At 35.4% G+C, this 121,896-nt stretch overlaps 3 protein-coding genes across 3 annotated transcripts; 1 reads left to right on the top strand and 2 right to left on the bottom strand.

Annotated features, from left to right (window-relative positions):
• Window positions 1-4,871: 4,871 nt before the first annotated feature.
• Surf1 (surfeit locus protein 1) lies at window positions 4,872-16,526 on the bottom strand. Its single transcript, XM_069814710.1, has 7 exons — window positions 16,173-16,526; window positions 14,270-14,389; window positions 10,943-11,064; window positions 10,667-10,864; window positions 9,160-9,327; window positions 7,634-7,777; window positions 4,872-5,027 (listed from the first exon to the last, which is right to left on the bottom strand). Exons 1-7 carry the CDS (start codon window positions 16,233-16,235, stop codon window positions 4,958-4,960), a joined length of 885 nt encoding a protein of 294 aa, XP_069670811.1. The 5' UTR covers window positions 16,236-16,526; the 3' UTR covers window positions 4,872-4,957.
• A 461-nt stretch (window positions 16,527-16,987) lies between these two features.
• Pfdn6 (prefoldin 6) lies at window positions 16,988-22,905 on the top strand. Its single transcript, XM_069814726.1, has 4 exons — window positions 16,988-17,169; window positions 17,357-17,427; window positions 17,549-17,673; window positions 22,663-22,905. Exons 1-4 carry the CDS (start codon window positions 17,106-17,108, stop codon window positions 22,781-22,783), a joined length of 381 nt encoding a protein of 126 aa, XP_069670827.1. The 5' UTR covers window positions 16,988-17,105; the 3' UTR covers window positions 22,784-22,905.
• A 7,149-nt stretch (window positions 22,906-30,054) lies between these two features.
• Gs2 (glutamine synthetase 2) lies at window positions 30,055-93,513 on the bottom strand. Its single transcript, XM_069814696.1, has 7 exons — window positions 93,374-93,513; window positions 78,109-78,295; window positions 66,492-66,656; window positions 50,700-50,974; window positions 48,530-48,729; window positions 32,372-32,511; window positions 30,055-30,839 (listed from the first exon to the last, which is right to left on the bottom strand). The coding sequence occupies exons 2-7, from the start codon at window positions 78,284-78,286 to the stop codon at window positions 30,691-30,693; spliced, it is 1,107 nt and encodes a 368-aa protein (XP_069670797.1). The 5' UTR covers window positions 78,287-78,295; window positions 93,374-93,513; the 3' UTR covers window positions 30,055-30,690.
• Window positions 93,514-121,896: the final 28,383 nt, after the last annotated feature.

The raw sequence follows: 121,896 nt of genomic DNA, 5'->3' as shown, positions 1-121,896 counted from the left end.
AAAGTCAGAACTCTGATTTAAAACTTGGTAACTTTGACATACAAAGAATTATTTTACACTGTGATCTGTTTTGTGAGCAACAATGTATCATTACTTGTCAGAAGGTTGAATGGACTCAAGACACATTTAGATTACCCATCAGTGTACCACATAGGGTTGCCAACTTTTTTTTAAGAAAATACGGGAGACTAAGGAATCGACAAAATTTCACATAGAAAATAGATAAATTATTCAGTTCAGTTACTAAAAAACGACTTTATTCTACACTTCGGCAGCTAGGCTTAAATTAACAGTACAGTCAATTCTGGATATAGTGAACTCGGTTATAGTGAATATTCGGCTATAGTGAACCCTCACTTCGGTTATAGTGAACCTTGTATTCTGACAAATTCTTATTTGAAGTCAGACCTTCTTGTATGAAATTGAAAGAATGTGTTGAGAACAACATTCTAAGTTTCTTACTCTTTTAGTCAAAGGACAAAGGTAGGATTAGTGATTCCTAGACAACGAGCTGCACTGTAAATCCAGGCAACACGTGACAACCTTGCCTCACTCCACCGTCAAAGGGTTGACATTCTGTTCTTAGGCACTCTACTGTTATTTCTAATCCTCCACCGTCAAAGGGTTGCCTTTTGTTCTCAGAAACATTTCAGTTATGACAGATAGCATCGAAACAATGGAAAATGAAACTGCCTTCTTTTATTAAAAGGGGATGGACATAATATCCAGAGCATAAATGAAGGTAAAATTTCGATGGTTTTCAAACTCCATCAACCCTCTCCCAGTTTTCATTAAGTGACTCGAGAAATTCCAAGGCTGAGTACACAGTCAAACCATAACAGCGTTTGTCATTTCTACATGATCAGTCTGTTTATAGTGTTCCAACAGTGAATGTACTGTATAAAAATTTCGAAATGTAAAATGTTTTCTTTGGAAGATAAGGCGAATATTATAAGTGACATTGAACGCGGTCTTTCGTAAGCGGATGTGAGTCGACAGCTAGTTTAAGTAAATCAACTATGAGTAACAGTATACAGTGTAATCCATTCCACAAAAATGAAATTTTTATTTTCTTGTTCACAATTTTATTCATTTCTGTCATTTAAGGTTAGCGGAGAGAGACTTTGGATTTAGTGAACGTAATATGCAAGTCTGTAAAGGTTCACTATATTCGGAGTTGACTGTATTTTTAGACAGATTTTGTCTCACGTAATAGTTGAAGTCGACTTCAGTTTTCAGCTCTGATTTGATTAGATGTGTCGTGCTTCTGTTTCGAACATCCGTCCAATTATTGTTCATGAAATGAAACACCCTTTTTGTATGAGCATTACTACTTGGTATGCTTAGAGCAAAACTAGTCAGTTTTTTCAAATTTATAATATTGATATTGTTTGATTTTAAACAGGTGAGCACTAAAACCCATTTCTGGCAAGCATTACGTTCTATAAAGATTGCACATTTTAATACATATCTTGAACAACAAAATTCATCATATAAACAATCATCATTCATGGCAGAATCAAATGTTTGGAATAATGATTTTTACATTATGCAAAAATAAGGGAGAAAAATGCTCGAAGAGAAGAAAACTATGGGAGCCAGGAGACTATTAAAAATTAGGGGCAAATATGGGAGATCCCAGGAAATACAGAAGGGTTGGCAACCCTAGTACCACACATTAAAATTTAAAATGGTCACCTATCTGGACTTCATCTTATTTCAGCGATGATTGAATACACTCAGTTGCATATATTTAGATAAGTTGTTCACTATTTTGTAGTAGTGTGTCATTTGGAATGACAACTGATAAATTTTAGTACAGCGTCAGGAACAAGATACCTAGAAAATGTTTAGGAATCATCTTTTATCCGTACATTAATTCCCCCTCCCCCCAGAAGTCCGCAGAAGATGCTCCTTCTCTACTAAAAACTTCCTTTGCCATTGCTATCCTCCTTTTGACTTCCTGGCAGCAGTTCATGTTACTGCTTATAGTACATCCGAAGCATTTGAAACTGTTCACTTGTACTGTCTCATTTCGAATTTGCACGTTCACCTTCTTTATTTTCCTTTCGATAACCATGATCTTTGTCTTGTTAGCATTTATCTTCATCCCATACTGCTCATTTAGCTCCAGTGACAGACATATCTCTTCTGCTAACAACGCCATATCTTATGCACTTTATTCTTCTCCCTCCTCCTACTATCACCCCTCACATGTTCTGGGAACTGTTCTTCACTAAACCCTCCAAGTAGATGTTGATCAGGGTAGGTGATAAAGAGCATTCTTTCGGCTTAAGTTATTAATATGAACACTTTATTTTAAAATTATTTTGATGTTTAAATGGGAAATATTAAATTTTATATTCACTGTTTTCACTTGTGAGATGCTATTAATTGGACTTAACAAAAGCTGGTTTTTTCCTCAGTCCTTGTGGATGAGGGGATTATCCAGACCAACATTCCTCGAAAGTAGCAACCCTAGTAATAAGTACAGTACATGCCATCATTAATTTCTGTGCGTCATTTGTACCGTTGCTCATCGATTAAAGACATTGACAGGCAGACCAGGGGCCTATTGCATAAAGCTAAAATTACTATTTTACTAGTGACAAATTTGTAAATAAGTAAAAAAACAGTTATTTCTGTTGCATAAATCTGTATTGGTAAATTTGTCTTGTGCTTGTATAACTATATAAATTTTTATTAGTGTTTTTTAATTTTAGTCTGTAAAATTGTATCAGCTTCTTTTGTTTCTGGCTAAGTGGAAGAGAAGGCCTGATGGCCTTATCTTCGCCAGAATAAATAAATAGATTATTATTATTATTATTATTATTATTATTAAATAGACAAGTGATAAACATTAATAATTTAGACAGTTTCATTTCTTTTACCAACGAATTGTTGCATAAAAATGTTGCCATTTGTTAAATACTTAGAATTGAGAGCACATTTTCTACCAATCCTTTGTTCTTGGTAAACTTTCTTAAAAGTGTAGAAATAATATTTTTAATGTAATGTGACTTCATCTTCAAGCTGTGAGAGTGAAGAAGAATTCATATATAGACAGAGAAAAAGAGTTAGGCCAAGGATAAATACTGATTTTCAAGAGTTCCAGTTTAAAGAAAGATTTCACATATCAAAAATTACATTTGAGATATTGCTTGCTACTGCAAAGCCTTCTTTAGATCCTGCAATACAATTTTACCTATAGCCTCCTAACCAAGAGAAGGCTATTTTAATGGTAATCAAACCTTGTATTTAAAAAAATTATAATTAAAAAATTAGTAATAATATTCATATGAAAGGTAATATGTAAATAAATATCACAGCTCTCTTCCTTAAGTTCGGCAAAATTGTCGCTCGTGTATATTTCCAATTGGTACCAGTAGTACCAGGCCAATTTATTGAGCACACATGTGGCGTTGTTTCAGTTTATTTTGATTTTGGTTCCTTTGTCAAATTGGAAGAAAACTGTCTAAATACAGTAGTAATATTTTTTTTTTTTTATCCAATGCCACCAGGTTGTCTTTTCGACATTTCTGGTCTTCTCTCCTGGCCATGGCTTAGTTGTAACCCACTTCTGAGGTTGGTGCACCTGGAAGGCGGAGTTACATTACCCCGATGATGTGATAGGATGATTATGATAATGTGGTGCTAGGAGAGGTCTTAAATCTAAACTTAACCTAAATCCCAGACCATGGACGAACACAGGAATAATCCCCTTTAAGGAAAAATTCCTGTGCTCTAACCGGGAATCGAACCCGGGACCTCATGAACTATAGCCAGAAGCTCTGACCACTAGAACATGAGGCTGGTCACAGTAGCAATATATCGTTTTCTTCTCTTACTTTATTGAGAAACATGACGCCAAGATAGTTTCGCGAATTTTTTACAATAATGAAACACATAAATGTTGAATATTTCGTATGCATCACAGACTAAGATTGTTTTCTTTTTCTTTCTTAATTAAATGCAAAACTAAATAATATTTAAATCTGATTTTAGTATTATAACACTACATCATTCCTCACAATATTCTAAAACAGAATTTGTCATTATGGCTACCTTTCACTTTTAAAATTAATAAAATTGTGTTATGCAGCAGAAATTACTAAGATTTGTCGTTTGTCATCCGTATATTAGTAAATTGTTACTTGCCACTAATATTTTTTATGTAATAGGCCCCAGGAAAGACTATAAGTGACATAAAATTAAAATTTAACTATTAAGAGGACACTCAACTATATTTTGGAACTTTTTTCCTATTTGACCAATCTTTTTCAAATTTGGAGAAAAAGTTTAATATACACATGGAAAGTAACATGCAAAATCTCAGCTCATTAGATCCAACACTTTTCAAAATAAAAATATTTCAATTTTTAATCAATCATTAATTGAAATATCACTTTTAATTATCATTTTTTATTTTTTGGCTTTGTGCATTTGACTTTGACTTCTCAATGAATAGGGGAAGAATTCTGCGCATTGATTTAGTTCTGTCACGTAAATTAGTGTAGAAATTTAATTTTTAATTTCTATGACACTTTTTCTCCAATTTTTAAGTTGAGTGTCACCTTAACATGAAATGTTTATGATCGACTGTAAAATGAATAAAATGTTCCATTGGTGCTAGACAGCCATCCAGTTGATACAGCGCCATTAAATACATAAAAAATTATTTATGAGCGTACTTAACCGAAGTGGAGAGGAGGGTAAACTTATTACATTATTATACCTGTTCCACTTTTAGCTGAAAATTGGTCATGTCCAGTTTCTGGTTTCTAGATTAGGGTGATCATAATCTTTGTTGATCACGTCTAGAGCACTGGAAACAACGAACCAGGATCTCGCCAATAAACTGACTCAAGATGTATTTTTAATACCCTTATCATGTATTTATACAAAATGACTATGTTACACTGTAAGTATATAAGTGATACAATGCTTCTGTTCTCGGCTATAGTAGAGGTTTCTTTGCAATGAAAAGACGATACCACATGTATGAAGTGGCTGCACTCAGTCCATACCTGAAATAAAAACAAAATCATCATAAGTAACAATTTTATTGCTATAAATTTTTCCAGGCATCAGAATCAAATTAGAGGATTCTATAGTTATTTGCGCTATGAGAATTTTGTTACCAGTCTCAAATTATGTTCTGTTATTAGCGATATTTTATTTGTCAGTGACAACTGCATTAGTGGGCTGTATTCAGATACTTTTGTTATTTATATCAGCTTATTTGTTAATTTATTAGCATATAGAAGCATAGCAGTTTATGTATTAGCATATTGAAGCATTATTATTTATACCACTTTATTTGATAACTTATTAAAAATATTCTGATTATTTATATCAGTTCGTATGATAACATAATATAGAAGCATTCTTATCAGTTATATCAGTTTATTTAATAGCATACAGAAACATTTTTTGTTACTTATATAAATTCATTTAAGAGGTTAGGTACAGCTCGCAGCAGTAAAATTTTTGGAAATATTCAACATTTTTTTCCTCCATTATTGTATCTTGTACAATAATTAAAATTGGTATGTGTAAAATACTGTCCTTCTGCTATATGAAAAAAATACTTTTACGATTTAAAACAAATTATTTATATATATATTTTTTTTCAAAATTCAAAATGTTGGCAGTTCACTATGCAGTGATTGAAGCATTTCTCTCATAACTCATAAACTTGTTAACTTTTTCATGTTCTCTCTCTTTTATTTTATTGCTGAAACTCATGTTTACAATATCATGCTCTTTCAACTACATTCCTTAATAAATAACATTTTTTTTTTTTTTAATTTTGTGTTAGAAGAAAATATTTGACCATTTTTTTTAAATGAATTTATTTTTTATCAGATAATCTATCAAAGGTAGAGAAGTAATCTTGCATCATATTGTAGATATGACATGTATAAATACACACAAAAAATTTCATCAGAGATTGTTGGATAGTTTTTGAGTTATGTGGGAAATGCTTCATCACTGCACAGTGAACTGAATTTTGAAAAAAGAAATGTAAATAATTTTTTTTTAATCGTAAAAATATTTTTTTTATATAGCAGAAGGAGATTATTGTATAAGACACAGTAATGGAGGAAAAAAAAAAGTTGAATATTTCCAAAATTTTACTGCTGTAAGCTGTATGTAACCCCTAACAGCATATAGGAACAGTCTTATTTATATTAGTTCATTTAATAGCATATAAAAGTATTATTACTTAGTATATACTTTATTTTATAGCATATAAAATATTACTACTTGACTTAATTGTCAGCCTCTACCATTGAAAAAAAAAAAATAATAATAATAATTATTATTATTATTATTATTATTATTATTATTATTATTATTACTATTATCATTATTAGAGCTTGAAAAAAGCACTTGTCTGTGACGAGCGAAAATTTGTAATCGAATAAAAAAATTCTTAATTGCACTTGCTGACCAGCGAAATTTTTGCCTGACTGGTGAGCCACCATACAATTTTTAAAGCTCTGATTATTACTTATATTAATTAGCATCCTTATTATTTATACCTATTTGTTTGTGTGCAGGAGCAATATTATTATTATTATTATTATTATTATTATTATTATTATTATTATTATTATTATTATTAAGTCAACTGTCCATAGACAGATTTGAACCTTCATAAGTAACACCAACAAGGCATCACTTATGAGGCAACTAAGCGAAGAGATAATGGGTTATGGTGGCCAGTTTCTTTCCCCCTCCATTGCATACATCGCTGGCTAGTAACATATTACACTAATCAGACTTCACATGTATACAAACTATTGTTCTTCCTCTGACACATATCGTCAAGTGAGATGTACTGCCTGATAATAGATGTACAGTGAGGGACATAATTGTTGAGAGGGCGAAAATGTTTCAAGATCTGTAGTGCTGTTCATAGGAGGCTATAGGTTTAATTCCTTCTCAGCAGACAGAAAAGCGACTATCTCGTAAACATATAACCGAAAACTTTCAGCTTGAAGCATGCATAGTGTGGCACTCTTTGACTTAGAAAAAACCAGAGTCGCTGAACTACTGTATTATGTCCTTCATTGTACATATTCAGAGTAGTATTATTATTATTATTATTATTATTATTATTATTATTATTATTATTATTATTATTATTATTATTATTATTACTACTACTATTTCTTAAAGTGAGCTGAATTTTTTCAGATGTGCTTGCTGTTTATACTAGTTTATTTATTAGTACTAACTGAACATATGGACAGCTAATCCCCACGATAATTTTAAAACAAGTAAAACTACAAAATATAAACAGATAATTTACAAGGAAATTTAAGTCCTGGAAATTGCAATAAATATGGCTGGCTAAGTGTATGTGATGTGAAGCATACAGTACCTTACAAGCCACCATTGTAACTTAGGGTTAACACAAATTTATTTAAACAATCATGACAGGCTGGGAAGAAACAGTTTTTCCTTCGCAAAAATTTAAAACATAACGTGTATAAATTTGTTGTATGATAAAATTTATATATTAGATATCAATTGGACATAATATGAATTTATCTGAGTAAGGACCCATGTTTATTTTTCAGCCAAAAGGGATAAACGAGCAAAAATGTTTAGGGATACCCACCATGTTAACAAGTAAGATAAGTGTTCATTTCGAAGAGATATTCTAGTCTGTCCTCCAATAGGTCCACCTGGAACCGTTGTGTCAGCTGTAGCTTCTAGAAATATAGGCTCAGTTCCTGCTACCTCCGCCATCTTTGGTAGATCTCTGTAAATAAGATGTAGCAGACCAAATACTTATTGTTTACGTAATTATTATCATTATTATTATATTACATAAAGAGAAGTGGCCAAACAGACAGACAAGAGTAAGAAAGACGAAGACTATAAAGTACTTCTGAAATTAATACATATAAAGAGTTCAACTTGGTTTTAGTGATCATGGTTAGTGCGATACCTCCACTATAGCAGCAGTCATTAGTAGTAGTAGTATTTATTCCGTATTTATAAACCCTATTTTACATATAGTATATTAGGGTTATATTTTAAACTAAACATAACAAATTGAAACTTACAGACTCCCATACAATAAATATACACTTGTAAGAGTGTAACATATATAAATTAATTAGATTAAGCAGCAGTCATTAAAAGTAAGGTTTTTATCAGTATTAAACAAATGAAGGGTACAGAGAAAAAACGATCAAAGTCACAATTCTCATAAGGGTGTTGACACCATCTAATTCAGTATATTACTGCAAAATTTATGTTTTTGTTATAAAAACTGGTAAAGGAAAATTAACAACACCAATACAGTTTCCTTACCTACTTTTTCATTAAAAACTGCAATAAATTTTGCAGTAATATACTGAATTAGATGATATCACTCTTAAGCGAATTGTGACTTTCATCGTTTTTTCTCTGTACCCTTCAAATGTGATTTATTATTTTTATAATGACACATTTTTAATAAGTAACTCGTTTATAGTGAAAGTTGGAATTTACAAAACAGTTATATTACAGTTATTCTGTATGGTTGTGAAACTTTCACTCTCACTCTGAGAGAGGAACAGAAGTTAAGGGTGTTCGAGAATAAGGTACTTAGGAAAATATTTGGGGCTAAGAGGGATGAAGTTACAGGAGAATGGAGAAAGTTACATAACGTAGAACTGCACACATTGTATTCTTCACCTGACATAATTATTGTTTGTTGTTTAGTCAACTGTCCGAAGACAGGTCTGAACCTCACAAGTGATACCAACAAAGCACCACTTATGAGGCAACTAAGTCAGGAGATAATGGGGTAGAGTGACCAGTTCCTTTCCCCCCTCTAACATAATTAGGAATATTAAATCCAGATGTTTGAGGTGGACAGGGCATGTAGCACGTATGGGTGAATCTAGTGTGTTAGTTGGGAGGCCGGAGGGAAAAAGACCTTTGGGGAGGCCGAGACGTAGATATTAAAATGGATTTGAGAGAGGTGGGATATGATGGTAGAGACTGAATTAATCTTAATCAGGATAGGGACCGATGGCAGGCTTATGTGAGAGCGGAAATGAATCTCCGGGTTCTCTAAAAGCCATTTGTAAGTAAGTAAGGTCTAATACAAAAGTACTAGAATTGGTCACCCTAGTCAGTGCTGGCACATACCTGTAAAACCAGGCATCAGGTTGATTTTTGGGAGTGAAAGGAGCTCTCTTCTCATCTAGTCGAACAACACCCACAATTTCAACTTCTCCTTCAATTTGCCCCGCCTTCCTTGTGTTTGGATTCTTGCGATTTGTTGGCACCCAGCCTCGGTTTACAAGGACAGTAGTACTGAAAAAATATATAAAAAGACAGTTTGTTACTTATCTTCGTACAAAGAAGGTTTCAGTATTTCTATACTGAATGCACGTGACATTTACAGGTTTCCTGAAAAACTACTTGAAGATTTCCTTTAAATGATAAGTTCAGGCACTGCCAGGCATGCATTCCTGAATACAAAGCACATTTCAGTGAGCAGATGTGCTTGGAGTGTCCTCTTTTCTGTGTACAGTAGTGGCAATAAAAACCAGACCGACCCTTGTAGCTGATTTCAGAGTCTTGTTCACTCCAGAGCATGATAGACTGGTAACTAAGACTTTCGTGGTTCGAATCCTGCCTGGAAAGGAAACTTCTTTTTTTTTTTTTTCGTTCCTTATTCAAATTTATTCCCAATACTTTTCGATTGCTGGTAAAATTCATATTCTGGGAATAATAAATTAATTAAGTAGTAAAATATCGCTGCAATAGAAAATATTGGGAATAAATTTGAATAAGGAACAAAAAGTTTCCTTCCCAGGCATGATTCGAACCACGAAAGTCTTAGTTACCAGTCTATCGTGCTCTGGAGTGAACAAGGCTCTGAAATCAGCTACAAGGGTCAGTCCGGTTTTTTTTTTGCCACTGCTGTACATTCAGTTAGCTTCAGTATTTAGTATGAAAACTGGTATGACATTTGAGAAGGTAATCGCTGCACCTCCAAAATCCACTATGTGCATTTAAACAGATTTTTCAGAAAAAAAAAAAATGATCAAATTATATCAAAATTAGCTTTGAAAATCAAGGGAATTAAGTGATATTTTTTTTTCTCCTGAAAAATCTGTTTAAATGCATATAGCAGATTTTGGAGACACAGGGACAATATCTTACTCAATGATATATGAGTGGCAAAATCAGACTATTATAAATATGAACAAGGGACCAATATGTCACACTGATGGTTCCAAAACCAGTCATGATGCTAGTACCTAGTGTGTATGGATGTAACAGGCAACTTTGAACTGTATTTCAGGCTGAAATCTTTAGGTACATCGGTATGGAAAAGTACGGTATTTTTTTTTACTTGGTTATTTAACGATGTTGTATCAACTACAAGGTTATTTAGTATAGATGGAATTGGTGATTATTGCTATTGGCGACACCTACAAAACTATTTTATAAAATCAACTGCAAAATTGGGTTATCCAGCACTTTGGTCCATAGTTGCCAGATATGAGGGATTCTATTGTACATGTAGTTCACTCTTGCATCAATACAGAACAATTTTAACTCAGTGCATACGTTATTAACAGTTATCTTGTCTCTCAAAGCTGTTTGTATTAGATACTGTACACCAATTATTAATTATTCTCACTCTCTGTCTGAGAGATGGAAAGGGGTCACAACCAAGTATCCAGATTGCACTCCAGACTTCTGAGTGGTCAGACCTCCTTGGCTGGCAGCATCACCATCAACAAGCAAGGTCCGAGGTCCCATGTAGAGCTCCCTCGAGTGGTCAAAGGAACCTCGCATACGCACGGGGCAGTATTCCAAATACTTCAGCTCTTCCGGACTGTAAACATATGGTTTGGCTATTAATGTTCAGAAAGAAAACAGTTTTAAATGTAATAGGTAAGTTAATGTACCATACTCTTCTGGAAGATCACAAGGTGGAGAACTAGTTTTAGCCTTCAGGTCTGCAATCAGATGATGTTTCCATTTTCGTCTTTGAACCTGCCATGTCCCCAAACCGAAAGTTGTTGCAGGAATAAGCTGAAACAACGGAAAGAGTTTCTGCTTTATGTTTTTAACTTTTTAGGGATCCAAAAATGAATAAGCAAATTTTGATAACCATTATATATCACATTCAGACTAAGAAGCAAATCGTAAAATTTATTTCGGAAAACGTATTATTAGTCTTTCACGTGTTAAATTTTAATTACCTTCTTTACATGTTTCGGCCTGTTATTGGCCTTCTTCAGAACTGGTTGCTGGTCTTGCCACCTTTTGTTTTATTTTGCAATTCATTTTTTAGTTTTCAGAGAAGTCTGTATTGTATATTAAAAGTATTTATTTCAGTCACTGACTTCACAACATATGTTTAAGGTGTTAAACCTTTACATTACAATGAAAGAGTATGATGACGCAGAATATCTGCATGGAAATATCATATGTACTTCGGTACATTAAATAATCTTTACATTACATGTTTAAAAGATGTATAAACGTTTTCGTTGGTCAGGGCCAACATCATCAGATACGAAGTACATTTCGGTAATATGTATTGTATTTGTAGAAATTATGTAGAGATTATTGATATTACCGAAATGTACTTCGTATCTGATGATGTTGGCCCTGACCAACGAAAACGTTTATACATCTTTTAAACATGTAATGTAAAGGTTTAACACCTTAAACATATGTTGTGAAGTCAGTGACTGAAATAAATACTTTTAATATACCTTTTGTTTTGTTTCCTGTGAGGGTGTGTTTGTGTAGTGTAATGTGGAGTCAAAGAGTGTGTGCATTCTGAAATAGAGTTGTGTGTTGAGAATTTCATTTGGATGTGTTTTTGTGTGTCTGTATATTTCTGTATATTTCGTATTGTAAGACCAGCCTCATGGTCTAGTGGTCAGAGCTTCTGGCTATAGTTCATGAGGTCCCGGGTTCGATTCCCGGTCAGAGCACAGGAATTTTTCCTTAAAGGGGATTATTCCTGTGTTCGTCCATGGTCTGGAATTTAGGTTAAGTTTAGATTTAAGACCTCTCCTGGCACCACATTATCATAATCATCCTATCACATCATCGGGGTAATGTAACTCCGCCTTCCAGGAGCCCCAACCTCAGAAGTGGGTTACAATTAAGCCAGAGCAAGGAGAGAAGACCAGAAATGTCGAAAAGACAACCTGGTGGCATTGGATAAAAGAAAAATAAAATATTTCGTATTGTTCTAGTGTGTTTAGTTTCTGGCATTTTGGTTGGATGTGTAGAATTTCCAATGTCTGTGTTGATGTCTCTGTATGTGTGGTTAATTAAAATTTAACACGTGAAAGATTAATAATACGTTTTCCGAAGTGATATAGTGTTAAAAGTTGTGTAATCAAGATGTAAAATTTGTGTCTCCTACAATTACCTTTTGCACTTCCTTAGCTCATTACAGACACATCCAAGTGACCTCTTCCTTATATACAGTAAAACCTCGTTTTAATGTTCTCGTTTCTAAGGAATAATTTCACAAGCCCAGGCAACAATGTAATTGATTCTCGCTTTTAAGGAATTCCACTAAGGGGAGGACCTATATAAAATAACAAAATTTGACAAAATAAGACATTTTTAAATTTTTTTTATATAAAAATTGTTTCTTCTACGTAAATATCATTAAAGAAAACCGCATCATGATATGATGTTAAACAGCTGGTCTGTTATTATTTTTAAATGGTCGTGTGTGCCTTTGGGTCATTTAGCTGTAGAAACTTCTTTTCTCATGTCTGCGGAAAAAAAATTTCTAAATTTTCAATCTTCAAAATGCAATAACTCTGGCATTATTAAATATATTCATTTTAAATTTGCATGATACGTATAATGTAACTTAATGAACAATTCCAGATGAAGAAATTTTGATATCTTCATTTTTTTATGAAATACATTTACATTTTCTTTTTTAAGTTAGGTAGTGATGTTTGGTAATTTTTTAAAACTCTCATTAAAGTGTTTTCAAAATTTCCTCATTTAGATTTGTTACACGCAGTTCATAAGCTTTCATTTGAGCCCTAAAACATGCTTTTGTATCAAAGAATGATGAAAACTCATTTGTATCAATGCCTTAATTCTAGGACATTTTTTTACATTTTTCACCCTTGAATGGTCCAAAAATTCAAACTAACATTTCAATCTTAACTTCCAAGACATCTCATAATTTCTAGACATTTACATAATTTACAAGCACACACACAAAAAAAAAAGTATTTTCATAAGTCTTGTCCTTTAAGAAAAATCTCGCTTTCAAAGAATGCATTTAAATGGATTTGCTGATTACACAATGTATTAGAGAAATTCCGAGCCTATGCCAAATATTAAGTTTAATTGATTTCCGTAAAAGGTATGTTCACACCAATGTGACACTGAAGTCTATCCAAAATAAGAGCCGCCCCTGATGTAAACACTGACTGAAAAGGTCTTTTGGTCTAATTTTCACAGGATATAAATTCCTATCATGGTTTTCCTTGGAAGGGAAAAAAGTCTGGAGTTCACATGACGCACATTATATTGCACAAAAGAATCCTATTTCTCAATGACGCAATTTCTGGTAAAATGACCCACATGTTTGCTCGCTCAAGCTTCCTGCTTAACAGATACAGACGTTTCTGAAGACCCTATAGAACTGTAGTGTTTTCTGATGCTCGAATCGGGAAAAATTCTGTTCTAAGCATCATTTCAAAGTTTCTGACTTCAAGTTCATTAAAACTTGTAAAGCATAAAAAAAAAAAAAAAATGTTTTGTATCTGATATTAAAGAGGTAGGTAAGTACAATGGGACTGAAATACAAAGAAATAATGTAATTAGTTTCTAGAGCTAATATACAAACCTAATATATGCAGAAATATGTATACTTTGTGAATATCTTCTCTCCATAAAATGGAACAACTTCATAGATCTCGGATTATATCTCTGCCTGTCAGTGACTGTTAAATTTCAAGTGGCTTATCTTACAACGTGGGCATCAGCGTACTGAAAAGCATTACAACTTTCCTTCCATTGCCTCACTTCCCTGCTGCAAATGTGATGTTGCACAGAGGCAGAGATAAAATACGAGATCTGCACAAGAAACCATAGGATCAAGAATTTTCTCCTCTCTTAAATTAAGAAAATTATCCTTTGCGTTTAGTTCACAGCAAAGAACTAAATTATAATAGGCTTAGTATTAATTTTTAATTGCTCTCAATATCACAATTTTCTTTAATTTAATACACTAACTTACCAGTAAGAACCATTTCATGGAATTAAATTCATTTTCTTGTTTAGCAATGTTTCGCGAAGTTGATACATGCTGAAATTGCTGGGATAATAATTGTGGATGTTTCCTCAAACGGTGTGCCAACTATAAAAAAAAAAAAAATCAATTTATACAAGCATTTATACAAAATATTAATAGACAATTTTAACTGAATAAAATAAGGAAAAATTTACATAGGTATGTCAAGTAGCATAAATCAAACATTATCCTTACAAAAGGATAGCATGACATAATTATGGAAGTTACTAAGAGATAACCAAATAATGTAGGAATAGTGCTGCGAAATATGTGGGTACCCACACCATGTTTATAAGATGAGAATTATTTTACTATTTCCTCTTTGGCATGGTGCAAATATTCAGAACCTTTAATGGCTCGTAAATGTCCTGCAGTAACAATATGAAAACTACAGCATATAAATATCAGATGAATGACTCATACTTTCTCATATATTTTGAACAGAAACTAATAAAACCGCTATTTGTGTAGTTCTGTGAAATGAACTGCCTATAACCAATTTATTAAATTCATAATTACACAAAATATTTATTTCAAATAACTGTCACAATAGAAATGTCAGTCCATTTAATACGAACATCGTGTTAAATTTGAAGATGAGTAAGCGGAAGATCAAAGCTAAATAAGTTGAGAAGATATTAATCTTCACATGAGGTAGATGGCAATGTGCTGAGTAAAGTGTGACTGATTGATTCTGCGCTTTAGCATGCAAAATAAAGACCCAGTTTTAGCACAATTGGAGACTCAACATTCTTAAGGTGCTAAGTGCCAAAAACAACGTTATGAGATGTTGATTAAAACACACTGTCAAATGCATAATGAGATACCTCCAATACCGTCTTTTGGGGAAAGAATGAGTCACAGCTATGACAAAGACAATTTAGTATGATATTCTCATATCCATCTTCCTCCCTTAGCTTGAATAAAATGAAATTTGAAAAATTGGCTCTTAGCAACTTTAGAAAGTTAGGTCTTCAATTGTAAATACGAATTATTTCAGGCGGATAAGACCTAACTTTCACATTAATTTGTTCTAAGAAAAATTGAGCACTGAGTCTTTCCTAGGTCTAACAGGTGGGCAGAGCATACTACCTCGTTCTAAAACCGAGGTCAGGAAAGCAAAGAGCTCTACTTCCATGCCTCCCAAACTGCTTTCTTGGCGTAAAAGGGAATACCTTTACCTTTACCTTGCTCTAAGGTACTTGTATACATTTTCTAAGTACTATAACTTGTCTTACATACAGTAGGCCTAGTTCTCCTTTGGAAACGTAGTATTGGAGGCATATACGAACGAAACTCATCCACTAGTTTAGACTCAGGAGCTGCCACGGCAGTCCAGTGGCTAGAGTGCTGGACTCATAATCCTGTAAACCCGGGTTTAATCTCTGGCGTTGGGCAAGACTATGGTCCAGGTAACACGAGTTCTCTCCGGGAGTTTCAGTTCCCCTGTGACATCCCAACGAATATCCATCATTTATCGCGGGTGTAGCGCAGACCATCCTCCTATGGCGCAACTTGGACGACTGTCAGAAAATTGCAAAATTGGTCTCTGGCTTCATAAGACTTCTAGGTAAATGACGAGCGGTCAAGCACGCGCCATTAGATTAAAAAAAAAGTTTGGACTTAGAGGAAGCTTATTGGGGACTGACAAATAGGCTGCAGATTATGTCAAATAAAACACTACTTTTCACCGTGATGCTGAGAGCATATTTTCTGGAAAAAATCGCAAGACCTATTATTCTGTCAGTGCCACCATTCATTACTCTTCATTATAATGAGAAAGTAAAAATCTAATGGCAGCTTATTTTGGTGATTACACTATAACCTTAACTGAACTAAAAAAACTTACGGGAAAGTATCCCAATGCACTCATTTGCTTCCCATATACCACGGCAAGTTTGCTCCGTATCATTTTCTTATTTCTGCAGAATTATTTTATGGCACGAATAACTATTTTAATTATCATTAAGTTTGAATTATTCTCGTGAGGTTAGGTTGAGCTATTGGCTGTCATAAAAAGATTTACGATGTGTCACATTCACATTTGCTTTAAATAGTGGTATTTAGTCCCTCAGCATGTTTTACTTATTATTACAATGTACATTTTCACACCTATGTGAGAAATATTATATGCACAAGACAGGAAGTATGAAATTGAAGATCAAACAATTCACAATAGAATTTGAAGGTTGGCAATATTGAGGACTTTCTACCAGCATACCATCTGGTGTAAGTTTTAATTACAAAAAATAGCCATAGATGATTTTTAAGAACTGGATGGCTATAACATGATAAATTCGTAAAGAAGGATTTAAACGAGTCCATTTTCACTATCAATCGTGCAAACAATCTTTAGAGAATGTTTTTAAGCTGAGGAGCGATAATTTCTGAGTCCTGAATAGCATTACGCATGCGCACATTTTCGAATATTGTTAGCAGGTGGTGGCACACATGAAATGTTACATTGTAGCCAACTATCAAGGGAGAACCTCCAACAATTATTTAAATAAAATGTTATATTGTCTGTAATTTAGAATTTTTAATTCCATCTAGAACTATCCTGTGTTTTGCGTATAATAGTGGTAAGTTGTAGGTACGAATGACAAAACTATTGTATGAATACCACTGTCATTGTACGTCTGGCAATACTGCTTTAGAACGTGCTTGATTGAATATTTTAGCAATAGGTGGCATAACGATTTGAAAGACGTGAAGTAGTAAAAGGAGAAAGGGATAAAATTAAAAAGTTTAAATTTCCGCAGTGTTTTATTTAGGATTAATTATGGTTGAAGAGATACAAAACAAGCTTCAGTTAGAAGTGGATAAATTTAAAGCCGTCCAAAAAGGTATATTATTCAATATTTTCATGATTAGATGATCTAACCTCAAAGACTGCACAGTCTTCTAAAAATAATTGAGAACTGTTCGTTATAGCGCATTAGGGCCAAATAATGTAAGGTTTATTGACATTTTCACTGATTCGAGAATGAGTTCATATGTTTTTCAGTTACCTTACCTTGTCATTTTTTTTAGATTACCATAAAGCTCTAGCGCAGCGACAACAATTGGATGGACAATTAAATGAGAATACGGCTGTTAAGCAGGTTAGTACCGGTTGTAATAGAGTTCAGAGAAGAATTTGTCTCTCTCTCTCTGTCTATGTAGCCTATATTTTGCTCCAAGTGATGCATTTACAATGGTTTTTTCTCTTTAAAAACTGTTTAGGAATTAGATTTACTCCAGTCAGGAGCAGAAGTATTTAAACTGATAGGACCGGTACTGGTGAAGCAAGATCTGGAAGAAGCAAAACAGAATGTCGCCAAAAGAATGGATTATATACGTAATGAACTGTGAGTATTGCACTGCCATCATCATCATCATCATCATCATCATCATCATCATCATCATCATCTTCTTCCTTAACAAAGTATGGGTCTTGCTTTCCTCGTTTCGAAGGAACACATTAGAAATTTTGATTAAAAGTATTGGCTAAGTCGTTCCGGCTATTTTTTTTTTTTTGTATTGCTTTGTGAGTAAGTTAATGATATTTTTCCATGGAGATGCTACCAACCTTTCGCATAACCCTGGTACTCGGAGGACCAGGATTTTGTTCGGGAGTTTCTCCTCTAGGAAAACTGCTTTCACCACAGGTTAGGGGATTTTCCTGCTCTACCTGTTGGTCCACGGGAGATATTTTATTTTCCTTCTACTCACCGGCAAACCGGTTTGGGCATTCCCCTATTCGCCATCTGGGGCTAGGAGTTCTGGTAATTTCTAAGAAAAGTTCACTCTTCTTTTGTCACCAAATCTAACTGACCTGCTGGGGCATGTGGACGTGAGGCCAGCAATCGGCTTGTTGGCCCTGAATCTTCATGGCTGTCCTGCCACGGATTTAATTTAGTTATTTGTATCATTCACTGCCTTTAATTGACTTTAAATTGTTTCATTCCTTTTTCTACAACACTTCAATCCTTTCACGATTTAGTATAGGACCCTTTCTTTTTTCACTTAATATTTGAAGCATTGGCTGGAACAGTGTTGTAAGTTACAAAATTTTCATTCGGCGTGTTTCTGTGTAATAATGTTGTATGTCATGTTACTTTGCTATACTCCTTGGCTTGCAACTGTCCATCAATGCAGTATGTGAAATTTGTCCACTCAAAAGTTTGCCACCCTCACAAGAACAACGTTGTACGCGTACACATTTTTGAAGCTCCTGTAAATTTTACCAAATGTAACTTATAACGTTGTTCCAGCCGACGCTTCATTTAACTGCAGAAATTTTCTTCACCATGGTGGTTCCTGACCTGTGGCATCTGCATTTAAGCTATTTTTATTTTTTAAAATACTCCTTTTAGCCCCCCCCAGTCTTTACTGTCACTCTTCGTATAACAAGATCATTTTTAATTCTAGGAATCTTTTAGGAGGAGGAGTAGAATTTCAAGCTTCCTCTTCTCCTCTTGGCTTGCAAACTTCCCTAATCACAGCCGAAATAAGAAAAAGACATAGGAATAGCTAGTTTCACAAGTTCACGAAGTGATAGAAACAAAGTAAATTTTCAGAAGTTAAGAAACTTTTCTTAATGAGGTTTAGTTGGTACAGTTACATTGTTAATGTAGGCGTTATCGGTATGGTTGAAAGGAGATGCTGTTCTGCCCTTTTCTGGAAAAGATAACCTTAAGACTTGTCCACAAATTGTACACTTTGCTTTTAACACTTCCTCAAAAGTGAAAATCACAAAGGAATAGATCGAGGGATCAAGGTTTCCTCAGATTTATGGCGAAGTGCATCAACATCGGTTAAAAACGCAGTAATCATAGATTACGAAACGACGGTTAAACAGTAACCGTGGTTAAAATGTAATTTCTGTGCACCATTCATAATCACAGATTACTTAAACATAGTTAGCTGACACTTCATTTAACCAGAGCAAAGTGTATGATGGTACACTGTTTCTACAAAATGACTAAAGGAAAGCATTCATACCACAGCAAAGGTAATAGTCAACATCTAAAAACGACTGCGCTCACTCCGTTCTACATCGAAGTGAACATGTCCTACATTTTCGCGTTGCATTTGTTTGCCTTTGGGCGCTGTTATATTTGCGAGTTGCATTTCTTTGTTTTTCATTGCAGTCAGGTTAAAATCGTACAAAACAGAAAATTGAATGCAAAAATGATTATATCCCAATGTGAGGTTAAGTATCGATAGACTTACTTAATATATTTAAATATATTATATAATAAAGAAGGAATATACATAAAGGAAAAGGATGCAGAAGATTAGTAAAAATGTGTGTACGACCCAAGATCCCATTTACACCAGGTTACTGTTCATTATCCTAAGATCCATTCATAACCTCTCTTTGTTCAGCCAGTGACAGAGAAAGAGACATTCAAGTATTCCCTCTTAAAATACAGAAAATAACAGTTACATCGAATCTTAACATAAGGAGCTGATCAACAGAAGAAATATGACTGTTTTTGAGTTATTGCAAGTGAGTCATTTGTAGATTTTGATAAACAAAATTCCTCCTGAAATTTTCTGTCACCTAATTCCTCGTAAAGATTCTCTCTTTCCACTAAAGAAACTTCACGCCCACGCTCTATCCAAGTAATTCAAGTACTGTACAATAATAATCGTCTTCGAAGTAAACATCTGTGGCTCTGGCCGCCATTTTGCTTTACTTGCTGTACTAATCACTGGTTATCTCCTTTAACCGCTCGAAAATGGCCGGTTATAGATTACTGTGGTTAACCTCCTATTTAAGCCGTAACCAAGGTCGATCCACTGTAAAAATGCTTAACCAGAGGTTAGGTGACAATTTTAACTGGTGGTTACACTAACCGACGTTGATGCACGTGGGCATTAGCTTCTTAATCTGTCATTGAAGACACTGCTGTTATCAGTGGCTGGTAAGAATTTACGTTATGTGTTTCGTTAAGTTGGCTAAGCTCAAGACCTGAGGTAACACTATGGTGGCATAAGACAAACACAAGACAGTTCAACTCACACTCTCCCCATGCAAGAGAGTTGAATTTCTTGCGTGGTCAGACCCTGAAGGCAGCAGTCACAACCCTTAACAACAACCTCTTTCTCGTTAGAAATCCGCACTTTCCATAGAACAGTGGTTCCAAAACTTTTTAAGGCGCGACCCACTTTTGGCGAGACATTTGTTTCCGACCCTTTCCACCCATTTTCATACCGATACTTAACCACATTCGAAAAATACAAATCCCTGTAAAATCGAAAACAACAATAATTTTATGAAAACTGTGGGATACTACCCACCTTCTTATGTACTATTACCCACAAGAGGAGAAATTGAATTATACAAACTTATTTGGAAATTCTTTATGACTTCTTAGACTGGATTTCCTGTTGACATATTTTTTTAATGCTTTAATACTTTGAATAGTAGCTTGCAAGAGCAAAATTTTAACATAATAACAGCCAGAAATAAAATAGACTTGGTCGACATCTATAGACAAAAAGAGATTTGATTCATTTCAGTGCATTAAAAAACTCATGGAAAATTTGGCTACATACAAAGCTACATGATACCACAAGTACTGAGTTTGTTTTTTTGGACATGCAATTAAAGTTGCACAATTTTAAACAGCAGCTTTTTCAGTATTTTTGGAACAAACTCAAAACAATTATGGCAGCCACAGATGGATACTGAATCCGTTTCTAAATCGTTGCATTCAACTGGCTGTAGTTCCAAAAAATATTAAGGAAAGACTCTTTGAAATTATATGATCTGATGGAATAATGAAACTGTACTTTTTTTTTTTTTTCGGAGAACGTATACCAGTTTTGGCTCTAAAAATGCAAGAGCACCTCTCGAGGTTGCAAAAGAAGCTACTAAATATTTTATAGCATTTGCAAATTTCTATTTATGCAAAATAAGTTTCTAGTCTATGATTGCCATCAAAACAAAAGTGAGAAATTGAAAGCTGTAACAGTTTGTGAATGCAGAGTTCAGATTTGAAAAGCTACTTTCTTTAAAACAGGAGCATTTATAGCATTTTATTTTACGTTATAATTACTAGAACATTTTCTTTCTTATTTTTATGTTCAATGTTGTTTATGTTTGTAAATGCATCATAAATTTATGCTAATAAGATTTTTTTTTTTTTGTTTTATTTCGTAAATAATTTCGCGACCCCTTCAGCTCTTTACACGGACCCCCTCCCAAGCTGCGTCTCCCACTTCGGGAAACATTGCTATAGAGGTTTAAAAGATCATTCAGCATTAATAGTTAACAGTGTTGTCAAATGTCATTTTAAACTTGGAAGATACAGTAAAGTACTGTTATCAAGTTCTCAGAATTTACTTAATGTATTAAACTTTCATTCATTCATAGTTTTCTGTCCAAAGACAGGTCTTTCACTGCAAACCCAGCATTCGCCAACCTTTCCTATTTTCCTCCTTACTCTTAGTCTCCGCATAATATGATCCATGTAAAGTCAAGGCCATCTTAACAGCATTATAGGCCCCTGGGCAAAGCAGTGCACTGGGCTCTGCCTACACAACCATTCACAAAAGTAAAAATATAAATTACCTTTAAAATAAACTTAGGCTATGTACCTTTATTAGTGACTAAGTGGTCGGGATCCAACGGGAACCCAAGAGGTGGAACTTAAACTGAGAAAATTCGATCCGACATCGGGATGGGAATCTGGTGTGGCTTAGTGGATAGAGCATCAGCACATAGAGCTGAAAACCCTGGTTCAAATTCCGGTGCTGGAGAGAATTTTTCTCCATTCCACTCATCTTTCATCATATGATGATGCAGAATATCTGCACGGAAATATCATATGTACTTCGGTACATCATAATAATATACAATATGCGAAAAATCACTTAGTGATTTATGACCGTGCTTATTCCGTCGGATCCCGGCCACTTAGTCACTCATAACGAGTGCACCTCTGCATATGTGTGTGGACATTGTGCCACTGTCATACATCTATGACGTAGTGCATGAGGGTAGGCCACTAGAGGGAACCCAAGAGGTGGAACTTAAACTGAGAGGATTCGATCCGACATCGGGATGGGAATCCGGTGTGACTTAGTGGATAGAGCATCAGCATGTAGAGCTGAAAACCCGGGTTCAAATCCCGGTGCAGGAGAGAATTTTTCTCTGTTCCACTCATCTTTCATCATTTGTTGTATGAGTTTATACATCGATTCTGAAAGAAAATCTTCTCTAGGAGGGGTGATCACTTAATAGGAGTGGTCTTTCAGTGAGGTTTCACTGTAATGTAAAAGATGTTTAACTCTTTATGTCTAGTAGGTACTCCATTTCAGCATAATTAATAATTTATGTGCAGGAAGAGAACAGATGACATGATTGCTAGTCTGGATAAGAAGCAGGATGTACACAGAGAGGCAATCAACAAGCTGCAGCAGCAGTTCCAGCAGCTGCAGATGAAGGCCGCCATGAAAGCTTAATACCACCACACCGCACGCAACTCTCATCGCTCTGCTTCTTAAGTATCTCGCCTGTTGTTTCAATATTGCCTCGACGTTAACAAGAATTGTATTTATTTAATAAAATTTCAATTTCTTATTAACCAATGCCAGTTTTTATCATAAAAATATTATCTGACATCTTATAATATCCAATATCCTCTGTTTTCGGTTGACATATACTGAGTGTTCATTTCAAAGTGTGTCATGACGTCACTGTTGTGAGTCAGCGATTTGAAGCGAGTTTCAGCTTTTATGTCAGAGAAGTTGCCTATTAATCAAGGCGTTCAATCTGAACTTGAGAACGTGAACGGTATAACTTGAACGTCGTAGCAACAGATGGCGGCCTGTACGATCTGTGTGCTACCATAACCTCTTTCGAACTGTGTTTTGCGCGGGCAAGTCGTACGCAGGTATTTGTTATCATCGATTGCGTACGGCAACATTCCACAACACAAATCAAATGCTCCATGTCCCTGTTGACCGTCCAAGTTAATGTCAACAAATACGTAAGTAATCGTCTTAACCCTCTCCCCATATCCCGACAGTAAGAAAAAAAAACTCACCTCAGTACATGTTTCCAAACAGTTCACATTCCTGCCACTATCTGGCGTTACCGTATGTATCTGTAAGTACTCTTCAGAATGAACGCCGTACTTGCTAGGCAACTTCTCTGGCATATAGGTAATATGCCTCTGTAGAAGTGTAGGAAGATTGAATTCTCTAGGCTCATCGACTAGCCACATGACTGCATACAGCGAGCCATGACACACTTTGAACTGAACACTCAGTAGAGCTACCAACTCTTAATTTTTCACTTTCTCATCTGTTTCTTCCCTCTAACTCCTGAGCCTTTTTCATTTCTACTTTTTTATTATATGAAGTGTAAGTAGAAACATGACAGAGGATTTAAGGAAATCCTGTTGATTACGTGAAATGTCTATACTCGAATTAATATAATAAAAAAAAAAAAAAACAATATTTTATGCTTACTTTTAAAACCTCGTAAGCCTCCAAATATTTCTGTATTCTGTAAATAAAAAAAAAAAAAAAAAAAAAAAAAAACATAATTGTTAGCTGGGGTATAAAAAGAACAAGAAATTAGTTTGCTCTACATTGCAGTTTCCTCAAATGCAGTTACTAGGTTTTAAAAGTAAGCCAACGATATGTAGAAGTACAAGCTTTTTTAACACTGTATTATTTTTTAATTTGATATTCATGTATGTATACATAATCAAATACCCATTATTTTTATGACTATTGTCCTAGATCATATATACCCAGATAGCTCGGCCTTATAGGCTTTGACGGTAACAACTTTTGTCAGGTTTACTATGCTGCCATCTAGTTGTTACATAAGGAGTCACATCATAACTCCCATTTGAATTGCATTAGAGACTGTACTGTAATCTCGTGTTCGTTTACGGCGGACGGGTGGCGATCCTGGTGGTTGTTCTCTTCAAAGTGCTGCCGATTTTAACATAGGGGTGAGCTATCTGTTACATAATATAATATGATCTATGCTATTATGTGAAAAAACCTTACAAGGCAGAACATTAATATTGTTAGAGATATCTAGTTTTCGCAATCCACAGATTCTCGAAATATGGTTTTTCAGGTAATAAAAAGAAACATTTTACGACTCAAGCCCTTCCAGGCCATTTTTTTAATGAAATTTTAATTGAAAGTGTCCAAGAAATATATTATTTAGTCGACCTGGTTGGCGAGTTGGTATAGCGCTGGCCTTCTATGCCCAAAGTTGCGGGTTCGATCCCGGGCCAGGTCGATGGCATTTAAGTGTGCTTAAATGCGACAGGCTCATGTCAGTAGATTTACTGGCATGTAAAAGAACTCCTGCGGGACAAAATTCCGGCACATCCGGCAATGCTGATATAACCTCTGCAGTTGCGAGTGTCCTTAAATAAAACATAACATTAAAAACATTATATTATTTATTTTAAGTCACATAAATATGTACGTGAATTAATGCAATAAGCTTTGGTGAAACCCCAGATCATGATATAGGGTGAAACTAAGTTCACTGCTCACTGTAATGTTGGCAGGCATGGCAGTGGAGTTAGTTGGAGTTACTATTTTGTTTTAATTAGGTAGTGGAATTTTCTTAAAAATTGTGATTAAAATACAATCTGTTTTGCATTGATAACTTATGAACAAAATTATGAATTTCAATACTTACAGAATTTTGGATCTAATATTCAGATCGTATTTTGAGTGACTTTATTTTTAAATACAAAGTAGAAATGGCCTCAATTTTTTTTTGTGCCTCGTTTATTATTCATATGAAGTAATACAATAATTTCTCTACACAACAGTTGTATTTTTAAATGCAAAATATCACCGAATTTATTTATTTATTTTATTTTTTTTGAGATAACACTGTATTTAAAGTTTTAGATTGTCATTGACCATAAATTAGGATCCCTAACAGTTACACAATTGATCCCCTCTCACATTGGACTATAGAGAATGAACAAGCAGATAGTTTGGCGAAAAAGGGCACACATACATGGGTCATTCGAAAATCAATGGCAACATTTTGATTGAGAACAAAAACTTATCTATTTACAATATGTTGACATATGTACAGTTCTTAAAAGTAATCTTCTCCAGCAGGGGCGGCTTTTGAAGAGGGGCTGCGGAGCTGCAGCACCCCCAGACATTTGTGGCTCTTGTCTCGTTTTATGTTGTGAAATACATTCATTATACAGTCTCTATTTAGCGGCTCGAATTTTTTTAAAATTTCGCTCTTATTGACATGTACGCAATCGTTAGTGAAGTTACTTTCTCCCCTGGTGCTGCCAGAGCGAAGCCAGAGACAAGGACTATGGGTGAAGCTACTTCCTCCCCTGGAGCTGCCAGTCTCGTCTCGGATGCTTTGCGCGTTAGTTTTACCCCTCCCCCTGCTGCCCCTGGCCGTGAATCCAGTTTTTCCAGGAGCTGCAAAATTTGCAGCAGCTTGCCAGTAGCGCGCAGTTTTAAATACATTTTCTTTAATGTAGTGAGTATAACAAGTGCAACAATGTTTAATTCTGTACAATATTTACAGTCTATTCAGTTCAGTATCTTAACAAAATCAGGAGAAATGTGAAATTAAGTGCCCATCAGTTGAATCTCATAATGGAAAGAGCCGCTAAACAAAATACAAAGGCTCGTATATTTTTTGCTGATTTATCCAGTATCCCTGCTTTCTTCTCTCGATCTCCATACAGTCTGTATTAGATTAATGTGTTTCAAAGACAATTCCATCAGCTGGGGCAACAAGATGGAGTTTTAAAATAAGAACAGTAAATGTTGTTCATGAGAAGAAGGAGCCATTGCTAGAATGTTTTCAAACCATAATGGAATCTGAAACATCTAACAACATCACAATAAATGAGGCAAGCGCCCTGGTGTGTACTCTTGAAGATCCTGAATTCAATTTCTGACTCAGATTTTTCATTTATTGATGTATCATGTATATATATTATACAACCAACTACAACATCGCCAGTTAGATATTTCTAAGGTTCAAATCTGCATATAAAAAATTTAATTTTTGGTTTATTTAACGACACTCGCAACTGCAGGGGTTATATTAGCATCGCCAGTGTGCCGGAATTTTGTCCCGCAGGATTCTTTTAAATGCCAGTAAATCTACTGACATGAGCCTGTCTCATTTAAACACATTTAAATGCCATTGACCTGGGCCGGGATCGAACCCGCAACCGACTATGCTACCGAGGCCAACTCTGCATATCAAGCTTTGTTAATGCCATACAGACAATATGGAACAGTGCACCGTTGAGCAGCGAGATCTGTGAAAATGAAAACCCTAAAAAGCGTCGTAAGGTCGAAGGGATTCAGACAAGGGTTGGGCAGCCAAGGAAGTGTGTGACCTCATTATCACACAAGCTAACACCCGATTCCAGTTCATAGATAATCTGATATTATCTTCTCTTCTGTATGAAGAAAAATTTGAATGCTACAAAAGCTCTTTCCTGAAAATGACCTAAATGTATGTGTAAATCTTTTTCCAATGTTCGATAAAGACAAACTAAAAACGTAACTCACTGTGTTGTATCAGAGATAAGAATTCAGAAATATTAGTGACGCAGTCAAGCTCTTGCAGTTTCTTCTATCTGAGAATTTGCAGGGCTCATTTTCAGAAGTTGTGGAACTACTACGCATAGCTATCACCATACCAATGACAACTTCCGAACCAGAACGTTGCTTTTCGTGTTTGAAGAGAGTAAAATCACAGTCTACTATATACAGTCGCGAAGCTTAATACGTAGTAAATATGCAAACAGATAGTTGCTCACCACTAGGATCGCTAATATCGCCTCATTATAGGCAATGTAAAATAGTACCGTCACAGTCTATTGTTTCTAGCATCCTCAAAACTCAAGCTTCATGACTGTATATAGTAGACTGTGGTAAAATCCTATCTAAGGGTATGTACATGTTGGAGCAACGATAAACGATAAAAGAAATGACTTAGCGACGCTTTGGTATTATCAAAGAATCAAGTGTTCATATCGGAGCAACGAGGACGCGGGAAGCGAACATTTTGATTTATCAGTAGAAGATATTCGATGCATCCACTTAATGGAAGAAGATTATAGGAAATATCAGCTGCTAACTTCAAGGTTAATATAACTTAAATACGTACAAAATTGAACCCATTTCTCATCCCAAAGATAGTATAAATTCGTTGTGTTGTGATTGGTTCTTGTGATCACATAACATATGATGAATAAATACACAACTGATCAATTTGCCAATATCTACAATAATTAATTTAATATGCCGAAATAATAATAAATCGATTAACATTCGGATATATTGATAACCACCGGTATTTAAACAGATTAATATTATCTTAATCAGAGATCATATGAACGACAAGAGTGAAGAAAATGGAACTTATCTTTTTCGTCGCTTTTATCGTTGCTCCAATATGCACACCTCAATGACAATGCATGCTTCAATTCTCTCTGATATAGCATCGCTGCTTCTTTTATCGTGTATCTTCGCTTTTATCGTTACTCCAATATGCACACCTCAATGACAATGCATGCTTCAATTCTCTCTGATATAGCATCGCTGCTTCTTTTATCGTGTATCTTCGCTTTTATCGTTACTCCAATATGCACACCTCAATGACAACGCATGCTTCAATTCTCTCTGATATAGCATCGCTGCTTCTTTTATAGTTTATCGTCGCTCCAACGTGTACGTACCCTTAGAAATACGATGAGAGAAGAGAGACTGACCACATTAGCTATGTTTTCCATTGTAAAGACTATGTTAAACGACATATCGGATTTTAATAAGAAGATGATTCAAAAGTTTGCAACCTACAAGACAAGGCGCATGGAACTAATATTTAAATAAGGTAAGTTGCATGGTTTATTTTTGTATGCAGCCCCCCCCCCCCCCGAATTCAATACCCACGAGCCGCCACTGTTCTCCAGTATCATGTACTAGTCGCCATATGTCTGGAAAGTGAAGGATCCCACCCACAGCTCTTATAATGACATCTAAAGTGTACCCCTGTCAGTGGTTCTTTTATTTTAGGGAAAAGGTCTTAGTACCAGGGACTTGTATCCAGAGAATACGGAGAACAAAGCTTCCTTTAATGCTTCATTACAGGTCTACAATCTTCCAAATGAAAAATAGTTAAGCACCCCCTAACCAGGGGCTTTCAATGTTCATTTTTTAAGATTCTGTCCAACCTATGTTGCCAGACAGAAAGTGCATGGTATTTTGGTGGGAGTGATATTATAAATGATATTATAAATGTCTGCACTGGACAGAAATTCTATTTCATATGAATCACCCTACAATGCAAATAGCAAAATTCTGGACACACACACATCCAAACCAGTGGCAGTTCCTCGGGAGAGGGAAGGGAGGAACGTCCTCCTCACATTTTCTTCTTTTGAAAGTAAATACCAAATAAAATATGTGCCTTGAAATTCGAGGAAGATTCGATAATTTTTAAGTTCACAGCTATAACAAAAACTCGTTGATCGATATTTAAACGACGCGCGCTCATGTGCTGTAGAAAACTGTGAGAAAGATGCGAGATTGTCTGTGTGGAGGAAAGGCACTCCATTCCTCCTCTACTGCAGTTAACACACATAGACAACAGCGCACTAGCGGCCAGAGAAGGAAGCAGAGTTTTAAAGCGAGTAAATGAATGGAGAGGGAGGAGATCCTCCTCTGAATCAGCGCATGGGCGGGAAATAGAAACCGACTGGTCGTGCAGCAAGCTCGCTACCGCTGCCACCTAACGATGTTACATTCAACTGGACTATAACACATCTAGGAGGAGACACAACAAAAACAGTTTTAACGCAACGCTATGAAAGACACCATGTAAACTTTTTTAAAATTATAAATCAAAAATATTATTCATTGCACTTTATATAGGCTACTATTCATGGTTTGAAACTTTCGTGGATATTTGAAAGTTAAAGTCGAGTTTATGTAAAACAAAGAGGAAGTAGTTTTACGTAGTTGGCCCCTGAAATTCACTTCTATTCATTGTTTACTAGACAGGGCAACAGCCAAGTTGTCAGTTTTGTACAAATATATTTGAAACTGAAAGTAGGTACTCCAAACTACATCATTTTTAACATAAAAATTAATCGGCCACTGGTAGCTTTGAACAATAATGATAGTATGACTTTACAAGAACTGACATTCTTCAAAAGCATGTGATACTGAACTTGTAAAATGTACATGTGGCAATACAGACCACGTGGGTGGGTGCAGTGTTCTCGCTTTCCTCAGATTATTTCCCATTCCCATTTCCATTTTTCCGTAAAACGGTTCTGGTTACAAGTTAGTAGCTAGTCTCTTCCAACACGTGTGATGCTGTAGTGTGCTCGAAAAATGCTACGAGGTTGTGTTGTGAATTTCCTTGTAATTGTTAATTTGTGCAATTATTCAACAATGAATGGAAGTGAAATCATAATATATTTTGGACAATTTAGGAAACTCAGTTTACAAGAACAGATTATTGCTATACAGAAGAGAAGGCCAACCCCAACACTATCTGGTCTTACATGTATGCATGTAGGCTAATTTGTAGCATGTTTCATTCAAGAAGGTGTCATTTAGTGCTGTTAATTTCTTTCATCCTCTTAAGAAATATGCAGGAGCCGCCACTGTTCCAAACATATCTGAAAAGAATTGTAACCTGTCAATGTAAAGGAGAGGTTAAAAGAATAAAGAAAACACGATTTATATAAAATTTACATTTATGTTCATGAATGATATCAGGCACTATATTAAATGAATGAAATTACACAACAGCTTCAGAGCCAGTTCTGAGAGAATATGGATTTTCTTTCTTCGAGTGTCCTTTTGTAATGTCCTTCAATCCATATTCTGACATATCTGACTCATTATTGCTCTAGGAGGGGGTTTGAACAAAGTGCAAAGTATAAAACATATGACGGAATGAAATGCCTGCATTAATACAAAATATATGTTACAAGAATACAATTTACTTATATTGTGAACGGTTCTTCCTTCATCAATGATCACTGCGGTTTGTACACATGAGTATTGAATACATTCTGTGCATGTTTATATGATGTCAATTCTCGCACTCAGGGCGAGTTTGAAATACGAAAATAGCATTTCTCAGATTAGAAAATGTGAAATTTAAAAATTACATTGGTAGAGAACAAATTCGTGTTTCTCATACTGTTCTGCACTTCAAACTGCCCTGACGTCGCTGCCAATTGTGTGGTACAATATTAAAACATTTCAAATATACAGTTTAAATCATATATAAACATACAATAAAACTCTAACAGTATAATCATAGTTCTCTAACAATGTGACCGACAACACTTCAATTGTTCATATTTCTATTCATCCAATATACAGGTACGGATGAGGGCATTGCACACAGAATAGGGATCACAGTTAGACGAGGGGCGACGATCTTCCAAATATCCTTTCTTCTCCTCAGCAACACCTCGAGGGATGCGAATACTGGCACCACGATTGGCTACACCTGGAATCACAAGCAAAGAGTATGAATAGAACTTACTTATGGTCCACCATTGTGACTGAGGGGTTAGCGAGTCTAACTCCGAACCCGGCGGTCCCGGGTTCGATTCCCGGTCAGGACGAGTTGCCTGGGTGAGGTTTCTTCGGGGTTTTTTCCTCTCTCCTATGGATGAATGTCAGGTAACTTTATCAGACGATTGGAACCCCACTCATCTTCGCCACTTCCTTTCCTCATCATCCCATTTCTGTATATTATTTTAATGTACCGAAGTACATATGATATTTCCATGCAGAAATTCTGCGTCATCATATGATGAAAGAGTAATGGAACAGAGAAAAATTCTCTCCGGGACCGGGATTTGAACCCGGGTTTTCATAGACATCTGTGACGTAGTGCAGAGGGCAGCCACTGGAGGGAACCCAAGAGTTGGAACTTAAACTGAGACGATTCTGTCCGACACCGGGATGGGTATCCGGTGTGGCTTAGTGGATAAAGCATCAGCACGTAGAGCTGAAAACCCGGGTTCAAATCCCGGTGTCAGAGAGAAATTTTCTCCGTTCCATTACTCTTTCATCATCCCATTTCTGGTTTTTCTGATCACTCTACAGGCGGCCTCCCAGGACTACCGGCTCTCTCGACCAGCCTCCGTGGAATGTAGCTAAACGACGTTGGATGGCTTCTGCAACGAGCACCCGAGGGGACCTACTCGGAGGAGGAGTTTCGCCTCGGACCGAGAGGGCGGCCTTGGGGGAAGTTGTCGAAGCAGGAATGGTATATGGATTTCTGTTGGCTGTAGGGACCGGGAGTCATGTGATTTGGTTGGTGCACGTAGGGGATGATCTATGGCACGCAACTCATTCCATAACGAGGGTTAGCGCAATAGATCTCAACAGGTCGCAGTGCTAGGTCATCCGTGCCCCCCCCTCATTTAAATTCCAATCCATTCCATACTTACTTATGGCTTTTAAGGAACCCGGTCCCTATCCTGAGCAAGATTAATCCAGTCTCTACAATCATATCCCACCTCCCTCAAATCCACTTTAATATTATCCTCCGATCTACGTCTCGGCCTCCCCAAAGGTATTTTTCCCTCTGGCTTCCCAACTAACACTCTATATGCATTTCTGGATTCACCCATACATGCTACATGCCCTGCGCATCTCAAACGTCTGGATTTAATGTTCCTAATTATGTTAGATGAAGGATACAATGTTTGCAGTTCTGCATTGTGTAACTTTCTCCATTCTCCTGTAACTTTATCCCTCTTAGCCACAAATATTTTTTAAGCATCTTATTCTCGAACACCCTTAGCCTTTGTTCTTCTCTTCAAAGTGGGAGTCCAAGTTTCACAACCATACAGAACAACCGGTAATATAACTGTTTTATAAATTCTAACTTTCAGATTTTTTGAGAGCAGGCTGGATGACAAAAGCTTCTAAACCGAATAATAGCAGGTATTTCCCATATTTATTCTGATTTTGTAAACGTTTAAAAAACTTATTTTCTAAATATTCTTTATATAGCTAATATCTTACCAGCAGAGAAATCGTGTATGGAAGAGGTTTCATGATGTCCAGTCAGACGGCGAACATTGTCCTTCCCCCCCTTTGGATCGTAGGCCTGGATGTGTCGTAGGTGCTGCTTGGAAAGCTTGTCAATTGCCTTCTCGATCTCACTGAAAATGAAACAGAATTTCATTATTAATCATATTACATAAAACAACATGGTGTGAACAGTTTTCTTTTATCATGATACTTATTTGAATCTTCCTTGCATAAATAATTTATGCCCACTTTCTATGAGCAGGATGAGTGATATGGGATGCTGTAAGAATGAAAAAATATAATCTCTAGAACTGCGAAAACCTTTTCAACCGTTTACAGCAGCGTTTTTAAACTTTTTTCAACATGTGGTTCGCTGAAAGTGTAATTTAAAATCAAGCGGCACGCTCATTTAATCTAACCCAATGGTTCCAAACCCAGGCTGAATTCGTCCTAGGAGGATTTTTTTAGGACGAAATGAGACTATAAAATACAAATAGATCAGATAAATCTACCATCTATCATCACTGAGAAAATCGGCATATTCAAATTCCTCAGACAAAAGAAAAAAAAAAGTTCTTTCAGTTCATAAAACCTTGACATACGACCACGTGATAACCACGAGTGTATTAATCCATTGCAGAACGAAGAAATGAAAATAATCTCGTTTTTAGTGGTTTTTTTGTATAATTATCCATGATGTCAGATTATTGTTGGATGCTGTATCGCGAGGACACAGAAAAACAACATAAAAGACAATCATCTACTAAGCACTTCTAGCTTCCAGTTCTCTAGAAATCTATAATCCTGTTTTTAATTATCACTATAAGTATCATAATAATTAATAATATAGAAATCTGATCATTTTATCATTACATAAGTGTATTGTTGTATTGATAACATTTAAATGTTTGTGTATTTCCATAAATTTAAAGTATTGTGTGTAATTATAAATCTATTTCCATAAATTTAAAGTATAGTGTGTAATTATAAATCTATACGTGACACGAAGAAACGGAAGGTGTATCCGTAATCTGCATAAAAAAATTGATCTCTGGCGATTAAAAAAAAGTTAAATTTTGTCGACCAGTGTAATTATCCATTTTTATAGTGTCAATTAGACGTACTGTCGAGATATTTTCTAGACATCATATTTCTCCTTCATTGCATCGACCATGGTAGAGTCCACACCTGTGGAGTAATGGCTAGCGCATCTGGCCGCAAAACCAGGTGACCCGAATTCGATTCTCGGTAGGGGCAAGTTACCTGGTTGAGGTTTTTTCCGGGGTTTTCACTCAACTCAATTTGAGTAAATGCTGGGTAACTTTCGGTGCTGGACCCCGGACTCATTTCACCGGCATTATCACCTTCATCTCATTCAGACGCTAAATAACCTAAGATGTTGATAAAGCGTCGTAAAATAACCTACTAAAAAAAACCATTGCAGAGTGGTTAGCGGCCCAGGTTCGATTCCCGCTTGAGTCACGAAGAAATTTGTGGTGGACAAAGCAGGCGCGAGGAGTTTTTCTCGGGATTCTCCCGTTTCCCCTCACCATCATCATCATCATCAGGTCGACCTGGTTGGCAAGTTGGTATAGCGCTGGCCTTCTATGCCCACGGTTGCGGGTTCGATCCCGGGCGAGGTCGATGGCATTTAAGTGTGCTTAAATGCGACAGGCTCATGTCAGTAGATTTACTGGCATGTAAAAGAACTCCTGCGGGACAAAATTCCGGCACATCCGGCGACGCTGATATAACCTCTGCAGTTGCGAGCGTCGTTAAATAAAATATAACATTTTTTTTTCATCGTCATCATCATCATCATCATCATCATCATCATCATCATCATCATCATCATTCCACCATACTCCACAATCACCCTCACTCTGCGAGGTCCTGAGGCAGGTCTCCAGAACAAATAAAAAATGGCTAAACATTTGAGCCTACACCATAGTCTAGTATATACAGTCGCGAAGCTCAATAAGTAGTAAATATGCAAACATTATATAGTTGCTCACCACTAGGATCGCTAATATCGCCTCATTACAGGCAATGCAAAATAGAACAGTCACAGTCTATTGTTTCTAGCACCCTCAAAACTCAAGCTTCGTGACTGTATATAGTAGACTGTGCCTACACATTGTGTTTAATAGAGACTATTATTGTTTTTCCTTCCTTTCGTTGTAATGACATGTTGTTATATGTCCGAAAATGTGCATTTTTCTTTCAGTGCATTCACAAACAGTCATACTCCGTTAATGTTGCACTTGACTAGTGTGGTCACGAATTTTACTAGCAACATTTCGATTCTCTTTTGTTTCACATGGTTCGGTACGACCATCTGCTCTCTCTGTGGCTCTCTGATTCGTTTTCCAAGAGTATTTTTATATTTTGCTCTGAATGTCAATCCTGGTTTCATGGCGATTGTGTATGCTTATCCGATAAAGAAGTACAGCTACATAGTGAGTCTAATTCTTTATGGATTTGCCCTTCTTGTAATAACTTATCTGATACTACTCATAATTTTTCAGCCCATACTGACGACCTTTTATCTTGCTCTCTTTGTTCTGACAACACTGATAAATTTTACAAGGGTCTGAAGGGACTACGTATTCATACCGCCAAAGTCCATTCTAATGTCCTTCCTCTTTCTCAGCACCTTTCCGATACTTCTTCCGAAGACACTTTCTTTTCAACGCTCTCAAGATGTAAGAATAATATCCCCATTTTACGTCGAATTCCTAAAGGTGCACGTTGTTTCGCGGCTGATAAATTAGCACAACTTATGGCTAAATGTGTGTCGTTCCTGTGTAAGAAGATCGGAAGTCGGATAAATCTTTAATCTCAAAAATTAAAGCGAACATTCAGACATTCTCACTGGAATCTACGCCCTTTAAACATAAATTTTCCCTCTCTACTTCTCGTCTGGTTGAAACTAAGGTAGCTGATGGTGATATCCGTGGAGCTGTTCAAGTCCTTTCATCTGATTATGGCATAGCCAAAGCTTCAAGTGCTGCATACGAAGTCTTAAAATTGAAACATCTTCCACATTCACGGCCTCTTTCCTTCCCCGTTCCGCCTTCTGGGTCAGATGTTATGTTGACTCTCTCTCAAGACATGGTTCTTAAAGCTATACATACTGTAGTTTTCTCACTGGTTCTGCGTCTGGTATTGACGGCATCCGACCTCAACATTATAAGGACCTCACATCTAAGTCTGCAGGTGATTCTGGACGTCGTCTCCTTCAATCTAGGCTATTACTCAATTAGTTAATTTCATGCTATCAGGCAATGTCAACAACCATATTTGCCCGCATTTATACGGTGCCTCTCTGCTAGCCATTAATAAAAAGAGTGGTGGAATATGACCCATTGCAATTGAGAACACTATTCGTCGACTAACTTCTAAAATCGCCTGCATTTCTGTCAAAGAATCAGTTAAAAATGTTATGTTTTATTTAACGACGCTTGCAACTGCAGAGGTTATATCAGCGTCGCCGGATGTGCCGGAATTTTGTCCCGCAGGAATTCTTTTACATGCCAGTAAATCTACTGACATGAGCCTGTCGCATTTAAGCACACTTAAATGCCATCGACCTGGCCCGGGATCGAACCCGCAACCTTGGGCATAGAAGGCCAACGCTATACCAACTCGCCAACCAGGTCGACAAGAATCAGTTAGTACTTATGCTTTAAATTGAGTAATAATATGTATAGCTCTATTGATAAATTGTTTGTGTTTGTAAAATTTGAAGTAGTTTGCATTGTATGTATTATCAATTTCTGTATATCACAACTGGTTGAATTGCTTATGCCTTAAATTTAATCAAATTAATTATACATATAGCTCAACTTATGAATGATCGTTTGCGTTTGTAAATTTAATAATCTGATTGGCTATGTATTGTATACTTTTAGTAGAGCCATCGATGTAGCTCAGTCGGCAGACTCGCTGGGCTGCTGATCCGGAGCTGCGTTCGGGCTTGGGTTGGATCCCCCTTTGGTCTTTGGTTTCTTCCGAGGTTTTCCACAGCCATGGGACTGAAGCCGGATGGTCTATGGCGAGTCCTCGGCATCAACCCCTTTGATTTGATTACCCCCCTTTGATTTGATTACCTAGTTGGGTTTTTCCGAGGTTTTCCCCAACCAAAAGGCCAATGCCGGGTAATATTTTGGCGAATCCTCGGACCTCACCTCATCTCACTACATCTCGCCAAAATATTGTAAAAAATTGCACAAAATTGTAAAAATTGTAGAAAATTACTAAATTGTAGAACTGTAAAAATTTGTAAAAATTGTAATTGTAATATTGTAAAATGTTGACTTGTTCCACATCTTAAAGCTTCATTGCTCATGTAAGATCTATGGAATAAAATGAATGAATGAATGAATGAATGAATGAATGAATAACTTCCTCCTTATTTGCCCAAAACTTCCAAACTCGCTGGGTCAGCCGCTGCATCTGCTGTGACAATTAAACGCAATAAGTATCTCGATCTTCTGGATAGATATAATTTTGTCGTTTTCGCCGTAGAATCTATGGGCCCATGGTGTTCCGAGGCGAAGTTGTTAACTTCTGATATCGGCAAGTATTTATCAGCACTTAACGGTGACTCTCGTTCTACGGCTTTCCTCCGCCAAAGAATTAGTATTGCCATTCAACGAGGGAACGCTATAAGTGTTATGGGGACTTTTCCAGAATCTAAATCGTTGGAAGAAATATTCTATTTCGTTTAAAGCTGTAGACATTTTTTCGCATCCTTTAGTTTTGTTGCTAATTTCTAGTTTGTCCCTTAATGAATTGTTTAATTTAAATTTCAAATTGAATTAAATTTCATTTTGTATATAAAAAAAATTATAGAAATGTGAAATTTTAATATATCTTAATACAAAAGGTAATCTTCGCACAATTATCTTATTACTCTGTAACACAATACAATAGAAGATATGTTATTTTCAAATTTATAAAAATGTACCGGTATATGTTATATTGGGCCGGTTTCTTCAACCTTTGTTAAATTATAAGTGTGTTACTCCATTTTAACTGTAAACTTAACAGTTGAAGCATTTCTTCAACTACTGTTAGTACTAACAGGCTGTTAAAACCTATGTTAATTTAACTGCCCAATTTCATGCAGTTAAATCATTTAACTCTCTGTTAGCATAGAAGTAGCCAATATGGCTGGTGCGTTAGATGCTGAACTTATATATCTGGATTATTTAGAAAATGATATCCTTGAATACATAAACAGAGCGGATGATTTCTGTGATTTGACAGAATAGAAGTTCGTACAAAGGTATAGGCTACTTTCTGCCAAAACCTCACTTTTCGCTTTCAACTTAGATCCGTTTGTTTGTTTATTCTCATTAATTGGTTTATACTGGGAAATAATTTCCAGCAGAAGGTTTCTTTCGAAAGAAGAGAAATTAGTCCCAAGATTTCTTTTTGTTCCAGTGTTTTCAATTTCAGAACAGCAACACCAAAACGCCGCTCCACGCCATTGTGGATACCAAAGACGTTTTATAGTTTGGTGGATACAGACGAAGAAAGAAGCAGAAATCAAACCTGAGAGAATAGAAAGACTTCTATTCTCTCTGAATCAAACAACGGAAACAAGCGAGAATCGCAATTGTCAGAGTTCAGAAAACAGAAATGAGCCTATACTTGGTTATAGGTTATGGATAAACTCTAGAATCTCTGGTCCTAACAGAGAGTTAACAAACAGAATATTAAAATGTGAAATGTAAGGTCGAAGAAACGCAATATTTTTAATAGCAATTCATACTTTTAACTTACAGTTAATTAACGCTATGTTAGGTGCATTGTGTTATAAATTTTAAGTACGCCTAACATAACAGTGCAAATGTATCTCAACCCATCTCGATGTTTATTATAAATAGAATTATGAAGTTTTATTAGGGATTAATATCATATAGTATTAATGTATTTTACATGTGGAATGATGAAACTAATATATTATATACATATATTTAGTTGGTATTGATACGACCCGCCACCAGAGTCCGTGCTGGCACTAGTGTAATGTGCGCTGTTGAACGTTTCGCATCATCCAGTTGTCCCTGAGATAGTGTGGTGCGGGCTAGGTTAGACTTGTGCAGTATAGATTATTAATTCTACGTAATAATTTCAGTTCAGAAAACATATCTACATTTGACTGAGTAATTCGTTTTTTTTTTAAATAACATCTGACATTTCTTTCGCAATACCCCGCGCTTCAAAACAAGCAGTTTTAAGGGAACTAGGTAGTCTGAGCATACGACTTGTGTGTAAGTGAAATAAGTGAAGAAATTTTGCTGTTACTCTTCAACTTTTGAATCTATCATCTTACAATTTTCACAGTATACACACAATAATTACAGGTATATTTCAATTTTTAGATTATCTTTCTATCACGTATACTTGATTTTATAAACAATTTTAAACCCGAAAAATATTAATTAAATTTAAGTTTAAAACATAGATAATTTAGGAACATTTTTCTCTAAAACTACTGAGTCTAGCAGGCCGAAATTTGGTATACTCCTAAGTCATATGGTAGTGAAGATTCATGGCCACTTTCATACGGTTACCAAAATTATTATGGATTTCACAGCCAGAAAAGTATTAAGAATATGAAAATTTTTAAATATATATATTTTTTTTTCAGTATGGAAAATATTTTTTTTAGTTGAACGAATATATATAATGTGATTAAAATGGCTGAAAATATAGTCAACTGCATTGGAAATATGCTTGAATTTTTAGGAACCTGTAATGCAAATATTTTCTGGGAAAAAATGTTCCTGAAATATCTATGTTTTTAACTTAAATTTAATTCATATTTTTCAAGTTTAAAATTTGTTTATAAAATCAAGTAAAAGACATAGAAAGATAATCTAAAAATCAAAATATATCTACAACTAATATGTGTACGTTGTAAAAATTGTAAATTAATAGATTCAAAACTTGAAGACTAATAGCAAAATCTCTTCACTCGTACACAACAGCCATATGCTCAGAATACCCAGCCCCCTTAACGTAATTAGCAATTTCTTCCCCACTTTAGTGATCACCCTCAGAGAAGAAAACCATGTTCTAATTTCTGTAATATGTTCGTGTTATTTGATTTAAATAAAATTCATTACATTCAATTCAATACGGTACAGGTAATGAATTTGCCAAATGGATTAAAAGGGTTAAAACAAAGACTTACGCAGTCAAAATATTCGATGCTAATATACATAAGAAAGATCAGATAATGGTGACGTAGTATCATGTCTCTAGTTGGTAACAGATGGCTCAAATTATTAAAACACGTACCTTCTTGAATACTACCAATTTTTAGCGCAATTGTACATTAATTTGTTTAACAATCTGCTCGGTTAACATTATGAACGAATATGAACAGATGTTTTGGGAGTTTTCTTTAGTTTGTTAGAAAGTGAATCGGACAATGCTGAATTAGTATATTAAATTTGATTAAGTACTTAACCGGAAGTGACTTAAGACACGCTCAGTGATGGACGTCCCAGATTGCTGATGAAGACCGATCCTCTGAAGAACAGTACGACCATCAAGGCTTCTGATTCAACATTAGCAAGGTACCGTGCCCCGACTTTTATTAATGTAACGGCATAGCATTAGGCCTACTGTCTGTTTTCTGAGTAATAATCAGGCTTCGAGACTTCGGGCCCAATAGAGCAGTTCAGTGGGAAATCCGCATAACGGCGTGCTGAGTATAGTGGTAAAGCGTACAGTGGGTGGGAGTACTGTAGAATGAATGCCAACAAATACGCAAAGAAAAACGCTCTGGATTTGAAGGTTCTGACGAATAATTTGGTTTTCGTACAAACTGTGTCTGAAACTATTACACGGTTAGAAAAGTCAGAGCAAGAGATGCCGGAAGCCCTCAAATTAATTTAGAAAATGATGCAGAGAATTAATGAGACATCAAGTACACCGGTTACTGAACGTGTAAAACAGAAGTGGAAAACAATTTTATGTAAAAAATAACGGATATGGAACATTGTGTAATATAAACAGCAAATTAGTGAACATAGAGTCACCCGAGAATAAAGGACTGTCTCTTAGAGACTGCAATGATGTTAGGTTTTTTCGTTTTGCTCCTATCAATTCATGCGACGTAGAGCACAGCTTTCTACAGTACAAACTGTGTTTGGCAGATAACCGGAAATGATTTACGTTTGAAATAATGAGAATGTATCTTGTAGTAGGTACATTGCAATTCGGTACTGTAACTGCACTTCCTAAAGACGGCCAATAGGATAAATGAAGAAATTAAAATTGCTACATGTTTATTTCCACCATTAACACTGTGTATAATTAAACACAAATGCTTATAAAAGACAGGAGAATAAATGCTTTTTATATTCTTTTGACATTATCATTGTGTAATGTATATTTACTTTCAGAATGCACATATGTGTGTTTCCCCATACTACCGTACTCTACTCTAAATAGCAACGTTGTTACCTCAACACATCTCTATCTACCTGCAGCGAGTCAGCAACCTATAGTGCATGCACAGTAAACTTATTGTATCGGGTCCAAAGTCTCGAAGCCTGCTAATTACCATTTGAATCAACGGAGCAGTATATAAGCAAACTCCGCAAGTTAAGTCAGCTGTTATGGTCACTGTGGCAACATCGCATCTCTTGCTATCAACATTAGGCAAAGCTTCCAGGTGCATGGTTACAATGATCTGGGTATAGATATTCTACGAAAGCATTTAGTAATTTACTGGTACAGCTTTCTACGTCAATTCCAGACGAATTCTGAGAATCATTAACAATACACGCCATCTGCACTCTTAAAAAGAACAGAATAAGCACGACATAGTGAAATCTGGTTCATGAATCTTGTAAATATATACTAATTTTCTTATGTTAGGTTGGATTAGCTTGTTTGAACACGAATATTCTCATAGCTTGGCTGAAGCGTTCCCCAACAGATAATAGTACATTATGCAACGAGCCTATAATGATAGTAATTAAGACGCAAGTATGTCTGTTTATGAAACTCGCTTGCGCTCGTTTCATAAATTTCATACGAGCGTCTTAATTACCATTATAGGCAAGTTTCATAAGACTTTTTATGCTCGACCATATTTCTAACTTTAAATTATTCAGAAGTATACATTTTATTTGTATTTGACAGAAGATCGGAAGTGACCTTATTCATAGCTCTTGAATTGTGAGATGTGCGCAGACGCGAAAGATTTTTTTCCGAGGAACAATAATGTCATTGACCTTCATGTAATGCAGAGAATGTATAACCTGGAAATTGATTTAGAATTGAAAAGCGAGATGACAAATTGAATTTATTTGAATATTATTTACAATTAACTCTAATTATTATAGTAACAGAACATAACCTTCTGCGACAGTATTGGATTTCCAGCCTCCGTGACGTTTCCCTCGTTATCTCTCGATTGCATATCCGAGAATAATCGAAAACCTGAACTTTAATGAATAGGTGTACTTTCATGACATGCATTAAAGTACTGCTACCAGGTGTATAATTACTACATTTCGGCATGGTCGAGCATAAACGTCATTAATGGTTCCTTGAAAGAATTAAACTGATGTGGAAATCTGTTCCTAATTTATTTCCCTCGTTTCAACCAATAAGATATGAGCAGCAACTATAAAAACTATTCGAAATAGACTCTATACATAATAGAACATTTAAAAGACACACACGCACAGATTTTTAATTTGACAAAACAATTTTAATTTACGGTATACATTCAATGAGATATGCCCCTCCATTTAATAATATGAGACGCTTAGCGCACAAAATTGCCCAACCCACGACTTCTATTTTCACTTTAATTCATTGTAACAGTGCGCGAAATGCGATACACAAATGAAATTTATGCTAAAATCTCATGGAAAAAACTGGGAATGGTGATTAGGCCGATTTACACTTTGAAGAGAACAATATGAGGAGCTCTTTAAAGCAATAAGCTCAATGTATGCAGATTTTGTGGGTTGGGCCTTTTGTGCGATGAGTGCCTCATATACTAAAAATCAGTAATGAATCAATTATTCCTGAGCAATGCTATTGAAAACAGGTAATTGAAGATATGCTATTAGAATAACAAACACACTATGAAATGTTACAGTTGGCACTATAAATATTTTGCATATTATTATCAATGTGTTCTCTATTTACAACACAAACATTTACGAGCTTCCTTATCTTGCTAACTTCTAGATTTCATAGTAGTAACGTACGTTATTCCGATAGTGTTATAGCTTCATGGACAATAACATAATACATTTTAAGATAATACTGTATCTGCAAATATAAACCGGTGATAAAAATTAAAAGACAGTGCAAATGACCCTGTTTATTTGAGGTTAACAACTTTAGAGCATACATTCTTTACTAGGTCAGGGATAGCAAGATGTAGGCTATTAACTTTCAAATATAACATAACACTGACGTGTCAGGTCTAGGTATCTTGCTTTGATTGCAGGGAAGTATATAAATTACGTAAGTTTGCATGTATCACATCAGGATAGAGAAATGTGCTTGTAGGTAAAATTGGAAATTTTAAATTGCTGTCCTCTAGGCCTACAGTAGGCTAAACCTAACTGCAGATTCAAATAGACTATCTCAAATCCATGAATACTGCGTAGGAGTTGTTTGTATTATTGTGTATTTAGATCTTTAAATATTATCATGAGCCTGGTTTTGATAGCATTAACATTGGCAGGAATTAATCTGTGAGTGGACTTTAAAAATAGTTTAAAAAAAACTTTACATGTAATTTACGAAAATGACCTGAAGTTTAATATTTATTAATTCCAGAATAAGGTCCACAAGAACGTAATACCACAGTCTAGTATATACAGTCACGAAGCTTGAGTTTTGAGGGTGCTAGGAACAATTGACTGTGCCGGTACTATTTCGCATTGTCTGTAATGAGGCGATATTAGCGATCCTAGTGGTTAGCAACTATCTATGTATGCATATTTACTACGTATTGAGCTTCGTGACTGTATATATTAGAGTGTGGTAATATTTAATATCTCTCATGACATTTCTGATTATGAATAGGTCTATTTGCATATTTAACACTTTCGATCGAACTTTTAAATACCGGTACCTAATAAATTCTTTTGGCACTGTATCAAGAAGTGCACAAAATCTGAACCGACTGAAATAGGCTACTTTTATACATCATAAATTGATTGAAAATTATATTCTTCCAGCACTATATGGAGGAGCACAAAAAAAAAAAAAACGAATAGCGCAATTTCAGTACTAATGATTGTTCACTAGGATAGCTTCATATTTTATAAATTAATTCAGTTTTATAAATTGATTCAATTAACTTATGTAATTTTAAAATTGAGTTTAGATGTTTAGAGCTTCGCATGCAACTAGTTTTGTATTAAACCATTTTTGAAACTGCTGCGTAAAACTGCACTGAAATTTTGAAGGACAGTTGGAATTATGTAACCTACTCTGTTAAAACATTCTTCTCACAAAAATAGGCAGAAAAATTAAGCAAGAGTTTAAAGTGGAGCACAGACTCGAGAAAATAACTAATTCATTCCGCACAACTGGAATAAAAATGGCACAATGCTCTTAAAAAAAAGGACATGAAATTTGAATTATTACTATTTAATACGAGAAAAATTCGTACCGGCACCGGGAATCGAACCCAGGACCTCTCAGCTCTGCGCGCTGAGCGCTCTTTCCAACTGAGCTATGCCGGGACACGATACACGGCGCCGGCCGAACCCCTCTCGTAATTCCCGGTGCCGGTACGAATTTTTCTCGTATTAAATAGTAATAATACACATTGGCTACTTCATAGTAGTCGTGTAATATTCAATGAGGTGGGCGAGACCTCATAATGAATATGTAATGTATGAAATTTGAAAATGACTAAATTACCTATTAATGAGAGATTTTTACGATAGTAGTATGGTATCAGTGTTCAGGATTTGCATTACCAGATACCAAATAAAAGCTAAAATATCACTAAAATAGAAATTATATATTGTTATTGAACGGGCACTGTAGTCAGTATGCAAAGCTCTTCCGTCTCGTGGAGTGCGTCAGTGTTCGGTTTAACGAATATTCGAGTTGTTTCTCACTCATTGTGGGTGGACGGCAAAGACAGACCACATTGAGCCATGCTATTATCATCGTGTAGGCCTACTATTTAATTGATAATTCTTCTTCTCTCATACAGTCAATCAATCATCCATTGACCCATCCATCCATGGATTCAAGTGGCGTAGCGTCAATGTAAGCTAAAAAGCTCAGCTTCCCCAGTTAATAATAATTTCATAATAAACCTGCAGTTTATGGAGAAAATTATTTATTAATTTTAATAGAATTTATATTTACGCGTTAAATATTGTGATGCGGCAGCTCAGGATGATTTGTGATGCAGCAGTAAACAAGAAGCCTGCACACACCAGCTTCCAAGCAGACTGGTTTCTTCTGTGTAATCCACCCCGCAGATTTTCCATCCCTTTCTAACTAAACTACCCTAGTCGCAAGGCTCTCAAGAAGCTAGCTTTAACATTTAAAATAAGTAGTTTCCGAGTTATCCCTTTTCGTCAGTTGTGTTCAGTTGAAGTGTTAGTGTGCATTGTGGCTGATATAGTAAATAATGAGTGAAATAACAGTTCCTGACACTAATTTACTTGAATTTTTTTTTTAGGACAATTGTATTATTAAGACTGACTTACGAACAAAAGTGTGATTTAAAAAACAAATGACCGACTCCCTTGCTGTCAATGAAGGACACAACCAAAAGACAGCCGCATACTTACATAATGATACTAATATTGTGATTTCTCTAAGTATGACAGGGAGTGAGCTAATGTTATACGTATACGTGTCTATTTGTTAAGAGATATATGTAAACCGTGAAATCGTATTTTATTACGTCTCATTTGAGGTCATGCCTTATTGGTGTTACTTACGATGTTCCAACCAATCTTCGACTGCTGACTTGAAATTGACTACTATTTATTTTAAGACTGTATTTTTGTAATACGTTTTCTCATATTGCATGAAAGACAACTTGAGTTAGCTTCCCCTGCTCAGAATTTCATGCTACGCCACTGATGGATTCATTGACTCACTCACGTATTTACAGTGGCATCGTCAAGAGAAAAACATAATATCTTCTTAGAAATTATTTATTAATGACATAATGCACCTGCTTAAAGTAATTAAAAGGTATTAACAACTACTGTTTTAGAGATCTGCATTTTGAGTTTAAAGTGTAAACGTTACAATAGAATATACAGCATGTACTTATTTTTCTTCTATTTAATAAGTAATTGTAATTTATTCTATTCTTGCATTTCTTTATACACCAGATGTCATATTAAGCATTACAATTTCCTTTGTTGTTACCCGTTTTCCATTTGTTCATCTACATATGTTATGAACATATATGCAATAAAATATGCAATCAATTATTCTAGGACTATATTAAACATATGGCCTACATTTTTTAAATTACACAGGGTAAGTTTCCTTCAATTGTTACTCCGTTTGTGTGCTCAGAAAACGTCAGTGTTTTGTCTAGCCTGTAAAACATCAGGGGCAACCGGTTGGAATTCGAACATTCGGGTGGATGCCCTACCTTGACGGATGTTCTCCGACCGATGGAATGAAAATCAGTTGTAAGCTCTATTCTGCAGCTATCTCAGCATACTGTGACCTTGGGCCATAATGAGTAAGTTGACAAGCAAGTTAATGACCTAATATCTGTTCAATGTCATTGAACGGATTCCAACATTATCTATCATGTGTAATGTATTTAAAAAAATTAACGACTTTCTATTCTTGCATGACATCAAGGCTATAAAAAAAGTGTTTGACCTTTTGGCTAAGTATGTTGAAACCTAACTAAAACCAAATTGTCTCCCATTTTTCCCCAGTATATTCCGTGCCAAAATGTTGTATCGAATCTTAGAAAAACTTGTGTCACATTATGAAATTGTTCGGTTACACTAATATTCCGAACATATGCACTTATAAAAGACATCTCACAACTCATAATTCTACAGCGATTTGTAGGCTAATATTTTAATTCTTTGCGTCGTGTGAGTGTGTAGAATAATTTGGTGAACAACAGGGAAAATCACCTTGACAGATTACAAGTAACGTAAGGCTCCAAATTAGTTACCGTAATTGAGTAATTATTGTTCTAGATGTGCATGCATCCCAGCTGAATTGATTCACAGACATCTAACGTTAACAAAATTCGTGAGATTCTGCATTATGTTGTGCATCCTGATAGCATCTTTATTCTGGCAAAAAGACTACATTCATATTTCTATTATTTTCTCTTAACCCATTGTTGTGCAACATGATAATTGTGATGTTACACAGTCGTTCAAACTTTAAATTCTCACTTCTGAAAAACTGCAAAAAAAATGGCGTCACATGTTGCCTTGGAGCCACAGAATTGGTGTAAATTTAGGGAATAGCGAGTCACAGCTTTCACTTCAATAACAGTTTGAGAGCTCCTATAATTAGTATAAGCAGGGCCGGGTATTTATGGAGATTGCGAAAATCACGATATAATAGATACACAATAGATTTTTACTAATCTTTACGAATTAAATGATTCTGATTAGTAATATACGGATAAAACAATCGCGAAATAGAGTTCCAATAGCGAAATTTGAAGACATTCGCGAATTATTACGTTTTATAGCGAATTTCATATTGAGTTTTTTTTTTCGGATTTTTTTTTCACTTGAATTTGTTATATATCCAAGTAGGCTACATTACATGGTATTCCAGGTGTTCTGATTATATTAGTGAGCTCAAAAGACGGAGAATTCAACATTTCACTAATAATCTGAAAGTGTTAATTTGAGGACTGCAAGTTTTTTTTTTTTTTTTTTTTTTTTTTTTTTCGTTTTTAATGAATGTGTGTTAAATACAGTCTCAATCCAACAAATATTGTCTATTGGGTATACCCCACCTTTACTAGAATCCAACGAACTTTTAATGTTAAGTATTTGGAAAGTCTCTTTAGGAAAAGATATTTGTTACAGATGTTAAAAGATTATATAAAACAATTATAAAACCTATTGTAACATATGGATCAGAGTAATGGACTTTAACAGACAAGCCAAAAAAGCAACTAGACTTGGGAAAGGAAAATACTTCGAAGAATTTACGGTCCAATATATGAAAATGGGATATGGAGAATTCGAACTAACGCTGAAATTATGAACAAATATAATACACCAGACATTATGGCAACAATAAGATCAAGAAGATTGAGATGGATGGGACATGTACAAAGAATGAGCCCGGATAGAGTGGTGAAGAAGATTTTAGAAGGAAAGGTGGGAGGCAGCAGAAAGAGAGAAGAGGCTATGTAGATGGAGTGATGTGGAAAATGATTTGAGACAGCTGGGAGTAAGAAGGTGGAGAAACAAAGCTTTGGATCGAGACATATGGGCATCTATCACAAAGGAAGCCGAGGCTAACTCAAAGGGCCGTAGAGCTATAGGATGATGATGATGAATATTCATACTGAGTTAATACTCCAATTCCAAAATAATTATATTTTACAAAATGTCCATTAATCTCCGCCAAGAGTACAAATCAATCTTCAACAATCTCCGCAGACACTAATATAAAAAATGATAAAATTAATCTCCATAAATACCTGCCCTCGAGTATAAAGGCCCATTCACAATGAAAATTAAACATAACCGTAACATAAACACAGAAGTTTGCGGCCAGACTACCACATGGGATCATTCACAATGATTCACATAAACATTGACATAAACATTACCGTAAGACGTTAACATGAAAGTTTGCAAACTCCAAGCTTTCATGCTTATGCTTACGTGATTTGCAAACAGAACACAATCGTGGAGCGCTGAAGTATATGACAGAATATGAGGAAATGGCGTCGTTGTTATGTTTCCATGGTTACCAAGTATTTTTGCGGTTATGTTTATGTCCCCATCGTGAATGATGTTATGACTTCTTGATTTTACCGTAACGTTTACATTCTTAAGTTAACGCTTACGTTATGTTTAATTTTCATTGTAAATGAGCCTTAAATTATTGTAAGATATTGTATTGTCAACACAAGTAAACAAGGTTACTCACATGATTCCGTTTTCTTCTCTCATGGCTAACGTTGAAAAATTGCAGTGTGCTCCCGAACCATTCCAGTTGCCGGGCATGGGTTTGGGGTCAAAGGTTACGATAACTCCATACTCTTCCGCTATGCGATGCAGGATATACCGCGCTACCCAGAGGTCATCCGCACACTTGATGCCTTCGCCGGGTCCCACTTGAAACTCCCACTGAAATATTACAAACAATGTATTACTCCTTGCCACTTGAGATTTTGTTCAAGTCAGTACCAAATTTATAAATTTATACCTTTCGAACTCCAGTACTACTGGCCCGGGATCGAACCCGCAACCTTGGGCATAGAAGGCCAGCGCTATATCAACTCACCAACCAGGTCGACTAACTGAATGCATGTGATGAAATACCATTACTTTAATCATTGCACACTAGTATACCGTGTCCCGCTTGGAGGGATCGAGAAATAAGTGCTAATTTAAAGTATAAATAATGGTTTTATAACATAACTTTTGTATAACTTGATGTAAAAACTCTCCGAGTTTCGGAGAATGGTCAGTGCAACTCGATGTGTGCGCCTCGAGCTACCCTGAAGACATCCAAAAGGTACTCAACCTTCTGCCAAGTGTTACATAACATTTGTGGGGCGATTAGCACAGCTGCATTTATAATGCACTGTCTTAGTTTTTCCAAAGTGTCAACTGTACCACGTTGGTACACAACATTCGTCATAAAGCCCCAGAAAAAAAAAGTCACTGGGCGTCAAGTCGGGTGACCTAGGTGGCCAGGCAAGGGTTCTCCTTTTCTGATCAACCTATTGTGAAAGTTTGCATTCAAGAAGCAATGCACTGTTCCATAGTAATGGGGTGGAGCCACATGTTGCTGAAAAACAGATCCTGAGGGAGTTGATCAACAACAGAAGTTCTGCACAAGTCCAGATACACATTCCCTTTCGATTGTCGTCTCAATGAAGGAGAATGGTCCAATGACGGAATGTTCTACTAAATGGCGTCAGGCTCGTTTACACGATAAACGTTAGTGCGCATGCGCATGAACATGCAACTGTTTTTAAAACCATTGGTGCATAAACTTGGACAGTTTCTGCATCTTGTCAGAAGTAAAGCAAAACAATATCTTCATCTGATTTTAAATGGTGAGCATTTATTTCTCGATCCCTCTAAGCGGGACACTGTGTATTTTCCTTCCCTTGAAAATATCCTCCAGAAATCAACCCATTAGTATTAATCGTACCCCTGCAATCACTACATGCAGGTATCTGTACTGTAATGGTATAGCAAGGGGAGTAACACTATGGGGATATAATGGCATTATTTTTCTCAAACTTTGTTATGAATTGCTAAAATCGTCGTCCCGAAAAGCAAAGAAAGAATCTAACGTTAAACTATAATACTTGTCATCAATAATAATTTATGGCATCGCAAATTTTTTCATATTTTCTAAATCTAGAACGTTTGACAAGTCAACACATTATCAATTTCCGAAAGCACTTCGAGATATATAGATTAGACTGTATTTGTTCACAAATTTCGATTAGGCCCCTAATACATAACATATTATATGTACGTTACATGTACACTGATTTCAAAGATATCTGATCCGACTAATCGTTAGTGATCGATAATTTGTTGGTGTAAATGTGGATTCTTTAGTTATTGCTTCTATGAATAGATGGTGAAGATAAAATAATCACTGTTGCCAATTGTAGATAAGTATTCTCGCATTATGGAATTCAATTTTTCATCCCACTCAACTGATTGTAAAACAACACTGCGTTTAGCTGGAAACTGCTGATATTGTCAATTGTTATAATTAATCTATATAATCTTTTTCTCTGATATTTTAACTGTCCCAATAATGGTGCCACCTATTGAGAACTAGCGGAACTGTTTCAAAGTTTGTCAATTTTTTTATATCTTTGGTTCTGACTTATTCCGTGGTTGGAAAGTTCGCTTACACGATCATAAAATCGTAGGTCGGATACTTTTGAACGTCAGTGTACAAGAAAAGAGGAAACTAATGCTCAGTTGAAGTTTTTGCGCAGAATCTGAGAATTTCTGGTGAAATCGGCCAAACGGCTGCCCTGCTTGTAAGTCTCGCGGTACTGTATTGCACCATTTAACCGCAACACGTCTGTCTCAATAGAAAATTATACACGATTTCTTACCTGAGCTGGCATTACTTCTGCATTAGTGCCTGCGATATCGATGCCTGCATACAGACAGGCCCTATAGTGAGCTTCAACGATTTCTCTGGCGTATACTTTGTCGGCACCAACTCCGCAGTAGTATGGCCCTTGGGGTCCCGGGAAGCCATTCGCAGGCCAGCCGAATGGACGAAGATCGGAGTCCAAGAGGGTGTATTCTTGTTCGATTCCAAACCACGGCTTTGTGTCTGCAGCTCTTTCTACTGCTTCCAGGCATGTGTGTCTGTGGTTCGTGGCTGTGAAAGAGAAATCAAAACCGTCAAAGAAAGCTCTCCTTCAGTTTACGTTTCCTATTTTTTCTCCAAGTTTTTGTACAAAAATAAAATTTGCCTACCTTTAACAAAAATAATCACACTCGTAAAAACTATTTATTTTGATGTGTTACATCTATATATATTCAACCCAAACTAACAGAAAAAATGAAAGTATTTTTTTGGAACTGAAATTACACCGACATCATTCGACTTAGGTTGCTATGGACAAGCTTAATATGTCATATCCGATCAACTCAACAATGTAAACGATTTGATTCATATAAAGAAGATGAGGAATCCGCATCATAAGCTCACGAAGCTCGAGTTGTGAGGGGAGGGTGCTAGGAACATAGACTGTGCCGACATTACTTCGCATTGCTTGTGATAAGGCGATAGTAGCGATCCTAGTGGTTAGCAACTATCTATGGATGCATATTTACTACGTATTGAGCTTCGTGACTGCATACACTAGACTGTGTTTTAAGCCTGTTTTAATCAGTGTTGCCAATTCAGCGATTTTCCCGCTAGATCTAAAGTGTTAGTTTAGCGGGTAAGATTTATGAAATTTGTATTGCTCATATAGGGATTTAGCGATTTTTTTAACACTCACAGCGGTAAAATAATCTTATTTTTACATTGACAATTTAGCAATTTAGAGGTTTCTGTACTGTAAATTAGTGAGTTTTTAAGAATCGAGTTGGCAACACTGGTTTTAATAATAATAATCAGTTGTTCCTTAACATGGTCGCTAAACAGACGCGTGCACAATACATGGGTAACTATAGAAAGTTAACACAAGCTTGACATTTCATACATATGAGTAAACAACAAGAATAATAATTATATACGTGATATTCTGATGTGTTTATACAGAACATACCACTTAATTATTAACTGTACGTTGCTCAAAAATATTTTTTCATTAGTCTTATTTTAATAGTATATTGTTTTAATGCGTGTGTTATTATTATTATTATTATTATTATTATTATTATTATTATTATTATTATTAGATTGGCTTATCCATAGCTTATTTCATTAGATGCTCTTAAATTTTACAGTAAGTACAACATAAGATCGAAACAAACAGGAAGAACTACTAGCTTAGGAGAGGGAATGGAAAAGATTGAAAGGTCACTGGTCTGTATGTGCGTTGCTTGTTTTAATTGGTTGTGAATGATACCAATAATTTATTATTGCATCTGATTATATAGTCATAGAAGTGAAAGCTCTATTGGCCTACGGGTTCTTAGTTTGATATGACAAACAGGAAGAGACATATTTTCGCTGTTAGTTCAGGCTATGTTGCCACATAGTTGCTCGAATTCAAAGTTAAGAAACGAATTTTTTGTTTCCGCGAATTATGTACTGATTGAAAAAAATAATACAAAGATTTTAATGCATGGACGATTAGATGTCCATTCGGCACCCATCCAGAATAGTAAACTACCGGTACGGTAAGTTTTAGTTCGACTTCGTATTCATAATGACATTTATATCGTCTCTACTGTCATAGACACAGAGCATTGACTATTTGTTTTACCTGGCATATACTGATAGCTTAATCTTTCTCATGCTGCTACTAGAGTGACGTCTCGCATCTTTATCAGCTGTACCTGACCCCTGTTCTGCATATTCCAAGCGCATGCGAACAACGAAAAGTTTTGCCTTCAATGGTCAGTGTTTGTGCTACGAGCAGTCTCAACTCTGCTCAAACTTGCTGTATCGTGCTGTATAGCGTTTTTGCTTTTTGCTTAATGATGCTTAAACTTGCTTCATCCTTAGAAGCCGGAAGACTTATGCCACTATTGCACGCAGATGCCTAACTCTTAACCAGCGTTTCATATACATGCATAATCGAGTAAATTCGTGTTGGGTTCGTTAGCCTAGCGGTTTAAGGCGCACAAAATATGTCCGGCCAGCATATCGTGCCTAAGATCGCAGGTTCGCGTCCCGGCCACTGCAGTCAATTGAGCCTGTGGTAAAGGATGGGGAGGGCCCATGTAAAACAATCGGTGTAATGGTACCCATGGAAGCTGAAATGATTCTGCTCCTTTAAAAAAAATACAAAAAAGAAATTTTGTTTTAATTAAGTGCATTGCCCTTAATGTTATAAAATTAAAGAATATCAACTTATTTTATATATAACGTACAATTTATAACATATTATATCACGTCATGGCCATATTATTATTATTATTATTATTATTATTATTATTGTTGTTGTTGTCACACTAACATTACTTATCCAACTTTCATTATTTACTTTCATGTTGTTTTATGGTTTAGATATTAATGTAATAACTATGTAAGCAATTGTATTTAATTAGAATTAGAGTCTGGCTGGGCGGAAGAGAAGCCTACTGACCTTAGCTCTGCCAGATTAATAAAGAATAATAATAATAATAATAATAATAATAATAATAATAATTATTATTATTATTATCATTATTATTATTGTCATACTAACATTATTTATTCAACTTTCATTATTTACTTTCATGTTGTTTTATGGTCTAGATATTAATGTAATAACTATGTAAGCAATTGTATTTAATTAGAATTAGAGTCTGACTGGGCGGAAGAGAAGGCCTACTGGCCTTAGCTCTGCCAGATTAAATAAATAAATAAATTATTATTATTATTATTATTATTATTATTATTATTATTATTGTCACGCTAATATTACTTATCCAACTGTCATTATTTACTTTCATGTTGTTTTATGGTCTAGATATTAATGTAATAAGCTAATAACTATGTAAGCAATTGTATTTAATTAGAATTAGAGTCTGGCTGGGCTGAAGAGAAGGCCTACTGGCCTTAGCTCTGCCAGATTAAATAAATAAATAAATTATTATTATTATTATTATTATTATTATTATTATTATTATTATTATTATTATTATTATTATTATTATACTAGCTGGCCACTATAATGGACGCACGACTCCTAAGGGTTAATCGTGTTATACATCGTTCTTGCATTTTGCTTAGTCATGTTTAAACTTACTTAAACATGCTGCACAGCGTTTTTGTATCGTGCTAGAAAAGTATCCGGCAGTCTTATATTAATAATTGAAAAAACATGTTTAAGCAATAACGTTTTCGCTTAAAGCAGTTTTGCTAGGTAAATGTGCGCCCAGTCTTAGTCTAGCATCTCAGTGTGTTCATAGCTGTACTTAAGGAGAGCTTATTTATTTATTTATTTATTTATTTATTTATTTATTTATTTATTTATTTATTTATTTATTTAACCTGGTAGAGATAAGGCCATCAGGCCTTCTCTTCCCCTCTACCAGGGGTAATAGGCTAATATAACAACACACGAACTAACTGCTCGTACTATATATTCCGTTAATGCCGTCACGTTTGAAGTTGTGTTTATGGCAGGGTTGCCAGACGTCCCGTATTTTACGGGAAAGCTCCTTATTACATAATTACTTATCCTGCATCCCATACAGTTACTCTAAGGGACCTCGATTGTCCCATATTTCAAACATAATGTTGGCATCCTTTCGAAATTAGCGTAGCCTATAATAAAAATGTTTATTTTCTGCCAAGTACTGCCAACAGAGATCGTTGTTTTTAACTTCTCAACTGCTGTTCCGGATGTGATTCCGTACATTGTCACAAAATATTACTTTTTGTGTCGCATTCAGCTTCGTTCATATTGTCACCATCTGTCTCTTGGTTAACTTTATTTACAATTGTCGATATTTCAAGAGTGATTCCGCGTTTAATATTTAAGAACGATCCACCGTTTTGGAGTAGTGGTCAGAGTGTCTGACTGCGAAACTAGCTGGCCCAGGATCGAATCCCGGTTGGGAAAAGTTGCCTGGTTGAGGTTTTTTCCGAAATTTTCCCCTTAATCCATTATGAGCAAATTCTGGGTAACTTTCGACGCCAGATCCTGGGTTCATTTCGCGGTCATTATCACCTTCATCTTCATCCATCCTGCCTACTTCCATACTCATGTCATCCTATCAAAACGGGGCTAACAGAATCCTGCCTAATGGGTGTCCTAACCTCAGTACAGGATTATTCCTCATAATCGCCCAAAAGTAGGTAGAGAGGCAAGTGGCTACATTCCAATATGCGGGGAATTTTTTTAATAAGGAATATAAAGAAGTTTCTTTCTTAATTATAATCTCCACCGAAGCCAGAAATCGACGATCAGTCATACAGAATAGCTGTACGTAACGATCCCAACAATAGGTTTTTTCTCTTCCCTACTTCCTTCCACCTGAAGACGAAGGGAGAACCACCCTTCGAAACGTTGTGTCTTAATTTTTGATTGTGACAACCAGCAATGGAAAAAGTCCAAACCCCTCACATAAACATTAATATAAAGACAGCATTATTCTTTTTTGAAGTGGAGGATTTTGATTCATTTTCTATAACGGCCATTTTATTAATATTTCAATTTCATGAGAATTTTAAAATGTTACATTTTATTTTAAGGGGAATTAAATAAGACATTTCTGCTTAGTTATCATTATGCTCAATTTTGATAAATATTGTTACTTCACACTGTTTTCTATCGAACAGCATCCTTGACGCGCGCACGCCTTTTGATATTCATACTACTGTTACTTTGAAAGAAATAGTTTCGAAACAATGTTAAAGTTGACGTGATTGAGGCATTACGAGCTCTCATGTTGAATTACCTTGAATTTACACCTGCTGTGTTGAAATGTATCTGAGTTCCTTGTGTATCTGTTGAATAAACTGATGTATGAAACCTTTCTTTTATCATTATTTTGATGCCTGATGCGTAATATAGGTTTCCTTTTACGTAAAAATATCTTTCCAATTTATACGAAATTACTGCGGTTATCTTACAATTAGCGATAAAACGTGAAATATAATATATTTATCACGATTTTTTCGAAGTTAATACGGAATTCTGTGTTCTCTAGCCCAGGAGTTACTCGTCGTAGTTGATAAAGCATCGTAAAATAACCAATTAAAAAGTTACTCGTCGACTGCAACACAAAACAAGTAAATAGCGAACAACTAAGGCACAGTAGTTCAACGGGGCATGACCCACGCCGCCTTCTATTGTACACAGCAGAGGGACTCTAGAACACAGTTAACCTGAAACCACTTGTCTCTCTCCCATCGGGCAACAAGTTTCGGTACCTGGTCATCAAAATCCGACCCGTATAATAATCATCATATGAAAATTTCTTCCCCATGAGGATTTGAACCTGCGCTCATTCCGTAAAGCAAGTACAGGCACCATGTCGCCTCGGAGAGGGACTCTAGTAATATTACTATGGTATTTCTGCAAAGCTGACAGAAACGTGGAAAGGTATTAGCCTAGCAACAAGCCAAGAGGGCTGTATATACCCAAAGAAAACAGTTAGAGCGATAATAATTGATGGGAAAATTGCTGTCCAGTACAAAGGTGATATTTACAAGTAACTGTAATTAACAGATAAGACTATATATTACAAAGAGTGTCCTTTAGCTTTCACTCAACTGGTTTTCCGTGCCTTTTAAAGTATTTGTGACGAGAAAAGAGGGTAATTCTAGAAGAATGATGGACGCTTCCTACCTGTGGAACGGGAGAGGACAAAAACTTATTATTCTTAGATTTTACGGTTCCATGTATTGTTAATTTCTCTTAAATTTAATGGTTGAGTTGTTTGAACTTTTTTCATTGCTAATTTTCAAAATTGTAGCACAACGTTTCGAAGAGTGAATCTCTCTTCGTCGTCAGGTGAAAACCTACTGTGGGGATCGTTACAAACAGGTAGCCTGTCTGACTGAAATTGCTTTTCACTTAGTCAAACTTCATCTTTTCATTTGCTGTTTATCTATCCTAAGAAACACACAAACGCATACATATTAAGAAAATCAGAGAAGAGCGCTGCCTTAGATTTGAGCTGGATCGTCATTGCTTGCTTTCTATTTTGAATGAGTACACGTTGAAGTTTGGCTAAAATATAGTTTATATTAAAATTCCCACATGCTGCTAAAGGAGACTCCATGAATTTGCACAAAAATCTGACTAACAGTTCAGAAGACATCGCTGTATACAGACACGCCCAAAACCACTTTTTTCGGCATAGAGGTACTAATAAAGTGTATTTATATGAAAATGTCTAATTATTTTTATCAATATCATTATTAATCACAAAACTTTCTGAATTCTTCACAATATAAAATTTAGACCTATTCCCACCCTACAATTCTACCACCGATTCTATATGATTTTGAACAGTCGGCACTGGTCTCCCAAGAACACAACTTGAAATTCCTTTTACTTTGAAATTTTATTCCAAGAAAATATATTTTAGGCCACCAAATCAGAAGCCAAGAAGTTGTTTACAATGTGAAAGTTCAACATTGCTCGCTAAAATATGGTGCTGAAACCTACAATGTGCCTCTTGCAGTGATTGATGTCATTTCATGTGTTATACATCTATGCAAACAGGAAAGTAACTGGATGACTGGCTGCAAGTTAGTGTACAATTTTGTCAACTGTCCGAGACGACTGTATTCCAATAGACTACAATGGGACAGAGGGTTGTCCAAAACTTGACAGCCAACTGATAAGCAACAGTAACTTATCGCGTCTTAAGTATCCAGTTCAACCAGAAATTAACTGCTGAAAAAAACACGAATGCGGAAACACAGAGAAAGCGCAGCAGGTAGGCGAAGGCGAAGACGGAGAGAAAGAGGAGCGTGAAGGCGAAGAGGAGAGAAAGAGGAGCGTGAAGGCGAAGACGGAGAGAAAGAGGAGCGTGAAGGCGAAGACGGAGAGAAAGAGGAGCGTGAAGGCGAAGAGGAGAGAAAGAGGAGCATGAAGGCGAAGACGGAGAGAAAGAGGAGCGTGAAGGCGAAGACGGAGAGAAAGAGGAGCGTGAAGGCGAAGACGGAGAGAAAGAGGAGCGTGAAGGCGAAGACGGAGAGAAAGAGGAGCGTGAAGGCGAAGAGGAGAGAAAGAGGAGCATGAAGGCGAAGACGGAGAGAAAGAGGAGCGTGAAGGCGAAGACGGAGAGAAAGAGGAGCGTGAAGGCGAAGACGGAGAGAAAGAGGAGCGTGAAGGCGAAGACGGAGAGAAAGAGGAACGTGAAGGCGAAGACGGAGAGAAAGAGGAACGTGAAGGCGAAGACGGAGAGAAAGAGGAACGTGAAGGCGAAGACGGAGAGAAAGTGGAGCGTGAAAGCGAAGACGGAGAGAAAGAGGAACGTGAAGGCGAAGACGGAGAGAAAGTGGAGCGTGAAGGCGAAGACGGGGACAAAGAGGAACGTGAAGGCGAAAACGGGGAGAAAGAGGAACGTGAAGGCGAAGACGGAGAGGAAGAGGAACGTGAAGGCGAAGACGGAGAGAAAGAGGAGCGTGAAGGCGAAGACGGAGAGAAAGAGGAGCGTGAAGGCGAAGAGGAGAGAAAGAGGAGCATGAAGGCGAAGACGGAGAGAAAGAGGAGCGTGAAGGCGAAGACGGAGAGAAAGAGGAGCGTGAAGGCGAAGACGGAGAGAAAGAGGAGCGTGAAGGCGAAGACGGAGAGAAAGAGGAACGTGAAGGCGAAGACGGAGAGAAAGAGGAACGTGAAGGCGAAGACGGAGAGAAAGAGGAACGTGAAGGCGAAGACGGAGAGAAAGAGGAACGTGAAGGCGAAGACGGAGAGAAAGAGGAACGTGAAGGCGAAGACGGAGAGAAAGTGGAACGTGAAGGCGAAGACGGAGAGAAAGTGGAGCGTGAAGGCGAAGACGGGGACAAAGAGGAACGTGAAGGCGAAAACGGGGAGAAAGAGGAACGTGAAGGCGAAGACGGAGAGGAAGAGGAACGTGAAGGCGAAGACGGAGAGGAAGAGGAACGTGAAGGCGAAGACGGAGAGAAAGTGGAGCGTGAAGGCGAAGGAGGAGAGAAAGAGGAACGTGAAGGCGAAGACGGAGAGAAAGTGGAGCGTGAAGGCGAAGACGGAGAGAAAGAGGAGCGTGAAGGCGAAGAGGAGAGAAAGAGGAGCATGAAGGCGAAGACGGAGAGAAAGAGGAGCGTGAAGGCGAAGACGGAGAGAAAGAGGAGCGTGAAGGCGAAGACGGAGAGAAAGAGGAGCGTGAAGGCGAAGACGGAGAGAAAGAGGAACGTGAAGGCGAAGACGGAGAGAAAGAGGAACGTGAAGGCGAAGACGGAGAGAAAGAGGAACGTGAAGGCGAAGACGGAGAGAAAGAGGAACGTGAAGGCGAAGACGGAGAGAAAGAGGAACGTGAAGGCGAAGACGGAGAGAAAGTGGAACGTGAAGGCGAAGACGGAGAGAAAGTGGAGCGTGAAGGCGAAGACGGGGACAAAGAGGAACGTGAAGGCGAAAACGGGGAGAAAGAGGAACGTGAAGGCGAAGACGGAGAGGAAGAGGAACGTGAAGGCGAAGACGGAGAGGAAGAGGAACGTGAAGGCGAAGACGGAGAGAAAGTGGAGCGTGAAGGCGAAGGAGGAGAGAAAGAGGAACGTGAAGGCGAAGACGGAGAGAAAGTGGAGCGTGAAGGCGAAGACGGGGAGAAAGAGGAACGTGAAGGCGAAAACGGGGAGAAAGAGGAACGTGAAGGCGAAGACGGAGAGGAAGAGGAACGTGAAGGCGAAGACGGAGAGAAAGAGGAACGTGAAGGCGAAGACTGAGAGAAAGAGGAACGTGAAGGCGAAGACGGAGAGGAAGAGGAACGTGAAGGCGAAGGCGGAAGAAAGTGGAGCGTGAAGGCGAAGACGGAGAGAAAGAGCGAGTATGAAGGCGAAGGCGGAGAGAGAGGGGAGCGTGAAGGCAAAGAGGAGAGAAAGAGGAGCGTGAAGGCGAAGACGGAGAGAAAGAGGAGCGTGAAGGCGAAGAGGAGAGAAAAAGCGTGAAGGCGAAGACTGAGAGAGGAGCGTGAAGGCGAAGGCGGAGAGAAAGAGGAGCGTGAAGGCGAAGGCGGAGAGAAAGAGGAGCGCGAAGGCGAAGGCGGAGAGAGGAGCGTGAAGGCGAAGGCGGAGAGAAAAAGGAGCGTGAAAGCGAAGGCGGAGGAGCGTGAAGGCGAAGGCGGAGAGAAAGAGGAGCGTGAAAGCAAGGCGGAAAGAGGAGCGTGAAAGCGAAGGTGGAGAATGAGAATCGCGAAAACGGAGAAATTGACGGAACTTAAACTTCATCTACCAATCATACACAGGCCTGTGTATGGGTATTATCTGAAGAGTATTCTCGGTTTTCTTAAGACATGCAAAACGTATTGGTTCTGTATGTTCTCTAGATCACTCAATCTTCTTATTAATCACTTGTGATAACCTAAAACTTTTGTCACCTTGTATTAAGTTCTTGAACTTACAACATTTGAATCTTGTGTAAAGCAACATTTACAGCACTCCTGCTTGAAAATTATTCCTTATCTGCTGCGAAGGTCACCTTACGAACTTTAATGTCGTATCAAGAGCTATCATCATAGCTAGAATGACGTCAATAAGAAAATTACATATTCTGGAAGAATTTATCTGCATAGGATGTGTGTGTCAGTGGCTTAGAGTTTATAGCAGCTGCCATAATGTTCGACATAAAATGACATTCTGTGTCTGAAAGAGTTGAATTCCTTCTTTGTGCCTTTACATGCGTTCTAGATTTTTTCTAAGTGTTAATGTTGCTCTTTAGTAAGTAAAATCCGTAAATATACCTAATAAAACAGCTTTATGGCGTTTGAATGTTTTGAAGAATCTGAAAAGTGAGATACAGTCAAATAAAAACACCTTTTTCATGCTGTTCTAAGATTATCCTGTAATGCAGCTTCAGTAAAGAGTAAGAGTATCTATTAATTTAGCTCTCCAATGAACTAGCATTGAAACTGACGTTCCCACAAACGATGAAACGGTGAAAAACGCAGTAACACAAGTGCCCACCAGACTTGGAGCTCTCACAGATTCTTCCTCAAGGCTCCAAATTCCCTTGCAAGAAACCGTGATCGTGTAACTTTTGTTTCAACTCCTATTTCCTCCCTTTCTTTCATTGCGAATAAAAAATAAAAACTATGATATAGCCCTAATCCACTGCTCAAAATTGTACCTATAATTCCCCACATGTCTCGGCTTGTAACACAGTACCTGTACTATAAATCTGTTACAACGACACTGGTTTGTATGTAACAAAGTTTTTCATATTCTTTGGATGACATTATAACCAAGTTCTACTGTATCTTCCTCTTAGTTCCAATGCAGTGAGTGAGTTGTCAGCGAAATGAGTGTAGTGCTGAAAGGTACTTGTGCAGGTGTGAACATATCATACTCGTGGGTTTTAGTTCGAACTCAAGGTTAAGGTATGTATTAACGTTTTGGAGGAAAATCTACATTTTTTGACCAACCTTTTTAAGATATTTATCAGACAACATATGAAAGTAGACTAACATAGCCATATATCAGAAACGTCAATTTCACTTTTTGATTCCTTAAAAAAAAATAATTAATTAAAAATTATTCTATTTCTTCAAAATGCCATATATTTTCTAAAAATTACTCAATTTTGAAATTTCTTTCACTGAGTTATTGCTGTTTATGCGTATAACGCTCTGTACTAGGATTTTGCAGCTAACATTATTACAAAGAAAATTTTAGTAAAAAAACGCCATTTCAAACGTTAATACATACCTTAAGATACAAATTAGATTTACTTTAAGTGTTATTTTAAGTGATCTTGCTTCATTTAATTTAGGATGCTCCCTGTTATTATTATTATTATTATTATTATTATTATTATTATTATTATTATTATTATTAATTATCATTAGTATTATTATTAATTGCATTTTTATTAATTGTGTTTATTATTGTCATTATCGAGTGTAATTAGTTACCACTGCCACCGGGTATATACCCATTTGCAATGTGAATACATACATACCTACATACATACAATCTTGTTTTTTTTTTTTTTTATTAATCGGATGGACAACTTTATTGGGAAACCAGAAGACTAACGGCAAATGTTTCAGATGTCTAGACCATTAGATTAAATAAATATATTTTTTATTAATTTCTTTAAAATGTATATTTTGACGACGTTGTTTCAATTTCGAGCGGAACAATTTTTGGAGCCAAAAACTCGCCACACAGCCGATTTTTCAAAACGAATAACAAAAGCACTTTATATTTTCACTTATTGTACCCCCAATCGAACCCAGCTGTAGTAGGATACGCTACCACTCGAGCAAAATTTCATTAAAGTAAAAGAATTCATCAATTCTCATTGTGTACATAGAATTAGCAATTCTGTGCGCACTGCATAGCAACAGATGAAAGCTTGCGCTCGTTCCCTATCGTATCAGATGTTTGAACTAATTTACACAGACGATGAATTGTTTGCAGTAACAAGGTTAACCTTTATCTCTCTCCAAACTCGAGTCTGACATAATCACCTCATATCTATCTTATGACGGAGTTCTGTACGAGTGTTGTTTGCATTTCTGTTCATTTCCAGTACAAGGGTCCTCAGTCTTTGTTCCTCTAGAATTCCCGTGGAGTGTTCGCGTTTAATTAATACTCAGCCGGTGTCGAAGACGACGACGCTTTCCTTTAAACTAAAGAGTTAGGATTTATATTGATTAGGCCTTCTCAAATGCGGCAAATATGTCTACCAGTGATACATCACTTACAAATAGCTTTTAGAGAACCCGGAAGTTCATTGCCGCCCTCACATAAGCCCGCCATCGGTCCTTATCCTGAGCAAGATTAATTCAGTCCCTAGCATCATATCCCACATCCTATCTACGTCTCGGCTTTTCCAAAGATCTTTTTCCCCTCAGGTCTCCCAACTAACACTCTATATATTTCTGGATTCACGTGCTGCATGCCCTGCCCATCTCAAACGTCTGGATTTAATGTTCCTAATTATGTCAGGTGAAGAATACAATGCGTGCAGTTCGGTGTTTGCAACTTTATCCATTCTCCTGTAACTTCATCCCTCTTAGCCCCAAATATTTTCCTAAGCACCTTACTCTCGAATACACTTAACCTCTGTTCCTCCCTCAAAGTGAGAGTCCAAGTTTCACAGCCATACAGAACAATCGGTAATACAGTATAACTGTTTTATAAATTGTAACTTCCAGTTTTTTTGATAGCAGACTAGATGACAAAAGCTTCTCTACGAATAATATCAGGCATTTCCAATATGTATTCTACGTTTAATTTCCTCCAGAATGTCATTTATATTTGTTATTGTTGCTCCAAAATATTTGAATTCGGCCACGTCTTCAGAGTTTAAATTTCCAATTTTTATATTTCCATTTCGTACTATGTTCTGATCACAAGACATAGGCATATACTTTGATCATGATTCGGAAAACTAATTAATAAATTATGAGTTTAAAAGTAAGAAAAAAATAGGTAAAAACCTAGAAATCCGGTGCCTATTTAGTTCAGTCACCCTTATAATCACCCCTTTTAAAGAACGTATTTTGAATCCTATATAGTCCAAAATCTTAGTGGGATTTAACTTATTTTACGTACCAATTTTTGTGTAATCTTACCTATATTTATCTGTTTTGTTAGATCCAATCAATCAGAAGGAGTATGCTCAGGGGCAGGTATTTATGGATATTAATTTTATCGTTTGTGTTTTTTAATATTGATATCTGCGGAGATTTTTGGAGATCGATTTGTACTTTTGGCGGAGATTAATGGAAATTTTGGAAAATACAGTTATTATTTTGGAATTGGAGTATTAACTCAGTATGAATATTACTTTCCAAATAATTAACATTAAAAGTTCGTTGGATTCTGGACAATATTTGTTGGATTGAAGCTGTATTTAATACACATTCATTAAAAACGAAAAAAAAAAAAAATTGCATCCCTCAAATTAACACTTTCAAATTATTAGCGAAATGTTGAATTCTTAGTCTTTTGAGTTCACTAATGTAATCAGAACACCTGGAATACCATCAATTGTAGCCTACTTGGATGTATAACAAATTCAAGTGAAAAAAAAATCCGAAAAAACTCAGAATGTGAAATTCGCCATAAAACGACGCAATAGTAAATAATTCGCGAATGTGTTCATATTTCGCTATTAGAACTCTATTTCGCGATTTGTCGCGATTGTTTTATCCACACACTTTGTCCTATTTTTCACGTGCGATATTATTTCTTCTCTAGTGTTAATATTATATTATATAATTCCATTGCCGCTAAAATTTAAATTTTAGTTCCTATTTTATTTTATTTATTTATTTTTCTATATTTCTCTTATATTAATATTGTATTATATAACTCCTGTAACTGTAATTTTAATTTTATTTCCTATTTTATTTTATTTTATATTCTCTTATAGGCCTATTAATATTATATCTGAACTGCGACCGAACACGAGCGCTGCTCATTCGGTCTCAAATTTTGTTAATACTACTGTATCTCCTTTTTTATATTGATTGTATTATTTTATTTCTATTTCTCTTGTTTGTAATTATATTCTTTATTCTGTGTATTTAAATTTAAATAAATAAATAAATAAATAAATAAATAAATAAATAAATAAATAAATAAAAATAAACATTATTAATCAGAATCACTTAATTCGTAAAGATTAGTAAAACTCTATTGTATATCTATTATGTCGTGATTTTCGCGATCTCCATAAGTACCCGGCCCTGAGTATGCTCATTGTCTCACATTATTAAACTACCCATATTATCGAGGGACTCTAGAAATGCTACCGATGTCTACACTTCGGTATGGCATAGTTGCGCCCCGCGGTCAATTGGGAGGCCTAGGTATGGCATAATTGCGCCCCGAAGAAATCAGGTATCAGCAGGGACATGGCATAGTTGCGCCCCGATGGGCATAGTACTCACGAAAGTGATTGTCATAAAATAAATAAATTACTTACAAATATTACAGTGATAGCTGCATTGAAATCAGGTAGGCTTAGCATACGATCAATTTTACTATGTAAAATAACACTTTTTATCGATCGCACACAATAAATGAATTGCATTTTTTGTTTGTACACCGATATCTTAACCCTACGGTACAGGGTTTCGAAAATCGAAACTTAGAACCATTGTGAATTATTAACTCTTTACCCTTTTCACTAAACTTAACATTCTTTTTAAATTAACCTCATTATACGCCACAGACGGTGTGAAAATCATTAATAAAATGTCAAAGACTGCTAAGCCCCCCTATTCCAACGGCTCACTCATTTGAATATGTCAGTTAATAAAGTACTGCCAACTTCATGGTGTTCATTTTAACGGTAGGTTATTGATAAACACTGCATAAACAGTAGAAAAACAGTTAATAAAGTACTGCCAACTATATGGTGTTCATTTTAACGGTAGGCTATTGATAATCACTGCATAAACAGTATACTCTATTTTATTTCAAGGAGTGCAGTTCGATGGCTCCTTTGAACACCCATTTACAGATTTATGACTTCCTACACAAACAACTCTGACAATTCCATCCTGTCCCCTCGTCCCAACATTGCACAGTTGTCACAATCCTGATGACCTTCGAAATTATGCAGTGAAACTGACGGGATTCTTGGAATTCGGAAAAGATGCGGCAACTCTGCCTCCACGTGGATTTGACGGGCACCTGTCAATTCTTGTGAACGAGGGCTGTGTATGTATGTATGTATGTATGTATGTATGTATGTATGTATGTATGTATGTATGTATGTATGTATGTATGTATGTATGTATGTATGTATGCATTTATTTATTCACACTGCAGTGGGAATATACCCGGTGGCAGTGGTAACTAATTACACTCAATAATGACAATAATAAACTCATTAATTGAAAATACAATTAATAATAATACTAATAATTAATACTAACAATAATGAATAACAACAACAACAACAACAGGGAATATACTGTGATTGGTTACTAAGAAGAGAAGACAAGATTTCCGTCACAGTAAGGAAGACATTTATTTATGACAACCAATTAGTAGGGGGCAGTAGAAGGTCTGTCGGCAAAGTCCTTTCTATGAAACTGCACTCCATGAAAAAAAAATAGAGTATAGAAAAACAGTTAATAAAATACTGCCAACTTCATGGTGTTCATTTTAACGGTATCGATAATGAATATTAAATCGAATAAGAAATCAATAAGGTTGGTTGATTACGAGGCTCGAGTTCCCGTAGTGTCTTTTTCTCTACCTATTTCATCGGGGCGCAACTATGACATGCCCTTTTCTCTACCTGATGGGAACGGGGCGCAACTATGCCCACAAAACAGGGACCCTTTTTTATCTGCTGCATTTTATCTGACCGTGGGGCGCAACTATGCCATGCCCTTTTCTCTATCTGAGGGGAACGGGGCGCAACTATGCCCACAAAACAGGGACCCTTTTTTATCTGCTGCATTTTATCTGACCGTGGGGCGCAACTATGCCATGCCCTTTTCTCTACCTGATGGGAACGGGGCGCAACTATGCCCACAAAACAGGGACCCTTTTTATCTGCTGCATTTTATCTGACCGTGGGGCGCAACTATGCCCTGCCCCTACACTTGACGTACTGCAGCTCACTCACCAGTGGGTTCCTTGTTGTGCTTGTACGTATCGCAGAGGACGAGGGTGTTGTTGCCGCCCGGCCTGAAGGGGTCCTTGTACTCCGCCACGGGGCACAGGAATGTGTCGGAATTCGTGCCCTCCGCCTGGTACGTGGAGCTGCCGTCGTAGTTCCAGATCGGGTAGTCTGGAAAAATAACATCATTATAATTAGGTCGGCGGGTCTCCAAGGTGACGCCCGCGCACATCCCCGCGTCACGTGATCGGCAGGCGCGCGTGCCAGCTCTTTAAATATCACGGGAAAACAGCTGATGAGGAAACAATGACACGACCTGCGTGCGAACTGCCCCCCCCTCCCTCACAGCGATGACACGCTGGGCTCTTCCTCTGTGTACAGCGGAACTTAAGACACTCCTGAAGCTAGATTAGTTAATTTCAGAGGATGTTGATACTGCAGTAATAATAGTACAACTTAAATGTCAGGCGGAACTTATATTCTCGAAGAAGAAAATCTGTACCACAGGCTTTCTTCTACGACAGGCTAAATAATAATTGAGTTCGCGGGAAAACGATGAATGTCACAGTTTTGTTAAGGTTGATGTCATTATCTAATTCAATGGATCACTACGAAATTTAATGTTGTTCTTATGAAAAATGGTAAAAAGGAGAATTATCACCACGAATACAGTAATCCTTTCCTTTATTTTCTATAGAAACAGCACTACATCTTGCAGTTATAGACCCAATTAGATCATTATCTAATCCTCAACAGAAATGTGACATTCATCGTTTTTCCCGCGAACTCTTCAATTTATTTATTTATTTATTGATATTTATGTGCTCGACAACAGCCATTGGCCAATAAATGTCCAGCACAGTGATACAATTAATACATTAAAATGAACAACTATGATACAAATTAAATACTTGTGTTAACAACAAAATAAATAACACAGATTACAATAATTAATTTACAAGAATTAAAACTATAAATTCGACCCTCACAAGTACTAACATTGTAACTCACTTTCTTACATTTTCCAGGAGATGAAAATGAAGTTTTAAAATGATCGTGTAAATTAGTGTATACAAATATGTAGAGTAACAATAAGATTTTACGTACAATTGAGGAGGTTTAGAGTTACAATGATAGTACTGGAAGAAAAAGAAACAATTTAAGACTATATTAACTAGGATAACTGAAAACCATAAAAAAAAATTGAGTTACAATGTTAGTACTTGGGAGGGTCGAATTATTAGGGAAAGGAGTTGATTCGTACTACCAATTTGTGTATAAGGATTATGCAAAAATATTAGGAAAGACATTGCCATATTCTAATACTTCTATACATTGAATGGATCGAAATCGCCTACATGTAAGTTAGCATGTTTAATACATCTGGAGACCGGCGAGGAAGATTTAGAATTTATAATATAAAAGAGTTTGTGATGTCTCATATCCTTCATTGGAATACGAAGGCTGACACCGTTTAAGAAAGATTGACAATTAATGTCACCTTTAAGGACCTTACATAAGAATAAATAATCGAGATCATGATGTCTCGCATACAGGCTTCGACATTTAAAGTGCTCGCATTTTTGATCATAGTTATACTCAGAATAAATAATAATAATAATAATAATAATAATAATAATAAATAAATAATAATAGACAGTAGGCTATAGAAGAATTGCACTACATTCACCTTACATTTGCTGTAAACTTCGGGAAAATCTTACCAGATAAATAACACTGAACAACAAGAATTTTGCTCCGACTTAAAACAATGTATCCCTTATGGCAGCCGTGGCGAAAATATGACTCACGAGCACATTGTGGCTCGCAATGATAGCTGTGCATTTCTCTTGCTTTCTACCTCCAACAACCCCACCCTCCCTCTCAATGGAGTCAAACTCCGTTCCATTTGTATTTGTCTCTGATCTGCGAGTGGCATATCGTCGTAATGTCTCTCTCTCTCTCTCTCTCTCTCTCTCTCTCTCTCTCTCGAATATATGTACAGTACATCTACAAAAACGATATTTTCAAGTAGGATGGGAAGACGCATTTTTTTGCTGCCAATATGATGAGAATATTAAATGTATGATTTGTTCACAAGTATTACGAGGAAAACGGTTGTATAACATAAAACGGCATTGTACTACATGTTACTGATGAAACATTAAAAGGTTAAGTGTTGTTGTTATTATTATTATTATTATTATTATTATTATTATTATCATCATCATCATCATCATCATCTTTGTACGTCGGTCCTTTTTCAGCAGATGTACGAATAATGCTGTTAGATCTTCAATTTAAACTCACATATTTACAATGCGATGTTAAATGAAAGCTATATGTAAGGACTTGACAAATGTTGAACTTTTCAAATCTTTGCCAAAAAATAAATATCCGAAGCTTCGTTCTTTCGCCTTCTCTTTTGAAGCCATGTTCGCTACAACTTACGTTTGTGACAAATTATTTTCAACAATTAAAATAGTAAAAACCAAATTTGGATCACGACTGGCCTTCGTGATTAACTACGACTGGCAGTAAGTGACATAATTTCTGATTTTGAAACTCTGTCGCAGAGACATTGTGAAAACAGTTAATTTTAGATTGTCATAATGTGTCCTATGTTCTCTTATTCATTTCTTTCTTCGTTACACGTACTAAATATTAGTTTGTAGCCTTGTACTGTATAAAACTGTATTTAAGTGCTTGACGTAAGGAAAATGGAAATACGTTAATAAGTCAGACAGTTGCTTCACTTCCCCTTCGGGTGTCCGCTTCCCTCCATAAGTGCTATGCACGTTGCAGGTTACACAGTGGTTCGGCGCACGATGACATTTTCGCCACGGCTGCCTTATGGTTTGGTGTGCGCTGAATCTGAAAATGCATCTCTTTTCTTCGTATCACGTAAGGTTTTCAAGATATACTATGATTTCACTTTTCGATAAGCGCTCCTCCAGGAAACATCTGGCGCTGGTTGGGTTGTAAACCAAAACAAAAGCTAATGCATTTTATGAGTTTATGATTTATTTCCGGTTTCTTATGTTTGTTGGCATGTTCTTTTGTAATTCTAATAAATAAATAGATATTGGTCCCTTCTGTTAAGTAAATTTCATAGAAGTTCAAAGTGAGGTCTATGCAATGAACGAACAGTGGTGAGGTTTTCAGTATTTAAAGGAAAAGTTTAACATTGTGAGTGAAGGCAAATTAAAAGAGGGCATTTTCATCGGTACACAAAGTTATGGCTGATCCTTTGTTTGAGGAAAAACTTTCCATTGCAGAAAGAATGGCATGACGCGCTTTTAATAAGTTTGCTCAAATTTTCTTTGAAATTCTAGGGCAGACAACTACATATAACTTGTGGAAACCATGTTAAGTGCATATGACCAGATGGAGTGTAATATACACTTTTTACATTCTCATTTGGATTTCCTTCCTCCTCACCTTGGAGCGGTAAGCGACGAGCATGGGGAAAGATTTCATTAAGAAATATCTGAAATGGAAAAACGATATAAAGGAAGATCATCATCCAGCAATGCTTGTAGACTATTGTTGGTTCCTTCTAAAATACAGTCCCGGGTCTAGTTATAAACAGAAGTCATCCAGAAAATTATTTTAAATGTAAGTTCAAATATCGGGATTTTTGTCATTATACGCATGAAATATATTTTTATTGTTCTGTTTTAAACTATGTAGCATCATTTTTGTATCCAGTACATATTTTTCAAGTATTAAAAGAAATTTTGAATTCCTAATGTGTTGTAATTTTATCAGTAGCAGCGAAAAATTAAAAAGAGATAAGTTTTGTAAAAAAAAATTTAATTCATTTTCTCCGGAAAATGATACGTGATGGGGCAATTTAGATTATAAATTCAGATTTAGGGCACACATATTAGTAATATTCACCTATTTTTATTTCGGAGCAAGACAAAAAGTAAAAATTTGTTGTTCACGCGGAATATGAAAAGCATAGAAAAACAGGAAGTGTTAATGTAATAAAACCTTTAAAAATCACCCGAACTTGTTTACCGCGAGTATCCAGGCAAAGGATAGTTTGAGGAACAGCAAGCCTCTCTGTACAGTAGATTTTAACAACGCTTCACTTCTTGATTTAATTCTCCATCCAATAAAAGGCAGTGCTAAAGAACTTCATGGCCAGATTTTGACCCAGCATACCTTTTACGCAATGGCAACAGCTATTCCACATTACGTACTATGCAGCTGTTATTTACTGTTGTGTGTTAATATCAAAGTTATTCTCCATATAAAAATGACATAATATATCAGTATTTGAACCAGAAATTAATGTTGTCCTTTTAATGACCCAAACTCTAAACATTTTTAAGAGATTAGATAACCATGACAACACAAACAGATAAGTGACCTCAACATAACGCATAGTCCCTTGCATTTCGGTTTAATTCAGTTTTCTTATGAAACGAGAACAGTTGAAGATCATAGGTGGCAAAGTTCAACAATCTACTCGATTTTGTTTAGTCGGCAAGGCAAAGTCTGCCAGCAGTTCAGCACATTCGCGTCTAGTTGGCACCCACTTGTATGTAGTTAAACACGAGTGTAATGGATAAATATCCTCTTTTTTTGCGGTAAAAAGAAATGGTCTGTCCCTCCGCAGAAAAAAAAAACTTTATTCGCACTCAGCTGTATTTAAAAACAAAGGGAAGTGGGTCTCCTGCTAAGAAAGAAGCTATTTAGAGATATTTTAAAAGAGAATCTCCCAGAAAATAAACGGAGTCGTGTAAACTACATAAGCTTATTTCTTCATTTCATTACATACTATGTTTTACACATTAGTTAAAAGTTTCTCCAACTGTAAGGCGAACATCAAGTAACCGCGTGCCAATTCTCCGACTCGTTGTTGAAATACCATCTCACCATCATCAATTTCACCGACGCTAAATAACCTCTGAACTGATACACTATCCTTATATACCGTAAACTGGGGTAAAGAGGATCACATGTGGTAAAGTGGATCATATGTGTATTGTTAGGTAAGTCAACGCCACATGGATCACACATGCAAAGAAAACTATTTTTAGTGACATTTATACAAGGTTTTCTTTGCATGTGTGATCCATGTGGCGCTGACTTATCTAAGCAATACACATATGATCCACTTTACCACATGTGATCCTCTTTACCCCAGTTTACGGTAACCGATTGAACAAAAATCACTTATTAGCGAACGTCGTAATAAATGGAGTTCTAAGAATAAATGCAGTGGGTTTGTTAAAAAATTTAAAATTACACAGGGTGTTTAGAAAATAAATACACAACTTCAACAAGATATAGGGGCAGAACTGTTAAGATATCGAAACTCACTTTACACGGTTTTGTAAGTCCATTCTTGAAGTTTCTTTTTCAACTACTTACTTTATGTACACCCTGCAAAACACACTAAATATATCAAGTAGAATTCTTGCCAAACGCGTAGTAATATATCTTCATCAAGACTGTCAACAGCTGTTCGCAAGCGATTTTTCACGCCCTCTAGATTTGTAGGACGAGGAAGAATGAAACCCGGTCTTTCACATGTTCTCTATAGTAATTACACGAGAGCTGTTTTATCTTATTTATAATTTCACGAGCTTGAAGGACGAGTGAAATTGTGCTAATAAGATAAAACCACGATTGCAATTTAATAAGATTATTCAACGAATAAAATTAAATACCTTGCAAAACCGAATTACAGTACTTACGTAAATGATAATAATTATAAAACATAGCAATAAAGCATTATGTTTCCTTGTAATAAAGTTAAAAAACAAACTGCTATCAATCACGGCATACTAAATACTATTGCCAACTATTCATAGCGGAAATACCAAACAATAATTCTTAACCTCAAAAGTAAGATAAGCTGAAGTGTTACATTAACAGAATAAAAACAGAAAGGTTTTTACAGACATTTAACTTATTTATTACTTGAAGTTACAATAATTGAAAACGCTTCCCTACAAAGCGTCTTATCAAGAAACATAACTGAGATTGGTTGATTTTAAGGCGATTCTGAAACGTCATTGGCTAATATCGCAAATTCATCCTCTAAATTGAATAGTCATAGGAAAGAAGTCCCAGGTGTTAGCTCGGGGCTTTTTAGTGGTCAAAGTGCTATTATTTTCAAGTCTTGCACGACCAAGCCATCGTTGTGGAATTAATAATTTTCCAGTGCCAATAGGGTGGTGCCCCATTCTGTTGTAAAATTAAATTTTAACTGTATTAATGCAGTTCATGCATCAGCCAATTGATGTCATGTTGAAAGGAAGGGACTATACACTTTTTCAGGTAATAGCGCGAAACACATTAATAGGCTATTTGAAGAATCCCGCACATACGCCATTGTATCTCAAGGATATTCAGTTTCTTATACTCGAACTTTTTTTATACATCTTCACTTATAGTATGTGCAACTTCGACTCGCAGCTAAAAATTAGTCACTCACTAAAATTATCTTCCCACAACGCTGGAGAATTTCTATACAGAAATCACGACATTTAATTTTGTCATTGTCAGAATGAGCTCGTAGTAGGCCTAACTGAAGTTTGTATGGATTCATTTTCAGCAGCCATACAATTTTCCGAATGGTCGTTGTGGAATTTATAGCTCCAACTTGCCCTTGTTAGTTTTTTTGGCCTGCGTTGCAAAGCATCACGAACACAATGTTTTTCATTTGACACACGCTGTCTTCCAGGACTTTCACCATTACAGACATACCGTTGTTTCGAATTTATTGTGTCAATCGTAGATGGACTGTCTAGTCGCTGGTAATTTTCTTAAACGAGTTCCAAAATGCCGCTGCAGTGGCAGTCATCTTACCGGAACTGCGACGTAATCGATAATCGATATACGGTATATCGATACAAACTTTCATTGTTGCCGAACGGAAATCTACTAGTATTTCTACATCTTCAATAGTCATGATTCTAAAACATGTTGAAGCTATCTGCTTCTTTTGTAATTGCGGTGTATGATTGTGTTAAGTGGGAAGGTTCTAAGAACGATGAAAGGAGTAAAACTGTTGTAATTTCTTTGGTTAGAAATTTTAAAATGCATTCGAAAGTACAAGATGATGTCAAATTTGCCAAAAATATTTATTTCAAATTATGAGAACGTCAACTGTGTTAATAGAAAGGGGAAGGCACTTATTTTAAACAAAATCGCTCCCTATTACAGAGGATAATTTTTTAATTTCTATTTCTGGGAGTCATTTTAAGAGGGTGGCTTAGCACACAGGAGTCTATATTATCTGCAGGCACAGTCATCTAGTTGGCCGTGATTCAGATTATGCTCGCTTTCTGGTTGCATTGTTGGCTGTTTGGCTGTCGTCCATATTTCTTGTGTCCGAAACTAAAGTTACAGCTGATGGAGTATTGAGGAAGAATACTAACGTGATAAAAATAACATCATTTCACTTCGCAATGTTTCTTTGCCATGTTGTACTTTAATTTGCTAGTGATGCCCGGTTTCCAGTAACCCAGAATAGTATATTGCGATATTAAGTGTGGTAAATGAGATCTACGAGAACGAGAAAAAGTTCCGAGCTTCTGTAGTACACTTAACACATATGTATTTCATACTATTTTTTGGACCATGGGTATTTCTGTGGACTGGATTGTATTTTATTTTAACTAAAATTTACTTGTTTTTATGGGTATTTATATGAATTTGATTATATTATAATGATAGAGATTAAAATATTAATCGCGTTATTGTTGTTGTGGCAATATGTTTGCAAATAAGTATTGCTGTTCGTGTCGCCATATCTTGAAAGTTAAGTAACTCGATTAAATTATTATGGAATAAGTTATGGATGACGTATTCAATGATGTAGAATCGAAGAGGCTTGGATGACTGGATGTGCCGAGGAATTACATTTAATAATTGTACAAAATGTAGTGTCATGATAAACATTTCAAAATAAATGTTTGTCCTGTGATGAATTTACTTATGGCACTAATACTTTTGGTCAGTATTTCAGCATTGAGATTTCTTTTGTTTCCATAGCAACTAGATTACATGTAGGAATGTCAACTTACGATGCATATAAACAATATGCGTAAGTACTAAAAAAATACAGTGGCAGACAAAAAATTTGGAACACTTGAATTTTACTTTTTAATAGGTCACCAGTATGTTTTCAACAGTGATTAATAAGATTATAATCTTACTATACAAAAAAAAAAAAAAAGAAAATGATCATGATTTCATAACACCAACAATTACTAACAGTAATACTCATTGTTGTCACATTCTGCATAAGCAAAATTTTGTTCAAATCTAGATTGTGATGTTACTTACTTACTGGCTCATTGCCGCCCTCACATAAGCCCGCCATTGGTCCCTATCCTGCGCAAGATTAATCCAGTTCTCTACCATCATATCCCACCCCCCCCCTCAAATCCATTTTAATATTACCTTCCCATCTACGTCTCGGCCTCCCTAAAGGTCTTTTTCCCTCCGGCCTCCCAACTAACACTCGATATGCATTTCTGGATTCGCCCATACGTGCTACATGCCCTGCCCATCTCAAACGTCTGGATTTAATGTTCCTAATTATGTCAGGTGAAGAATACAATGTGTGCAGTTCTGCGTTGTGTAACTTTCTCCATTCTCCTGTAACTTCATCCCTCTTAGCCCCAAATATTTTCCTAAGAACCTTAATCTCAAACACCCTTAATCTCTGTTCCTCTCTCAAAGTGAGAGTCCAAGTTTCACAACAATACAGAACATAATATAACTATTTTATAAATTCTAACTTTCAGATTTTTTGACAGCAGACTAGATGACAAAAGATTGTGATGTTATTGTTGGTAATTGTTGGTGGCATGAAGTCATCATTTTCGTTTTCAGTCTATGTTGCGTTTATAATCGCATAATTAAATTAATAATTTAAAACATGTTGGTGACATATTAAATATCAAATACAAAGTAAAATTCAAACGTCCCAATTTTTTTGTCCGTCAGTGTAGTTACATCGTGCAAAAAATTGTAGCTGAACTAGGTGCTGACAACAAATGTTTAGGTACATTTTCTTTTAATATATAGGCTGCTATGCTAAAGATATTGTATATGTCTACTGGAAATATAACTTTTTTTCTTACTATGTTCGACATAAAAATGGACAAATAAAATATGCAATATGTAAGAATACAAGAAATGTTTAATTGTAGCCTAACTGTAGTTCCAGGTCACAAAATTTGCAGCGCAAAAGCACCCCTTAATGAAATTCTCTAGCTCCGCCTGTGGTAGTGGTAATATTCAGTTGCTTCATTAAAGCTAGTTGCAACTGCAGCATCTGGCACCAATCGCGAATATCTTTACAACGAAGCAAGAGAGCTTTCTCCACGGTTCTGATGCCACAGCATTTCAATTACGCAACATTGTTATTAATTACATGTCGAGCGTGCAAGCGGTTTGTAGACTGGTTTACCCATACGCCCACCTTTCTTCGAGAACCTGCTCCTTTCCAGCGACATCTTGAAGAATTCTCTTCGTCCATTGTGGCTCATGCATACGCGCTCTCGACTATAAATCAGCTGATCTGGATTCCATTTCGGTAAAACGGAAATCTGGTTTTCTTTCGTAGAGAATTGGTTTGTGATCTTTAACTTGTATTCATCCTGTGTGGTCTCAAGTATAAGCTGGCTCCAAATCACAGAGTTCAACGTGTGTCCATATACAGGATTTTCATAATTTCAGTAGTGTATAAGAGGGGTTTTAAGAAAATAAAAGCTCAGCCACGTCAAACCTAGTAAGGTAGGTGTCCCTGATATGGCCATGCTAAGGTTTGAGAATTTTTCTAGCCGCCATTTTGAAAAAAAATGTAAACCACTTTTTTCTCATTCGTTCTCAGTCTAATGGACTTTCTTAAAACAATTTCCTTTCCCCATAAAAATAGCTTTAATTGTCCCAAATTCTAAAAGTCTACCTAGTGGCCATATCAGGAACATGTGCACATGATATGGCCACCCTTGTTTCATGTTCTACAAATAATGATTGTTTTCAGTTTGATAGCGCAGTTGTGCTAAAATTAAATAATTTTGGTGTAAAATGAATAAACATGACACTTAATAGGCCTAATCTTTCTTTACAATTCAAAATTGTAGTCAAAACAGGTATTTCCATAAAAAATTAAGTTGTTTTTCTTAAAATACAAAAATTTTGCGTAATCCCAGCTATAAGGCATGTAAATTTGTCAGGTGAAAAAATAAAAGTGAAATGAACTTGATATGGCCGTGGTGCATTTGATATGGCCATATCAGGAGCAGGCAAGCTTTCACGAAAATTGTTTGATTATGAACAACTCATAAAAGATACGCCATCAACTACAACACCAATCAACAGAGCATTAAAAACTGAATGGAGTACGATGGTTTTCATGAGATAAGTCTTTGAAAAACATGCATAAAACAAAGGAGACTTACCAGAGAAAAATAAGAAGAGGTCACATGAAAACCGCAAAACAGGCAACTGACGCCATATTGCTCAACCTGACTGGATGGAAAACGATCAAGTGACATACCAGGATGTCCTTTCACTGGATGCTGCTACAATTTAGCGGATTTTTTGGTTAACTAACTCACAATAGGGGGGTGGCTATAACAGGAACATGGCCATAACAGGAGCACCTATCGTATTTAGAAATATTTTTATGAAAACAAAAGTATTTTTGCGACTTGTGCGAGTTATGAGCGTGGCTAACGAGAAAGACAGGCTACGGCGTGACGTCACATTCTTAGTCAAACATGGCCAACATTGAACAAGTTTATATATAAATGCACGTTTAACATGAGTTTAATATAAAATTCCTTTGTTTTTTAGAACTTTGAACATGTATTTATATTAGACGATTGTCAAGATGGCCATGACTAGACTATGATAACCACGTGACTCCGATTCGTGCCGAAGCCTGTCTTTCTCGTTAGCCACGGCTATGAGGTTATGACGTCATTGAGAAAATTTTAAACGACGTAAAATATATAATATACAGAGTGAACCTAAGTAATGTAATTAATTTCAGGGGGTTATTATTCGAGAAATTTCAAACAAAAAAAATTTAGTACAGTTTTAAGGCTCATTCACAATGAAAATTAAACATAACCGTAACATAAACACAGAAGTTTGCGCTCAGGCTACCAAATGGGATCATTCACAATGATTCACATAAGCACTGACATAAACATTACCGTAAGACGTTAACATGAAAGTTTGCAAACTCCAAACTTTCATGCTTATGCTTACGTGATTTGCAAACAGAACACAATCGTGGAGCGCTGAAGTATACGACAGAATATGAGGAAATGGCGTCGTTGTTATGTTTCCATGGTTACCAAGTATCTTTGCGGTTATGTTTATGTTCCCATCGTGAATGCTCTTGATTTTACCGTAACATTTACATTTTTAAGTTAACGCTTACGTTATGTTTAATTTTCATTGTGAATGAGCCTTTACTCGTTTTTTCTTCCTTTTCGAGATGAAAACTGTTTTGTATGAAACATTTCATGGCAATTTTCGGAAAGCTATTGATTTAATTCTCAATATGCTCAGTCAATGTCGAATTAAGCAATCTCTACTGTATTAAGGATGATTATTAGGTACTATCTCTTACCTTTCGGCGACTTTGGCACGAAGTTGAGGGTGCGGTCTTTGGCCCTCACGTGTTCTCCGGTGCCATCGATCCAGATATACGTGGCCTGGATCTTATCTTCCGGTTGAGGTAGTCTGAAGAATTTTTCCAGAATTGTTTTGTCCAACTTTGCGTTGGGAGAATGTCCCAGCGAGTTCATGGTGAAGCCCTGAAAATAAATTAAAAGCTATAGTTTGCATTTAAACTCTGAAATCTTGTGAAGTGAAATGATGAGAGTTGGGGGTGCTGTAAGAAAGCGGGTGAAGGTCTTAGCCTTGAACCGATTGAAACAATTTTCGCACGGTTCACATTACACGTTGTTATGATAGCAGTCTAGTTTAAGACTTAAGCAGGCTTTACTACGCAACTCAACTAGTAAGTCCAAAGACATTTTTTCTGTAATCATTTACTACACTGTACAATTCATCACTGCCACACTGAGAAATTGTTTTGAACTACGTGCTTGGAAATAGAAGACAGGTCTGAACCTCACAAGTGATGCCATGAAGGTACCAGTTATGAGGCAACTAAGCCAGAAGATAACGGGCTAGGTTGGCTAGTTTGTTTTCCCCCTTCAATGCATACTTTGCCGACTAGCTACATATTACACTAATCAGATTTCAGATGTATACAAGCAATTGTTCTTCCTCTGAGTCCACACCTGTGGAGTAATGGTTAGCGCGTCTGGCCGAAAAACCAGGTCGCCCGGGTTCGAATCCCGGTCGGGGCAAGTTACCTGGTTGAGGTTTTTCCGGGGTTTTCCCTCAACCCAATATGAGCAAGTGCTGGGTAACTATCGGTGCTGGACCCCGGACTCACTTCACCGGCATTATCACCTTCATCTCATTCAGATGCTAAATAACCTGAGATGTTGATAAAGCGTCGTAAAATAACCTACTAATAAATAAATAAAACTTCCTCTGACACATACCGTCACATGAGATGTACTTCCTGACAATAGATCAGCCAGAACCTCAATCAGAGATACTGATCATTCTCAGAAACATTACACTAGAAATACCGTTTCATTATATTTCAGCAGGAATTTCCTTCCGTTACTTGCTTTCCTATACTTTTTTTGTGCAACGGCAGAAACCTTAACTTCCGTTATTCGCCCCGATTCTACAAACGTGGCTCATAGATGTCGCTAGTGAAGAGCGGCATAGACCACTTAGTTCGTCAGAGACTATCCAGAGTGCATCACGGAAGTGGGTCTACATTGCATTCACAATGAAAGATAAACACTTTTGAGATGCCACAAGGGAACTGGAGTACATGGAGAAAAATCCTACGTTGCCTGGACCAAGGGCTGCCCAATACAGGTTATAAATTTAGGGTGGAATAACCGGGATTCGAACCCGGGCTCTTCTAGTGTAGAAGCCAAACGCACTAGCACTGGATCACCGTGGCGGTAATAACGTAAAATATTATCAATGGGATTTTCAGTCGCATCAGAAACTTTCACATCGATCGGTAAAATAGACTAACATAGTACGCATGACATTGTGTTAAGCTCACAAATCTGTTTCTTGCAGACTTGTCTACTTTTAAGGTCGCATTTTGGCACGCCTTTAGAGCGTTGTGAACTGCAGTCATTACAAGGTCATTTGTGCAACATGAAAGTATTCAGATATAAATACAGACTGTATCCTGGCAACACCTCTGCTTCGTCAATAGAACTGTAGGGCCCATTATTATTGTATAAGTAACTGTAAAAGAGACTACTAAACGCTATTGTACAACAAACTATGTACAACAAAAACTATTTAGGCAATATTGAATTTTGACTAGGCCTATAGTAAGCTATAGGAACAGGATAAGTACAAGATCTCATCATAACAATTTACTCATTATACCCTATCACAAGATATCTTTATATTCTTCATCATATACAGTTTCAGTTGCTAGAAATTGGAACTCGCTACCGAGTGATGTAAGGGGTTGTTGGACAATAACTTCATTTAGGTCAAAATTACATAGATTCTTACTTAAAAAATTAATTGCTGATTAATATTTATTACATATTATGAAACTAACATCTGTCCATTCTTATTATTATCATTAATTTCTCTAAATAGATTTACAAAACCTCTAATGGCAATTACATTAATATTCTCATTATAGAAATATATTATTTATATATATATATATATATTTATTCTTTCCTCCCTGTAACATAGTTCTAGTATGCTTATATTGAATTAATTTCCATCATTTTACTAGCTATCTCAAATCTCAAATTAATTGTAATTGATTGAATTAAATTAGCTCATAAATTAAGTTACTACTTTACCTTATAGGTTTATCTAAATTTAAATAAATATGTAGTCTACTAGTTGTTAAAACTTAACTGAAGAATATTGCTGGAGAACCTTTTAAGTGTAGTGTAAATATTCTTAATTTAAATATGTATTGTATTGATTAAGGCTGGCTGAGTGGAAGAGATTGCCTTATGGCCTTAACTCTGCCAGCGAAAATAAAACATTATTATTATTATTATTATTATTATTATTATTATTATTATTATTATTATTATTAGTACAAAATCTCCTAAAAATTCTCGCAACAATATAGCCTAGTGGATTGCTGCTCATTATTATTATTATTATTATTATTATTATTATTATTATTATTATTATTATTATTACGGGTACAAAATCTCCTAAAAATTCTCGCAGCAATATAGTGGATTGCTGCTCATTATTATTATTATTATTATTATTATTATTATTATTATTATTATTATTATTATTATTTCAACTACTCCTATCCTAAAACGAAAGCAGTGACATCTCGATTTGAGGGCTTCCCCTTACGCAGGTATTGATTGATAACCGCAGAGATTTACCGTGATCACGTGCATCTCACGTGATGGACGGCAAGCGGACGCGGTACGTCATTTCCCGGCACGATAAACTCTCGCCGCAATCTTGGAGACCTTTGTGTTGGCAGTTGGTATCACAGCAACTCATCGACTCTTGTCCAGTGCTCGTAAACCACATTGTCGTTTACAAACAAATTGCACATATCAGTAATGTTTGTCGTGTTTACAGACAAGAAGAGTTCAAAGTCGCAAGAGGCGAAATGCTTTTATCCGTATCCTGCAAACAAGGGCTAGCAGGAAGCAGGGATGTCTCAGTGATAAAGAGCAAACTCGCAAGTAGCACAGTATGAATCGTATGATTACATTAACCAACTTTATACCATTTTGTAAACGTATCTATTGCGAATTACTGTATTGCCATAAACTGCGTACAGCAGAAGTATTCAGTCTATGGTACGGTTGTCTCAAGGGATTCGCACCCCACTGTGTATGTAACATTAGTAATATGCGTTACAAGAGCGGTATGTTGAAGTTTTCATGTTCGAGGAAAAGTTTGAAAAAGCGAAACGTAGTTGAGCTTTTTTAATTTCCGAGAATTGAAAGAAAACATACCGCTCGTGTATCGTACATTATTTTGTGCGAAGATCTTTTATTACATATCTGAAAGAGGAATGTCTAATTAGTTGCAATGAAATCTCCATCTTGGTTTCTGTTCAATGACGGCAAATTTGCAAAACAAAAATATCTATCTTCAACATTGTTGCTTTAAAATGTTTTCTGTGTTTACTATACTCCAGCAGGCGGTGATATACGTCTGTCTTCCCCCCCCCCAGTCTATGATGAGTCTGGAATCTTGTTGATTTTTTCACGGCTTCCTTAATGTTACTTGCATCACGAATGCAGTAACTTTAGTGGAGTTGTAGAATTTACTTAATTTTTGCAAATATTTAAAAACAATAATTAACAGTGCAATTTAGGTGAAATTGCAGTGGTAAGTTTCCAATTTATAATTATTACTGTATTGAACGTCTCTAAAAATAATATGTTAGAAGCCTATAGCAGTAAAATCAATATGTCACTTAAACGGTAAGAAGAGGGAAATTGTTGTGTGTGTTAGGTTGGGAATACTGAATGTGGAATTTTAGACTTTCCGCGGATTGGTTTTGTGCTGAAACCAAGCAAATACGCACGATCTCGCACAAATGTATTTTATTACTGTTGATCATTTTTTTAAATTTACATAATATTTTCTTTTACAATGTCAACTCTTGTTTTTCTTGCTTCAATAACATTTCACAAATTCATTAGTCCAATACTATTATTATTGAAACAATAACTATTTCACAATAATAATAATTAGGGCTGCCAATCCTTCCGTATTTCCCGGTTTCTCCCGTATTTGCCCCTAATTTTTAACATTCTCCCGGCTCCCGTATTATTCTTCTCTTCCATCATTTTTCTCTCTTATTTTTGGATAATGTAAAATTTTTTATTCTAAACATTTGATTTTGCCGTGAATGATGTTTGATTATAATACGATGAATTTTGTTGTTCAAGAGATGCACTAAAATATGCAGTCTTTATAGAACGTAATGCTAGCCAAGAATGGGTTTTGTTAATGTTATAAATTTAAAAAAAACTGGCTAGTTTTGTCCTAAGCATATCAAGTAGTAATGCTCATACAAAGAGGGTGCTTCATCTCATGAACAATAATTGGACAGATGTTTGAAACATGAACACGATACATCTAATCAAATCAGAGCTGAAAACTGCAGTCGACTTAAGCTATTACGCGAGAAAAATCTGTCTCAAAATACTCTTAATTTAAGCCTAGCTGCCGAAGTGTAGAATAAAGTTGTTTTTCAGTAACTGAACTGAATAATTTGTCTATTTTATATGTGAAATTTTGTCGATTCCTTAGCCTCCCGTATTTTCTTCAAAAAAAGTTGGCAACCCTAATAATAATAATAATAATAATAATAATAATAATAATAATAATAATAATAATAATAATAATAATAACCGAGGGAGTTGGCTTAGACGGTAGCGTTTGGGACTAGTATTCGTGAGGTCCCGGGTTCAAACTCCGTTGCCGGCTAGTCTGACTGGGGTTTTTCATGGTTTCCCTTAGTCACAAAGGCAAATGCCGGATGATTCATCAACGCTTCAATCACCAATATCATAAACATTAATAAAAGAAACCAGTTACATGAACACAAGCCACCTACAACACACAATAGAAACGAACTCATCAATCGTAAGTAAGACCTACTAGTAGGCCTATACCCACAGATCCTAACACGCGATATGACCACATTATAAGCGTGTATACACTACATAAACTTAAATAATAATAATAATAATAATAATAATAATAATAATAATAATAATATGTATTATTAAGAGCTTTAAACAGCTTTATTTCGCCATGAACGTAGATTTTGCTAATTAAGATTATCTATGAGTATGATATTACAAGATTAAAAGTCTAATTTACATGGAACCTAAAATTAAATTTTGTACGAAATAAGGGCTTTGAAATCGGTATTGTAAGAACAGCATATTTTCTAATGTGAGCTCTTTGCCCGCTTCTTTTTGGATATACAGTATCACAATATGCAGTAAACAAAAGGGTAACGAGGTGTGATTCCCTAAGACGTAGGGTAGAAGGATGCGTTACGATAAACAGAAATCAGACTGAGCATCTCATATGATGTTGAGCAAGTACTCGTATCTCGGAAGATATTACTTTTAGAACTCATGTTTATTACAGTTTTTTTTTTCTTGTTTTGATGAACACTACCACCTTTCAAAATATTTAATGCTTTCTTTTAACACACTGTATAGACTAGTTCGTATTATATTAATCACTGAATCACATACATTGCTTTATAAATTGGACGGAGTTATGCAATAAGAGACCAAGCGCCAAAAACCTGTTTCGAGATACTGGCCATTGAAATAAAACTGTTTTTTTTATAAAACATTTTATGCAAGAAGTATTATACAATTTATACTATTACAAAAAATAGCACAAAAATAAGAGCAAAAAGGCTAACCGATTTTTAATAAGAGACCAGCAATTGAATTAATATTTCAAAGCACAATAAATAAATTAATTTTATGCAATACACGAATTTTTGCTTATAAATAGCAGCAAAATTCAGGTATCGCATTCTTGATTTTTCCAGAGTTAAATTAGCCCGCCATCAACAGATTTGTGCACATATCTATTTTTTTTTTCAAATTGTCGGTTTTTCTATTATTGCGTAACTCTGTCCAATTGATAGGCTTATCTTCCGCTTACGGCTTAGGCCTACCAACAATGAAACGCAAAATATTTTAAAAAAATTAGTACGCTAGTATCTGCGGGCTTCTTTCGTACTGTGTTAACATATTTTACAGTTGTAGCTGTCAAAACAACCGACAGTGAAGTAATCTATTTTGATAGTATACTGCAGTACGATAGTTTAGACGGTTTTATATATTTTTATACCAAATCACAGTATCAAAGCATTAGATATTATTATTAAAATGAAATAAAGAACTTAATTCCCTCAAATTTCATAAACAAAGCTCAGACGTTTATAATGGCGTGATACAATATGTTCAGAATGAACTTGCGTGTTTGTTTTTAAAGAATTACGAGTAGTTCTCAGAATTCGATTGAGCCAAGTTGCTACTTCATTGTTCTTTTTCAACGGAGAGCGAGCAAAAATAGTTCATCCTAAATTAATTCAGTTCTTGGATTCGCTCTCCTTGACCTTGGCTACCTATGTTTTAGTCACTTGTTCTGAAATTCATAGGTATTAGAGATTCGTATTTCAGAAGACAGAGGTCACTCGTGTCACATATTTCAAGTACGATTATGTAACAGCTCGCTATCAATTTCTTCGTTACGAAACAGATATGGTATGGCCATGATTTAAAATTTCTTTCCTGGATTTCATTGTATACGTATATGATTATAAGGAGATCGTATATTAATTTCATAAAAATACATTTTGTAACTTTATACCAGATTTTGTATAAGTTTTAAAATCCTTTGTTTTGTATTAAGTTACCAGTAAAAAGTGCGATGAATTTTGAGTTCAAGATGTGCTTTAATTTCATGTAGGCTAATACGCAATCTATGAACTCAGCATGATAAAATGCAAACAAAAAATGTATTGCCTTACAAGTTGAATTTAAGCCTAAATAAAAAAAAAAGAGAAAGTCCGGCGCACTGAACCCAAGAGTCTGTCCTTAATAACATTAAATGAAAACTTTTACCATTCACGCAAACAGTATCGCTGTATTCCAAAGAGTTTGCTGTTTAGTATACTGCCCGAAGACAGGTTTGAACCTAAGTGACACCAATAAGACATCGCTAAGACTCGGATTTTGAGGACCTAAAAGTTAAAAATGACAGTGAGTATATATAATTACTTGTGTGTTAGAATATGTAAGGTAAGGGTCTGGTTTACACTTCTTTGGGATTCAAAGAGTCTTGCTCAACACATGGTACTGTATTTCAAATGAAAAGAACTGTTTTTAGTGTAAACCGCACCACAGATTTTGTTACCTATGGGGAGGGTACTGTAATCTTCCTTTTGTTTACGTTTATTGTCGAAAAATTGTGAATATATTTCAGAGTCAATTTCAGCAGGCGTAACAAAATACCTAGTGATAACGAGAATTCTACCTGAGATCGAGGGAATGTTTTCTTAGCTTGAACTATACTACATTGCAATACTAACTTTTAGGTCTTCAACTTTCGAGCCCTAGACATCACTCATGAGGCAACTAAGTCAGGAGATAATGGGATAGAATGGTCAATTCATTTCCCCCTCCATTGCATACATCGTTAACTAGTAACATATTGCACTAATCAGACTTCAAGTGTATACAAACAATTGTGTTTTCTCTAGAACGTAACGGCGAGATGTACTGCCTGATATGGAGTAGTCTGTAATTAATATTTACAATGTTGCCATATTCTCAATTTTAATTCATGCTTCTGGGAAAAGTGGCAGATTGGGAAGTCATGTAAACAGAGAAATGTTTCGATTTTCGCCAAAGAGTGTTGGAGTTAGTGTCCGCCTATATTCACTCTGTGTGTAATATTGATTAAAATATTTTCTTCGCGCAAAAACATATTCAAACAAATCAAATAACTCAACTATCTCTCGTAGGATATGTTACACATATCGTGCATGCAGTAAAAGTGATGCTGAGAAAGAAGTTCAAGTTAGTAGAATGTAACAGGCATCATGAAAAATAACGTTATCAAAAGGGGTAAGATTTATAGGGCTATCAGCTTATCACACGCTCTGTTTTGAAAGGAATATTGTCTTATTATAAGTTACAATGTTCCAGTCGTCTCATAGATTGAACCTCAGATATTGTTTCCCTCGATTTTTTTTTCAAATTAATTTTAAATGTTATTCAAATTACCCTATTACCGTAAAGCTTTTGGAGTTTAGAATATATCATTGGGTATAAAGGCATCTACTTAACGAACATCATCCCCCCCCACTCTTTTTAGTATGACTTAAAGCGATGAGCTACTGAAAAGTCTAATTTTGACAAATTATATATATTATATATATGTTATATATATATATATATATAAGTTTCGCGCTAAAAATGTACGGTTTCATGATGAGTACTTTCGTGAAAATTTTATGGCATAACAGTATATTAAGTCTACAAATGAATTTGGTAAAAGTTGTGTTAATGCAAGAGTTATGTCTATAAAAAATAAATTTTATTATCTCAAAAATTCAATATTCTACGCTTTTAATGACGAGTGTTAATTTTATTTCCCGGTGGTTAAAGATAAAATGATGAAACTTGGCATAGTTATTCATTAATATCGCTCTTGTGAAATGGAGCATTTCATTGGCTGTATTCAGCGTAGTTTTATTGCTAGAGAGTTATACGTTAAGCAATGTTATTTTTTATTAATGTTTGGACATTGAAGAAATTATATATATCGTCGGTTTCTTGGTAAAAGTGACAGTCATATTCCAAGGCTTTACCTTCAAAATAACTTATTACTAACATCTGAAGAAGTACAGTTATCTTTGGATGGATCATTAAACCTTTAAATGCCTTTTCCCAACAATTTTGCAAATGAATGTAGGGCATTACTAATGCTCAATATGCAGTGTTACCTTTAAGAAAAAAAAAATAGATTTAAAAAATAACATTCTTTTTAGAAATAGGATTTTCACAAAAAAAATACAAAAGAAAGAAAAGAAAAATGGATCATGTGAGTTATAGGATTAATTTTCAGCTTTTGTTCTTGTTTAATAAGCTTATTTCTTACGTCACGCATCACTGAAAACTCGCTATTTTATTGGAGAATACTTTTTTGGCTTGTTCGGAAGCTGGTCCATCTTTTGTAGAGCTACAGTCAATAAATTTTTCTGCCCTGCATTTGTAGGTGATTGAATACGTCAGTAGTTTCATCAATCGAAACCCATATTTCATTATCACTCACATGTTCTCTAATTTTGTTTACAGTTTATTCATAATGGAGGTAAATAGTTTTTAAATAGCGTGAATCATCCGGAATGTTTTATATTTTCAAGAAATTCTCGAAAATGTGGATTATTCAGTTTATTGAAAGGTATATTAGCACTCACAATCATCTCACACTTACAAAAAACAATTCTTCGACATCGTTCTTTACATCCGAATTTTGTTGGAATGACTCGTTTAAGAAATTGTATAGTACATGCTTGAGTATATTGGTTGCTGAAGTGTATGGGATTCTACGCCTAGTTATATTACTGTAATGACTTCATATCGTTAAAGAGAAACCGAAAACAATGCTCCAACCACTTGGTATACTTTTTATGCATATATTCACAGTGTTGTCATATCGTATTAATAATTCATTCAGCGTTTATGTGGCGAAGGGTAATTGTTTATATTAACAAATGAGCTGCATTCATGGTTTACTCTTTCCCTGCACTCGTCATTTGTTTACTATTTTTCCATGCGATAAGCGGCCGCTAGGTGAGCTGGGAGTAACTAGCGTGACTCATGTTCCGAAACAGCTGTTCGAGTCCTTGCACAGAATATCTTGCCGTTTTTTTAGAAGTTTTCCCAACAATAGGACTAATGTCAGATATATAGTGAATGTTCGGATTTCCCGCCAAAATTATCCTACATTTTACTATCAACGCTAGATAATACTGCAGTTGATACAATGTCATCAAATAATACATTTTAAAATAATGTAAGATATAATGCTAGATTTTTCACTATTGAGAACAATTATTAGTTATGAATTAATTGCCAAAGTCTGTCTAATTACTTGGTTTTGGATGGAATTTTTACAGCGTTTAGTTTAATCTATAGCACAGTCGAGTATATACAGTCGCGAAGCTCAATACGTAGTAAATATGCAAACATTAGATAGTTGCTCACCACTAGGATCGCTAATATCGCCTCATTACAGGCAATGCAAAATAGTAGCCTACCGTCACAGTCTATTGTTTCTAGTACCCTCAAAACTCAAGCTCCGTGACTGTATATAATAGACTGTGTTTATAGGAAGAACATCCTGAATATTTTAAAAGTGTTCATGATTACTCAAGTGCTGTAGCGGTTTACTGAAAATCTGCGTATGAAACCATAAGCAGTGACTTCAAAGTATGTGTGTTTGGACCATGGAGTCACCACTGAAATGGTAGCTTTAAATTGTAGCTATGTTTTGTTTTTATTGCTTGACAATAATAATATTGTTAACATTATGTGACTGTGGTCATATTATTATTTTGTAAATAAAAATTTTCTGATCATTCGATCCTTAAATTTAGTAAACATTATCATATCCTCAGTTTCTTTTTATTGTAAGATTATTATTATTATCTTATTATGTCTATTATATATTTATCTGCATTTACTTATTTATCCGTATTTATTATATTAATCTAGCCTGCCTCTTCAGCAAACTATAATGAACAATTATTTCTCTTATCATAGACCCAGAATCTTCATTTGCACACCGAAACAAAAATAAAATAATTTCTTTATAAATACAGTAGGCCATGCCAGCCAGTAAAATATAATATAATGCTAGTAAATTACGTACTTTTCATTAATAATCTATGTATTATCTTTATTTATTATTGTATACGTAAAATAATCCTAATGAATGCCACTAGAAGTTTTCATTCTTCCTACACTCGCAACTAAATTTTCTCGTAAATTTATTGGTAAAATGAAAACCTCTGATAACATTTAATAGTTTCTTTAAATGGTGAAAGGAAGGGCACATAAAGAGTTATATTCACTTCGATTGATAGACGGACAATATAATGTCGAAATATGCTTCGTCGGTATTGAGAATGACAGAAAAAATGCCATTATATCCAAATCTCTTCCATTACAGATATGTCTTATGAAAAGGTATGTTTTTAAGAAATTCAATAGTCACAGCACACGCGATACGTTTTATGCATTACTGCAAAGGCATTAGTATTTGATATAACACCAGATATATCCAGATTTTGATTACATAACACGTTACATTATTTACTTTTTTCGGAGACAGTCTTCGGATATGACGGAGAGATTACTGATCTAAGCTATCTAATGTTAGGGCCTACTAAATTTTTTAAAAACTTCAACATGCATTCCTAGATAACTACAGTAAATCCTTTACAACAAAATTTACAGTGTATATTTTAAATAATACACGATTTTACTCATTTGTATATCTCTGCCGGGGTGTTTCTAGAACTACCCACCGCTATGTATGACGGCATTTGGTCGCCATGGGAACACTGACTGGTGCCCTCATCAGAAAGTGAAGTCTTATATCAAATACGTCACTGTGAGTGTCCTAATTTCATGTTATCAATTATTGTCAGGTCACACGTGTAGTCTCCATTTCCGGCCATAGATTTGATTAGCAACAAGTTTAACTATTTTTACTTCAATGTTACTTTTGCCGTATAAAAACTGCTTCTTTTTGTTTCATCTAAGACTTTAAAAGGTGTTACACAAAGAGAAGTATGTTGTATATTTATAGAATTGTTAATATTCGAGAATATATGACCTAGTTTCATATCTGGCGGGCAGCAATTTCGTACTCATTAATAGCTCTTACATTTCATAGTCAATGTATTGATGTATGTGGTACACTATCATGACATACATCTGAAGTAAACAAATCAATGTGACAAATTCTACAGATTTATCTGGTATATTTATACAAGTACAAGTAGGCTACTTTTTTCTGTACTATTTATTTATGAGGGAGCAACATATTTCAACATAATTATTTTTAATTGGTTATTTTACGACGCTATATCAACTGCTGTGGTTATCTAGGGTTTGAGTGACATGCAGATGATAATGCCAGCGAAATGAGTCCAGGGTCCAGCGCCGAAAATTACCCAGCATTTGCTCTTAATGAGTTGAGGGAAAACCCCGAGAAAATCTCAACCAGAGAACTTGCCCCAACCAGGATTTGAACCTGGGCCCGCTCGTTTCACGGTCAGGCATGTGAACAGTTACTCCACAGGGATGGACAGAATTACGTTCCTTCCTAAAAATATGCGAAACAAATTTCTGATCTGATCGTGAAATAAGAGCCTGTCATGAGGGTTTTTTTTATATTATTTTTCTTTCAAAAGCGTCTTATTTTATGGGTTGTCAAAAACGAAAATTACTTAAAAATCACGATCTGAAACCTACTTAAACATTACAAATTCCAAATGTAAAAAATCGCAAAAATGAATAATTTCTACGAAAAAAAACACACACACAAAATAACTTAAGCCTACTTTTCACCAATGTAGGACTATTATACTTCTATTGCCACCGGCGTAGCTCAGTCGGCTAAGGCGCTTGCCTGCAGATCCGGAGTTGGTGATGGCGAAATGAGGAGGATTTTATTATATTCCGCGATGTTATAATAGGTTATGGAGGAAGGAGGAACAAGTGAAGTGCGCAATTTTTTATTTATTTCTTAATTTTTTTGTTAAGACATACCGTATTATTCGATATGTCTTTGTGAAATATACGAGATTCCGTAGGGTCGAGGATCAGTAATAAGTTAGGTTTAATTTGTTCAGATTTTTGGTACGTCTTTTTACTCAACCCTAAATTTTTACTATCACTTTTGAAACACCCTGTATAATCAAGCAAATCAATTTTCACTGAAAATATATTTCTTCTACAATTACTTCAAATAATAACATAGCATTATTCTGATTTCACAGATTTAGTTCTTCTAGCAGCAGTTAGCTATTATCTCAATACAGCGAAAATCAGATTTTATCATGAGTTAGGTTCTAGTGCTAATCATTTCAATCAACCAATCTGATTTCACCGCGAATATCGTTGACAATAGTAACTGTCAACTCATTATCTAGCAACAATGGTTTTAGTTCTATAATTGATTTAATTGTACTAATTACTTCCATCAATCAAATGCCATTCTGATTTTGTCGTGATTTAGAAGTCCTGTCACTTCAAATGATCAAGCAACTATGAATGAAGATTTTACAACAAATTTAGTTACTCTAATGTCTAACACTTAAAATAAGCAATCAATATTGTGAATTTACCATTAGTTTAATCGTTGGAATTGTTATCACTTTAATTAATCAAGCAATACTCGTTTTCACCGTAAATTTCTTTGTTCCATTGTCCATTACATTTAAGCAACGGTAATTTTGTTTTCAACGTCAAACTGGTTTAGTGTACCACAATTTTGTAAACGTAAATCTGTTTCGACCGTAAATTTGGTTGTTCTAGGGTCTATCACTTCACTGTAATTCTCATTTAATCGTAATTTTGGCTGTTCTAGTGCTCGAAACTGTAATTGTTTTACAGTAAATTTGGTTGTTCTAGTGTCCTTCACTTCTAAGAGACTTTAATTCTGTTTTCAGCGTAATTTTGGTTGTTCTACTACCTATCAATTCAAAGAAACTGTAATTCTGTTTTAATCGTAATTTTGGTCCTTCTACTGCCTAACACTAGACTGTAATTCCGTTTTCAGCGTAATTTTTGTTGTTCAAAGAGACTTAATTCTGTTTTCAGCGTAATTTGGTTCTTCTACTACCGATCTCTTCAAAGGGACTGTAATTCCGTTTCCATCGTAATTTTGGTGTTCTACTGCCTATCACATCAAAAAGACTATAATTCTGTTTTCACCGTAATTTTGGTTGTTTTACTGCCTATCACTTCAAATGCCTATCACTTCAAAGAGACTGAAATTCTGTTTTCACCGTAATTTTAGTTGTTCTACTACCTGTCACTTCAAAGAGACTGCAATTCTGGTTTTACCGTAATTTTGGTTGTTCTACTGCCTATCACTTCAAAGAGACTATAACTTTGTTTTCACGTAGTTTTAGTTGTTCTACTGCATATAACTTCAAAGAGACTGTAATTCTGTTTTCACCGTATTTTTGGTTGTTCTACTGCCTATCACTTGTAAGAGACTGCAATTCTGTTTTCACTGTAATTTTGGTTGTTCTACTGCCTGTTACTTCAAAGAGACTGCAATTCTTTTTTCACCGTAATTTTGGTTGTTCTACTGCCTATCACTTCAAAGAGACTGTAACTTTGGGTTCACCGTAATTTTTGTTGTTCTACCGCCTATCACTTGAAAGAGACTGCAATTCTGTTTTCACCATAATTTTGGTTGTTCTACTGCCTATCACTTGAAAGAGACTGCAATTCTGTTTTCACCGTAATTTTGGTTGTTCTACTGCCTATGACTTGAAAGAGACCGCAATTCTGTTTTCACCATAATTTTGGTTCTTCTACTGCCTATCACTTGAAAGAGACTGCAATTCTGTTTTCACTGTAATTTTGGTTGTTCTACTGCCTATCACTTCAAAGAGACTGCAATTCTGTTTTCACCGTAATTTTGGTTGTTTTACTACCCATCACTTCAAAGAGACTGTAATTCTGTTTTCACCGTAATTTTGGTTTTTCTATTACCTATCACTTCAAAGAGACTGCAATTCTGTTTTTACCGTAAATTTCGTTGTTCTAATGCCTGTCACTTTAAATGATCATACAACCTTTATTCTGATTTATTGTGAATTTAGTTGTACTTTTGCTACCACGTGAAGCAATCAAATTTTAATTCTGATTTCACTGTTAACTTACTGCATTCAGGAATTGACCAAAGGTACTGTTTGCCGCTGATTTCGATTACACAACACTCTAAAATATTTCTATCCTGCGGTTATTTCTAGGTCCTGCGGCCAATATGTTTTCATTACATCTAACGATTTTTCCGCGCCTGAACACTGCCTACATTTAGGTCAAGCGAATGCTTGGCCCGCCTTACGATGTAGAGTAATATTCAAGTCTACAATCGTGCTTTGTGGATGTGGGGCAAAGTGCGCACACGCGCCCCGCGTGTTTCTGATAAGATGGGATCAATAGCTGGGTGTGGCCTACCTCACAGCTGTCAGCAAGATGATCTTCACCAGTCCACGGCACACCACACTCTACTGAGGAGAGCCTCGCGCCTGCCGGTTATATCAACTGTCGGGCATGCGCACAACAGAAAGCGCAGTCGCCATCTTCGAGCTTTTCCTCAGACCGCACGCAACTCTCAAAATCGCAGCCTATTTCCCTCGACAAGGTGGACGATGTCGTTCAGGTCAACGGTCCCGCTTGCCTGTGTCACCCATTGTAATAATATATATATATATATATATATATATATATATATATATATATATAATTTGAACTGGTATTGGAAATTACGGGAAAACAGCTGAACGGATTTTAATAAATGACCCCTCATTTTGAAGCTTGGAAACCAAAGTTTTTCGGAAAAGTAGTAGTTTTCAGTGAAATGTCAATTTTCCTACATCATTTTCCTTTTTTTCCAAAATCCATCTGTTGTCAGTTTTGAGAACTAATTTTATTGAATTACGGCCGACTTGATTGAATTTCAGAACAAAACACACACTACAATAAACAATAGGCTATTACACGAAGGCCATGACCTGCAGGATTGCCGACATATTTAGAGCTCAAATTCAATTTGTTATTAAAAATAATTTACAGGTCTCATTCTGCAGTATAATTTTGTGAGTAGAGCTGTGTATTGGAATTAAAATCTACGAAACTTGAGGTGGTTTGATGACATTATTACCATTTTAGAAATTATATATTATTATGGTTAATGTCATGATGCGTCTATTTTTCATTAATTATACATAATATTAATGCTATATTGATGACATGAAAGTGAAACGTTTTGAGGTTATGTAAGTAAATGTAGAGAATATCTTAATTTAGATCTTCATTTCTATAATTTACTGAGTGGCGGCTATATATAACTACAAAACTTACGTAAGATAATAATATTGTTTTTAAAAATGAAATATTTTTATAGTTATTAATCAAGTGGGGTTGGGTCTTTTTCATATACTTAATGGCGGTGTAGTGTACTGTAGATATTGATATGTGTCATTGTCTTCAGTATTGGCTCGAGAGAGCGCAAAAATTACAGTTCCTAAGGAAAGATAAAAAGGTGTTACTTACTAATAAAATAAGAGGCCTAGAAAATTTTGTAGTCTCCAGATCATTTCAGCATGATCTCTTAGTAGGATGAAATGATTTTACGCTCTATATTTCAAGTTCTACATGCAGTAAAATGCTATTGTTCCAAGACTTAGCAAACCTGACATTTTTTTAAACTTTCGCCTACAATCCATAATGACCTGCAACAGCTATTGCTGTCGTCCTGACATTGATACTTGCGTTTCCGCGATGAAACTAAAAAACTGAAGGTGGATAGGTTCAAAAAAAGTATGTGGCCTAAAAAACCCATTCAGAGGGAGTATGTTTCATTATTATGGAAGCAAATAACTATCAAAATGTCAAGTATTCTTCATTGAAAATAAACCTGAAAATTTTTTATTTGAATGTCTAACGAACTTAGTTTGCAGCAGTATTTGCTGCACAAGCCACTAGTATATATATAATTTGAAATGGTAATGGAAATTACGGGAAAACGGCTGGACGGATTTTAATAAATGACCCCTCATTTTGAAGCTTGGGACTCAAAGTTTTTCGGAAAAATAAAATAGTTTTCAGTGAAATGTCAATTTTCAAACATAATTTTCCTATTTTCCAAAATCCATCTGTCGTCAGTTTTGACAACTAGCTAATAGCATTCACGGCCGACTTGATATTACCTTCGCTTTTTTGTAAAGGAGAAGCGAAGCGAGCATCAAGTCGGCCGTGTTGCATTTCAGAATAAAACAAAACACATACTACAGTAAACAATATTACACGAAGGTCATGATCTGCAAGAATGCTGACATATTTAGAGCTCAAATTGAATTGGTTATTAAAAACTTAACTTACTAAAAATAATTTACAGGTTCGATTCTGTGGTGTGTAATTTTCCGGGTACAGCTCTGTATTGGATATTAAAAACTACAAAACTTGAAGTGGTTTGATGACATTATTACCGTTAGAAATGAAATATTATTGCAGTTAATGCCATGATGTGACTATTTTTCATTAATTATACATATTAATGCTATATTGATGATATGAAAGTGAAACGTTTTGGGGTTATATAAGTAGATGTAGAGAATAACTTAAATTAGATTTTGATTTCTATATTTTACTGAGTGACGGCTATATAGTATGTATAGTATATGTTACTGATATACGTAAGATAATAATATTATTAAAAATCAAATATATTTATAATTATTAATCAAGTGGGGTTGGGTCTTTTTCATATATTTTATGGCGGTGTGGTGTAGATATTTATATGCGTGGTTTTCTTCAGCATTAGCTCGAGAGAGAGTATCTTTCATTGTTATGGAAGCAAATAACTTTTCTTCATTGAAAATAAATCTGAAAAATGTTTATTTGAACGTCTAATTAACTTAATTTGCATTTGCTGCACAAGCCACTAGTATATATATAATTTGAACTGGTAATGGAAATTACGGGAAAACAGCTGAACGGATTTTAATAAATGACCCCTCATTTTGAAGCTTGGAACCCAAAGTTTTTCAGAAAAATAATAGTTTTCAGTGAAATGTCAATTTTCCTACATAATTTTCCTATTTTCTAAAATCCATCTGTCGTCAGTTTTGAGAACTAATGCCTTTCAGAATAAAACAAAACACACACTACAATAAACAATATTATACGAAGGTCATGACCTGCAGGATTGCTCATATTTAGAACTCAGATTCTGACATCATAATCTCAATATATCGATCTTCATATGTGTATTTTTTTTAGAACATCTCAAGACTTACTAAAAATAATTTACAGGTCTGATTCTCTGATGTATAATTTTCTGAGGGCACCTGTGTATTGGATTTTAAAAACTACAAAACTTAAGAAAGTTTGATGACATTATTACCATTAAAATTAAATATTATTGCAGTTTCTGCCATGATATATTTGTCACTAATAATACACATTAATGCTATTGATATATTGATGACTAGCCATACCCGTGCGCTCCGCTGCACCCGTTAGAAATAAATATAAAGTAATTACATAATTAAAATAGGACGTTTGATCCGGGGAACATTCGTGTTTGATAGAAGGATAAATCGTTTAATATGTTACTTAATTTAAATTGCATTCAAGTAATTAAAATGCGATCATTTTAGTCCAGAGACACTCATTTGGTGCAGTGACAATTCCTTTAACCTGTTTCTTAATTTTTATTACATGCAACCATAGTTTAATGAAGATTGACATCATTTAGATTTAATGTGTATATTTTATTTTACTTGTTATAGGTTTCCATTGAATTATGGTAATAACTTAATTTTAACCCTTGTTTTCTACGTATTCAGTAAATGGCGCTTGGCCCACTATGATTGTGAACCCTTCAAATAACTTAAATTATATTATATTATATTATATTATATTATATTATATTATATTATATTATATTATATTATATTATATTATATTATATTACAGCAGAAGTTACTGTAATAACATTATAGCATTATTTCCATCTAGGGAAACTAAAATTTCTAATGGTGAAATAATAATTAATTATACAAATCGGTTAATTTAGCTTCCGATATTACTTCATACAAACACAGAAACATTCTCTGTAGGCTATCTTTCATAGCTTTCGATTGTTGCTGTCCAAGGCCCCTTATAGACGAAGTCATTTGTTTTTTAATTCATTACACTGCCTTAGATGGCAGTTATTTTAATTTTAAAACTCATTTATCTCATTAAATATCAGTTCTATCAAAAATTTTCATGGAATAAAACTTATCGCAAATTATTTTCAAAGAAACGTTTGTTATGTAACATTTTTCACAAAAATCAATAATAAGCGAGATATTTCGATTTATTTAATTCAGGCTCCCTTACAACCCCCCTTTTAAATAATGTATTTTGAATGCCATATAGCCTAAAATCTAAGTTACAACGAACTTAATTTATATTCCAATTTTCATCTAAATCCGTTCATCCATTATCGCGTGAAAAGGTAACAAACATACAGACAGACAGACAGACATACATACAAACAAAAATTAAAAAAAAGCGATTTTCGGTTTCAGGGTGGTTAATTATATATGTTAGGACCAATCATTTTTGGAAAATCGAAAATTACCAGAAAAATTTCGGCTATAGATTTATTATTATTAGTATAGATATGAAAGTGAAACCTTTTGGGATTGTGTAAGTAGACGTACAGAATATCTTAAATTAGATATTTATATCTGTAATTTACAGAGTTACAGCTACAGTATATTATATATGTTACTGAAAACTACACAGTTTACGTAAGATAATATTGCTATTAAAAATGTAATACTTTTACAGTTATTAATCAAATGGTGTGGATCTTTTCATATATTTAATGGCGGGGCGGTGTATATACTTATATGTGTGATTCTCTAATTTTTTCTAGAATGCAGTGCAGTAATATGGAAGAGGAATTAGTAAATTGAGTCATGCTTCTTATTTTAGCTGCATCTTTAAACTACATCTAAATTAATTTCATATTCCTTTGGATTAATCGATTATATCTGTAATCGCTGTCAATCATATCATTTTGGTGTACGGAGAACTCAAAGAACTGAAGATGGATCTGTTCAAGAAAAAAAAAAAAAACATGGAGAGGGAAACTTTTTAAAAGATATATTTTTGACAGGGTTACACTTCATTCAGTTATTATGTTGCTTTAAATGTTGCATCTCAATATTATGGAAGCAAATAACTTTCAAAATGTCGGGTAATCTTTCTGAAAAATAAATCTGAAAAACTTTTATTTGAGCTTCTAATTAACTACGTTTGCAGTATTTGCTGCACAAGCCACTAGTAGGCCTCACTTACTTACTTACTGGCTTTTAAAGAACCCGGAGGTTCATCGCCGCCCTCACATAAGCCCGCCATCTGTCCCTATCCTGTGCAGGATTAATCCAGTCTCTATCATCATATCCCACCTCCCTCAAATCCATTTTAATATTATCCTCCCATCTACGTCTCGGCCTCCCCAAAGGTCTTTTTCCCTCCGGTCTCCCAACTAACACTCGATATGTATTTCTGGATTCGCCCATACGTGCTACATGCCCTGCCCATTTCAAACGTCTGGATTTAATGTTCCTAATTATGTCAGGTGAAGAATACAATGCGTGCAGTTCTGCGTTGTGTAACTTTCTCCATTCTCCTGTAACTTCATCCCTCTTAGCCCCAAATATTTTCCTAAGCACCTTATTCTCAAACACCCTTAAAATATGTTCCTCTCTCAGAGTGCGAGTCCAAGTTTCACAACCATACAGAACAACCGGTAATATAACTGTTTTATAAATTCTAACTTTCAGATTTTTTGACAGCAGACTGGATGATAAAAGCTTCTCAACCGAATAATAACACGCATTTCCCATATTTATTCTGCGTTTAATTTCCTCCTGAGTGTCATTTATATTTGTTACTGTTGCTCCAAGATATTTGAATTTTTCCACCCCTTCGAAGGATAAATCTCCAATTTTTATATTTCCATTTCGTACAATATTCTGGTCACGAGACATAATCATACATTTTGTCTTTTCGGGATTTACTTCCAAACCTATATCTTTAATTACTTGCTTCCAGTAAAATTCCCGTGTTTTCCCTAATCGTTTGTGGATTTTCTCCTAACATATTCACGTCATCCGCATAGACAAGAAGCTGATGTAACCCGTTCAACTAGTAGGCCTATATTATAAAAATACTGTTATGCTTTATATACATATTTGTACCTCTGATTGAAGTTCTGGCTCATGTGTATATCCATTATCAGGCAGTACATATCACTTGACTGTATGTGTCGGAGGAAGAACAATTTTTTGCATGCATCTGAAGTCTGATTAGTGGAATATGTAGCTAATCGGCGATATATGCATCGGAGGGGGAAAGGAACTGGCCATCCTACCCCATTATTTCCTGGCCTAGTTGCCTCATAAGTGATGCCTTACCGGTGATACTTGTGAGGTTCAGACCTGTCTTCGGACAGTTGACTAAACAACAACATAAGCCTACATATTTGGTTAACTAAATTTTCTCATCAGAAGTAATTGCTAAATTACTATAATTTGGTTTAAGAGACCATGACTTGCTTTCAGTCATTTGGTGACTCATTTATTTGTAGGATTCAGTTAATAAAACCATTTGTTGAAATACTTTCAATTACGATAGGTATAAATCAACCAAATGATACAGGGTTCGATCCCAAGTGGTGACGGGAATTTTCTCGTTGCCAACCTTCCAGAACGGCCCCGAGGTTCACTCAGCCTCCTATAAAATTGAGTACCGGATCTTTCCCGGGAGTAAAAGGCGGTCAGAGCGTGGTGCCGACCACACCACCTCATTCTAGTGCCGAGGTCATGGAAAGCATGGGGCCCTACCTCCATGCCCCCCAAATGCCTTCATGGCGTGTGACGGGGATACCTTTTTAAGTCAACCAAATCAGAGAACTCCCTGCGTGAATTTGTACACCAAGTAGGCTATACAAAACATATTTTTAACATATAATTTGAATGTATATTTATGGCGTTTCTCAATTTTTTTAAACCAATGCCACCAGGTTGTCTTTTCGACATTTCTGGTCTTCTCTCCTGGCCGTGGCTTAGTTGTAACCCACTTCTGAAGTTGGGGCGCCTGGAAGGCGGAGTTACATTACCCCGATGATGTGATAGGATGATTATGATAATGTGGTGCCAGGAGAGGTCTTAAATCTAAACTACAAAAGCGAAAACATATTCTACAAACAAAATAATTAAGATTGACTTCAACGATACAAGCTTTCAATTGTTTCATTTCATTACCTTAAATCTATGGCCGGGAGGAAAAAAGTCTTAAGTCAATTTTTTGTGAAAATGAGATTTTTATATATTCTGAAAGCGGAAACAATTCTCTACAATCTGGTAAAACGGTTAAAGTCAAATAAGACTCCTGACTGGATTTATAGAGCGTTACCAAATGTCCTAAGTACTTTTTGAGTCGAGCACACACAGAATAACGGACTTAAGAATATTTAATACTTTATTCCTTATAAACATCATATGTTTACTTTCCATGTTTCCCTATTAAAAAGGTCTAACTTGTTTTTTATTTTTACTATCTGACCTTTCAAGGCTTGCCTATAGACACGGAATAACACACAATTTACAATAATGGTTGTACAGGAATGGACACATAAAAATATATATAGATAAAAATTTAATATAAAAATACAGATTTTCAATCACAAATATATAATTAAACAATTATGTGGAGTGTTTATCGTATAAGTGATTTTTTAAGTTGGCAACTGAGTATTTAATTATGTTTTGGACAATTTCGTCTTGAATATCTTTACCTAATTTATATTTTCCTTTTCACGTCACAAAAAATTTAAGGACTGTTCCTCGGGACCCCAACAGCAGGCCTGTCACTGTGCTACTCTGGACATTGTATTTGTTACGGAAGTAAGGTATTGTTGACTCGTATATTTGTATTTTAGCTATTTTATCACATACTGGTGCCCTTTCCTTTTAAAACTGTAAGCACTAGGTAAACAGTCCTATAATATTGTTTAAGACCTATTTTGCATTCCTAATAATTTACATTTCTCATTTATTTTGACATGAAAAAGGTCTTATGTTTAAATAGTCCCTTCTACTCAGTTTGGGTGCTAGTCTTGAAAGGGCTTAAGTGCGGCTTTTTTTTTTTTTGAAATAATCAAGAACGTTGTTAAATGAGCAACATTATCTATTTTAGAAGAAATATAAACAAATAATATCCAGGAAATACCTCTTAATTAAAAAAAACTCCATAATTGACACCAATTTCAATCTTTCTACTCCTCTCCTGAAAAGTATAAAATTTTTACTTAAGACCTTTTGCCTCCCGGCCACAGAAATATCATTTTTTCGGTCTTTGAGTATCAAAATAATGCCATAGTTAGGATTACCAGACGTCCGGGTTTACCCGCACATGGCTTAGTTTTTCATGCGTCAGTATACGTTAGAGGGGATTTTACTAAATCGTCGGATTATGGTTTTAAAGAGCGTTATGCATTTTAAAAACCATTCATACATTTCAAAAGCAATTATTATCAATACAAGAATAAAGGTCATAATTTTTATGGGTGGAGAAATTGATGTCACTGAAACGAAACAAATATAACATCGAGGTACACAACGATCTCTGGTGTCGAACCTCGAAGTATAGATGAATATATACCCTGTGGTGGCTGAGTGATCACACCCTTTAGCCTAACAAGCGGGCGGCCCGGGTTCGAGATCCGGTCAGTGTCTGCGATTTTTTTTATTGAAAAATTCATAGTGACTCCTGTGGCGCACAAGATCGGAGTTGGGGTTTTCTCGGGGTTTTCCCATTTTCACCCATATTAGGCATCTACATCATTCAGTCACCATTTCATTCCATAACATTCTCCGATCACCGGCTGGCGACGCACGGAGGGGGCTGGCCTAGGGACGAGAAGGGTTGCCTGCTCGAAACGTGGGTACGCAGCGAACCTTAGTGTAGTCAGCCGGTGTGGGTTTGGGAGTGCGCCCTAGGTTGAGGGTTATTGCCATAGTTCCCCACTCCCAAAATTCCATTCCATATACGAATATACTCGATCAGATAGGTATTGGAGAATAAGTGTACTGATTTTACTCACTAGTTCTTAAGATTGATGATAAGAATTCTGTATCGCGTGAGTTGGCTCAGACAATAGCGTTTGAGACTCTTATTTGGGAGGTCCCGGGTTCAAGTCCTGTGGCCGACAAATCTGACTGGGATTTTTCATGGTTTCCCTCAGCCATAAAGACAAATGCCGGATTGAAAATTTATTTGCCATGATTCATCACTCCTCAATCATTAATATGATAAACATTAATGAAAAACTATAATCAGTTACATGAACACAAGCCATCTACAACACACAATAGAAACAGGAACTCAACAATAGTGAAAACGGCTTACCGGTATACTCGAAGATTCTGAACACTGTTATGACAAGCATCTTTGGATTTCAAAAGTGACGCAATAGGACACGAATGAACAACAAATGAATATCGGCTGCTAGACTGATGTGAGGCATTGCTTTTATTGTTGTCAAAATTTGCAATAAATATGAACTAATATGAACCAGAAAGAAATCAGGAACAGGAGTTTCAGTGAGAAAGATAAATACGAACAGATGCATTATAGGGCCAATCTCCTTATTGGTTGAATGGTATGAATGTTACTATCGATATGTGTTGTTGTTATAATCGACATAAAATATGTTGCCAACTTCTAAAATTTCCCAATTTCTCTTGTCAAATTTGGTGTTCCCGTTCTTCTTTCTCTTGAAACATATTTCACATATTACTGTAATTCTCTTGGTGTCAGGTTTTCTGAGAGTGAATGATGATGATATGATAGTAAGTACTGCCTTTACTACTATTGGTACTACAGACGTGGACAACTAACACTCTATATGCATTTCTGGATTCGCCCATACGTGCTACGCCCTGCCCATCTCAAACGTCTGGATTTAATGTTCCTAATTATGCTAGATGAAGAATACAATGCGTGCAGTTCTGTGTTGTGTAACTTTCTCCATTCTCCTGTAACTTCAACCCTCTTAGCCCCAAATATTTTTCTAAATACCTTATTCTCGAACACCCTTAACCTTTGTTTCTTTCTCAAAGTGGGAGTCCAAGTTTCACAACCATAAGACAAAAACTACTACAAGTGAGTGGTTCAGTGCCAGAGTCGCCTAAACCACAAATTTTTTAGCCGCAGATTTCTGCATAAAATGACTGTAAATTATCATCCATACTAATAATAAATCTGTAGCCGAAATTTTTCTGGTAATTTTCGATTTTCCAAAAATAATTGGTCCTAACATATATAATTAACCGCCCTGAATCCGAAAATCGCTTTTTTGAAATTTTTGTTTGTATGTCTATCTGGATGTTTGTTACCTTTCACGCGATAATGGCTGAACCGATTTATATGAAAATTGGAATATAAATTAAGTTCGTTGTAACTAAGAATTTAGGCTATATGGCATTCTAAATATTTTATTTAAAAGGGGGGTTATAAGGGGGCCTGAAATAAATCGGAATATCTCGCTTATTATTGATTTTAATGAAAAATGTTACATAACAAAAGTTTCTTTAAAAGGAATTTCTGATAAGTTTTATTCTATACAAAATTTTGATAGGACTGATATTTAATGAGATAAATGAGTTTAAAAATTACAATAACGACATCTAAGGCGGTGTAATGAAATAAAAAACAAATGACTTCATCTATAAGGGGCCTTGGACAACAACAATCGAAAACTATGAAACATACGGTAGCCTAAAGAGAATTTCTTTGTTTGTATGAAGTAATATCGGAAGCTAAATTAACCGATTTGTATAATTAATTATTAATTCACCATTGGAAAGTGTAGTTTCTCTAGATGGACATAATGCTATGATGTTATTACAGTAATTTCTGACTGAATCGAGGACAGATAAGATTAAAATAGCTTCTTATGCACAGAAAACTTGATAGGCATTTGTTTCCTGTATTTCCTAAAATAATTTTTATGACCAAATGAGTGGTCTCTGGATCAAAATGATCGCATTTTAATTTGTTTAATACAATTTAAATTAAGTAACATAATAAACGATTTATCCTTCTATCAATCACGAATGTTCCCCTGATCAAATGTCCTATTTTAATTATGTAATTACTTTATATTTATTTCTGACAGGTGCAGCGGAGCGCACGGGTACGGCTAGTTTATACTCTGTGTGTGACAAAGTATATGTACTGATACATAATTAGATTATAGTAAATGAGAAATAATTTCCAATTGAGAGCATATAGTTTTAATTTTATTTTATTTTAGTAGGTTATTTTACGACGCTTTATCAACATCTTAGGTTATTTAGCGTCTGAATGAGATGAAGGTGATAATGCCGGTGAAATGAGTCCGTGGTCCAACACCGAACGTTACCCAGCATTTGCTCATCATATAGTTTTAAAAAAGGAGGCCTGAGTTTAGACTGCAATAACTTTTTTGAGTGTAATTGTGGCTTAGGCAACTCTGGTACTGAGCCACTCAACTAATAATAATAATAATAATAATAATAATAATAATAATAATAATAATAATAATAATAGTGAATACCTAATGAAATTAATTTTTATTTCTATAAATCATCCTTGTGTTACATCATCTGGAAACTCACCTTTGATATATCATGAAGCCAACTTTGGAACAAAAAATATACAAATGCTGTTTCGTCAGATAGATGGCTGACTGCAGTGTGGGACCATGTCTTGCCAGCTATGATGAAATGAATAGTTCAGAGTAATTTAGGCTACATATGTACCACTAAAATAGAACACCTCTATTAAAATAAAAGTGGTATATGTTATCAACAGTACTCTCACTAGAGGTTTTGATTTATCTAGAGAAAATCGAAACTCGAGTGGGATTTAATTGACTATTACACGATTAGAAGAAAGTATATAAAGATTAGAAGAAATAAAGTAGCCTACTCTGATACAATAAAATATTAATTGACTTATTAAGATTCTATTTCACTAAAACGTTTGAACGGAGCCGCCATTTTTAGTTGACTGTCTATGCGGTAAACAAATGACGATCGCAAATCATGTTTTATAGTACCGTTAAGAATTTGCAGTTTGAAATGTTGGCAAACAAAGAAATAGATGCTAGGGAAGTGGTAAAAACAAACAAATGCTAGGGGAAGTGATAAAAACAAACAAATGCTAGGGAAGTGATAAATTATAGCGATAAACAACCATGACTGGTTGAAACACGTCCTTTCGTACCGTTTTATTGGTGAAAAGTAATGTGACGCAGTAAAAGTGTAATAGTAATTATAATCGTTATATTATACGATTAAAGCTAGAACTATTGATGCCTGTTTATGAGAAATTGGACGATTATGGTTGTGTTATTTTTATTTTTTGACGGTGATGATTGTTATAAGCCCTATGCCCGTAATATTGGAGACATATTAATAATTTTGGTAGGGTGTGTTTTAGTATCTATTAACAGTAAGTGGCTAAAATTTTAATTCACTGTGTGCTATAATAAGTGAATAGAGTGTATCAAATCACAGGCATGTAGTGATTTTATAAAAAAAATATGTTTAAATTCAAAAATTATTTTAAGGGAAAAATATTTACTATAGAATAACAATATTCTTTATGTATTTTAAAGCTTAATGCATAGGGTGACCAGACGTCCTCTTTTGTCCGGACATGCTCTCCTTTTTAGACCTTTGTCCGGAGTCCGGCGGATTTTTTAAAACTCAAGAATTGTCCTCCTTTTCGTAACTTGTATGCCTGATATTTTGAAACTATCTGATCTGACGCTTTTTCCAAGTAATTTTCCTGTAGGTGGCAGCAGCATCGACGGAATATACTCTTTGCCAACGATCATAACTCTATTTGCTCATGAAGTAATATTAAATTCACATTTTGTGCGGTCTTTTTATGTATTTTGATAATAATAATTATAGTTCCCTTGGCTGTCATGTAGTTAACTGTAAAATAATTTTATGCTCGACCATGCCGAAATGTAGTAATTATACACCTGGTAGCAACCCTTTAATGGACCTCATTAAAGTACACCTATTCATTAAAGTTCAGGTTTTCCACCAATCAGAAAGCACCATTGTAGCAATATGAAAGAGCAAGTATCGATTATTCTCGGATATGCAATCGAAAGACAACTAGCGAAACGTCACGGAGGCTGGAAATCCAATACTGTCGCAGAAGGTTATGTTCTGTTACTATAATAATTAGAGTTAATTGTAAATAATATTCAAATAAATTCAATTTGTCATCTCGTTTTTCAATGTCTAAATCAATTTCCAGGTTATATCAATATTAATGTTCATTTTACTCTCTAGATTATATCAAGGTCAATGATATTTGTTCCTCGGAAAAAATCAATACTTTCGCGTCTGCGCACATCTCACAATTTACCAGATATTGCACAAGGTCACTTCCGCTCCCCGGTCAGATAAGAATAATATGAATACTTATGAATAGTTTCAAGTTAGAAATATGGTCCAGCATAAAAAGTCGTATGAAACTTGCCTATAATGATAATTAAGACGCTCGTATGAAAATTATGAAACTCGTGCCTTAATTACTACCATTATAGGCTCGTTGCATAATGTACTATTATATTATTAAGTTTTGTCATAAGTATGCTGTAATAAAATATATATTGACATAATTTTAAGTATAATATAGGCCTAAGCCTAAATCTAAATAGATAATTTCTGTCCTATTTAATAATTATAGTTGCCTTGACTTTCATATGTAGCTAATTGTAAAATCATTATTATTAAGTTTTACTATAATTATTTTGTAATATTAACATACTTTTAAGTATGATATAGGGTAAACATTGGTAATTTCGTGATAATTTCATGAAAACTAATTTAAAATGCAAATGTGTAAATATATCCTTATTCCGATTTTTTCATCTAAAAGACGATAACTTGCTGTAAAAATCTGGAGACATAAAAGATTGTATACATTCTTGAATATGTGCCAAAAACCACTTTTACAACTTAGGCCTAAGCTGAAAGGTTGGTTATTTAGTGATATCCTTGGTAATTTCGTGATATTGCATTGATAATTTCGTGAGAGGTAGAAGAATTGTGGAAAAATTCATTAAAGTCAAATTAAATTCTCATTTATTATTACAAGACTACAAACATAGTAATTCCGTCTAATTTTCATAGCAAGAAAACATAGAAATACATATCAACACATAATAAGAATGAAATCAAAGTAAAAATTGAAATTGAAAAGGGATCTTCTTTGCCCTGAAAGGGTGAACACTTTTATTACGGACTTTACTATAGCTTATATTACTAGGGTAACTCCAAAAGTAATGCATAACGTTTGTTTAAAAATTATATTTTTATCCTACAGCTTTGCTATTTTCACAGAATGTAGATGCATCCTTAAGGAACAAAATATCACTTTTCCACATAATCCTTGTCCCTTTCAACTGCCTTACGTAACCTAGGAACGAGGGCTTGTAGACCAGCACGGTAAAAGTCTGGACCAACACGTCTGAGCCACTCTTTAGCAGCGTACACAATGGAGTCATCTTCTAACCTCGTTCCGCGAAGGGATCCTTCAGTTTACCAAAGAGATGGTAATCGCACGGTGCCAGTTCAGGACTGTAAGGCGGATGTTTCAGTGTTGTCTCTCCTACTTTTCTGATCTGGTCTGTGGTCTTGTGACTGACATATGGCTGTGCGTTGTCGTGAAATAGCAGAACATCCTGCTTCTCCCGATGTCGTCGAACACGACTCAGTCTAACTTGAAGTTTCTTGAGAGTAGCCACATACGCGTCAGAATTAATTATGGTTCCGTGTGGCATGATGTCCACAAGCAAGAGTCCTTCTGAATCGAAAAACACAGTAGCCATAACATTTCCTGCCGAAGGTACACTTTTGAATTTCTATTTCTTTGATGAATTTGCATGATGCCACTCCATTGTCTGCCTCTGCATCCGGTCCAAAATGATGGAGCCATGTTCCATCTTCTGTCACAATTCTTGCAAGTAAGTCATCTACCACTTATCATTGACACTTAGCATGATAACAAATCAAACAGAAGCTACACTGAACCCATTGCGTCTCCGTTTTCTTTTTTGTTATCACATCTTGTCTTCAGATTTCTAAATTTCCTATTGTAATACAATTTTTAAAATAGTATAAAATGTAACACTTAATGCTCAACAAAATTTCGCCTCAAACAGCTAAGATTTCTATCAGTAAAGCTAAGCCTATATGGCGACTACAGATGTATCTAAAATTCCAAAAACATATCCTAAAATTTCATGAAGATACAATAAATATTTTTACCAAATATCATATGCTTACCTTTAGTAATAAGTCTGTAATGTAATTATAAACATCCACAAAATTTTTACGCCTGAGAAGTCGACGCAAACTTGCTCTCTCCAAACATAAAAGCTCACTGAAGCAACTACAATAGTCACACAAAGCTTAGCTGTATGTTTCTGGAAACTGGACAACATATTCAATCCCTTGGCGGAAATTTGGATCTCGTAACACCATTGGTTAGTTCACAAAAGGGCAAAGAAAAAGAATCACGAAATAACCACTGCCACGAAATTACCTATGTTTACCCTAAGCCTCAATCTGTACTGTAAATATTTTGTAAGAAAACAGATATTGACGTAATTTATAGAATAATATAGGCCTAGCCCTAGTCCTAAATCTACGTACATAATTTCTGTTCTCTTTTTTCGAACAATATCCTCCTTTTTGAAGCATTGTGTCCTCTTTTCTATCGATGCGAATCTGGTCACCCTTTTAATGTACCGTATATACACACATCACTTAAAAAAAACTCCGATAAATAGTATTATACTTATGACTGCTTGAAAATAGGCTATTTTTATCATTATTTTGCATGCGATAAATACCAACTCCCCATAACTATGAATTAATCTCTGGCCACTGGTCACTAAGTTAAGTTACAGAAAAAAATAGTATGAAATGCATTTGTCTCGTTTTTCCTCATAAAAAAAATTCTGGATTTGGAAACCTCTCGCTGCCGAGTTGGACATGTCCGAGAGCCACATCTGGCCCGCGAGCCGTACTTTACCTATCAGGCTATCAGTGACTACCGTGAAAGTGTAGTTCACAACGCTCCAAAATTAAACATTTCACATTTACTGTATCTACTGGTATGGGAAGACGTATTTTGCATAACATCTCTGTGTTCATATTGCATTAATCTGTTTACTACTGCTTTGAACTAATTTACAGTTCTGTTGTGCTGCAATCTTATAGAACTTCGTACTTCAACAGTACGACAACAGGTTTGAACAGGAACTCAACACAAAGCTTGAAAAATGCATCTATTGAACCCCTCCCTCTAGTGTAAGAGCATTGACCCAGCAGACAATAGTTAACGGTCGAATCCACTATAATAGTTGCTTTTGTCTATGGAAAGTTAGAATGACATTCAAAAGATGTGAAATCAGGTCTACATGCCCAGAAACGAAAATTTACTAAGCACGCGGTGGTTAGGGGTATTCGGTTTCGGTAAGTGGCTTTTCTAGTTTGTCTATTGTCGTCGTCGTCATGGTCGTGTTTATTTTTAGTCACTTTTAAACCTAGTTACTATTTGTGAAACCATTGTCTCTCTTATCGTTCAGTCATATCGCCAGTTGAGTAATGGGATAACATTGAACTAATACCTAGAGACAGGTAAAACATGAAATTTCACATGCTAAACCATTTCTGCTAGCGGTATGCAAACAGTGATTTACGATACACGGTGACTAGAATGCAATTTAAAACTAGTGCTGTTGATCGATCAAAATATTTAATCGATTAACTATTTGAATTTAATCGATTAATCGATAGATTAATCATCGATTAATCGAGTTTTGATCGAGTTGAAAAATATTTTAATATACTGTAATACACAATTATTGTTAAATTTAACTTGTGTTCGGTGATAAGCATAAGTATTAAATGTTGTATATTGTATCGTTGTATTACAAAACAACATTTTAATTACTTACTGACATATTTATTATGAGACTTATAATTTATTGTGTCAATTTCTCCGGAAATTTTTGAGGCAAACATAAATAACAAAAAATATTAAGACTAACCTAGTTAATACTGCTTCATCCATGATTTTAAACATGTGAGTGCATTCACATGCTCCGAATTAAGTGCCGCTCTACGTTTAGTAACAATGTTCCCTGCATCACTAAATACGAAAAAAAAGCTTTTATTCTGTCAAGGACTTCTCCTCGATCGTTCAATTTAAATCCAAACGTTTCACAGAGTTTACTTCTCAAATTCTCATATGACATAATGGAGTTTACACTTTTCATAAACCAAAGAAAACTGACTTTTTCTCTTTATCAAACTAAACACACAACCTTCATATAGAAATTCAGTACAGAAACTGCAACTGCAAAAGTACAGCGGTCGAAACAGAAGACTGGCTCCTATTGTAATCAAATTACCAGATTTTAGAAAGAGAAGAAGGTAGTTTCGCTCTCACTTGCACACAGCATAGACATGGCTATTTTATAAGGGATGAGGGGGACGAATTCCAGAGAAGTATTTCATATGCTAGGAAGATGAGCTGACAACAAGGTGGAAGTTTTCTTGGAAAACCATAAAACTTAAATAAGGGTATCGCATTGTGTTTCAACTTTCAACAGAGGTAGACTGTCTCATATCTCCATCTCTTTCTGAAGTATTTGAGCAAAGATTTCCCTTACGCTATCTGGTTTACAGTTAGAAAATAACAGTACTATTGTGCTTTTAAAGTTTTAAGAAAGCAATTTCCAAGCGAGAAATATTGCCGGAATTTTTAGTATGAGTTTGTATTAACAAAATAATAATTAATATCAACTACAACCGATTAATTTTAATCGACTCGATTATTCGATTAAATATTTTTGATCGATTAATTATTTTACAACAGAAATTGATCGATTAATCGATAAAAGGGTAAGAAATGAGGATAAGTCCCATTGCAATTTTATTTATGTCGCAATGAATTTGAGCCAGAATTTTGTTTACTCGAGATTAACTAACTGATAATGAAAATTATTTAGAATGGTTTTGAGCCACTTCTATTTGACTTCACAACTAATTATTTTTATTTGGGAGAATGTTTAAGTTGATAGTACTTCTAATAATAAGCGCTAATGCTTGCATACATTGTTCCAGTCTTCCTCTGTCTAAAACTTACACATTTTGGCCCATAGAAACCGTTCCTGTTTCGTTGCTTCAGTCAACTTTGCTTTCTTTAGAGGCTGACAACATTTTATCCCCATTTCCTTAAATCTTCTGTTTAGATTTTGGGCAGAAACTGCTATTCTGTTATTCCCTAGAATCTTCTTGATTGTTGATTTGCTTCTTGATTGTTCTTTTTCATTTTCTTGTGTTTTCCAAAGTCATTCTTCGAATTTCCCTCGCTGTTCTTGTAGTTGCTATTTATTTTCAACTATATTTTCCTTCCCTATCTTATTACAACTTTTCGTGTTCTTTTATTTTATTGCCGCGAAACCAGGTGGCCCGGGTTCGAATCCCGGTCGGGGCAAGTTACCTGGTTGAGGTTTTTTCCGGGGTTTTCCCTCAACCCTATACGAGCAAATACTGGGTAACTTTCGTTGCTGGACCCAGGACTCATTTCACCGACATTATCACCTTCATTTCATTCATACGCTAAATAACCTAGATGTTGATACAGCGTCATAAAATAACCCAATAAAATAAAATTTATTTTATTATTTATATTTCTCACTAAAGTTTTGGGCACATCTTCATTCAGAGCACTTTCTCATTCGGCATGTTCACAGTGCTGCAGAAGTATATTTCCTTATTTTTTTCCTTGAAGTAAAGTCATAACCATTCTCACTATTACAATGAGGACATTTCACGAATATTGAAAGCATTCTATACTCCATACTCTATACTCCAAACCTGTGGAGTAACGGCTAGCGCGTCTGGCCGCGAAACCAGGTGGACCGGGTTCGAATCCCGGTCGGGGTAAGTTACCTGTTTGAGGTTTTTTCCGTGGTCTTCGCTAAACCCAGTATAAGCAAGTGCTGGGTAACTATCGGTGCTGGAGTCCGGACTCATTTCACCGGCATTATCACCTTCATTTCATTCAGACGCTAAATAACCTGAGATGTTGATACAGCGTCCTAAAATAACCCATAAAAAATAACTCTATACTCCTGAAGACTATAACATTATAACAGTGTACTCAAATATATTTTTTTTTTTCATTAAAATGTGATCATAACATCAAAAGAAAAAGAGAAATCATACATCTAAAATGCTGAGTATATTAATTTGGCACAGCAGTGTAACATGATTTACCACATCAGATTACTATTTCGCAGTCTGGATTTAATAAGTGGGACGAGAAGTTGTGTTATCTAACTTTACTGCCAATGTAACAAAATAAAATGTTTCTACATGAGTTTTCTCTGCCTGTTATAAAGTGGCTCAAATTCAAAACTGAATTGAAGTTAAATGGCTCAGAAACATTGTGTTGTCCAGGTTTGTGGCTCAAATCCCTGTTTTCTAGGCTTCTCTCTTTGTCGCTGACAGCCTTTTTTATGTCCAGACTTCATTTCATAATGCTTTAATACAATTTTCACATTTCATAAAATCTTCATATATGTGTTATACATACTTACTTGTCCCACCTGTGGAGTAACGTTAGCGCATCTGGCTGCGAAACCAGGTGATCCGCGTTCGAATTCCGGTCGAGACAAGTTACCTGGTTGAGGTTTTTCCGGGGTTTTCCCTCAATCCAATATGATCAAATGCTGGATAACTATCGGTGCTGGACCCCGGACTCATTTCACCGGCATTATCACTTTCATTATAATGCTAAATAACCTAAGATGTTTCAAGAATCCACGAAAAAAAGTACTAGGGTGTCTAATGGTTTTGGTATATTATCTGAACAGTAAAAGCATTGTATTATATTTACTTACATTCTATACATCTCTTCACAGCTAGAATAAAGAACATGTCAAAAAATCTTAACAGAAGCATACTAAAGTCTTAATTATAGTCACAGTCTAGTTGAAATATATACAGAAGAGTTTTACACTAGTACAACACAAGGGGTTAGTATCGATACTTAATACAAGACAGAAAATAAATATTCATATAACATTGTTGAATGTCATAAATTCACCTACAAAATAGAAGGCGTGAGAAGTTAGGTACTTCTTTAATTTGGCCCTAAAATAATCTTACGTTTTGAGTTTGATGTTTTATTTCTATAGGGAGACTATTAAAAATGTTTACTGCTATATAACACACTCCTTTTTGATAGATCGATAGACTTAGCTATGGAGCATGAAAGTCATTTTTGACGAATATATATGCTATGAACTGTTGCATTAGTTACAAAGTTTCCACGATTGCATACGAGGAAGATTATTAATGAAAAACTATACTTACAAGCCATGGACATCATTTGTAGATTTTTTAAAATGGTTCTATGCTATTCCCTAAATTTGGCACCTACTATTTTTCTAATTACTCCTTTTTTTGTAGTAGGAATATACTGTTACTATCTGTAGAATTTCCTCAGCAAATTATTCCAAAACTCATTACCGAGTGAAAGTATGCAAAGTATATACCTGGTACCCAACTTACATAGCGTAGACTTCGGCCCACAAAGAAATTGCATTTGTAGTTGTTAACCCTTAAATTCGCAAAGTATCCTATAGGATACAACAGGTTAATAGGCTATATATATATATATATATATATATATATATATATATATATAATTTGAATTGGTAATTGAAATTACGGGAAAACGGATGAACGGATTTTAATGAATGACCCATCATTTTGAAGATTGGCATCCAAGGATTTTCAGAAAAATAGTAACTTTCAGTGAAGCGTTAGTGTTTCTACATAATTTTTCTATTTTCCAAAATCTATCTTTCGTCAGTTTTGAGAACTAATCGATTTGAGAATAAAACAAAACACACACTGCAATAAACAATAGGCAATTACACGAAGGACATGACCTGCAGGAATGCTGACATATATAGAGTTCAAATTCAATAGGTTATTAAAAACTTCAAGACTTACTAAAAATAATTTACAGGTCTCATTCTACGGTGTATACTTTTATGAGTACAGGTGTGTATTGGATATTAAAATCTACAAAACTTGAGGTGATTTGATGACATTATTACCATTAGAAATGAAATATTGTTATAGTTAATGTCATGATGTGACTATTTTTTATTAATTATATATATTAATGCTATATTGATGATATGGAAGTGAAACGTTTTGGGGTTATATAAGTATATGTAGAGAACATTTTAAATTAGATCTTCACTTCTATAATTTATTGAGTGGGGGCTATTTTATATATATATATATATATATATATATATATATATATATATATATATATATACACACACACACATATATACATATATATAACTACAAAACTTTCGTAACATAATATCGTTATTAAAAATCAAATATGTTTATAGTTATTAATCAAGTGGAGTTGTCTTTTTCATATACTTAATGACGGTGTGGTGTAGATATTTATATGCGTCATTCTCTTCAGTACTGGCTCGAGAGAGCGGAAAAGTTACAGTTCCTAAGGAAAGACCAAAAGGTATTACTGATAAAATAACAGGCCTACAAAATATTGTAGTCTCCCGATCATTTCAGAAAGATCTCTTATCAGGATAAAATGATTTTAGCCTCTACATTTCAAGCTCTACATGCAGCAGCTGTACCAAGATGCTATGTCTATTATTGGAAAGCATAGCAAACCTGACATTTTTTAACTTACGCCTACAATCCACAATGACCTGAAATAGTTATTGCTTTACTCCCATATGAAAAACCCACTGATCGTCCTGACATTGTTACTTGCGTTTTCGCGTTGAAACTCAAAAACTGAAGGTGGATAGTTTCAAGAAAAAGTATTTGGCATTAAAAAAACCATTCAGAGGGAGTATATTTCATTATTATGGAAGCAAATAACTTTCAAAATATCTGGTATTCTTCATTGTAAATAAATCTGAAAAATGTTTATTTTAACGTCTAATGAACTTAGTTTGGAGCATTTGCTGCACAAGCCACAATTTTAATAGAACAATAGAAAAAAAATGGTAGGAAAATTAAAATTTCACAATACTATAATGCTGCAAACTAAGTTCATTAGACGTTCAAATAAATATTTTTCAGATTTATTTTCAATGAAGAATACCAGACATTCGGAAAGTTATTTGCTTCCATAACAGTGAAAGATACTCTCTCTCGAGCTAATACTGAAGAGAACCACGCATATAAATATCTATACCACACCGCCATTAAATATATGAAAAAGACCCAACCCCACTTGATTAATAATTATAAAAATATTTGATTTTTAATAATATTATTATCTTACGTATGTTTTATAGCTTTCAGTAACATATATTATGTATATATACTATATAGCCGCCACTCAGTAAAATATAGAAATCAAAATCTAATTTAAGTTATTCTCTACATCTACTTATATAATCCCAAAACGTTTCACTTTCATATCATCAATATAGCATTAATATGTATAATTAATGAAAAATAGTCACATCATGGCATTAACTACAATAATATTTCATTTCTAATGGTAATAATGTCGTCAAACCACCTCAAGTTTTGTAGTTTTTAATATCCAATACACAGCTGTACCCAAAAAATTACACACCACAGAATCGAACCTGTAAATTATCTTTAGTAAGTTAAGTTTTTAATAACCAATTTAATTTGAGCTCTAAATATGTCAGCATTCTTGCAGGTCATGGCCTTCGTGTAATATTGTTTACTATAGTATGTGTTTTGTTTTATTCTGAAATGCAACACGGCCGACTTGATGCTCGCTTCGCTCCTCCTTTACAAAAAAGCGAAGGTAATATCAAGTCGGCCTTGAATGCTATTAGCTAGTTGTCAAAACTGACGACAGATGGATTTTGTAAAATAGGAAAATATGTTTAAAAATTGACATTTCACTGAAAACTATTATTTTTCCGAAAAACTTTGAGTTCGAAGCTTCAAAATGATGGGTCATTTATTAAAATCCGTCCAGCCGTTTTCCCGTAATTTCCATTACCAGTTCAAATTATATACATATAATATAGATTGTACGACTTATAAAATATCGTCATTACGATAGTTGTTTTCTTTACAGTCCGACACGGTTTAATAAACTAGTGTGAGAAATGAAGTTTTGCCAAAGAAACATTTCTATGGGCGGAGAGTGTTGGGGAATTCAAAGTAAACTCTTGAAGCATTGAAGAACAGCATTCGTATAAATTGTTAGATAAGTTACTTTGTTATCAGTCAAAATGCAACATCTGTAAACATACGATAGGAATTCCACTTGGTTACGATAACATCATATCGCATGAGGAGATTCTTATCAGTAAAAAACAAGGTTCTAAGTGCAATTCAAGCACCTACCATTCTTTGTTTAAAATTTATAGCAATCTATAACAGTGTATCATGAAAGAAGCCGGCTGTAATAATCACAGTGGTTAGGGTGTAGTCCTGATGTGGGACGAAACCCACGCTCACGCTCAAATGAAGGGTTCAGAACCATAGTGGGCCAAGCGCCATTTACTAAAACTGTAGAAAACAAGGAAAAGAGGGCCATTTATGTACCTTGTATTCCCTACCTTAGTGCCAAGTATAACATCCCTCTCTTCAATTGGTCAGTGACAGGTTTATTTTTTGGTGCTCGGAGTTCTTTACCAAAATTTACTTATAATTTTTTAAAACAATTATCAATACCATCTTTTGAAATTCAAAAAATCATCTCGCAAATTCTTAAAGATTCCCTGCAGATTATACAGTTTTATTTATACCACTCAGAAGGCCTACATTAAGGATATGCTAATTTTAAATAAAATCTTTTATTTATAAGAATAATTTTATAGTCATCTTCTAAGATTTTATTTTATAATTGATAATCAATTATGCTTAATTATTACATTTTATTTTTATAACAATAATATAACTTTTGTTGACGTCGTACAAAATTTTGTCCACTATTCTTTTGAGAAGATTAACTCCGTACGTAGATGAAATTATTGGGGATCATCAGTGCGGTTTTCGGCGTAATAGATCGACCATTGATCAGATTTTTTATATTCGACAGATATTGGAGAAAAAATGGGAGTATAAGGGTACAGTACATCAGTTATTCATAGATTTCAAAAAGGCATATGACTCGGTTAAGAGGGAAGTATTATATGATATTCTTATTGAATTTGGTATTCCCAAGAAACTAGTTCGATTAATTAAAATGTGTCTCAGTGAAACATACAGCAGAGTCCGTATAGGTCAGTTTCTATCTGATGCTTTTCCAATTCACTGTGGGCTAAAGCAGGGAGATGCGCTATCACCTTTACTTTTTAACTTCGCTTTAGAATATGCCATTAGGAAAGTTTAGGATAACAGGCAAGGTTTGGAATTGAACGGATTACATCAGCTTCTTGTCTATGCGGATGACGTGAATATATTAGGAGAAAATACACAAACGATTAGGGAAAACACGGAAATTTTACTTGAAGCAAGTAAAGCGGTCTGTTTGGAAGTAAATCCCGAAAAGACAAAGTATAAGATTATGTCTCGTGACCAGAATATTGTACGAAATGGAAATATAAAAATTGGAGATTTATCCTTCGAAGAGGTGGAAAAATTCAAATATCTTGGAGAAACAGTAACAAATATAAATGACACTCGGGAGGAAATTAAACGCAGAATAAATATGGGAAATGCGTGTTATTATTCGGTTGAATAGCTCTTATCATCCAGTCTGCTGTCCAAAAATCTGAAAGTAAGAATTTATAAAACAGTTATATTACCGGTTCTTCTATATGGTTGTGAAACTTGGACTCTCACTCTGAGAGAGGAACATATTTTAAGGGTGTTTGAGAATAAGGTGCTTAGGAAAATATTTGGGGCTAAGCGGGATGAAGTTACAGGAGAATGGAGAAAGTTACACAACACAGAACTGCACGCATTGTATTCTTCACCTGACATAATTAGGAACTTAAAATCCAGACGTTTGAGATGGACAGGGCATGTAGCACGTATGGGCGAATCCAGAAATGCATATAGAGTGTTAGTTGGGAGACCGGAGGGAAAAAGACCTTTAGGGAGGCCGAGACGTAGATGGGAGGATAATATTAAAATGGATTTGAGGGAGGTGGGGTATGATGATAGAGACTGGATTAATCTTGCACAGGATAGGGACTGCTGGCGGGCTTATGTGAGGGCGGCAATGAACCTTCGGGTTCTTTAAAAGCCATTTGTAAGTAAGTAAGTAACAATAATCATATTTAATTAATCATATTTATTTGCTATTAATTTCCGGATCTTCGTGGTCATCCTTAATTAAGGCCGGACGAGTTATTTCTCTCTCTCTCTCTAATGAAGTTATTACCATAATTCAATGGAAACATATAGCAAGCAATATAAAGTATATAATTAAAACTAAATGATATGTCAATCTTCATTAAACTATGGTATTCACTTAATTTTAACCCTTGCTTTCTCCGTTTTTAATAAATGGCGCTTGGCCCACTATGGCTCTGAAGCCTTCCAATGTTTGAATCTCGTTCAGGGCACGGATGTGACGTACTGCGTTGTCTCAGGTGTTCCAATATTTTGCCAATTGGGAGTTTTCTCCGTTATACAAGGTGTTCCAGTAAATGTGACGGAATTCAGAATACTGCCGTTTGAACTGATTTTCTGATTTTCTGATTTGGAGGAAATATTGATTGCTATGCGACCTTCAACACATGTCATTTCTCGTGTGATTGTAGGAAATGATATTATAGCTAAATGCACGTTGGCATAACTTGTATTTGTAGTAACAGTATAATATGTTGACTCTAAATCCAACACATGATATGTTCAGAGAAGATTTAGAATTGAATTTAGAATTGAATATTCCGCGACATGGAAGAATTCCTTCCCGTAACAGAATTCTGAAGAGGGTGAGTAAATTCAATAACACTGGGAATGTTTGTGATAGATTTCCTGGCTTTCCCAAAGGTGGTCTTTTTCCCTTAGGTCTTCCAACTAACACTCTGTACGCATTTCTGGATTCATTCATCCGGGCTACATGCCCTGCTCATCTCAAACGTCTGGATTTAATGTTCCTAATTATGTTAGGTGAAGAATACAATACGTGCACGTGGAGTCCTGTGTAACTTTCTCCATTCTCCTGTAACTTCATCCCTCTTACAAGCAAACATTCTGATGGGGGCAGATAAAAAAGTTATTTTTTTTTCTTCCACCATGTTAATAATGTCAAAAGAAGTGCTTATACAAATTTTGACCACTCGACCGCAATTACGACGCCGTCCAGAAAGAGATTTTCCTGTGGTCGTTTACAGAAAAAAGCACAATTGCATGGAAAGATTTATTGAAAGAGATACAGCAATTGTTATGCTATTTGTCAATATGTTCTCCACTGGAATTGTGACATTTGTCATACCGTGGGATCAATTTTTGTATCCTTGCGTCGTAGATGTCAGCCTGGGATCGGAACCAGCTTTTGACAGCCGTCTGCATCTCTATGTCGATCGCATGATACGACAAATGTATCAATTCCGGCGGGGAATATGTTGAAGAATAGCCCAACAACTGCTGTGTCTGTTCCAATAATTTTTCCAATGGAATTGTGTTTTCTTTCTGTTAACGGCTCCTGGCGAACTTATTTTTTACGGTCCTCGTAATTGCGCTCGAGTGGCCAATTTGTACAAGCAGTTCTTTTGACATTATTAACATGGTGGAAGAAAGCAATTTAACTTTTTTATCTGTCCTCATCAGAATGTTTGCTTGTTAGCCCCAAATATTTTCCTAAGCACTTTATGCTCGAACACCCTTAACTTCTATTCCTCTCGCAAAGTAAGTGTCCAAATTTAACAACCATACAGAACAAACGGTAATATAACGGTTTTATACATTCTAACTTTCAGTTTTTTTTAGAGCAGACTGGATGACAAAAGCTTCTCAACCGAATAAGAGCAGGCATTTTCCATATTTATTCTACATTTAATTTACTCTCGAATTTTGTTACTGTTGCTTCACGATATTTGAATTTTTCCACCTCTTCAAAGGATATATTTTCAATTTTTATATTTCGATTTCGTATTATGTTCTGGTCATGAGACATAATAAAATACTTTACTTTGACTTTTCGGGATTTACTTCCAAACCTACCTCCTTATCTGCTTCAAGTAAAATTCTAGTGTTTTCCCTAATAGTTTGTGGATTTTCTTCTAACATATTCACGTCAAAAAGACACATACATAAAACTTCGAAGCAATAACGACAGAAGAAAATCAAAGAAACAGAACAGTGTTTATATTATTGAGGCAGCCATGAATTACTTCCAACAAGGGAAGCTCACTAGACTGCAGTAGGGTAAACTAGGGTCTGTTGGACAGTTGGGCATGTTGGACACTCTGTAATTTAACGTGTTACCTCGCCACTTGTGGGCACCACATTCTGCTAGAAGTCAATGACGGAAGTAGCCCCACTCGTGGCTATTTCCTTCATTGACTTCTAGCAGAATGTGGTGCCCACAAGTGGCGAGGTAACACGTTAAAATACAGAGTGACCAACATGCCCGACTGTCCAACAGACCCTAGTTTACCCTATATGAAAAAAAGTGAGTTGTAAGTTCTCAAGTCAATATTTATAATATGGATAAAACGTACTTCTTGTTAGCATTATGTTTATAACTTAGGCGAAACGTTCTTGCGTTAACAACATTTTTAACCATGCCAATATTTTAGTCCTAAGCCTGTTAAATGCGAAGCTGGAGCCCAACGACCAGTCTTCAGTGTTGAAGCGGGAGCCGAAAAGACCGATCTTTGATGTTACAGCGGGAGCCAAAATGACCAGCTCCAATCAACAACCAAAAGTCAAAACAGGTTATTGGGAGCCAAAACGACGTCACCCATTTATTTGTCATTTAAAATACCTCATCCTGGGCTGGGTTTGAACCCTCGAGCCTCGGATTCAACAACCAGCTCGGTTACCGCTAGGCAGTGGTCGTCAGCACTCGCTGAAATGGGTAGAGTGCACGGAGGGTAAGGAAATATGCTCCGTCGTGCACAAGGGATAGAGAGACAGCATACTCGCCAGCAGAGACGATTGCACGCTAGGGCTGTGTCTTGTCCGCGGGTAAGAGACGCTAGCCCGAGGGTGCAGTGTTCTGATGACCGCTGCGCTAGGGTAGGCCTATATGTAGTATCAGAAGGTAAGAGGATAAGCGAAGAATATGGTAGGCCGCAACGTTCAGTGTCAAGGACTCAACAGTCTTCGACCATCGAAATTTTGATCTCAGGACTGTGTGCTGTCGTGAGTGTAAGGAGAGGTTGTTCGCTCTTGGAAAAAAAAAATTGATTAGATGGAGAAGCTACGTAAATAAAACGGGTAATGTACTACTTTTGACACGGAAATTGGTCGCTGTTCAGGGACTAAGTTCCGCCTCGAAATATTTCGGGAATCATCGCGTACTCCGTGTCTACACGCGTGCGTTTTACAAATAGAAATTCGAACCGCGGTCTTTTAAACTAGAAGCAAGAGCTTCGTAGGGAATATGTTGTTTTGTGACATACAGATACGTCACTTCTATGACTTAATTTCATCCTCGATGCTTAGTTTTTGTCGTTTTGACGGTGAATCGCGCGTTTCTTCCGAATCACGCTTAGACAAATTTACTCTACAGGAGAGCGACCATTTTCCGTGTCAAAGGGTGTATAGATGAGGAGGCGAGACCTGGCATGTGAGCTGTGCGAGAGGAGAAAGAATGAGCTATCAGAAAGGGAGTTTGTTTCATGATGGTTAATATTA

Source organism: Periplaneta americana, chromosome 2, assembly GCF_040183065.1.
Source record: "Periplaneta americana isolate PAMFEO1 chromosome 2, P.americana_PAMFEO1_priV1, whole genome shotgun sequence".
NCBI lineage: Eukaryota > Metazoa > Arthropoda > Insecta > Blattodea > Blattidae > Periplaneta > Periplaneta americana.
Note: the sequence above shows the minus strand (reverse complement) of the source record. Positions and strands in the feature narration are given on the sequence as shown.

Excerpts from the sequence above, each read along its gene's own strand:
- Surf1 (XM_069814710.1), bottom strand. The coding sequence starts at position 16,235 with ATGATACGGAGCAAACTTGCCGTGGTATATGGGAAGCAAATGAGTGCA. Across the intron at positions 9,328-10,666 it reads TTCCATCTCTCAGACAGAGA|TACTACTGTCCTTGTAAACC; the intron begins GTGAGAATAATT and ends ATATTTTTTCAG. Across the intron at positions 7,778-9,159 it reads CCTGATGCCTGGTTTTACAG|AGATCTACCAAAGATGGCGG; the intron begins GTATGTGCCAGC and ends TCTTATTTACAG.
- Gs2 (XM_069814696.1), bottom strand. The coding sequence starts at position 78,286 with ATGAACTCGCTGGGACATTCTCCCAACGCAAAGTTGGACAAAACAATT. Across the intron at positions 50,975-66,491 it reads GCACAACAAGGAACCCACTG|CCACGAACCACAGACACACA; the intron begins GTGAGTGAGCTG and ends TCTCTTTCACAG. Across the intron at positions 48,730-50,699 it reads CAGAAGTAATGCCAGCTCAG|TGGGAGTTTCAAGTGGGACC; the intron begins GTAAGAAATCGT and ends GTAATATTTCAG.
- Pfdn6 (XM_069814726.1), top strand. The coding sequence starts at position 17,106 with ATGGTTGAAGAGATACAAAACAAGCTTCAGTTAGAAGTGGATAAATTT. Across the intron at positions 17,428-17,548 it reads AGAATACGGCTGTTAAGCAG|GAATTAGATTTACTCCAGTC; the intron begins GTTAGTACCGGT and ends AAAACTGTTTAG. Across the intron at positions 17,674-22,662 it reads GATTATATACGTAATGAACT|GAAGAGAACAGATGACATGA; the intron begins GTGAGTATTGCA and ends ATTTATGTGCAG.